The sequence below is a fragment of the Crocodylus siamensis genome, chromosome 5 (assembly GCF_052110815.1).
Source record: "Crocodylus siamensis isolate JL-2025a chromosome 5, ASM5211081v1, whole genome shotgun sequence".
Lineage (NCBI taxonomy): Eukaryota > Metazoa > Chordata > Crocodylia > Crocodylidae > Crocodylus > Crocodylus siamensis.
The window spans coordinates 126,972,273-127,116,451 of NC_143399.1; the positions used below are offsets into that span (position 1 = coordinate 126,972,273).

The 144,179-nt window shown below is 44.4% G+C and overlaps 1 protein-coding gene across 2 annotated transcripts; it reads left to right on the forward strand.

Annotated features, from left to right (window-relative positions):
- The first annotated feature begins 2,358 nt into the window (after positions 1 to 2,358).
- Positions 2,359 to 63,749, forward strand: DCLK3 (doublecortin like kinase 3). 2 transcript variants are annotated; one of them, XM_090050283.1, is made up of 5 exons: positions 2,359 to 2,452; positions 35,771 to 37,656; positions 49,753 to 49,885; positions 50,346 to 50,513; positions 51,922 to 63,749. In XM_090050283.1, exons 1-5 carry the CDS (start codon positions 2,365 to 2,367, stop codon positions 52,116 to 52,118), a joined length of 2,472 nt encoding a protein of 823 aa, XP_089906409.1. In that variant the 5' UTR covers positions 2,359 to 2,364; the 3' UTR covers positions 52,119 to 63,749. The 2 variants fall into 2 exon arrangements, with proteins under 2 accessions (XP_089906409.1, XP_089906410.1); XM_090050284.1 differs by having other exon boundaries at positions 51,925 to 63,749.
- Positions 63,750 to 144,179: the final 80,430 nt, after the last annotated feature.

The following is a 144,179-nucleotide window of genomic DNA, read 5'->3' on the forward strand; positions in this document are numbered from 1 at the left end:
CTAGGCCTCTCAATAGCTTCAACATCTGCTTCATCCAGGAGTAGTCTTTTAGTCTTTGACATCCCTCAAATGGCGGAGATATACAATTCATTGTATCATAAAGATATACAGAGGGTGAAATGCTGGCCCCATCAGAGTCGACCGCATAACACCAACTGTCTTCTGTTGTTCTGCAGAAGACTGATTAAAATCTACATTTGCAAAGAAGACTTAATCAGATTTTACTGCATGAAAATGGCAGAAAACTGGCAATATTCAAACTCTGAATGTTTTCATTTTTTGTAATGTCATGAATGTCAGGCCAGTTTAGCACTGATTTGGTCTGTTTTGGTATACTGAGATTGCTTCACAGAGTTTGAGGCTGGAAGGAGCACTTGGTCCTCTAGGCTAGGGATAGAAATTACATATAAACTAGTATAAAGAATTGGAAGTGGGTTCAAATCTGTAACACAACAGGGGTAGGGACAGAAATTACACATCAGCTGGTATAAGTGATCAGAAACTCCATCTGCTTTCACTTTTATACCTTCAAGGACCACAGTTTTTACCAGGACATTGTACTGGAGCTCATGCTAAATTCCTTGTCCACCATGATCCCTAAATCTTCTTCAGAGTCACAGCAGGCAAAGACTACTGAACAATAGTTCCATATGATTGCATTATCCTCTTCTTTTTTCATTCCACTATTTTTTATCATCTGTAAATTTTATCAGCTGCAATGGTATTTGCTTACTTCTAGATCATGATGAAACTGTAATAACATCAGACCTGGTGCCAACCTCAATGGCACCCCACTAGAAATGCCTCCATTTAGTGATGATACTTCACTGACAACGGCTTTATAACATGTCAACCAATTCTAACATGGGCTTCAGTGCTGGTGAATATTGCACTATTTTAGTTAGACTCTTATGCTATCTTAGGTGACTTACAAAGTTTCTTGCTGTACTGTTTGGTAGTGTAAGCATGATGTTGTGGCTGTGATAGTCCAGAAAATATGTGAAAGGTAAGGAATTGTTAGGGTGTTATTTTTTAATTGGATCAATTATGGAGTTGGGATTAAGTCCAACAAGCTTTCAAATGATAGATATCTTTCTTTGGGTCTCTGTGCCTGGCTTCCTATGATCAGAGACCTAACAAAGAATATCTTATATTCGAAAACTTGTCTAACTTTATCCCAACTTCATAGCGGGTCTGCTAAAAGATATCACCCTAAGAAATCCTTGCCTTTATAGCTTGGTAATGTAGTGATATTGTAGCTGTTACAGTCCAGCAAATGTGTGAAAGGTGAGGAATTCTTAGGGTGACATCTTTTATTGGACCCGCTAAGGAGTTGGGATAAAGTTAGACAAGCTTTCAAATGAATACAAGACTTTCTTCTTCATGTCTCTGTGCCTGGCTTCATGAGATCAGAGACTTACCTGACAAACAATGTCTTGCATTTGGAAGCTTGTCTGATTTTATCCCAATTGCATACCGGATCTGATAAAAGATATATCACCCTACGAAATCCTCGTCTTTATAGCTTTGGACATAAGGCATTTAATGGACTTATATGGAAGAGGTTTGAACTAACTCATCAGTGGTCTTTCTTTTTGCTCTAAGGTCTCATGTTTGAGGAATAAAACATTTGCCCGGTAGCTGTGATGGTCCAGAAGTTATACCAGAGACACAGATTTCTTCAAGATGTGTCTTTTTTAGGACCCACTGTTCAGTTGGGATAGAGGCAGAGAAGCTTTCAAGTGCAAGAACTTCTTCCTCAGGTCTCAGTCAGCCGCACAGAGTTATCTATACAGAAAGAGCAGATACAGAAGCTCTAGATGAACAGATATGGAACAGATGCAGATATAGAAACTGGAGAAAGACACTCCTGTGGTGTTCAAGGGAAGGTTATATATGTACATCCATACAATATAGAACATATATGTTATATTTTATAGGGGGGTGTGACACCATGAGTTTCTTTTTGCAGTTTTTATTCTCTTTATTGCTTTTTCCAGTCTATCGTCTATCTTTCTATCATCTCTCTCTCTCCTATCTCTAATGTCTTTATCCTCTTTCATTGCTCTCCTCTCTATCCTTTCTCTCGCTCATCTCTCTCTTCGCTACCTTTCTCTTCTCTCTGTCCCCTCCCTCTCTCCCCATCACCTATCATCTCTGTCTCTCCTTGAACCCCGCCGGAGTTTCTTCTTCCCCGTCCCCGCTCTCTCGCTTCTGTCCTACGCCGGTCTCGGCAGAGCTCCGCGCTGTCCCGCCCGTGCATTCCCCGCCCCCAGTTGCTGTGTCCCGCGGGGCGGGGGCGGGGCCGGGGCCGGGGCGGGGCGGGGCGGCGCTGCGCAGATCCCGGGCAGCGGCTGCCGGACCATGCCGGCCGCCGCCGCCGCCGCGCCCCCTCCCCCGCCTCCCGGCGCGGGGCCGGCGCCCCAGTGCTGCCCCTACCTGCACCACCCGGGTGAGTGAGCGGGGGCTGCCGCCGCCCCTTCGGCGCGCGCGCTTTCGCCGGCACCTGCGTCGCCCTGAGGCAGCCGCTGCCCCTGCCCCAGGCGCTCCCGGCGGCGGCGGGATGCTCCGGCGTCGCGTGACGGGGAGACCCGGGCGCCAGGAGCCAGCTCGGGGCTGGGGCTCAGCAGGGCAGGGCTCCCGGCTCTGGAGCAGGTGGCAGGATGCCGGGCTGGAGGGTGGCGGGCATGCGCGCCGTCCTGTCCGGGCGCAGGGGGCAGCGCAGCGTTGGCTGCGTGGCAGAGGGCGCCGGGGCCGGGCAGTCCTGTCAGCGCTCCCTCCAGCCCGCTCCCGCGGCGCCGGGCTTTCTCCTCCCCGCCTGCCGAAGTGGCGTTGTCCGCACGATCTTTTTCCTCTGGGGAGACGGGGGTAAAAAGTCTTTCCCGGGCGGATTGATTTCGGATCCCCCCCGGAGCCGGCACGCGGGTCGTCGAAGTTGCCCGGTCCGGCGGGTAGGCAGGGCGCGCAGCCCCATAGCGCTGTGGTGTCGGCTCGGCGGAGAGCCGCCTTTTCCCTGGACGAGCGGAGCGGGAGCCGTCTCTCCGGCTGCTGCCTGGAAAGAGAAAGAAGGGGACTTTTGTCACATTTCACACTTGACGTGGGTAAGGGCACCCGGTGGGGAGCATGGGCAAAGCCAGCTGACGGAGGGAGGGTCAGGACTTTTAAAAAGTGATGTATGAATTTGAAATGGCTGGGCAGGTGATTGGCAGCGGGTTGCTTGAGTCATCTCCCACCGTGCTTCTCAGCCTTTTTTGTACCAGGACACATTTGTAAACACTGATGGCCAGGGGCAACATGTAGGGGGTGCATGCATGTGCACCCCCTGAGAGCAGCACTCCTTGCCTAGGCAACAGGCAGGGGAGGCAGGCAAGAGCCCTAGTGCCCTGCCTGAGAGCGCTGGCTGGGGAGTGGGGGCAACAGGAGAAGTGATTCCTGCAGTCTTACCCTGCTGGTCTCTGGCTGGCTGCTGGGGGGGCAAGGGCCCCCCCCCCCCAACTCAGGAGCCACTAGTCACCCATGCTGATGGCCAGTCCCGACCCAGTAGATGGCCAGTCCCGACCCAGCTTAAGTAGAAAACAGCCCCGTGGCCCTGATGGTACCCCTCACCCTTGACCAACTACACTACTCCCAGGCCCCCAGTGTGTGGGGCAGAGGGTGGATGTGTGGGGTGGGGCATGGGGGAGGTCCCAAGCTGCCCCTTGCAGGCTAGAACCCTGCCAGCCTGCAAAGGAAAAGCCATGGTTTTTCCCTTTAAGAGAAAATAGGTTTTTAAAGTTTGTTTGCTCTCCTTTCATACATTCTTGTAACCCAGTTTTGAGTCGCAGCCCATGGGTTGAGAAATGCCAATCTAGGAATTGATCCTATGTGCACCAGTGAAATGCATTGTAGCATGGCATTTTGATTCCATTTGTGGGGAGAAGTGCCCTCATTTTATGCGATTAAACCATAAAAGCTAATGAGATGGAATAGTTATGAGACCTCTGGGAAGCACTGAAAAATGCTACTAAACTGTGAATAATTAGCTGTGGTTCCTTGCAGAAGTGTCAGAGATCTGAGAAAATTGCCCTTTCTCAGGCTGCAAGACCACTTCAAGTGACCGTATATGACAGGTTGGCAGGTTTTGGATTCAAGGGGCTTGCTGGTCAGAAGGACTTGGGGAGGGTCCTTCTGTGATGCAGCAAATGTCAAAGATGAGAAGCTATTTGGGGTGCTGGAGATGTATAGAAATAACTTGTGGATTTTCCTGCACGCCCACAGTTTGAAGGGTGGGGAAAATTGCCACATGCCTTGCCGGTTAAAAGTAGATTCCTGAGCATTGAGTGGAATGACATGAATGAACATGTGGTCAGAGTTCGAGATTCGTTTGTGTTCCTGACTTCCCCATGCCCCCTGTTTTCCTTGATTATTTCAAAACCAGGAGCAGAGTTAAGGCTGTATCTTATTAAACAAAGGAGTAAACATTTATTTCATTTCATTTATTAGATGGGGAAAATGATTCCAGGACTTATTAAATTATTAATTTTAAAATGCACAAAACCATTCCAAAATTATTTCATAATTTCATTCCATTATGGTGTTTCTTGCACCTTTCTTTGGGAAACATGGCATTAACGGTTGCAGTATACGCTCTGTGAAGTCCCCTGGTTCCTCCTTCTCTTCAGCCATGTTCTACTACTGTTTCTTATTGCAGGGATTTCCATGTGTGATTGCTAGGCTAAGGGACAAATCATTTTGCCAGTTCTGCCTTCATACTGTTTGGCCAGACATATTAGCCTACTGGGTTGACCTGGTAGGACAAATTTCTGTTTCTATGGTTAGATCTGGAAAAACTTTGATACTGTGGTAGTAGCTTGTTTGTCATGCAACATACTGAAAATCTTTAAAAATAAATCTTAGGAAAATAAGTATTTTTAATCAAATCATTGAAGCCTGTGAGCTATAAACTGTTTTGTGAGTGTGGGGATAATCTGAAATTTGAATCCAAGATAACTTTATTCTCCATATTTTTGCCACCAAGATGATGTAAAATGCTACAAAAATATTTGAATGCTTTCCTAAATCGTCATGACTGCTTTGCTGTACTCCTGCTTTTGCTCTGATGTGTTTTCCTAACAGCTGGATTTATTTCTTGCTGGAGTCACTTGATTCCAGCTGATGTCTCGCCTATGGTGGGGGGCTGGACCCGATAATCTCTTGAGGTCCCTTCCAGCCCCTAATGTTTATGAAGTCTATATTTGGGGTTATACATTTCATGCATTCTTATTCTATGGAGTCTGGTTTGCAAAAAATATTGGCGGAATTAAATTATTCACAAAATAAGGAAAAACAAAAGAGCTGAGAAACAGGTAAGTCTGAGAAAAAAGTGTGAGCGTCATGAAGAAGCATTTACAATTAAAAGGAAAAAAAAATCCTTTGCTATGCTGGTTTCCAAGGAAATACTTCCTGGCAGCTAGGAAAGGGGGCAGGAGGGGTTGGAAAAAAAAGAGAAGGTCCAGCTGGAAAAAAATTGAACATGAACACCCTGCATTTCCTAGAATCAAAATATTAGGATAATTTTTCTCTCCTGACGCTAATTAAATGGATTTCAAAGTAGAATCTCTCTCCCCATATCTTGCCTAAACTTCCTTTCTCATTTCCTTGGTTTGCTATTTTATTTATGCTTTCTTTCTCTCCCACTCCAAATGCAGTTTAACTCTTTGGGGGCAATAAACTATATTTTGTTTTTTTACATTTTCATAAGTGTATCTATCTGATGTAAAAATGTACAGCACATCTTCTTAGCCTAATTAGTTCCCTGCAGTTGTTACATGTTCAACAGCTGCTTCATCATTACTCTCAAAAGGGATGGCTGCATTTCATAGCAGCTGAAGCTGTCTTTTCCTCTTTTTGTCAGGGATAAGCGGGATATGGACACATTCCTGGCACATCACCTTTGAACTGCAATGCATGGGGTGGGCTGCAGTCACGTGTGCATCTGCAAAGGGCACGAGAGAAAAAAACAACTTGTGGAGGTTTCAGATGTGCTGGCAGAGGGGAAGCCTGTAGGATGTCTCTCAGTTGGAAAAAAAAACAAAACAGTTCGTTTCTAACTTAGGTTGACTAGCCAAAGCTACTAATCTCTATCTGAAAGAGGAGTGAAGATGTGGTAACTTGGGATTTAACTCAGGTTAGCCATTTGGGTTCAAGTCTATAGAAGAGATTGGGATTCAATTTGTGCAGCTAAGCAGAATTGAAACCCAAGTTTCTTTGTCTTCACTGCTCTCTCAACTTGAGTTGGCTAACTTGCAGTGTTGACATATTGGGTCCTGGTTAGGCTGCCTGTTCAGTATGTAATTCTTGAGCCATTTTTTACCACTGCTGCTCCATTCAGGAGTCCATGAGAATTTGCACAAGTGCTAGGGGAGACTGAGGCAAATCTTTTTCACCTGATTGACCCTCACAACATATTAAATCCAAGCTGCAAAGCACTCTATAGGGAGAGCCACGGATTCAGGAGAAGGTGGAAAATGTTACTTCATTGACTGGCTTTTCATGGAATCATAGAATCAAAGGACTGGAAGTGACCTGTTAGATCATCAGGTCTGGTCCCCTGCCATGGGCAAGAAGTTATTGGGCTCAGATGAGCTCAACAAAGTGCTTGTTCAGCCTTTTATTCCCTTCCAGTAGTTTTAGAGCCAGTAGTGTGGGATTCTGCTGTTCTTGCTGCCCTTAGGCTTACCTTTTGATGGTAACTAATATGTACTGAAGTTGGTTTTTTTTGCTATTTAAAGCGCTTTATTTCCATGACTTAAAAGAAGTGCACTTTATATCACTTTAGAAATGGGTACAGTGCTTTATATAAACCACTGTTAAATGAAGAATTAAGTTTGAAACACTGTGTTTTACAGCCCTTTAGAAACCTGTAGTGCTTTAAATACTTTCTGTATGCTGATCAAATTTCTGACTGGTGGAGAAGCTTCAAAAGGCTGTGGAGTGTCCCCTGCTTCCTATCCTGGAAAATGCAGGGAGATTTAGAGCCTTTGCCCCACCAAACACTCTACTTCTATCATGTTTAAGAGCACTATAACTTTATAGTGCTATAAAAAGTGCTCTAAATTGCAGCACTGTAAAATGTTCACGGAGCGCTTAAGTCTTTTGTATGTTCTTATAAATGTAATTAGCATTAGCATGTTTGTGTGACTTCAGCAGTTTTGTTTAGGCTTTGATTCAGCTCCCCTGAAGGCAGTTGTGGATCATTTAATTGACTTCTATGCGAATTGGATCTGGTTGTCACTGGTGCCTTTATTGTGCTACTTCACATTGGCAACGTGTAGGGGGTGTACATGCACCCCTTGAGATTTGCCATGCACCCTCTGGAAGCACCAGCCATGAAACCGTAAGTGCACTTCCGGCTTGGCAATCAGCTGCTGGGAGACCCCTTCCCCGGTTGGCAATCTGGTGCCCCCCACCAGACTTGGGAGGCACCAGTTGCCCATGCTACTTCAGAAAACAGGGTGGCTGGACTAGCCTAAAGAAGCATATCCTGTGGTAAAAAAGGGGAAAATGACTGACTGAATTGATTCTAATACGAGTTTGAGGTTTTTGTAACATTTGGAAGTTGTTTATCTTACCTAATAGTGATTTTCCCTTTGTTGCAGAAAAAATCAGGCACACTTCCCAGCTTCTCTCTGTTTCTAATGTAATTTACTCAGTCTAATTATTATAAGAATGCAAAACAATTACCTGTGTTAAGTACTCTTAGATGAAGCTTTCAGTAATCATTTTGAAAACATGATCTCCCACTCAATCAGTGTTTGCCAGGGTGAAAAAAATACATGAAATTTATAATTTTCATGCCATATCCAAACAAAATAGTTAATAGAAGTGTTTAGAAATTTGTGGCTTAGCTGTGTTGATCTTTAGGCTGTCATTATGTTTCTAGGCATAATTAGTACTGGCTGATGGTTCACCCTGCAGAAAACATCTATTTCTGCAACTGTTAACAAAGCCACTTCCTTTGTTCTTTGTAATGTTATTGATGTTCTTAACATATGCATGTATTATTAAAAAAAAAAAAAACTGACTAAAAATTATGGCCTTGTGCCTGTGTTACTGGATAGGAAATGTGCTTTATTTACAAGTAATATGGTCATTTATGTAATTGCCAGTTCTGCAAACTAAACTTGGGGTCTAAGACCTCTCTTTCCTTATGTTGTATCTTCATTAGTAATGCAAGTTCTCAAGATCTAATTGTGCCCTCAGTGGTCCCTGCACAAATCCCTATGCCTTTACAGGCTTTGCTCAGCTGCTATATAATTGGAAGCAGTCCAAGGGGGATCTGATACCAAAAGCAATGGTTTCCATCTCCCATAGCTGTGATGGCTAGGAGGAGTCAAGCATAGTGAAAACTTACTTTTGTACTAGAGAATGAATATCCAGTGAATATGAATGAACATGTTTTTCATAGATTTTTAGGGTTGGAAGGGACCTTGTGGATCATCGAGTCCGACCCCCTGCTCTAGGCAGGAAGAGCTCTGTGATTAAGTTACTCCTTGTCTAATCTCTTCTTGAACACCTCCAAAGCAGGGAAAAGCACCATCTCCCTTGGAAGTCCATTCCATACTTTGGCAACCCTCACCATAAAGAATTTCTTCTTGATGTCCAATCTAAATTTACTCTCCTTCAGTTTGTGGCTGTTATTTCTAGTAATCCCGAGGGGCGGCCTGGTAAACAGAGTATCCCCTATTCCCTGCTGACCCTCCCATGATGAGTTCGTAGATAGCCACAAGATCACCTCTCAGCCTTCTCTTGTGGATGCTGAAGAGATTCAGGTCCCTCAGTCTGCCTTCATAGGATCTTACCTGCAGGTCCTCAACCATACAAGTAGCTCTCCTCTGAACCCTCTCAAGGTTATCCGCATCCCTCTTGAAGTGCAGGGCCCAAAACTGGATGCATTATTCCAGCTAAGGCCTCACCAGTGCTGCATAGAGAAGTATCACCTGCCTAGACCTGCTCATGATGCACCTACTAATGCAAGAAAGAGTGCGGTTAGCCTTACTTATTACCTCCGTCACATTGGTGACTTATGTTCATTTTTGCATCAACTATGACTCCGAGATACCTTTCCACTGCTGTGGTACTCAGAACGGTAATTCCCAGTCTATAGGTATATTGGAGATTCTCTTTCCCCAGGTGCAGCACCTTGCACTTCTCCTTGTTAAATTGCATACTATTCTAATCTACCCACTTCCCCAGTCTATCCAGATCTGCCTGAATTCACTCCCTCCCCTCCAGTGTTTACTGATTCCCCATAGTTCAGTGTCACATCTGTGAATTTGAACAGAGTGCTTTCAACACCATCATCCAAATCACTGATGAAGATATTGAACAGTACTGGTCAAAGGACAGAGCAATGGGGGACACCACTGCCCGCATCTCTCTAGGGAGAAAATGATCCATCAACCACCAGTCTCTGGGTGTGTCCCATAAGCCGGTTTTTCACCCACCTTACTGTGAAAAAATCCACATCACAGCTACTCAGCTTGCTTGTGAGAACTGGGTGCAACACAGTGTCAAAAGCCTTTTTAAAGTCCAAGTAAATAACATCTATCTGCACCCCTGCATCTAAGCACTTTGACCTGGTCATAAAAAGAGACCAGGTTAGGCAGGATCTGCCTGCTATAAACTCGTGCTGGTTTCCTCTTAACATTGTATTACCCTCTGGCTCCCCACAAATGTGATCCTTTCTGATCTTTTTCTATCCTGCCTGTATAGTCTGCAGCCCTCAATGCCTACTGCCCAGTCATGGGAAGGGTCCCACCAGGTTTCTATTAATCCAGTCAGGTTGAAATCTTTGTCTTCAAGCAGGAGCGCAAGTTCCTTCTGCTTGTTTCCTATACTTCTAGCATTACTATAGAGATGCTTAAGCCCCCCAATAGGTGCCCTTAGTACTCCCCTATCCTGATTCTTAGTGGGCCCCTTAGTACTTACCTGGTTAATTCCAGTGTGCTGTTCATGGCTTGTCTTTCCTGATCTCATCCTGATTTTGACATCCTCATCCCCCAATGAAGCTAGTTTAAAGCTCGATGTAGAAGGTCTGTCAACATGTTAAGAGAACAGACTCTTACCTTTTGGAGAGAGATGTAGACTGTCACGTCCCAGCAAGGTCTTATCCTAGAAGTACAGATCTTGGTCTAGAAAGCTGAACCCTGCATGGTTGCACCAACTTTGAAGCCGTGAGTTGACCTTCTTAATGCAGTTGCTTTGGTGCTGGCTGCAACTGCAACTGCGTTGAGGAGGTCAACTTCGCAATGCAATGAAATGTAGATTTCTAAATCTATTGTAGTCCAGGAGTTAATGAAACAAAACTGAATATCAACATGGAACTGAATCTGACTGTACACAAAGCCTTGAGAAACACATTAAGAGAGACTTTTATTTGAAGTGTTCCAAATTCTGCTTCAGTTTGGAATACTTCAAGTTCAGAGAGCTTCAGCTGTGTGCAGCTGTGTACCTCTTCCCCATCCCTCTGAGCACTTCAGAATGGTTGCAAAGGCATTCAGTGGGGATGCTCTCCAGCCAAACCCTTTTCTTCTGAAATCCTTTGCATGTCTTTTGGCTGGTCTCCAGAGTTTCCAGAGGATACCCAAAAGTCCATGAAAGTACTCACAGGGGCTGCACCCAGATGGGTGAGCATGTGCCTGTTGTGGTGTCTCAAAGCAGTTTGAGATGCCACAGGAGGCATGCTAGGAATGAAAAAATGTTCCATGCATTGCGTATGTGCAGCACAGATTCTGAGTTTGATGCCAGGAAATTCCAGTATCAGTAGACTGGAAAAAAGTGGTGCCTGAAACAGCTGGAGGCTGAGATCTCCACAGAGACACTCTACTACCCAGTCTGAGTGTCTGTCTGCCGTGTGTCCTTGCTACTCCAGCATGCTGCCCCAGACCCAGGCTCTGTTCCCGGTAAGCAGGGGCATGGGGGGGGGGCAGGTGTAGGTGGGGGACTGTGTGGGAGGTGTGGGTCCCCTACCCACTCCCATGGCACACAGCCCTCACTGCCCCTGGTGGTAGCAGCCAGCAGTGAGTCCTCAGGGTGCTTGTGGCCCACTGTGGGCAGAGCCACCAGTGATGTGCAGTTCTCCCTGAGACCTGCAGGTTACACATGGTGCAAGGACCTGGTCCAGCCTGCTAGACTGGGCTGGCTGTTGCTACCACCTGGGGCTCCTGGCACTGCATTCAGGAGCCGCACACCATCAGACCAAGCTGGCTCCTACCTCCATCTGCCCACCATGTGGAAGCAGAAGCTGGCTCAGCCCAATAGTACGCAGCCCCAGGTGGTGGCAGGAGGCAGCCTGATCCTGCTTGAAGCTGCATGCCAGTGGGCTGGGATGGCTCCATGCACCATAGTTTGTAGGGTTGGAAGGGACCTGAGTAGATCATTGAGTCCAAGAGCAGATCAAGTCTGAAGCAGATCATGTGTAGCCCCTGGGTATCAGGTGGTACTGCTTGCTGCCAGGGGACTGTGCCTGAAGTGGGCCATGGGGACCCTGAGGGTCCACTTCTGGCTGCTGCTGCATGCTGTGGTGGGGCAGGTGGGTGGGCATGTGGCACCCCCTGCCACCAAAACCTCCCCCTGCAAATCCCATACCCCCTTACATACCCACTTACAAACCCCACACCCATGAACCCCCTCATGATCCACCCAGGAACCCCACATCCAAAAATTCCCACCCCCAACCACGTACCCACCCACAAACCCCACACCCACTCCTACACCCATCCAAAAGCCCTCCCTCCCCCTCCCCGAAATCTCATAACCTGCATGCTCAGTTGCCATGTGAGATGAAACCTGCTGGCAGGAGCTGTGGCTGTGGGGGTAACTACCACACTGTGGCCCTGTTCCATGCCCACACCTGTGCTGGGACATGAAGCCAAGAACCACTTGGGGGGTTTGGTGGGCTGGGGGGAGGGTTGGAGTGAGTGTGTGTGTGAGAGAGAGAGAGAGAGATCAGGGTCAGGGATGGGGGAGCGCTGTGGGTAGGACAGGCTGCCAGAGCTAGACTTAGAGCCCTCCTGCTCCCCTGTGCAGGGGGAGGCCAGCCTGAAAGGGAAGGGACTTCTCAGCCTAGGCCCTGAGCCCTAGTTGAGGGTTTCCCAGGAATGACAAGGTAATTGCTGGGACCTGGGCACAGGCGCAGGGAGCAGAACAGTAAGGGCTGGCACTGCTCAGAGCTGCAAAGCAGCAGGTGGGACAGCTGCAGCTGGACTAATGTCCTGGTGCTGGGGTGGAGCTGCTGCCAGGAGGGAGCTAGTGGGGGTCAGGCAAAGATTGCGGATCAGAAGTGAGGGGCACTGGCAAGGCTGTGGGTTGGAAATGTGGCTTAAGGGCATAGGCAGGGCAGAGCACTAGCATATCAGTGCTGCTCAGTGCCACAAAGCAGCTGCAGATCCCGTTGCAGCTCTCCCCACATCCTAGTGAGCACCAGGAACCCAGCTGGAAGGCAGACAAAGTGGCTGACCTCCTGGCCATTTGGGCCCAGAAGGACACGCTTCAACAGTTCAAAGTGGGCCACCATAATGAGCACATCTTCTGAGTGATAGCTGCTCAGATGCTAGAGCAGGGACACCAGAAGACATGACAGTAGTGCCATACAAAGACCAACTGTGCAGCCATGGTTCACTGACAGCTGGCCCAGACATGCAGGAGGCTCTTTTGCAGTTCCCCTGCCGTCCCAGTCTAGGTCTGGCAAGGATGCAGCCATGGTGCTACAGGTTGAAGGGGGTGGATGCTGTCACAGGTGGCAGTAGGTCACAGCCCAGCAGCAGCCCCCACTGCCAGGTTGCTACAGTGGGGGATGCAGAGGATGCAGGGACCGCTCTAGGTTAGGTCTGCTGCAGCAGTCCAGCTGGCACAAGGGGCTAGTGTCCCCAGATACCAACGGGCTGGGCCTCAGGAGCTCCTGACTATTTGTATCACCCAATTATTGTGGGCCCTGAGGCCCACATGGCTAACTAATAGCGCCTAATGTATGGGTCTAATGGATGGATGACACAATAAAATACTTGGGACAACTAATGAAAAAACCAGGAAGAAGTGTTGTGTAGGTCAAAGGGTCAAAACGTGAAAATAAATGCACCTGAGGGGGACACCGAGCAGAGCTCCCCAGGTCATACCCACTGGTCCTCAAAGGCATCCAAGGAGCCAGTGGATGCCGCCCACTGGTACTCCTCCTGTAGACGTGCATGGACAAGTGAGAGGAAAGCGGCTGCTCAGTCTCCAGACACTTTCCTGGCCAGAGTCTCCTTCCTGGTCAAATACAGAGTCCGCTTGGCCAGGACCAGGAGGAGGTTGACCAGGATGTCCCGGCACTTGGTGGGGCTGCGGATTGGGTGACCAAAAATAAAAAGGTGGGAGGTGAAATTCAACTAGAACCTCAAGAAGAGGCTCTGGAGGTGGGGGGCCTGCAGCTTGGTGCACTTGAGGATCGTGTGCACCAGGGTCTCCCTCTGCCTGCAGAAGGGACAGGAGACCGGGGTGTCTGTGAAGCTCGCCACATGCACTCCAGTGACAATGGCTCCATGAGGTCCCCAGTGGCTTGTGGGATGAGAGTAGAGTACAGACTCAGCCACTGGGGTACCCCAGCCATGACCTCGCTGAGCAAGTCCCGCCACTTGGTGTCTGGGCGGGATGTGAGGGCGGCATGATGGATAGTGTAGTGCATGAGCATGTAGAGGTGGCTGCAGCGGGCTGGTCTGGTGTTCTCCAGCCAGTTCAGGTGGTGGAGCGGGGAGCGCCATGAAGCTGGGTGAGGTGCTGGCCCCACAACAAATTCTGGTGGGCTGGAGGACACGGGGTGCGGCCTGGGACTGCTGCTGCGCAGGACCTGGTCAACAAAGGAGCTCCTGAGGGCAAGTAGCCCTGAGCTGCTCACAAAGGCAGCTTTTTATACTGGTGGGTCTAGCACAGGTGCTGGCCCTAGCCTCTAGCTCCCCCAGGCTGAACATCTGGGGGGAGCTGGGCAGGGTCAGTTTGCCTCAAGTGGCACAATTTGCCTCACATCAAAGTGCATGTTCAGGCATGTGTGCTGAAGGACAAATCTCTGGCACAAATTTGGGCCACTGTTGTTTGAGCTGCTGCAAGTGCACGTGCCTGTATGTGTGGACATGCCCCAGCTGTTTAAAATTTGCTCTCCTTCCCTCCCCCCTGGAAGATGCATATGCTTCAGCAAGTGCTTCAGAAATGTTCCTCCTTTTTTGAGAGTAATTTTTGAAGCACTTTGGCTGTTTCTGAAGTGTTTCTTTGGATGTGAATATCTACACTCTCACTGTTTGGAGGGCTTTAAAGGGTCTTGGAATGCTTCAAAGAGCCTGTCTTAGTGAACAGACTGAAAAAGAGTGAGAGTTTCTTTTAACCTCTTTTTTTTGTTGTTATATTAGGTACTACTCAAATGGTAGCAGGACAGTCTCTTATTTCTTAGAATACTAGAAATAATTGAAGAACATTGATGTATTTTGGTTTGCTGCTTCATGCAGTCATAACTTATAAGATCTGAACTACACTTAATTCCAAATAACTGTTTTGTTTATTCTGTGTGCAGAATAATTGCATAAGTGTACAGATTTTTAACAAGACTTCCTAGTGCGTGGTGTTTGAGCTGCCACATCTCACAATGTAAAAAAAGATAATGAAAATAAGCTTTGAAAAAATGCAATGATAATGGCACCTCTGACTGATCAGAATACTATCAGACCCTACCCTCATGAACTACTGAGATATATGTAGCCAGTTCTGTTCACTGTGATTATTTTTTTTAACAAGTATTTAGCCTGTAAAGTGGATCTTCAAGAGGCACAATCTATACATCTGACAAATAATTATAGCAAAAAAAAGAAAAAGATTAGAAAAGTGGTTAGAGGTGCACTGATATATCGGCTCATATTGGATTGGCACCATTAAAAGGAAAATTGACATTGCAGGAGACCCTTGCCATTCAAGGGGGATCTGTTCTGAAGATTCCTGCGAATGCCAAAATCCATGAATACTGATGGGGCTCCTGCCCCCTGCTCCCCCCCCTCCCCCCCCCCCAGCAAGAGGCTGGAAGTGTGGGGTTCCCCTGCAGCACCTGGGGACTGACCCTGGCTTTCTCCAGGGGAGAAGACGCATTTGCCCCAACTTACCCAGTTGGTGCGGTGCACTGTGAATATTTGAATCCGCGAATAGCAAGGTTTTCCTGTATTGGCAACCGGCTTTTTTTTTTGGCCAGTGGAGCTGATAATATCACTGATAAATGACATGCATGTGCACAGCTGGGAATGCAGCCCTACAGCTTGGAGACGATTGCCCAGCCAGTAATCTGCTGGGGGGAAAGGTGTGGGGGGAGGGAAGGGGTGTAAGGGGGGTGGATCAAGGCCCCCATGATGAGGGAGGGAGTGAGGTGGGGGTAGGGGCAAGTGCTGCCCTGCTGGGGCAAGGTGGGGCATGGGACAGAACTGTGGGCAGCTTGTCTAGTGGGCGCGGCAGGTTGGGCGTGGCAGGTGGGGAGAGGGGGCGGCTCCCTGCCACTACACGCACCCTGGGGGAGGCGTGGGGGGCATGTACCCTGCTGGATTTGTGCATGGGGTGAGCATGGGTTGCCTGCTGCAGACTTGGTGCCAGGGGTAGTGCTGGCCTCTACCCACTGGGATGGCTGGGCTGAGGCTTAACTCAGGGCTGGTGGGGGGGGACTAGGAGGTGGGCTACAGCCAACCCAGAATTCCCTATAACCCCTCCTCCAAGCACCACCACTTCCTGCTGTACCCCCACCTGCCCTGTCCAGCACAGCCCAAGCCTAGTCCCACTGCTGGGAAGATGCCAGCACAGTCACAGGCTCCAAGTGGGCAGCCTGCCCTCACCTGCACACAAATCTGGGGGCACATGCCTCCCATTCCTTCCCTGGGGATGTGCTTTTTCAGATATGTGGGGAGCTGGAGGAAAAGCAAGGGCAATGTTGGACCCCTGCTAAACCAGATGGGGCAACTGACAACTGACGCCCAGGAAAAAGCCAACCTATTAAATAGGTACTTTGCGTCAGTCTTTCATCGGTCACACGGGATGCCCATGCCTGCTATGGGACAGGGAAATCTGGGTGAGGGGGATCCCCTACCCTCCATCAATGCTGACCTCGTGAAGGAACACCTTGAGAACTTGGATACCTTCAAGTCAGCTGGCCCTGACAACCTGCACCCCAGGGTACTCAAGGAGCTGGCGAGCGTCATAGCCCAGCCCCTGGCACGGATCTTTGAAAACTCCTGGCGCTCTGGTGTAGTGCCTGAAGACTGGAAGAAGGCCAATGTGGTGCCGATCTTAAAGAAAGGGAGGAGAGTGGATCTGGCTAACTACAGGTCCATTAGCCTGACTTCTATCCTGGGGAAGATCTTGGAAAAGTTTATTAAGGAGGCCATCCTTGAGGGACTGGCCTAGGCTAACATTCTAAGGGACAGCCAGCACGGGTTTGTTGTGGGTAGGTCTTGTTTGACCAATCTCATTTCCTTCTATGACCAGGTGACCTATCACCTGGACAAGGGAGAAGAGAGTGATGTCATATATCTTGACTTCAAAAAAGCTTTTGATCTGGTATCCCATGATCACCTCTTGGCCAAACTGCCCAGTTGTGGCCTTGGCTCCACCACGATCCGCTGGCTGGGAAATTGGCTTCGTGGTCGGACCCAGAGGGTTGTGATTGATGGCAGTCACTCATCATGGTGCCCTGTGACCAGTGGGGTCCCTCAAGGCTCTGTCCTGGGACCCATACTGTTCAACATCTTCATTAATGATGTGGACATTGGAGTCAGGAGTGGACTGGCCAAGTTCGCCGATGACACCAAACTTTGGGGCAAAGCATCCACGCCAGAAGATAGGCAGGTGATCCAGGCTGACCTGGACAAGCTCAGCAAACGGGCAGACGAGAACCTCATGGTGTTTAACACCGATAAATGCAAGGTTCTCCACCTTGGGAGGAAAAACCTGCAGCACCCTTATAGGCTCGGCAGTGCTACGTTGGTTAGCACTACAGAAGAAAGAGACTTGGGGGTCATCATTGACCACAAGATGAACATGAGCCTGCAATGCGATGCTGCGGCTAGTAAAGCGACCAAAATGCTGGCGTGCATCCACAGATGCTTCTCGAGCAAATCCCGGGACGTCATTCTCCTCTTGTACTCGGCCTTGGTGAGGCCGCAGCTGGAGTACTGCGTCCAGTTTTGGGCTCCACAATTCCAAAAGGATGTGGAGAAGCTTGAGAGAGTCCAGAGGAGAGCCACGCGCATGATCAGAGGTCAGGAAAACAGATCTTACGATGACAGGCTGAGAGCCATGGGACTCTTTAGCCTGGAAAAGCGCAGGCTCAGGGGTGATCTGATGGCCACCTATAAGTTTATCAGGGGTGACCACCAGGATCTGGGGGAATGTCTGTTCACCAGAGCGCCCCATGGGATGACGAGGTCGAACGGTCACAAACTCCTGCAAGACCGTTTCAGGCTGGACATAAGGAAGAATTTCTTTACTGTCCGAGCCCCCAAGGTCTGGAACAGTCTGCCATCAGAGGTGGTTCAAGCACCTACATTGAACACCTTCAAGAGTAAGTTGGATGCTTATCTTGCTGGGATCCTATGACCCCAGCTGACTTCCTGCCCTTTGGGCAGGGGGCTGGACTCGATGATCTCCCGAGGTCCCTTCCAGCCCTAATGTCTATGAAATCTATGAAAACCCCCACACTACTGGGGAGCTCCCATGAGGCCTCTTCCAACCCCTTATAGCCTCTCCCGGTCCTCTGGTATAACAAACAAGCAAACAAATGGAATAACACAAGCCCACCAGCTGTAACTCAAACGAAGCCTCCTGGCTAAAACACGACCCTAAACCATCTAGTAGTTTATCCTCTCAAATCCCTACCAGGGTTTCCTCCTCACCCGGGAGCTGTTTCAGGCCCTTGGGCTTCTATAGGCTGCAGTGCTTCCGCAGAGCTCCCACTCCATCAGCTGCCAGAGGAGAACTGCTTCCCTGGCCTCAGCCTGGGCTACATTTATAGTTCAGGCCCTGGCCCCTTCCGGTCAGCTGACCAACTGTGGTTGCCCCGGCAACCGGCACCTGTATCTCTTCCTAGGAGCAGGGCACCAAAGTGCCCCTGCGACACTGCAGTGGTTGGCCAACATGGCCCCAGAGGTGGAGGGGGCAGGGAGGGGGGTCATTTCTCCCTCTATCCCCACTGCGCCCAGGGGACCACAGCTGGGTCTGCCCACCACTGGCTCCCTGCTTGGGGCAAGTGGCAGAATAAGCTCCCTCCACCAGACACAGGAGGGAGGGGGAATAACCTTCATCCCTACTCCCAGCCTAAGGTGATCATGCTGGCCAACATCTAGCTACAGCCCTGCCCAGCTGCTGCAGTGGCAGGAGGGCAGGAGCCTTGATGGGGGCAGCAGCAGCAGTCATGGTGTCGGGGAGTGCGAGCCCATTCCCAGGAGAGGGGCTTTGCTGCAAGGGAGGCAGAGCTGTGGCAGACTGCATGGCAACACTGGGGTTCGGAGGGGACCAGAGCCCCCCCGTAGCACCGCTGTCACTACTGCCATTCCGGTCCGTAGCAGCTTTCCTCACCCCACAGTGTGGCCCCTCCACCAGGAAGGAGTTCACGCTCAGGGAAACCATGAAAGGGGCTGCCACCCTGTCATGGTCATCCCCACCTCGCCGCTCCAGCAGCCAGGCAGGGGCTGGGTCAGAGGCCGCCCCCAAAGCACAGCCGCAGGCTCTGCCCGCCCCGGCCCCACCACTCCCTGTGCCTGGGGCAAGTAGCAGAATGAGCTCCCTCCCCTCCCCCACTCCCTCTGGCGTCTGGTGGAAGGGGCTTATTCTGATGTGCTCTGGATATCCAAAGTGCCATGTAATGCAAAATACTCTAAAAATTCAGGTCCTAGGTATTCCAAACTAAGAACCTAAAATTAAGGAATATTTTGCTTTAGTCTCTGTGCCTCAGTTTCCCATCCATGAAATGGGGTTAATATCACCCGTTCACATCACAGAGATATTGCACAAATTAAATGATGCAGCTGAGATTCTGTTATTATTAGTGATTAGTACTACAGAAATGCTCTGTAGCAGCTGATATTCCTTGCTGTAGGAGCCTGAAAGTTGGCAGGGTCTACAGCCCAGCTGTAGGCAGCAAAGCCTTACTGCAGGATGTCTTGGAGGACCAAGCAGTTTACAGATTAGTAGCTGGCCACAGGAAGCTAAACGGCCCTAGGAAAGGGAACCTGGGGTCAGACAGGGAGTTGCAAATGCAGGTGCTTGGCTGGCAGCTGGCAACTGAAACACCAGGCCAAGGATTCTCCCAAGGTCTGGCAAAAGACCTAGGGCTGCAAGGCTGGAGGTACCAGCCCTAAGACCAGGAGAGGAAACTCATATGAGAGGCAGAGCAGGAAGACAGCAGTGCTGAGAGAGCAGCAGCAAGAATTCACTTTCTCAGGGCCTGGGAAGAGGCCCCAGGCTGTGAATCACCCCTTTATGAACTGTGTTTAAGGACTGTATCATATTTAAAGGATCTGAGCTAGCAATAACTCTGAACCCACTACATGCAAACATTAATAATTAATAAACATTAATAATTCTGTATGCAGAACCAGATTTGAGCAGTATGCCATAAATAAGGCCTGGGGCAACACACTGGATAAAACAAATACTGAACAGATCATCACAAAGTGAGCATCGTCCATCCTATGGCCTAAATTAAAAAGGGGTCTTATAGAAAACTAATACAGGTTATGTCATTAAAGACTATATCATAATACAGATGTACAATGGAGTCAAATGAGGGTTGTACAAGCCTAATTCTACAACCTTAATAACTGTCTCCAAAATATTGGTTTTGAATGTGACATAATATTTAGGCCCAGTGACATATGTGAAGCATACAGATGGCCATGCAAACAAACTCTACAATAAAACAGTACAGTAAACTATAAAGAAACCATATGGTACTCATAAGAATTGTTTGCCAAACTGAAGAAACTATCCCCAATCTATGTATTGTTAGAAAAACAAATATGTTTTGGCTGTAACATATTAGGGTTTAGTTACAGTATTTGTAGAAACTCTTAGCAGCATTACCTACTACTACTTTTATTTTCATTCTGGACACTTCTAAGCAGCTGGAATCACTGAAAAACTGTTTTAACAATATGGATTTTAAAGCTAGGGGCAGAAATTACACATAAACCAGTATAAAATTGGAAGATCAGAAACTGGTTCAAATCTGGAATGCAACAGGGCTAGGGACAGACAACCAAAAAGCGTAAGCCTGAAATGATTCAGTCTTTGCAGGTTAGGCTAAAACCTGGCTAGGCTAAACCAGTTTGTAACCATGAAGACATTCCCTCTGGACTGAAAAAATGTAAGCACATGCCTGCAGTGGCTCAGGCTGGAAGCCAGGGGCACTAGAGCATCCCTCCCTTCCCTTCCAGAGTGCAGAGCTAAGGAGGGGGCTAGCCAGGCCCCAGCAGGACACTGTGAATAGGGAGGGGTTTCCCCCCTTCCTGAACAGCCCAGCAGGGAATTGATAAGAGTGTTTATCACTCCTCATTGTTTACTGCCCCATTAAGAAAACAACAGATGGACATTATCAGCAACCTGTTGATTCTCCTTTTGTCCCATCTGCCACAGCAAGACCATAGCCAGCATGTGGTGTGCTAGCTAATGTGACTGTGTAAGGCAAAGGGGATGGTGGAATCCTTGCTTAGAGGGGAGGTGGGGGAGCAGAAGCCAGGCAGACGCCTGCAGTCTCTGCTGGAGCTGAAGCCAGGGAGCAGAGGGGAAGTGCCAGCCCTGCAGCGGAACGAACAGAGAGCCCCTCCAGCCCAGACAGTGTGCTGGGATGCTGGGCGAGTCTGATTTCACTTAAACCAGCAAAGGGTCTGGGACAGATATTGCATAAACCGGTTTGACCCAGATCAGTTAAACCTGATTGAATGTAGTATCACACTTATCTGAAACCAGTTTCAGCCATTTTCAAACTGGTTTATGTGCACTGAACATCTGCTCTTTACAGGTTTAAACCAGTTCTGATCACTTGAGTAATGTTTGTCCCTAGCCCAGAAGTTCAATGCAAATAAATTGCTTTCAAAATGGCTGAGACCAATTTAAGATAAACCTGGATGGATGTAGTATCAGACTCAACTAATTTAGGTTAAATCAGTTTATTGAATTTCTGGCACAGATCCCCTCCAGATTCAAGCTAACTCACAGTTCTCCAGCATCCCAGGTTGCTTTGCATCACTCCCACAAACCCAACCCTCCTCCCCCTCGCAGCGTGGGCAAGCTAGTCTTGGCCCAAGCTGTCTGCTCCAGTCCAGCGGGGAGGCATGCTCTAGTGACCCCCTTCTGGCCTCAGCCACTGCAGGCATGTGGCTACATTTCTGGAATCAAAAGTGAATGTCTGTTCACTTGCTTATCAGTTCAATCTGTGCAGTTTAGACCTACCTGAGAAGAGTGAGTTAGTTCAGCCTCAGGCTTTTTGACCTAATAGTTCTGTTTCTTATCACATTTACACATTTTCACAGTATACAGAGTTCAGTGAATTTACATCACTGCAATGGAGATCAAAAGCCAACCAAGTTCTGTGCAGAACCCTTGTTATTTAGTGGCTCAAATAAGGCAATTAGTTTACTGAAAAGAAGTTATACTGAGATCACCTGCCAAGAGAAAAACAGAAAAATACAGTGAAACAGAAAGAAAAAATAAATGCATAACTAAAGAACATGCATCAAAACACCCTTCTGTTATTAACATTCAGGTTTACCCATTAAAGGTACAGTAATATTGGTAAGGTGGGATTCCTGGTGTAGTATGTTTCTGTGATGTCATATCAAATGGATTCAATTTACATGCAACTTGCAGTATGCAATGATTTCCCCTGCCAGCCCTACCAACGCAGCTATCTGTCAAGTCAGATTCTTTCCTTCTCAAACATCATTATAAGTACTAAAGATTCTCCAGGCAAATTTTTTCTGGTCCTGTGGAATACCTCTTCAGATTTTAGGCATAAAAAAGGATAATGTCTTCTGTCCCTCAAGGAGCACGGGAAAGAGAAATACTTCCTAGGTACTGCCTCTCCTGCAGAGGTCCTAAGACGCAGAAAGATATTCCCAATATCTGTGCATCTTTTGCTTCAGGAAGAAAGAAGAAATGTATGTGACTTATGAAAAAATGCATTAGCAGAAACTCCCAGAATTATGCAAAGCAAACCAGGCGTGGGTGGTGAACTCAAGAGACAGGTGGAGTGGGTGGCATAGGCAGAGGGAGAAAAAAAATTGGAGGGGGAGTTGAAAGTCTGTGGGGGGAGGGAGGAAGGCCATGGTGGGGAATGGGGCTGGGACGGGACAGGGATCGGAGCAGAGTCAGGGCCAGGATCAGGGCCGGGGCCCACAGTGCCCATCCCTTCCCCTGCACCCATAATTGTTGCCTGGCACCGGCAGCCCCGGTAAATTCACCATCTTGCACCAGCCTGGCCCCAGATTGCCCATGGTGGGGCCTGGAACGGGGCCATCTTAAGCTACACTGCCAAGCCAGAGGGGACAGAGCCCACGAGACCCCTGTGCCTGCCCCGCATTATCCCCAGGAAGAGCCTAGCAGCTCCTCTAGGGGTGCGGCGCCAGGTAACCAAGGGGGGCCAATGGCCCCCCCCAATCTTTGCATGGGGCACAGGTGCTACAGCTGCTCTCTGCCTGTTCCATGCCTTGCTGCTGCCTATGAAAGCAGCACAGAGCCATGTGCCTCGCTGCCCGACTCGGAGCAGGCAAACACTATATAACTCAAAACTTACCGGTTCCCCCAAAAGCCCGCTGTCATTTATGTATCCTGCTTTAATCCCTTCATCTTCCCCTTTCATTTCTCTTTTTAGTTACTGCTTTTTTTGCCAGTCCAAATATTATGTTGAAGAAAATTATTTCATGATCAATTTTACAGATTTATGCATGTGCTTATGCTCAATAAGTCCTGGTCTATAAAATGGTAATGGAGCAGCAAAAAAACCCTGGCAGCTGTAACTAAGTGCCCAATAATATAGCTTTCATAGATTTCATAGACATTAGGGCTGGAAGGGACCTCGGGAGATCATCGAGTCCAGCCCCCTGCCCAAAGGGCAGGCAGTCAGCTGGGGTCATAGGATCCCAGCAAGATAAGCATCCAATTTACTCTTGAAGGTGTTCAATGTAGGTGCTTGAACCACCTCTGATGGCAGACTGTTCCAGACCTTGGGGGCTCGGACAGTAAAGAAATTCTTCCTTATGTCCAGCCTGAAACGGTCTTGCAGGAGTTTGTGACCGTTCGACCTCGTCATCCCATGGGGCGCTCTGGTGAACAGACGTTCCCCCAGATCCTGGTGGTCACCCCTGATAAACTTATAGGTGGCCATCAGATCACCCCTGAGCCTGCGCTTTTCCAGGCTAAAGAGTCCCATGGCTCTCAGCCTGTCATCGTAAGATCTGTTTTCCTGACCTCTGATCATGCGCGTGGCTCTCCTCTGGACTCTCTCAAGCTTCTCCACATCCTTTTGGAATTGTGGAGCCCAAAACTGGATGCAGTACTCCAGCTGCGGCCTCACCAAGGCCGAGTACAAGAGGAGAATGACGTCCCGGGATTTGCTCGAGAAGCATCTGTGGATGCACGCCAGCATTTTGGTCGCTTCACTAGCCGCAGCATCGCATTGCAGGCTCATGTTCATCTTGTGGTCAATGATGACCCCCAAGTCTCTTTCTTCTGTAGTGCTAACCAACGTAGCACTGCCGAGCCTATAAGGGTGCTGCAGGTTTTTCCTCCCAAGGTGGAGAACCTTGCATTTATCGGTGTTAAACACCATGAGGTTCTCGTCTGCCCGTTTGCTGAGCTTGTCCAGGTCAGCCTGGATCACCTGCCTATCTTCTGGCGTGGATGCTTTGCCCCAAAGTTTGGTGTCATCGGCGAACTTGGCCAGTCCACTCCTGACTCCAATGTCCACATCATTAATGAGGATGTTGAACAGTATGGGTCCCAGGACAGAGCCTTGAGGGACCCCACTGGTCACAGGGCACCATGATGAGTGACTGCCATCAATCACAACCCTCTGGGTCCGACCACGAAGCCAATTTCCCAGCCAGCGGATCGTGGTGGAGCCAAGGCCACAACTGGGCAGTTTGGCCAAGAGGTGATCATGGGATACCAGATCAAAAGCTTTTTTGAAGTCAAGATATATGACATCACTCTCTTCTCCCTTGTCCAGGTGATAGGTCACCTGGTCATAGAAGGAAATGAGATTGGTCAAACAAGACCTACCCACAACAAACCCGTGCTGGCTGTCCCTTAGAATGTTAGCCTAGGCCAGTCCCTCAAGGATGGCCTCCTTAATAAACTTTTCCAAGATCTTCCCCAGGATAGAAGTCAGGCTAATGGACCTGTAGTTAGCCAGATCCACTCTCCTCCCTTTCTTTAAGATCGGCACCACATTGGCCTTCTTCCAGTCTTCAGGCACTACACCAGAGCGCCAGGAGTTTTCAAAGATCCGTGCCAGGGGCTGGGCTATGACGCTCGCCAGCTCCTTGAGTACCCTGGGGTGCAGGTTGTCAGGGCCAGCTGACTTGAAGGTATCCAAGTTCTCAAGGTGTTCCTTCACGAGGTCAGCATTGATGGAGGGTAGGGGATCCCCCTCACCCAGATTTCCCTGTCCCATAGCAGGCATGGGCATCCCGTGTGACCGATGAAAGACTGACGCAAAGTACCTATTTAATAGGTTGGCTTTTTCCTGGGCGTCAGTTGTCAGTTGCCCCATCTGGTTTAGCAGGGGTCCAACATTGCCCTTACTTTTCCTCCGGCTCCCCACATATCTGAAAAAGGACTTTTTGTTGTCCTTGATGCCTGAAGCTAGTTGGAGTTCAGTTGCAGCCTTGGCTTTCCTGGTTTGGTCCCTGCAGGACCGGACCAGCGTGGAGTAATCCTCTTTGGAGGCGAATCCTGTCCTCCATCCTTTGTAGGCTTTTCTTTTTAGCCACAGTAGGTCCGCTAGGTCTCTGGAGAGCCAGGGGGGCTGCTGTGCCTTCTTGCTGCCTTTCCTCCGTGTTGGAATAGATTTAGCTTGTGCACTGAGGATTGTTTCCTTGAGAAGCAACCACTCTTCTTGAACTCCCATCTCCCTGGGGTCATGGTCCCTGAGGGCCTGACTGACAAGCCTCTTGAGCTTGTCAAAGTCGGCTTTTCTGAAGTCAAGGACTTCTGTGTTGCTGACTGACTTGCCAGCTTTACGGCGGATGGTGAAGGTGATGAGCTCGTGGTCGCTGTCACCCAGCTTCCCATCAATCACTAGGTCGCCGATTAGGTCATCCCCCGTAGCCAGTACCAGGTCAAGCAGCGCTTTGCCTCTCGTTGGCCCATAGACTTCTTGAGTCAGGTAGAGGTCATCCACGCACGAGAGAAAGCTTTGCGCCCACTCAGATTTAGCTGAGTGATCTTCCCACGAGATGTCCAGGTAATTGAAGTCACCCATGACAATCAAGGTCCTGGAGCAAGCGGCCTCAGTCAGTTCCCGGGCGAACTCCTGGGCAAGCTCAGGACTTTGAGTGGGAGGTCTGTAGTAGACTCCCACCGTTGTGTCCCCTGGTTCCTGGTGCCAGAGAAGGCACAGCAGTCTGGTGCCAGAGAGAGCACAGTAGTTAGGGGGTGCACTGACGCAACCCTGAGAAGGGGGTTCAGTGGATTGAGGGCCAGGTAAGGCCGAGACCACCTGAGCCCGATTGTGGGAAGCCCCAGTGGGATGTAGGACCCGAAGAGGGGGTCTGGAGGCCAGGCACGGCTATGGCCACCTGAGCCTCAGTTGCGGGAGCCGCAAGGCAAGGCCCCAGGGTGGGCGGTGTGAGTGCGGAGGCAGGCCCCAGGGCAGGCGGCGTTGTGTGGGAAAAGCCCCAGGGAGGGTGATCGTACCCAAACCGCGGGGAAAAGGCCCAGGGTGGGCAGCAGCCGCGAGTACTGAGAGAAGCCCTTGGAGAGGGTGCAAGAGTTCAGAGAGAAGCCCCGGAGGACGTACGCAACGTTGTGGGCTATAGAAACTGACTCAACAACATCCGGTACATCTGAGAGGTTTGGGGCATGGTATAAGGGGTGGTAGGAGCCATGCATAGCTCATAAGGGGACGTGCAACAAAGATCAAGCTATACATAGCAGGGGCCAGGATAAATAAGAACACCGTGTCCAAGGGCACAAAAAGGCAGCCTCCCTTACAATACTTTTGATCATCAAAGACGTGGCGGGCAAGAACGAGGCTGCTTGATTGCCAACTTGGCACGGTAGGGGGCACCAGGAGAGATCACAGCCACTCCTAGGACCCTGCGCCATGACATGCAAGGGGGGAGCACCTGGCAGCAGCTCGGGTCCTTGCCCATAGGACAGCGAGGGGGAATTAATCCTCTCTCTGACCAGTTCAGCCAAGGCTACTGCCCAGGCTGGCCAGCCCCCAACCCCCCTCCCCCCACCCCCCGCAAGCACAGCTTCTCTTCAACCAAGGGTGCTTCAGACCCCCTTGGCTCCTGGCCTGAGCAGCTGTTGGCATGTGCCCATATTTCCTTGGTGCACAAGGAATGTCTGTACAATACAAACTGGTTCCACCTAGGCAGGTTAGACTAACCTACAAAGATTAAATCAGTTCAGGCTCTGGCTTTTTGAATATTTGAATGTCTAAACTTAGACAGCTGATACAAAATCCAAACCTGACTCATGCCTAAGTCACATCCCAGTTCCCAAACATGGAGAACATTTTAAAGGAAAACTTGCCAGATTTTAGTTGTTGTAGACAAACAATTTACAATTCTATGGGTTCAGTCTTGGAAATGGCTGAATCATTTTAGATGGAGTGTTCACAGAAGTTGAAGTAGATGGCCTGTATGGAGAATTTTATCCCAACTGGTTAAAGTTTGGTAAACCTATAAATAACTGGAAAATGATTATTTTCATGGGAAGAGCTGGTCAAACATGATATTAACCAAACCCATATATATGTGACATTTAAGAATAGTCCTTATCCCTGACATTCTGTATATCTGAACAGAACTTTTCCAAGCTAGACTGATAATCTAGAGTTTCCAGTGGTAGTGATCGTAAAACAATGCCTATGTAAAATTTACTTACTGTAAAAGGATGCCTGTGATCACATTTTGTTTCCACTGGACTCATTTAATACGTTCAGGGGACTTGTTATATTGCTTCCCCTTCTTTCTCTGTCTCATACACACACAGGGTACACTGGTCTGGCAGGTTACAAGAGTTAATAATTTACAGTAAGGAATGGGAGATCTAGACATTGTAGTTCTTCAAGATTCATATTACGTCCCGCAAATAATTGGCAATATGTACTATGGCCTGCGTGAATTACACAAGGAAACAACGGCATCTAGAGGACCCTTCTGAACTGAATGCAGTTTTCAAGTGTGCATACTTATAAGACAAATCTCCATTACCAGTTCTTTTAGACACTTGTGTATACAGTGATTTGTGACATCACTGGAACAATGAAATCCTTCACATGCTGTGCTCACTACTGTAGTACTGATTGTACTGTTGGAGCCACTGCTCTCCTGTATTCAGAAAGGAAAGAATTGAAGCCATTTTTTACAGTCATTCTGAGATGCCCAAACTCACCATTGATTTCTGGAATGGTAATTTAGCAGATGGCAGAGCTGTTGCTAATTTATCTTTTGGATATAAATTTCATATTTTTTAAAGAAAGGCATTGAATCACAGCAAAGTGTATGAGTATATTTCCCCTTGTTGAAATTTAGCCTGTCAGAGAAATAGATACTTGCTTTCTTACCATTGCTCCTGGCTGGGAAAGTTTATGCTCTGATGCCTTAGTGGCAGTCACCAGAACTTGAATGGAAAAAAGAATAAGAGCCAGTGGGTTTCTCTGTGTTTAAAACTTATAAAAATGAAATTCAATTTTGAATTCAGATTAAGATTTGTTTCATTACACTGGGTTGATTTGTTTCTCTTGCCTTGAAATAGAAATTGCAAGTCCTTTGGTAAATGGATAGAAAGATTGTTTAGGTTTAGCTTATTTCTGTAAGTCCCTCTTATTGTTGTGGTAAAGTGCTATATTTTTCTTTCTGAAAGGAACACTTGTTGTAAGAGAAGCTCTTTCACCCCTTACAGTACAGCTGTTGTATTTGTGCTGTGGGTGAAGGCAAGTGGATGTCTCAGAATGCCCCAGTTCTGCAAACACTTAAACATGTATGCAACTTTACTTGTGAGAGTAGTCTCATTCACTTTTTACTGGAGTTTTTCACGTACACAGATCTTTAGAAGATTGGGGTCTTAAATTGTACTACATCATAACTCTTCTCTCTGTTGGTATTAGGAGGCTCTCATCTGAAAGTGAAGGCCTAATAAAAATGATATTTACAGCTAGTGCTGCCATAGCTAGGTCTTATGTTTGCGTGTTTCTTGTTTTAAGTTGCTTGGTATTATTGCTTTTAAAATATTCATTCAAATTAAACCTGTGACATGATACTGTTGCTGGCTGCTGGGTAAAGCATTGCAAAGTCAACTACTGAAACTGTGATCTCACAAGGGATTGCCAAGAAGGAACACAAGACAGCGACTGGAAACGTACTTAATTAAGGCACAAATGCTTATGGAACAGTCAAGGAGAAGGAAAAGTTTTGAAGGGCAAATACCAGCAGGAAGGTTTTAAATCTGATAATAACAGTTATAATTAGGTAGCATTTCTAGGGCAGGGAGCTGGGGGGTCAAGAATTTAGCTTTATTCTTAACTCTGTTATTGATTTATGACCGGAGGAGAATAGCTTAATTGCTCTATAATTGTAGGGTTTGTCTGCAGGAGTACTTAGATAAAATAATCCCAGTTAACTAATGGTGTGAATATAAACTGAATTTGTTAAATTTAATTAAGTCACCATATTCAGAATTAGAGAGTTCCAAATTCAGTTTATTTTAATTGATTTGCAAAATGGTAGGACTCTTTATGTTCCCTGCCCTGCACCTTGAAGGAAGAATAGGATAAAAACCACAGTTAAAGAGGAGAGTGGATTGATTTTTAAGAGATTTTAAATGAGTGATTTTGATTATGATCAGGGATCTGGGTTTTCCATTTGCTGTGGAAAAATGCAGATTTCTCTGCAGTGGGAGTGGGGGCAGGGGAGAAAGGGGGCCTCCATGCTCCAGCTGCAGCAGCTGCCAGAACCTGTAGCCCTGGCAGATGTGGAGCCCCTCTGGCAAGGCTGGCAGGATGGGGAGGGGGCTGCGGTTTGGGAGTGAGCAGCACTGGCAGGGCCAAGGGGGGCTGTGGTTTTTGAGTGAGGGCAATGGCATGGGCAGTGGCAGGGCACCAGCATACCAGGGCTGCTCAGTACCATAAAGCTGGAAGGGGGATGGTCACAACTGGACCAGCGTCCTGGTGAGTGAAGGGGGCAGGGGGAGCTCTGATTTTTCCATAATAAAAAGAACAAATCAAATGCCAAAATATATAGGTATTTAGATTTTATTTTATTGTAATATATGAGGCAGTGGTAGGCTTTACAATGGCCTTAAAATTGTAAATATATCAATAAAACGTTGGTGTTCAACTGATGCACACACACACATTTTATTTTAATTGTGGAAAAACAGATTTTGAGGCTTTTATTTGCAGAATTTGAGTTTTTTAATCAGAGAATTTTGGATTTTTTAAACAGAGAAAACCAGGATCCCTGATCATGATTTAAGCCACAGAGCAGGAAACCCTGATTGAGATAATCAGTTTGAATTTTCTTCACCATTTCTCTCTCTCTTGACTTTCCGAGAGAAAGCTTAATTCTTATTGTTTTGTAACTACTGAAACATGTTTATTTGCAGCTAAATGTAGCCTTTCCACTAAATTTGATTGTTTTTTTTTTTCTAAACACATATATTTGTTTTTATGTCAGCATCTTGTACATACTCTGAAAGGATATTGCTTTACTGTAGCACTTAGTTTTTCATTGTTTTTGTATGCCAAAGTAGCACTGGCAAAATTGAGTGACTCTGTAGACAGGAATCTGGAAAAATAGATGTGCATGAAATTCAGAGATTTATCACTTCCTAGAAACCAGCATGTTCCAGACTTCATTTATAGAACAGCTTTTTTCTGTTTCTATTATTATCTCAGAAAACTGAGATATCTGGCTTATTTTCCTTCACAGTAGGTTTTTATTTTGGGTAAAATATAAATATTTGCATCTGCTGGATCACTAGAGCACATGTACCGATCTTTCAATAACCAGATCTTATGGGTGATAAATAAAATAAAGACAGAAATTACTCTTTCCAGTATCACTGAGCATTGGTAATATATTAGTAAAATAAGGCTTTACAGATTCAGAAAACACAGACAGAAGTACTTCTTTACAATACTCCTTTGGAACAGAAGTATCTATCTGATTTTACAGGTAAAGAAAAGAAAACAGAAAGTTAATTTGTTGAAGGATACACAGCAGTCAGGTGTTGAGCCAGGGGGACAGGTCAGGAGCATCCATTTGTTATGGAATTGTCTGAACACTTTTATATAAAAGTGATAACAGAACTGAAGTTCTTAATGATGGGTCCCAGTCCCATGCTAGTTTCACTTGATCATCATGCTGGCTCTTGGTGGGAGGATGCTAATATATCAGCTTGAGTGACTCTCCTTTTTATTTGAAGTTTGAGGAAAGGAGTCACGTTTCTCTTCACTACTTTATGGACAAGCTAAGATATGCTGTTTAAAATGATGCTTTTACAGGTGTAAAGCAAAATGCAAAAGGCTTGAGGTGCAAGGTGCTGTAGAGTTCTTTGGCTATAGTTTATTGAACACATGACAACAACTCATGTAGTTACATACATGTTTAAATGCCTTGGTGCATAAGAATGTTCTGCAACTTGAAGGGAGAGAAGAAAAGGAGATCTTTAGGAGAACGGTAGAAAACGATCATAGATTCATAGATTGTTAGGGGCTGGAAGAGACCTCGCAGATCATGAGGTCCACCCCCCCCCCCCCCGCCCCTTGCTCTAGGCAGGAAGAAAACTGGGGTCAAGTGACCCCAGGGAAGAGACTGCCCAGTCTCCTCTTGAAAACATCATAGAATCATAGAAATTAAAGGCTGGAAGGGACCTCAGAATATCATAGAGTACAACCTCCCTGCTTTGGACAGGAATACTGCTGAGATCAAATAATTGCAGCAAGGTGTGTCTATCCAGTCTCCTCTTGAAAATTTCCAAGGCTGGGGACTGTACCAGTTCCTTGGGAACTCTGTTTCAGATTCTGGTGACCTGTACCTTAAAGAAATTCTTCTTTACATCCATCCTGAAATCATCCTCTACCAGTTTATGGCCATTGCTTCTTGTCTTCCCCTGGGGCACCCTAGTGAACAGTTTCTCTCTCAGCTTCTGATATTAAAGTCATATCATATCAAGTCCACAGGCTGAACAGTCCCAGATCCTTTAGTCTTTCCTCATTGACTAGGGACAGACATAACACACAAACCGGTTTAAGTGATTAGAAACTGGTTTAAACCTGTAACAGAACAGATGTTCAGTGCACATAAACCAGTTTGAAAATGGCTGAAACTGGTTTGAGAGAAACCTGCTTGAATGTAGTATCAGACTTAACTGATTTGAGTCAAACTGGTTTATGCAATGTCTGTCCCAGACCCCTTGCTGGTTTAAGTGAAATCAGACTCCCACAGCATCCTGGCATGCTCTCTGGGCTGGGCGGGGCTCTCTGCTCCACAGCAGGGCCAGCTCCTCCCCCCTGCTCCCTGGCTGCATCTCCAGCAGAGACTGCATGCATCTGCCTGGCTTCTGCTCCCCTCCTGCCTCCCCTCTAAGCAGGGATTCCACCATTTCCTCTGCCTTACACAGATGCACAGCATTAGCTAAAAGACCATGTGCTGGCTATGGTCCATGCTGTGGCAGACAGGATAAAGGCAGAATCAACAGGTAGTTGCTGGAAATGTCCCTCTGTTTTCTTAATGCAGTGATAAACACTGTCATCAATTCCTTGCTGGTCTGCTCGGGGGGGGGGGGAACCCCTCCCTAATTGTAGTGTCTTGCCTGACCATGCCCCGCCCAACTCAGCATTGTGCAAGGGAAGGGAGGGCTGCTCTAGCATCCCATGGTTTCTAGCCTGAGCCACTCCAGGCATGTGTCTGCATTTTCTCAGTCCAGAGGGAATGTCTGTGCAGTTACAAACTGGTTTAGCCTAGCCAGGTTAGACTTACCTGCAAAAATTGAATCAATTCAGACTCATGCATTTTGAATGTCTGTCCCTAGCTATAAGGTTTGTCCTCCAGGCCCTTTATCATTTTTGTGGCCTTTCTCTGGACCCTTCCAAGAGTCTCTACATCTTTTTTGAAGTCTGTTGCCTAGCTGGGGTCTCACCAGCACTGAGTAGAGAAGAAGTATCATTTCCTTAGCCAATGCATTGCAAGCAAGGCTAATGCATCTGTGTGCTATTAGCGCTCTTGACTGCAGTGTTACTGTGAGGTTTGGGGCCTCACATGTTGTATAGCCTGTCAGGTGAGTAGCCCTGCCCCTTGACTCGCCTGCCATGACTTTGATGGTGCTTAATAGAGAGAGGGAGTTCAGTGTAGAGCTTCCTGGGAGGGCCTTCCGACAATGGCAGTACTCACGGTTTTCCAGTGCAATGTTCCATGGGGCTCTGCCTCCCCTACACCCTGTCCACTCGCCAACTGGATGTAGGGATTCCGACCACTGTGGGCTGGCCCGCAGATTGCCTCAGGTGGTGTCCCCCCATCGGCATGGGTGTCAATGGCTCTCCCCACTCTGGCTACTCCATATGGGCCTTCTTCTCTGGGGCTCTTTGATTCCCCTTTTCTCTCTTTTTTTTTTTTCGTTTTGTTTTTGGTTTTGTCTTGTTTTTTTTTCTTTCAAAAGAAATATTCCCTTGGGGAGGAGCAAGCTGTGGGGCTGCCTCCTTGACCCCAGCCTCCTCCGGGGGTTCGAATGCTTCCTCTGCTCTGCTCCCTCTAGGGAGCTCAAGGGCTTCCCTTGACATAATTGCTATGGGGAGACGGGATGCCCTCCTGGTTCTGCTTCCTGCAGGGGGTTCAAAGGTTTCCCCTGTCTGGGGGTTGGGAGCCACACCAACTGAGTGCTGTGCCTCTCCCATGCTGGAGTCTCAGCAGCCCCAGCGTGCTGCACACCAGTGTTTCCTCCCTCTGGCTCCGCCTCTGCCCTGGTTCCGGCAGGGCTTTTCAACTTTTCCACGGTGTCCGGTATGGCCGCCGTGATTGGCCCAGCTGTTCCCTGGGCCAGAAACAGCTGATTAAACAGCCGGTGTAATGCTGGCTCATGCGGCCATGGCTGCGGTCATGGCTTCTGCTCCGGCTCCCCGGAAGAGTGTAAGTTACCCTTGCCAGGGGTCTGTCCCCAGGGTTTGGGGTTTCCCCTCTCACCTTCGGGAGCTGGTAGTGGCGTCTCGCCACCACAGTTACACTGGTGGCTCATGTTCATTCTGTGATCAACCATAAATAACCCCAAGCTTCCTTTCAGCCATCGTGCTGGCCAGGACATCTCTTCCTAACATATTCATGTCACTGGTTACTTCTCTCCAGATGAAGTACTTTGCATTTATCCTTATTGAACTGTATGGTTCCGCTCCGTCCACCTTTCCAGTTTGTCCAGGTCCACTTGAATCCACATCCTATCACCTAGCATGACTGCTTTTCCTCATAACTTAGTACTGTCTGCAAACTTGGCCAGCGTGCGTTCCACATACTCATCTAAATTCTTGATAAAGATGTTGAACAGCATGGGGCCAAGAAGCGAACCATATGGAACACCACTGGCCACTTCTCTCCAAGACGATATAGACCCGTCCACTAACACTCTCTGGGTTTGACCCCTTAGCCAGTTCCCAACCTATGTAACCATGGACTCTGCCAGTCCACAGTCCCCCAATTATTTTATAAGAGAGTCGTGGAAGACTGTCAAAGCCTGTTTTAAAATCCAAGTACAGTCAAATCTCTGTTATCTGGCATTCCCTGAGTAAAAGGATTGCTGGTTATGTAAAAATTCTGGTTATCTGAACCCAGTAGGGGTTTTCAGATTATGTGAGGGGTGCGGGTGGGAGGAGGTGGCGGCTGCATGTGGGGTGGGGTGAGATGAGGAGTGGTGGCTGCACATAAAACAGCAGCAACACAGGGTAGTGGGTAGCAGAAAAGAACGGATCTTTTCTGTACTTTGAGGACTGCTCCTTTGAGGAACAACCACCCTTCCACTATTTTCCTAAATTAATTGAAGTCAGACTTCCTGAAGTCAAGTATCTTGCCCTGGCAGGGGGTCGGACTTGAAGATCTATAAGGTCCCTTCCGACCCTACTTCTATGATTCTATGATCTTTGCCCTACTGGCTGACTTCCCTGACCTATGACTGATAGTGAATTCTGTCATCTTATTTTCACTATCTCTCAGATTACCCTCAATCCTCAGATCTCCCAGGATGTTCAGTTATAATGTTGTGTACAAAGGGATGGAATGCTGTGGAAGAATGATACATTTGTCTACTAGAATTTCTATCTTCACTGTCCAGTAATCACTAGAACTTCCATTTTATGTCTGACTGTTTTTGCTACAAGCAGCTTTAGAAGGTGTTATTTCCAAATGCAACTGTAAAAACTAACCATATTTATATAGGGATAATAATATGACATAACCATTCTTTGTAGTCTGTGTAGACAGAATGTTTTAAAAGCATCAAACTAAGGAAGCTCTCGTCTATTAAAAGCTTATGCCTCACTGAATGAGTCAGTCTCCAAGGTGTTACCCTGACCCACCTTCTGATTGGGTTGAGACTAACATGGCTAACTACCTCTTACATGGTTCTTAATGATAATGATAGTGGTGTTCTTGCGCTGCCATTGTATGTTATAATATGGTTTAGCCATAACCTCTTTTTGTATTTCTGTCTTCAGAAAATCGTATATAAAGATGGCAAAATCTGCTTTATGATAGTGGAATGTTTCCTATGTTGCTTGGCAGATATGATTATGAAAGTCTTTACCAGATGAGGAAAGATGTACTCCATGTTAAAATCCTATATGAAAAATTTTAGATGGCACAGAGTTTTTTTCAGTGCTTATGATCTTGTCTGAATTTTAAGGTGAAAAGGCAAAATACCAGAACCTCCAGAAGCACAGAATTAAGGTTGCATTTCTTAAAAAAATACTAAATGAACACTAATGCTTTTATTTTCTATGGAATTTCATGCATCTAATTCCATACTGGACAGAGAAAGTGAAACATTTCAGAAGATGGTGAGGTTTTAAAGTTATATTTTTAGGAATCCTAGGAATATATGGTCTGGTGCGTTAAAAGTTACAAATTATAATGACTTTTTATAGCATCTGGGTATAAGTTTTTTATTTGGTCTAAGTTATATTACTATGTTGTTAGAGATGGTTAGTTGTAAAGAATCTGTCTACTGAAGAGAGGAAGGGAAATTCCAAATTGTTTCACTATACAGCAGTGTGAAAAAAGTAGTTTGACATGCCAGTTAAACTAAAGTGTGTAAAGACAGTGAAGCCCCCCCATAAAAATGTGAATATGTCTGCAGTTAGATTTATACAAGGTTTTCCATCAGTGGATCTCAAAGCACCTTAATAATATTTAATAAATGTAAATTTATTTCTAGATATCATATAATTCATATGTAGATAATTATTAATTGGAAGTTCCCTACCAGGGTAAATGAGTAATTTGTTTCTCTTTATTTGCTGCAGGGCACCGAGGGCTGTTTGACCACACTTTACATGGTATAAGTTCCAGAGTAACGGAGAGGAAACTACAAGGAACTTGTCCACCCATTGCTCGAGGAAATTTTGGCAAACCATTCTTGGGTGCCAACAGTTATAGTTCTCCATTTTTTAATCCCCGTAATGATTTTCACACAATCCATTCAGAGAACAGCCCAGTGAAGCCCAGGATTGTGACAGTGGTGAAACCATGTGGACACACACTCAGGAAGATCACATTGCTTCTAAACAGGCGATCGGTCCAAACTTTTGAGCAGCTGGTGGCTGACATATCAGAAGCTCTGGGATTTCCACGTTGGAAGAATGATCGCGTAAGAAAACTTTACAATCTGAAAGGAAGAGAAGTAAGAAGTGTCTCTGATTTCTTCAGAGAAGGGGATGCATTTATAGCTATGGGAAGGGAACAGCTAACTTTGAAGAACTTGGGAGTGATAATACAAGAACTTTATCCTGATAGCCCATATGCTCTGAGCCTCATTCAGCAAAACTGGGAACAATCCCAAAAGCTTAAGAACAGGCTACTTGACAAGTCTTTGAAAGTGGAAAATGGCTTTGAGACAGAGGTTGCCAAGAACTGCTGCGATGCCATATCTCCCCAAGCAGTTGCCAGACATGAAGGAAAAGCTCAAACTAAGACCAAGCAAGAGGAAAAGGTTAAGGCCAAAAAAAAGTGGTGCAGAGAAAGTTGGGGTGGAGGCCAAGATGTGAAGGCTTCTAGAAAAGCCAAAGAAGGAGAAAGGTACTTTAACCAAGAGAAAAGTCTTGAGAACAAAATGGAAAAGATTTCAGATGAAATAGTCAAATGTGAGAAGTGTGAAAGAGAGAGACAGCTCAGGCAAAAACTACAAAGGGAAAGACAAGCTGATGTCTCTTTTGAGAGCAGAGACCTTAACACGGGAACATGTCAGAGATATAATTTAGAAAGGAATGTAAAAATTAGGAATTTCAGGAAGTCTTCAGAAAACTCTATGGAAGATGATGAAGCTGGATGGACAGATAATGGCTGTAGAAGAAGCTGGAAGCCTGTGAATCCTAGGAGCATTAATGATGAGCTGGAAAAACAAAAGAGGGGTATAGAGAAAGAAAGAGATTTAGAAAGGCATGAAAATCAGGACAAAGAATTAGTAAAAATAAAGAAAATCCCTGTAGAAGCTATTCCGGTGACTCAAGAAGCAAAGAAGGAGAATGGAAGCACTTCTGCAATTAGTCAAAGTGGTAGGGTAACAAAAGACTCTCAGGGAGATGCAGAGAAACCAGTAAAAATGCCTGGGAAGAACAAAGATGTTCGGAAGCCAAAAGAGGAAGGTGCTGGCGTGGAAAACATTATAACACGTGAAGAGGGGGAACTGAAAAGAGCAGAAAAGGTGGGAGAACATAGAGCCAACAAAGAAGAAAAAAAGCCTCAAGAATTTGAAAGCAGAGGTCTGAGACATATTGTCAAAGGGAGAGGTGATGTGGAGAGCTACTATGAAATCGGCAGAACTATTGGGGATGGGAACTTTGCTGTTGTGAAGGAGTGCCGACGGTGCGACACAAATCAGATCTATGCCATGAAAATTGTTGACAAGTCCAAGCTGAAGGGGAAGGAGGATATGATGGAAAGTGAGATTTTGATCATTAAGAGCCTTTCTCATCCCAATATTGTGAGCTTGATTGAGGTGTATGAAACTGAGGCTGAAATCTATCTAATCCTGGAGTATGTTCCAGGAGGGGACCTATTTGATGCAATCATAGAGAGCGTAAAGTTCACTGAGCATGATGCAGCCCTCATGATAACAGATCTGTGCGAGGCGCTAGTTTACATTCATGCCAAGAACATTGTTCACAGAGACCTCAAACCTGAAAATCTTCTGGTAAGTGCTGGAACACATGTCATCTTTCTCCAGGTATTAGATTTTTCTTTCTGTTTTTTCTTTTTGTTTTGCTGGATATGTAAATATCACACTGTTGTGGTGTTAGCATTTTGGAAGAAAAAAAAGTACAAAGGTGAAGAGAGATCAGTCTCGTAGTGTGCTTGGCATAACATAGGAAACCTATTTAATACAAGTGCTGGAATTTATGTGGCCTCTGACTTACAGGCATGGTAAGCATTTGCATTTTATCGCCAAACACCTCTTATTTAGGTATTACTTTTGGGTATTCAAGCTTGATAATTTTTCATGGAGTGTATGCCGAATCATAAAGTATGTCACAAATAGACCACAATGTATTTAAAAGGTCCATTCAGCATTTAAATGAGGTCTGTTTCTCTGTCTCTTTTATTTTTCTCTGTCCTGTGTATCAGTCCTACATGTTTAGGTTCTTAAATCTCTGGTGAGGGTTTGCAAAGTATCTTGGAATATATATACAGTTCAAACAACTGGAGTACGTCATTGGTCCTGTGTAGCTCTATGTTGCATCTGTATACTTTGCAAACTCCTAACTTCACAAGAGGGAGCCAGGGTGCCACTTCCCTGATCAATTGCATGGGATACTGATGACATTTAGCTGATTAGAGAAGTAATATCCTTTGAAGAAAGCAGCTGAGTGGCTCTTTCTTAATTCAGCAACCTGTTGTGAATTAAACAGGTTGCAAACCACTTGGATATAAATGATCATGATTCTACTGTACTAAAGTTAGCTAAAACACTTAACCTCCTCCTGAAGAGCAAAATTCTGAGTTGGACCTTGAGGCCAGAAAATGGACTTTCTTACCTTTACACTGTTGGCACTGGATTTATGACCCAGATGGCCTGTTCCAGGCAGACCTAAATCCTCAGACTGACCGCAACCTTTCCATTCGATAATAGGCAAATTTATTGATACACAGTGGTAACAAAAGAATAATATAAGCAGTTCTATAGCTACCAATCCTATGGCTGTCATCAGAGTCAAGGTACATCTGGCCAGGACGTGAGCTTCACTCTGAGGTTCTCTGTTGAATGTCATGTCAGCAGGCTGGAGGCCATTGTGCACCCCCCAACCCCAGTGGGGTGGATGAAACAGGCTGGTGGTATGCCCTCTGTCCATGTGCCTAGGGTTCCCCTCTCAGTAGGGGGCTCCTCTCAGAGATGGGGACAGGGGACCCTTTGTTGCTCTAAAGTCTCTGCATTTGTATTCTTTTTCCCCTCCTGATGACTCTTCATCCATGGTTATCATTGATTGGTCTCTCTGTGGTAGTCATACTGTCTACATTCTGTCTTGTCAGCATATTCCTTTGTTTCACAAACCCATCACATGCACACATCCTAATTTAGGGTTTCCAGGCCTTCTAATTTGGTCTGTTCCCTCAAAACTGGAACCTCAGGCCCCCACACTCTTGGGCCTTGTGAGCTGGTGCCAGTTTATCTCATGTTATGGAACAGTGTAGTCCATGTCCACAATTTCCCAGGCTATGTGCATATCCATTGGCCTTCTTGCTTGCCTGGGTTAGATACCCTGTCTGCCTCATAGGTTATGAGAACTGTGTGTATGACAACCAGTCCTTCAGAAATCAATTAACCCTTGCTGCTGTCCTGAACCATTATTCTAATACATATATATTTACCTACAAAACAATTTCCAAAAGCAAACCTCTAAATACCATTTTCTTGCCATCATACACATGTGAGCAGTCTCACTGAAGTCAGTGGGAATATTCACAGGGTTAACTGTAAGCATGTACATTATGTAAATATTTATAGGACTAGTTCCTTGGGTTATGCTGTGTACAAGGTGATAAAATTTGAGTAATTCCTTTGGGTGCCTATACATTTGCTTGGAGGTGGTGGTGGTGGTGATGGGGTGTTTTGATTAGAATGAACCCTGCTGTTAGCAAAAGGACATAGTTAGAAAGAAAGGTTATAGCCAAGCCTATGGTACCTGCAAGCCAGATCACTAAAGGAATGTGCAATATGCATCCTCCTAATGAACTGCTAGAAAAATGTCCAGTGTGAATTACTGGGCAAAGGAGACAGCAACTTGTAGAGCAGATTGAACAAGGATGGATATGGAGGAGTTGCAAAAACACAGAAGGATGTGTCCACCTTCTGAGCATTGTGGGGATTGTGCCTTGTGCATCATGTTCCATCTTAGGAGCATGGGTGACTAGTGCCTCTTGAGTCAGGGGGGCACGTGCACCCCCGACACCAGTTAATGACTGGGGAGGAGGAATCCCCCGTGGCCAATCGCACTCACCAAAAGCGGCTCCGCTGCTTGCAGGAGTCCAACGGGGGGCAGGCAGCATTGGTGCTCCTGCCTGCCCCCTGCCTATTGTTTAAATAGGGAGTACAGCCTTACAGGGGGTGCACCACTGCTCTCAAGGAGTGCACATGTACCCCTGTGCACCCCCTATACATCGCTACTGCTTTAGGAGGATCACCTGGGATCTAGCCTGGATGTGAATAGATGAAGAATTTGGTGTGAATCAGCTGGTTTATGGAAAGTATTTTAGTTTCTATCTTGAGGAGGACATGCGCACACTACCATTTGGGTAACAATCTCAGAATTTGAGTGTTTTGTTTTTTTCCTGAAGCAACTTGGGAACCAGGTTGAAAGCTAATTGTGAGCCAGATTTGACCCTTACCTCTTATCTTTACTTAAAATGATACTAGTAAAACATCTTGAACATCTAGAATATTTGGGATCAGAATCTCCATTTCTCTATGCTGTATGTAGTCACTTGTACCAGTGTAAGAGATCTGAAGGAGGCATAATGTGTACTCTGATTTGTGGGCACTTTGTGTGTAATTTGTTTAGCTGCAAATGATCATACAAGATGTAGACCAATGGAAAAACTGGCTCATGGCAAAGATTTATAGCACTATTATGGTTATATGTTGTACTATGTTATAACTACAGAAGAGGTACGCTTGGGATATAGAAGATTTTATGAAAACAAACTTCCATGGAAGCCAGCAGAGAGTTTTTCCTTTTGGATCATAGATATTTAAAGCTATTGAGAAATAGTAGTTTGTTTAATTTTTTTTTAACTTTAACGGGTTTCTTGCTGTTCATTGGATGGATACATGTAATATAAGGTGTTTATAGAAAAGCATGCTAGCTGTTAGCTGGGTATCCTGATCATATAGAAAGGTCAAGAGATGTAGGATAATAATGTGAATGAGTTTAGAAACCCCTGATATGGTTCTGTGTATTTGCAGATATTGCCACAGAAAGGAAAAATGAAAGGCCATTTGAAATTCTCATATTTATAAAAACCCAGAAAGAGAAAAATAAAACATACGTTTGAACAAATAAACAAAAATCCATCATAGCAACAATAGTATTTGAAAGCTCTATTTTAAAAGGAGTATTAGAACTCGAGAGTAATTTTAACCCTCTTTGTTGTATAATTATATATCTTTATACTGACAGTGATGGCTCTTTTTTGACTAAATGAAATAAATTTGTAGTCTATATCTCAGACATTACTATCACAATTAGTACTTGCTTGTCAGTAGGTCTAGGGATAGAAGTTACACATAAACTGGTTTAAATGATCAGAAACTGGTTTAAACCCATAACAGACAGAAGCTTAGTCCACATAAACCAGTTTCAAAATGGCTGAAACTGTTTTAAGATGAACCTGGTTGAATGCGGTATCAGACTTAACTGATTTGGGTCAAACTGGTTTATGAAACTTCTGTCCCAGACCCTTTCCTGGTTCAAGTTAAATCAGAGCCCCCTAGCTTCCCAGCATGCTTTCCAGCCCTGGGCTGGGCTGTGCTGTTGGTTCCTGCAGAGTAAGGGCGGGAGAGAGGAGGGGGGCGGGGGAGGGGAGGGAGGCAGGGACTGCCTCTCCCAGGCAAACCCCAGCTGGGGTCTGGGGCCAGGGAGGGCGGGGGTTAAATTCCCCTTCCCCCAAGTACAGAGCTGGCCTGCCCTGCTAAACTTACTGCTGGCTGCAACTGTGGACTATAAATCCCAGAGGAACCTGGAAGCAGGAAGAGAAAGTGATGAGCAATCTTCAGGTGTCCTGTTGTTGTGATTCTGGACTACAAATCTTAGAGACCTTGGGAGCAGCAGGAAGAAGAATGGAAAACACAGCCCATGCTGGCTACATGCCAGAGAGAGCCGTGCTCTAGTGCCCCTTGGCTTCTGGCCTAAGTCCCTGCAGGTATGTGGTTGCAAAAAGTAAATTTTCTCTTCACTCGTTAGTCAGTTTACTCTCTGCAGTTTAAACTAATCTGCAAAGACTGAATCAATTTAGCCTTGGGGTTTTTGACTGTCTGTATTTAGCCCAGAAGTGGTAGAAGCCAAAGTCTGAACGAGAATAGGCATTTTCCTGTCCTTAACCCATAAACATCTCAAGTTATGTTGTTGCTGAATTTATTTGGGGAGTTTAAACTTTTTTAATCATCTTAACAGATTCTGTAGAATCTAAGCTTTTATGTTATTATTTTTCCTTTAATTTCTTTTCAGTTGTTACTCCATTTTCCTTCCCCATTCTTCATGTTAGCTGGGAACCATGGTTGGATGTCTTCTCTTTGGTATCTCACATTTATCTTTGTGATAAATTCTTTGTGTTTGACTGGTGATCTCATATCAAAACACTCCTTTCAAGAAATAGATTGACAGGTATAGACTGACATAATGAAGTGTAGCAAATTGAGCAAAATCTCTCACTGAAGTTATGGCTACTCAGCTAACTGTTATCACTACAGGATTGTACAGATGTAAACCCTTCCCTCATCCTTTAAAGCAACTAAAAGGTATGTTTGTTCATACCATAACGTTCTGCTTTTTTTTTAAGGTGAATCACTGTAGTGCTGTCTCGTTGAGTCTTCAGAGAGACTGAAATAATAGAATCAGACAAGGAGCCACTCCCAATAATCTTAAAGGCCTGTAAACTAAAGGATAACTATGGTGAATGTCAGACAGCAAACCAACATACTTACCTACTGTTGGATGCATTTGGCAGACAGTGTGATGGAGCAGGTATTCAGGAGGCTAGTCCCATCTCTTGAAACCAAGGCTCTGCTTGCAACTGATTAAACCTTTAAACACCTCCTTTCTTACATTGTCTCGTATTGCCTATTCTTGGCTCCTTATGCCAAGAAATGGTGAGTGGGATAGAAAAAATAGTTTCTTTCCTTTGTAACATCACCTTCTGGTTATAATCTTTTACAAAAGTCTCTAGGTACCCCTTCTGTTTTCTTTCCCTTTTATTGCACTGTCAGCTCCCCTGGTAAATGCTGCAGAACTGGAATTGCAGAAGAGCCATGACTGCATTATTGAAACAAATGGGTTTGACAACTGGTGTGAAAACAGCTGCTTTGGCTCCCTCCTATCAGGAATGAGTCAGCCAGGCTAGCTCTTGGTATACCCCAAGGAAATTTTGCTATCCCTCATAGGGAACATGGCTAAACACTGCTTTACTTGAACAGCAGAACTTGATGCCATGACTTCTGATGGGGGCTAATTAGTGACCGCTATAGTGGTAGTTCTTGAGGTAATTCACATTGCATACACAAACAAACAGCCAGCATTGTAACTTTAAAAGATCAATAGTTATTAAAAAAGTAGCTTTGACCCAGAAGTTAGCTCCTTCTTCTATTTTAGAATAGACCTTCACTTTAAAAATTGATCTTTCAGATATTATGGCCAGCATGGTTGTGTTGAAATGATGTTGCTGTGCTGGTCCAGGAAACCTGCAAAAAATCTGTGGCTCCTATAATGACTTTTTGCATTTGCTCATGTAGCAGCCTTTAAAAAATGGACCCACCTGAAAGAATGGGAAGGGCTACCCAGCAGAGAGACAGAGTTTGTCCTAGTGGGGACACTGTAGGCTCTGAGGGCAAGTGAAGCTGTTTTGGAGGCAGCCCTGTTGGAAGTGGGAGGAGTGATGTGACCCCAGCAAAGTTTTGAAGTAGAGCAGTTGGCAAAAGCCCGGGAAGGGCTCTGGGCTGGGATTGGCTGAGAGGCTTGGGTAGAAGGGGGGAGCAGTTTTCCCACGGGGAGAGAACAAGAGAAAGAGTGGGGCTGAGGGACAGGCTTGAGACCGGAGGCAGAGTGGTCCCTCGGTGTGCCCTGCGGAGCAGCAGAAAAGGCTGCCATGGGATGAGATGCAGTATCCAGTTCTTCTCTCCGGCCCTGGAGCCTAAGGAGGCAGGATCAGAGAGGGGCTGATTGTGTGGCGACTCCAAGCCAGGAAAGACTGGCCTGCAGCCTGGTGACCAGCTGGGTGAGCACAGCAGAGCTGGGGGGAGGGGGGAGGACTGCCGGAGTCTGCCCTGTTTTCCCTGATGGGTGAGGGGCTCCACAGGCAGGCAAAGCCCAGGGTGGGGTTGTGTTTTGCTGGACTGTGAGGCTGTGCGGGACAGGAGAGTTGCTACAGCCTGCAGCTCAGACACTGCTCCCTGCTGACCCGGGGAAGGGGGTCAAAAGCAGGGGAAGGCTGTCTTGCAGGAACTGCAGAGGAGGAGCTGCCCCCTGATGCCTGGGTATCCTTGCTGCCCGGAGACCCCAGGAGCACGGGGATGGACACCAGCACCAGAGAGCATCCACGGACCACGGCAGGGACAGAGATAGAGGCAGTTCCGCTCCCTGAGACACCCCGCCAGGGGCAGTGCACACGGGATCCCTAGTACACCGCGTGCAAGTGAGAGACTGTGTAAACAAGTTCTTGAGGGTTGGTTAGTGGGTATATCAGTGTGTTTATTTAATGGTTATTTGTTATGTTGTAACTAATTAAATCTTGTAAATATTTTGAGAATTGTCTGCGAGGGTGCTTGATTGTAAGGGGAGGCTCTCCACTCGGGGGCACTGTAGCAGCTTCCTGGGGGGGCTGGGGTGGGCTACTGGCTACCGGGTACCCCAGGGTCCCACAATTCAGGTGAGAGCGTCTGTAGTGTTGTGCCCAGGGTTACACTCAAATGGGATTTTTCCTTTTTGAGACTTCTATTCTTCCATGTCATGTAGCTACAAATACACAAAACAATATCAGAGCTTTCTAAACTCACTTATATTAGTGTTCTGTTCACCTGCTACACATCTAGATCCTTCAGTCTGATCAGGATACCTAGCTAAAGGCTGGCATGCTCTTCTGTGAATAGTATGTATCTAGTCAACAAACGCCAAGGGGTCTATTAAAACTCCTAAATATGAACAGCTGTATCTCATTAGGTTTAAATATCCAGGTTCTAACCTGCTGCTGGCTACAGCCTGTTGGATTTTTTTATCCCAGTTTTCATCTCTAATAGCCAGGGTGGCCAAGTTGACTGTAGCAGTCCTATAGATCTTCCTATTAAACATACCTCAGCCACACAGTGTAGATATGGACATGAAGGAGGAAGCAGGAGAGGGAAAAGAGGATCTTCTGCATTTACTCAAATCTAAGACAACCTTGAATTTAAGACAGCCCCCGCCCCACAATTAGATTCTGTATGTGGAAAATGTATAAAATTGTTATAATATTCCATGTGTAGAATCTAATTATTGGAGGGTCATTTTAAATTTCCCCTCAGGCTGCTGCAGCTGGGAAAGCAGTGGCAGGGGATGGTGGTGGGAGTGGGGGAGGCAGTTGGAGTGGAGTGGGGGCAGATGGGGGAATCAAACAGCTTAACCTCTCCCTTTCCACACCTTTCTTCCTGTGCATCCACCCCTGCAGCCTTGAATTCCCCCTTCTGTTTCTTTCTCCCCCAACTTCCTAACTGTGGGTAGGGGCTGGAGCCAGAGCCACAGCAACTGTTCGCCCACCTCATTCTTGAATCCAAGATGAGGGGTCTTTGCCCCATGTTAAATAGGGGAAAAAATCCTTGTTTTGGATTTGAATAAATATGGTACTCTTGAAACTGCCTTTTCTCTAAGATGGATGGTGGCTTGATAACAGCAATAGGTGTACTAGAAATCTTATGGGTGCATTAGAAATCCTTAGTTGTTATCTTCTCAGTACTATCCAACTCATTTTGTTGGCAATGCAGTATTCTGTTCTGTGGCATATATCCTGTAGCGTTGGGAAAGACGACCAGTTTTCTACTCAGCAGACTGTGGATCTCTGTCATGTCATTAAGATTAAATACTTAGTTCGCAGAAAGAAAAAGAGATTGACAAGCAATTTATTCTAGTGACATGAGCATTCATGCAAGGGAAAGCATGCTTGCTTTTCTCCTGGCAGCTGAAAGGCTCTGTGGTAGAGAGAGAATGACAAGTCTAGGGGATAAAGGGGATGCATGGAGCACTGATGTAACTGTTCTTAATTTGGTTTGTATGGTATAAGCTGGTGAATCATTGTGTGGTGAGGCCCCTAGAGACACAATTTACAGCACTTTCTTTCACAGACTTGTTTGGTACACAACCATGACATATACAAGGCATTTGCTTTTCCCATCTGCTTGACAGGGACAAACTGGCAAATTTTTAGCTGGAGGGAAAATAAATACCTTAGTAGAGCTGTTCAAAACAGCATCATTTTGTTTTGACTTCTGCTTTGCTGTTTCAAAGGGACAGTGTTTCATTTTGTCGTTTTGTTTCACTGTTTCAAAGCACTGTTCCGTTTCACTTTGTTGAAACTGTTTCACTGTTTTGACGCATTTCAACATTTCGCTCATGGGCTATAATGGGAAATCATGAAAATGCCTATAACCTTGTTATTTCATGCCTGATTTGGATGAAAATTACAGGGATGGTAGCCCCTCAGGAGGGCATGAAGTCTGCTAAGTTTCAAGGAGATAGGTGCAGGGGCTTCTGGGAAACTGCACCTCAAACTGCAAAAAGCAAAACTCGTGTCACTTGTGGGCAGTGGCAGCCTTCTGTCATCCCACACAGTTGTGGGGGTCTGCACCCCTGGGAGGACTGTGGGGTTTTGCCAGACTCCTCCCAGGAGTGTGGGCCCCCAGATCTGCACTTGGGATGACAGGAGGCTGCCACTGCTGCCTGGGACTGGCGCTGGGCACAACCTGTGCCCAGTGTCTGGAAGACTGATGCTACCGCTGGCCCCAGGCAGCAGGTCTAGCCTTCTGTCATTCTGCACGCAGGTCTGCGGGCCTGTGCTGCTGGGAGGAGCCTGGCAGTACTGGGAGGGTAGGTTGAGTGCAGCCCTGGCTCTCCCCGCCTCCTGCCACTGGGTTGCACTCCGAGCAGCTCTGCCAGCCCCATGGAGCTGTGGGGCTGGTGGAGCTGCTCAGAGCACAGCCCTGGCGAGTACAGCCTGGCAGCTGGAGGCTCTGCAGCCCCATGGAGCTGAGCCTGGTGGCAGGAGGCAGTGGGAGGTGGTGGACAGCCAGTGGTGGAGCCACTTGAAGCACAGCTCTGGCTCTGAGTGCAGTCTTGGCCAGTGGCCCTCCTCTGCCTCCCACTGCCAGGCTCAGCTCTGTGGGACTGTGGAGCCTCCAGCCGCTGAGCTGTGCTCACCAGGGCTGCATTCCAAGCAGCTCTGCCAGCCCCATGGAGCTCAACCCAGTGGTGGTAGGTGATGGGAGAGCCAGTGGTGGAGCCGCTTGGAGCACAGCCCAGTGGCGGGAGGCTTCACAGCTCCGTGGAGCTGAGCCTGGCAGTAGGAAGTAGGGGAGAGCCACTGGCCAGGGCTGCGCTTGGAGTGGCTCTGCCACTGGCTCTCCTGCCTCCTCCTGCTACCAGGCTGAGCTCTGTGGGGCTGGTGGAGCTGCTTGGAGCACAGCCCTGGTCCTTCCTTGCCTCCTGCCACTGGGCTGGTTTGAAACTTGAAATGTTTCAAAACTTTTGAAACGTTTCAAGTGCCCTCATTTAATTTCAAACCTGTTTTGAAGCCTTTTGTTTCATTTTGAATTTACTGTTTTGAGCTTAAAATGTGTTGAACAGCTTCAAAATGAAACACTCGTTGAAATTTTGCACAGCCCTAGACATTAGGGCCTCATCAAGCTGTGGTAGAAGGATGTCTCTTACCCAGGTCTCAGACTCATTCATATGCATGGGACCAGCCTTGAGGAAAATATCCTCGTTTCTCTGGCCCCCTTTCCTTCCCCACTCCCCCCCACCAAAATGTGCACTCATACACTATTTGAGTTGGTCTAATAAAAGATAGTGGATTTACTCAAAGAACCTTGTCTGCACTCATATACATACATGCAGGCCCTGTCTTCCACTACTTTTGGGGCAGCTATGTGAAAGGGGAAAAAATTGATTTTGCTTTGAAAAAAAACCATGGTCTGGTATTGCCACCTTGTGCTGTAATGAGAGATTCAAGTTTCATGTAACTGCTAAGAGAGAAAATACAATGGTGGGGCCCATGGAGATAGACGCCACACACCCCCTGTTGACTTTGCAGGAACAAGAGCGGCAGTGTGGTTGCACAGAGTTCAATGCAAGTTTGGTGCCCGGATCCCCAAGTTTATTGGTGATTGTGATGATTTCCATATTATCTCTTAAGGTTATATACAGAATATTAGGTGCAGTTGGATATGTTTCATAAGCACTGAAAGAATCTTATAAATTGATGATACAAAAATGCATGCCCCTTCAAAGTATATAACATTTTTTTTCTGTTTTCAGTTGTACTGTATTTGGTAAGGATCCAGTGTTGCCTGTATTCTTGGAGCGCGAGGGAAGGACTTTTTCCCTCTTTGGAAAGATATTACTGCAAAAAAAGCTCATGGCTACTATAAAAAATGCCTTTCTCATTTTTTGTTAGCTGTATTGCTAATAATACAATATGTCATCATGAAAGCTGATGAGCTCTCATAAGAAAAAGCAGAAATATGAGGCGTGTGGGGTTTTTTCTGCTAAAATGGAGGAGTGTGAAGTTGGTGTCTCTACTGTATTACTGCTGCTGTGCATTTTTTTTTCAGATTCGCATTAAAAAATTCCGCTGGTAGAAAAATTTGGCTGGAGGAACATGGGATAGCATTACTTATTCTATCCGTTCCCTCGGTCGCTTTATCACAGGGGCCATCGTGAATTGTTTTCCTTCAAACTCCATTTGATGGCAGGGTTGGAGGTGTTCGAGTCAGGGGTGTCTACTGTCATCCTACAGCCTTGCTTGTCCTTTCAATACCTTTGAAGTCCAGATTTTGCTTACTTGCAGAATTCTCACATAGTTTCCAATGGGGGTAGAGGGTAAGGTTTCCCCATTTAAGGGAAATTTATAATTACCAATAGTTTTATTTTTAATATAACTACCAAGTACTAATTGTAAGAATATGCAGATTTCAGCATTTCTGGTTTTTTGCATAGCTTGGTTTCTGAGCACTGGTTTCTCAAATTTTATTTTTCAATAGTTTTTTTTAAAATTTGATACTAAAGAGCTATACAAGCCAAAATAGAAAGTTTTGGCTAGTTTTCCAGAGGGATATTAGAAGTGTAATCTGCAAGAGGTTAGTGAGGCTGATGTTCCAGTGTCCCTTCCTTTGTCCTTTATGAATTCCAAATATTAATCCCCACAATATCCATTTCCATGGCAGCTGTAGGATGGGGGATGAACAGAGTATTCTGTGCACACAGGTGGTTTTTTTAGTTTGTGTTTTTAAACCCACCACCTTAGTAGAGAGGAGGCTGGGATAGAAGGGGAACATGTAACACTTAGCAGTGACACTACAATGTTGGTATCCAACCTGGAATATGTGAAATATATGTACTGATGTGACAAGAAACATTACTAGTTTGGAAGAAGCCCACAGCTTTTCTCTTTGTAAAGAATTTGGTTTCCATAGGAAAAACAGCATTTGTATCTCCGATGTAAGGCCAATTTGCTCCTCATTCTTTCCCCTCAAAGCACCTGTTCTTTGCTCAGAAGTTGTTGAATACCACACTCTGTAGAACAGTTTTCTTATTCCTTAGAACTTGTATATTTAAAAAGTAAGTTGCCTACTTTATTTTTCTATACAGTACAAAGTGCATTCTGAATACTGTGTAGTGGGATCTTGTTCTACTTCATTTTGGCCAACCTCAATTTGTTGCTGGTGGGGTTAAAGATGTTATTGTCTCTGTCTATCCCTATCTTGTAATAAATATATTGTTCTGATTCTGTTTGTAAAACACAATTAATTTAAAGAATTTCTCATTTTGTTTTGACACAGGTCCAACACAGTGCAGATAAATCCACTAGACTAAAACTAGCAGATTTTGGCCTTGCAAAGCTGGTTACGAAACCCATATTTACTGTTTGTGGAACTCCAACATATGTTGCACCTGAAATACTTGCTGAAAAGGGTGAATATAGATTTTTAAGAAATAATGATTGTATTTTTAATTATGAAGATATTTGTGTACTTTGTCACTGATACCTAATTAATCTTCATATTATTAATATTTTTAATACTTAACAGTGTGTATTACATTCAGCTAGATAAGAAACAAAATAGCTCAGTAATTCTTGTTGAAATCGTGCCAGTGAAGAATTGTCTCTTTGTTTTGCCCTGAATGTTCTTGCTTTCCTCCTCTCTACATCATGGTTATAATCCAAAGAATCTTAAAGCCCCATTGCTGCAAAAGGTCACGGACCTCAGAGATCACCTGTGTAACAATTTCAAAATATCACAGGGGACAAAGCTACAGTTTTTCTTGGAGAATGTAATATGGAATAAAATATTTCTTATAAAGTACATATTTCTTCTCTAAAGGTTAGTTTTGGTAAAAAAGATATTTAACCTGTGATATGTATTTCCCGTAGGTTATGGCCTGGAAGTAGACCTGTGGGCTACTGGAGTGATACTCTACATACTGCTATGTGGCTTCCCCCCTTTCCGCAGCCAAGAGCGAGACCAAGAAGAGCTATTTCAAATAATACAGCTGGGTCACTATGAATTCCTTTCACCGTACTGGGATAATATTTCTGGTGGTAAGATTCATCATGTGTCCCACCCCCAAGGAGGTAATAGCCTCTATCACAGCTCAGATAAACAGCTGTGTCTATAAAGATCAGACCTCACTAAAAGCAAATATTTTCCTGCATCTGGTTGCAACTATCTTTACAAATAAGGCACTAAAATGATTATTTTTTGGTGATACTAAGAACCAGGGACTAGACTTATCATGGGGCTGCTTGCATTTCTCATTTAGTTGCTGTCTAAATTTCATAGACTTCTAGGGTCAGAGGGACCTGTTAGATCATTGAGTCCGACCCCCTGCAGGAAAGTGCGCTGGGGTCAAATAACCCTAGCAAGGTGCTTGTCTAATCTCCTTTTGAACACCTCCAAAGTAGGGGAAAGTACCATCTCCCTTGGAAGTCCATTCCATACTTTGGCAGCCCTCATTGTAAAGAATTTCTTCTGATGTCCAAATCTACTCTCCTTCAGTTTATGGCCTTTGTTTCTAATAACCCTGAGGGGCACCCTGGTAAACAGAGTATCCCCTATTCCATGCTGATCCTTTCTGATGAGTTTGTCTTCTCTTGCGGCGGCTGAAGAGATTCATGTCCCTCAATCTGTCTTCAAGGGGTTGGCAACATCATTATCATTCATATTTTTACTATTATTATTTAGATTTATACATGGGCAAGATCTGGCCTTTAGAATCCAGTCCATGATGCCAGAGCTGGGCTGAGCAGCAGGGAGCTACACCTGCACTGCAGCTGGGGAGTAGGGGAAGCAGGGCAGTAAAATCTGTGGTGGTGGCTGGGTCAGAGCATCAAGTCATCTTGTACCTAACCTGGAACCTAACGTTCCAGTCCTTGGCTCTAAAACGTTGCTGGCCACTGGTCTAAAGTACCCTTTTGATGTTAGATATTATTCACTCCTGTTTTCCAGGTGGCAGGCACCAACCACCCGGTTCCCACTAGCCAGAGCACGTACTATGATTGTATGGGATTCTCAAAATTAAATTCTCTATCTGCCTTTCCTGCTTGCTTGGAAAAACTGCCCTTTGTTTTTGCCTCATGGCATCTCACGGAGGAGGGGATGTCACCAAAGGACCAACAGTTTAATTTTAGTCACTGGAATTACTCTGTGATAGCTATAGTGATTACAGGGTTCAGTAAGTACAGGCATAAAAGAATGAGAAGAACTAAACAACAAACTTTAATTGTGGAACTGTAAGCAACCTCTGTAGAGTCTTGGTCTATCTATCAATAACTAGCTAGCTAAGGAACCATCTCCCAGTTCTCTCTGTCTGCTGTTAGGGAGCCTCTTTTAGTCATAACTTCTGTCACTACTATAGCCATGCAGATTGTTGTTGTTAGCTCTGATGGGACACGAAGACCTCAGTAATATACTTTTTCCTTTCTCTCCTCTTCTTTTTGCATAAAATAGCAGCCAAAGATCTGATAAGCAGGCTGCTGGTAGTGGATCCCCAGAAGCGCTACACAGCTCAGCAAGTTCTTCAGCATCCGTGGATCAGAACAGCTGGAAAAACCAACAGTAGGAACCTGCAGAGGGAAGTGACAATTAATATTGAGCGCCATTTTCGGAGCCAGCGCAGGAAGGAAGTTGCAAATGAGGACACATGAAGTTCCTTCATGTCAAGCTAGCCTTCTCTCTTCTGTCTCTCTCCCTTTTTTTCTTTTCTAAATGAGTTGGGCCCAGAGTTTGTTGTTGGGCATTGTTGCTTGCCCTTTTTCTAAGATTTTGAGAATCTGGAAAAGTACAGGATGGTGAGGCCAATCTCCACTGATGTTACTGCGAGTTGACTTCAAGTGAGCATTGGCTTGGTCACCCAGTGTGTCCTTTTTTTAATGCTGAATTGGGTCTATGTTTAACTACACTGTTCTTTTCTGTAGATTAAGATGCGTTTTTGCAGCTAACGTTAGTGATCATTTGGGGGCATTTTCTATCCTTATTTTGTGTGGCAGCTGCCAGAAGCTTTGTGTTCCTGGGGCCTTGTTTAATGAACAAGTGTACACCCCCTGAGCTACCCTTCTGCACCATGCCTTTACACAAAGTACTGTTAGCAATGGGAAGTATGAAAAAACAACAACTAAACAAAAGTGTCCTTTAGCTAAAGGACACATTAGACATGATACTGAATACTTTGATTCAATATAAATAGCGGTGAGCTAATCCAGGTATGGAAAAACTTGAAGCCATCTTCTTTTAATTGTGTGTTGTATTAATATAAGGGTTGATGCAAACCTATGTGAAAACTTAAGTATGGAGGAGGGAATAAAAAGTGTTTCAGCCTTATGTACAGATTTAAATATTTTGCAGTACCTTTCAGGAAACATCCTCTGTTAGTCATTCTTGGAGAGTGGGCAAAAGACCAGACCATCAATCTGTTATGGCTACAGTAACTTACTTGTTTCTATGCTGATTCATTTTTAGGGCAAGGTACAAGGCACGGTACAAGGCCTTGTTGTGTGATGCTGAGGAGGACCTTTCTTCACATTCTGGGAACAAATCTGGCAATTTTTGAGGGAATTCTGGCTTCTTTTTATACAGGAGTATATCAGTCTTTTCAGGATTAAATTTCACAGATTCATATTGATGGATCTTGATTCTCACATACTGAAGGAGGCAGAGTCATGGAACTCCCTTTGTGACCTGCTCTTGTTAGCACCCATGCTTCAGTTTCTCTTCCCTTAACTTGGTGGCTGCTTAATTGTCTTTCTGCTTTCTTTCTTTCTTTTTGTCCTGTGCTAACCTTTTCCTTCTGGTGCCTTCCCTGGTGTCTTTTCCTCTCTTTCTCTCTCATTAGGGTTTCACTTGGAAGGGCTAGAAGTATGACTAATGAAATGAAATTAGACAAAATGCTTAACTCAGGAAAAATATTTAGATTCTTCCAAGGGAAAGTCTGTCAAGGGAAGTCATAGAAGTTTCATTGCTCAATTTATTTAACACTGGACTGGGTAAAATAGAAAAATAAAAAAAAAATAAGGAAAATAATGTGGTCCTTGTATGTGATAAGGCTTAATACATCTTTTGTATTTCACACTTGTTTATTATCAACCCAAAAACTAAAAAGGATGTTAATTGGTGGTTTACACTAAACTGTCCAACAGCTCAATAGTTGAACAACAGCTGACATCTTAAACATTATAAGCATTGAGTTAAAAACTCATGGAAATGAATAGGTCAATTCACATTCCCAAACCTATCATTGCAGTCTCTCTCTCTGTAGATACGGAAAGAGAATGCCATACCACTTCATAATCAGAAACACACTTTTGTAATCTTAAAGGTTAGAATAATTTTAAAGCTGAAAGCTAAAACTGTGCAAATGAGTAAAATATGACAGTTGAAATCTGCCTCATATCACTGAGTGGGAAATTGCACCCTCAGTGAAAAAGTTGAACTAGATTACGTTTAATGCATACTGAATTGAATTCCACAGCAGATGTTAACTACTAATCAAACAAAACTCATCAACTTTTAAATTATTCTAAGAATTATATTTACATGATATAGCATACTTTTGTCTTTAGGCTCTGGTTAAGTAAAGCCTTCCTCTTCAGGAGAGAAGTAAAGCATATGCTCTCGTGCTTTCCTGGACAGAGATGGATTTCACCACGTGCTTAAGTGCATTCCCAAGTCAGGGCCTTAAAGAGAACCAGTATTAAAAACCTGCTTCTGGTAATTATGTCACAGTCATACATTCCCCACAGCAAACCTTTATTAATTCTATCACTGACATGAAACTATGGAAAAACTTCTTGTGACAGACAGGATCAAATAGTACACTTCTTTCTAAATTAAAAATAAAAATTGAAGTGACAAAAGCATGTTGTAGAGACAGTGACTATTTCGGCATTTGCAGGTCACTTTTAAGAGCACAGTGTGTTGCTCCTTTCATGGTAAATAGGAGACAGGGCACACCTGTAAAGAATATAAAAGGGATTCTTTATTTCGGGGTCTTCTTCTCTTCGGCTTTCTAGATACCTGATGACTGGGCACAGCCTTGTGCTACCATACACAATCTCTTAAGTCTCAGCCCTAGACTAAGGAGGGGAACTATAAATATGCTTGGAGGCAGCATAGAGCTGTTGATCTTGCATAAAGCTGAGGCACTCCAGTCTTTAGCCTCAGGTAAGAGATGCAAAGAGCTTCTCAATATTCCTCCTCAGGGATTTTATATTTTTTTTACTCCCCTTTCAGTTGTTCCCTTCTTTTTATTTTCCTTCTGCTCTGCTCTGCTCTTTCCTTGCCTCCTTGACCAAGGGGTAGGATCTAGAGCCACCCAGTCCACAGTACTTGAAGCTAGCACTTATCAGCGACTGCTGGCGGGTGCACCTGGTTCAGCCATGAGAGCTCAGGCAAAGCAATCTGGCAAAGGGAGGTGGTTCTGAAAGCCCCATCCTGCCTCAAGGACTTCATAGAATCATAGAAAATTAGGGTTGGAAGGGACCTAAGAAGGTATAGTCCAACCCTCTGTTCCATCCTCATTAAAAAATTGGGTGACTGTGGCACTGATGCCTACACAGTCAGATAGATTGCAGATTGGCTGAAGGGTCATACTCAGAGGATGGTGGTGGACGGGTCATATTTGACCTGGGGAGAAGTGGGCAGTGGAGTCCCCCAGGGCTCAGTCCTTGGGCCCGTGCTGTTTGATTTCTTTATCAGTGATTTGGATGACAGGGTGAAAAGCAACCTGTTTAAATTCACTGATAATACGAAAATTTGGGGTGAGGTGAGCGTACTAGTAGGGAGGGAAAGACTGCAGCAAGACCTGGATAGGTTATAGGGGTAGGCTAACAAAAACAGGATGTGCTTCAATATTGACAAGTGCAGGGTGCTGCACTTGCGCAGTAGTAACTGGCAGCACACTTATAAGATGGGAAACTCCCTTCTTGAGAGCACAGAGGCAGAAAGGGATCTTGGAGTCATTATTGACTCCAAGGTGAACATGGGCCGACAATGCGAGGCCACGGTTGGCAGGGCTAACCGGACCTTGTCGTGCATCCATAGGAGATCCTATGCACAAACCCCATGCTTTTGGATACTATGCTTGGATATTTCAAAGGAAGATTTCTAAGATTTCTGGGCTATAATTAATTGATGATACCACTTAACGATTTCATTTCCACTACCTCCCCTCTGCTGCCCCCACCCAACATACTTCTTTTTGGTCCTACTGCATAGCATTTTTTAGATACATTTATGTGTTTGGTTGTGTGTGAATGATTTTCCATTTGTCTGTGTTTAATCTTGTCATATCCATTTCAGCTCATTCCTCTACTTTATCAAGTACATTGTATATTAAAATGTGTTTTCTTATACCTTCCTAACTTTTTATCATCCACAATTTGAATAGCATCTTTTCCATTTTTCTGTACATGCTGATAACAAAACTTGCACAATTAAAAGTGGGTAAAGAATAACCCATGTAACACCTCTTTTAAAAGTACATTCAGTGTTACACCATAATTTTCCATTTAGAACTAGCATCCCCAATAGCTTGGCCCCAGGATTTTTTTTTTCTTTTGTTTTTTTCTAACAATGACCTCTCTAATAAATCATCAAGCACCATTGATGCATGGTAGGGGGCAAAACAGCAAAGTATATCTTAATTACTTAATGATGAATACAGAAGTAGTGAGCCATGCTGGTGATAAATAGTTTAAAATATGGAGATGTGCAATGTGTATACTAGTGTATTAAACAGGAATCCCTGCCATGTTTTTTTCAATGATCTGCATAACTTAGCTGTGGCTTTGCTACTCACAAACGGCGCAGCCGCATTTGCTTTATGCATACATCTATTTATTACCCTTTTTGCTGGCAAATGGTGCATCTCAAGCAGAGCCAAGGAGGTGATTCTCCCCCTTTATGCAACACTGGACACAGCTGGAGTACTGTGTCCAGTTCTGTGCGCCCCACTTCAGGAGGGATGTGGACAACATTGAGAGGGTCCAGAGGAGGGCCACCTGCATGATCCGGGAACAACAGGGCAGACCCTACAATGAGAGACTGCGGGACCTGAACCTGTTCAGCCTTCACAAGAGAAGGCTGAGGGGGGACCTGCTGACTGTCTATAAACTCACTAGGGGGGGACCAGAAGGGTTTGGGAGAGACCTTGTTTCCCCTAGTGACCCCTGGCATAACAAGGAATAATGACCGCAAGTTGTTGGAGAGTAGGTTTAGATTAGACATTCGTAAGAACTACTTCACAGGGCGACTAGGATCTGGAACCAACTTCCAAGGGAAGTGGTGCTGGCTCCTACCCTGGGGGTCTTTAAGAAGAGGCTTGATGCCTACCTGGCTGGAGTCATTTGAGCCCAGTTTTTTCTCCTGCCCAGGCAGGATGTTGGACTTGAAGATCTACAAGGTCCCTTCTGACCCTACTTCTATGATCAGGCTGTGTTGATAGGTTTACCAATTCCAGAGACCCAAGAAAGCAATGGCATCTCCTTCAAGGGATAAAATGTAGTAACTGTGTTTCCTAGATACTTATAAAATACAAAAGACAAGAGGGTGTTTCTTTCCTTTAAGCTGCCTCCGTAGCTCAATTGATTAAGAGGATTGTCATTTCTTTAGGGGGAACCACAGCTCCTAAAGATCCAGCTAACAGATGTTTTGGTTCTCACTTGGAAAGCACTATGAGGCATCTTTAACATCCTTGATGTGATCAGTATTGATAGCTTTGCCCTTTTCTTGTCTCCCTTAGCTATCACTGTACACTACACAGAATTTAATCCAAATGTCTTCTGTGGATGCCTTCTTTTATGACTCTCAGGCTAACTGCTGGCAGCTCTCTCTTGGCACACTTTACTTCACTGGTTAAATTCTTTCTTGATAAAGTTATCCTCAGCCTTTCTTGTTTCTTTGTCCAGGTCAGTGCCACTTTTCACCTTAAGAAGCACATGGCATTGCTTGTCTTGTGACCCAGTTCTGTTGTCTGTTTATATGGCTTTTGTTACTGTAATATGAGATACTCTAAGTCTTTGCTGAAATTCTCAGAATATCCATGTGAGGAAGGAAAATTCAGTTACACACAAAGAGCTGAAGCACAGAGAGGCTCATAGCTAGATTTTGAAAGAAGTTTCACTTACGTAGACATGGGCTGCTTGCAGATGTTAAAAAAACTGAAACAAAACATTTGGAAGAAGCAGTGTGTTAGTTTGACCTGGTTCTGCAGCATCTGTATAGATCGGGTGCTTCGGTGGGGCTTTTTGGCACTTTTATCTAACAGCTGATTCAATCAGCTGTTAAAGTGCCAACCCCCCCACTAAAGTGCCCGATCTGTACAGACATTGAGTGAGCTGGGTCCTAATAATGTGTTGTCTCTTCTGGGCCTGAGCTGGGCTCAGCATGGGAACTCACTGAGTTTAAAGTAAAGTGCCATTTTGTTTTGTTTTTTTTAACATCTGCAAGCTGCTATGGATATTAGTGCAATGCCTAGCTCCATTAAAATCAATGGGACTTACGTACCTAAATACCTTTAAGAAATCTGGGCCTCCGTGTCTCCATGTTCCTCTGTGTCATGTCACACAGGAAGTCTGTGGCAGAACAGAAACTTGTGCTGTGTCACACAGGAAGCAGAACAGAAACTTAAGCCCAGTTCTCTTACACTGATGTTTTAATCAATGGATCATCCTCATTCAGTTGAGCTCTTTGTGATCTCTTACATTCTGGATAGCTTAGAAGAGAGCCATAATCTGGCATCATCAAAGCCATCACCTGATTGTTAGTATACGTGTTTTAGGGGTGTGCAAAGTGGGCTCTATTCAACTTGGATTCGGTCTAAATCAGGGACCGTGATTCAATTTGTTGATTTGGATCACTGTCCCTGATTCCATTCGGCCAAATCCAAATCTGAAGATTCGATGCTGATTTTGGAGAATCAGCGATTTGGTTATAGACACAGACACAGCTTTAAATGTTTTTTCCACATATAGTAAAAGCCGTGTTATCTGGCACTTTTTACAAGCTGGCATGTGCTATTAACTGGCATGCCGGCTTGTAAGGTAAAAGTGAAACTGGAAGTGCCCACTGTGGCACTTCCAGTTTCGCTGAGTCCCCATGGCGCGGGGCAAAGCAGCTTGTACTGCCAAGCCCCAACAATAACAATTCTTTTTCCCCTTTCTCTTCTGCCCCCCTCCCTGTCCCTCGCAGTGGGAGGGGCAGTGGTGCACCAGACGTGGCAGAAGAGGCGGCCTCTCGGGTAATGAGCGTATTTTTTGTTATCTGTCACTCCTGATTCCCCATGGGTACTGGATAACAAAGCTTTTGCTGTACCTTGAGGTACCAGCGCAGCTCGTGAATGCTGTGATGCTGGGATGGATGAAGCGACCCACAGGAGTCGGGGAGGGGGGGCCCACGTGCTCGGCGGTGAGCCTGGCAGTCAATTAGAAGCACTTCCAGTCCACTTCTGGGTCTGCAGGGAGCATGTGGGCCCCCCTGACTCAGTGATAGGCTGTGGGGGAACCCCAGGTGCCCCCCTCCCAAACCCAGGAGGCACCAGTCACCAGGGTGGGGAGGCCCCCTGTACGCTCTCTGGTGGACCCGGAAGTGCTTCTGGTCCATTTCTGGGTCTGCTGCTGAGCATGCTGGGGAACCCCCGCACTCCTCTGGGATGCTCTATCTTCCCCAGCATCACAGTGTTTATGAGCTGCCTGCTACCTAGAGGTATGTCAAAAAAAAATTTAAAGCTGTGTGTGTGTCCAAATCACCGAATCTTTCTGAATCGATTTGGAGAGATTAAAGGGTCCTCTGATTTGATTCAGATTTGGCCCAAATGGGGCTGAATCTCCGCCGAATCGAATCGGGGGCCGAAGCGTCACACAGCCCTAACATGTACATCAGGCATTATGAGGTAGATCTCTTTAGCTCCCTTGTACTAATGCAGCCTTTGGTTGCAGGTAAATAGGGATATGTAGAACTTCCTACTCCACACTTTTGTCTTTGACTCTGGTTAGCAATTCCACTGTGAAAATGATTTTCTCTGGAATTGGTTCATTCCCCCCCACAGTGTCCACAATTTAGATTAATTCAGTCTACCTGGGAATGTGACAAATTTGTTCAGTCTGTGAACAGACATTTGCAAATGCATGTATCCACCAATTTGCATTCCTTCTTATCTGATGTCCTTTCTTTTGCGTAAGTGCTTTTGGTGCCATGTTTCTAGACATGCTCTTTTCTGTCCTTTGCAAATTCAACAGCAGAATTTTTATGGAGCTGTTTTATTGGCTTCTCAGTGTGGACCATCATAGTAATTTGGAATGTATATTGATACTCTTGGTCCTACAGTGAGTCCAATTTACAGGTAGAATGATATGGTATCATTAATCTAACTGAAGTCATGAACTTCAGTGTGAATTTTATTTTCTGATGGAGGAAAACTACATAGTGTATAATATGTTCTCTAATCTCTACTGTATTATGACTGTGTCTCTGTATATGTATGTGTGTGTATGTATGTAGGGATTTTAAAAATAATTTTTTGCTTTTTATTGTTTAAATTGGCTGATATTTCATGGTCTGGGTATAAAATTTGCCTTCGTTTTCAGTTGAAAAGTCTTTTTATGAAGACACCTTCCTGCAAACACTTATGCACATGCTTAATTTCATGACAACAATTAGTCGCATTGAAATCAATGGTACTACCCACAGTAGTAAAATCAAGCACATCAAAAGTGTTGGCAGGACCAAGATCTAAATTAATTCCAATCATATTCTTGCTTTAGTGCCAGTCATCGGGTCCACTAGACATTTTGTTCTTGAAATCAGTCCTGACAAAGAAGGTATTTCCATTAACAACTTATTCACATAGCACTGAATTATGATATCAGCAATTCATTTGTTAAAACAATAATTTATTAAAAAATAGATTAACTTATTTTACAAGTGAAACAAACAGTGATAGGTACAAGTGATGTTTGGTACAGAAACTACCTATTTAAAATGAAATAATTTGTGTATTTTTCAATCCTGACACTGCTTTATTCCTATAGGTCAACAATATTAACAATCTTGTATGTGAAAGAGCATGAAAAGACATGCATACGATACATATATAGTGTATTAGAAGAAGTTGTAGGAGATGCAGGTTTTATCTTTTGATATTGAGTATTTATGATAAAGTAGCTACCATTAAAAGTGCTCATTTTTATTACATTCTGGTATGTAAGATACCACAGCGATAACTATGTGCTATTTGTTAGGAAGTTGACCGTTTTATGGCAATCACTCTAATTTATAGCACTGTATTTTAATGGTATGTGTAGAGGGCTAATTAAAACTGATTTAATGCTTTATTTTAATGAGTGGGATATAGCTATTTTTCCTGTGTTACTAATAGTTGAAGACGCAGTCCAGCAATATTTTACTGAAATGGGCTATTAAAGTTGTCACCAACACATGCTGTTTTTTGACAAAGTAAGAGATAACTTCTTGCATCATCTAGTTTGCTGTTTCACAATACAGCCTTGCACTGCAAACCAAGGATTTATGTACACACAGATGAAGCCTGTGTTAGCATTTCAAAAACTGCTCTGATAGTTCAGAAAGTTAGGTTTAACCATTAAGAAGAAAAGTAGTTCCAAACAGGGGGAAAAAAAAGAATATGTATAAACTGGCATGAAAACTTCACCTTTGTGTTTTGAGTTTAACATGATACTAAAAGTGGTAAACAATGAGATAAGCAAATGATTAAGATCTGAAGAACTAAAGTCTTCGAGGGACCTGGGTAAATACAACATTACAGCAGTTCATCAAAAGCTAGTAATAAGAGTTTCAGATGTAAAGCAGTAGGATAATCTACATAATGGCAAAATGGCCATGTATTGATTAGGATAATGATTTAGGGTCTACAAAAAACTTCCTCTTGCTTTTGTGTCTAGCTGTAGCAAATAAAGTACATTGGCTACTAGACTTGGTTTCTGGAAGAGTGTTATATCATAAATGAGACAGTGATGCCTCCTAGAACACAGTGATCATCTCTGTGCTGTAAAGTGGCATTCATCCTGAAGGATTTCAGCTTAAGCCTTTCCAATCAATATTTGATTTCAAAGTTGGATACAAGTTTTCTAAATTAACAGTAATTTCAGAGTTTATTGTTAGTCTCTAAACTCCATTAGAATAGCAGGGAATCAAGCAAACACTGCTGGATTTTCAAAAAAAGTATATATTTCTGTAATCATAAAACACTTGTAGCTGCACAGTTTGACATGTTTGACAGTTGTAATTAAATATTAATGCATTAGGACATAAGCTTATCATATGACAAGCTAGGAAGAATGTGCTTTGCACCCAGTTTAGGCATGGCATGAACTAGCCAGATTATTTGATATTGCTACTGGAAGCACAATATTTAAAGAACTTACTGAATTTGCTCATGTCTGTTTGTTGAGGAGCGGACAATACATCATAGACCAACATTTCAAACACAGATGCAGTGAAGCATCTGAAAAAAGTATGTATATCTACTACATGGATAAAAGCATGCCAGATGTGCAGTAGCCTGGTTTGTGTGAACATTTCCCCTAAAACAAAATAAAACAAAACAAAACAAAACACAACATGGAAATTAAAAGAAATGACAAAGGAACACTTTACTTCTACTACTTTTTCCAATATCTCTTTATTTTCCTGATGTAAATTTAATGCTGTAGACAAGTCTAATCAACCTTTAATGGGTGAAATAAAAAAAAGTGTGTTCCCTTGGTATGTGTAACAGTCCAGTGATTTGTTCCCCAGGCATGACTGGGGAAAAATGGTTCTGAGCTGGTACTGTAGCAACCCTAACATCTTCCCACCTGGGTCATAATTTCCAAACAACAGGGCAGGAAGAAAAATCCCTTAAAAAGAAATAAACTTGAAACTGCTCCACCACATTAATAAGTCTGAATAATGATTCCATGATGCATGGATTTCATTGAAATTTATTTTTAAATGCCTTCATAACTCTTGCATTTAATATGCAAGAGATTAATACCCAGTGCTGGGCACTAGGTATTAATAAATCCCTCAAGACACACAAAAATCCATACATTTATGCAAAAGGAGTGAGAGAGCTGTAAAGGGAATGTGCTGGACCTCACATTCAGCTGAGCTGTGAAAACGGTACAGGAAATGAGAGGAAATTTGAATGATATACAAACAGAAATGAATCTGGGATTTGTATCAACAGTTATACCATTATTTAGAAGACCTCGATTTTATACAATGACCTTACACTGATAGCAGGATCCTAGGACACCCAAAGAGTTTGGACAACCAATTCCCATTAAAATTTATGAAATTTGGGCATCTGAATTCAGTAGATGGCTTCAAAAATCCAATGCTTGATTTAAAATGTTTTATTTTTCTCCTGATTGCTAAGTCAGTACTAAAACAAAATGGAATTGATTTGAATTATAAAGCAGGAATCTTAAAGGTGATTTTTCTCTAAGCCTCCATCAAAATACCCTTGGAAATGTCATTTTTTTAAATTAGAAGCTTTGGGGGAGATTTGCTGCTGGTGCATGTGGCACAGTGCCCACAGGCTCTGTTGAGGTTGAGTTCATTTATACCTGCAGAAGATTTGACTCTAATTTCACATGCTGAGCACATGCTAATTTGTACAAGTGGCAAACTGCACCTATCAGCTGTTTGAACAGCTGGCAATTGCTAAGGCAGAGGGAAACCTTAACAGTATTCCTTTTTTCCTGGTCAAGCTTCTTATATGTAGAGGAGTTTAGAAAGCAGACTGCCTAGTGACTCACCATCATCCTCCCACAGGAAGAAGTCTTAGGAGGCTGGAATTGCTGTCTTTCCAGCTTCATTTTGTCACCAAGCCAGGTGGAGTAGGGGCCAGGACAGCAATGTAACTAGGGATGGGAAAGAGGGGACCAGCCCTGGGTGACATGAGAAGTGATACAAGAATGGCTGCAGATGCTGATCTGGCTGTCACCACTGCCGATGGCACAAAAAATCATGCCTCTGGCCTGAATAAGGCCCTTTATTTTATTCTTTAAACTAAATTTTCTTTATTGATAGGGGACAGAGGTTTAGATTACAGTGAAAAATATTTGTGCATTTTAACCAGTTCTATGAAACCCAAGTATTATTCACAAGGGTTGGGGAACCTTGCTTTAACTAGTATTGCTCTCATTAATATGTGCTTCCATGTTGAACAATCTCTCACTTATGCCTGATGAAGGGTGAGTGCGCCTGAAAGCTTGTAAATAACATCATTTGTTTGCAAATACCGAGTTGGTCTAATAAAAGATACCTCCTCTTCCATGAGTTTTGATTCCATGTTGAACAAGGCATTTCAAGATGTCATTTTGCAAGTAAGAGCTAAAGAAGATAGAGCTGAAGAAGAGCTTATCATCATCTGATTGTGCTATGACAAAAGCAAACAGACTTTTGAGCCCTGGTAAGTTTTATTGAAGGTTTTGAAAAGCCCCTGTATATGTGTGTGCGCACATCATATATGTGATATGATTAGATTTAAAAAGAGAAAACCATGCTCTGTACTACCAGGGCATAATGGAGAGAGTGAGAATGTGGGCAGTTAATGTTTGTAGTCCTTTTGGACAATGTCGATTAATGCTTCTGTCTAACCTCAACAAGAGCAGTACAGTGAAGTTCCTCTATGTGGAGTCAGGGCTCCACTGTGGTTTGCCTGTAGAGATGACCCTAGCTAGGTGCGGGGCCTGGGACAAATCAGCCTGTGTGAGGCCTGGACGCAGCGGTGGCTGGCGGGAGGTGGGGTGGCGAGCAGGCCCCCCAAAGCATGTGGCCTGGGGCAGTCACCCTGATTCACTTCCTCCCTTGTCCCCAGGGACATCTCTGTTGGCCCCACACAAATACATGCATGACTATATTCCTTCCCAAAGAGTTTGCAGTCTTCACAACAGGAGGGCGAACTTCTGTGACAACTGATTGCTGTTTTTCTCCAAGCCCCCATCAGTAGCATCACATGAATGGGAGAATCTCAGCTTTCATTTTTAAGCAGGTACGTTTCTGGCTGTCCCAGTTACAGGGAAAACATGAAAATATGAACCACAGTGCATCAAAAGCCAGAAGGCAAATAAATAAATTGTTTTTATGGAACACTGTTTTAAGATGCATTATTTTTAAGAAACCTTGTGAATCCTGGAGGTTAGGGGTATGAATGTAGGCAAGCAGAACCACTGGCATTGCTGTTTGAGCATTTGTGGCGCTTGGGTCAGGTCCCGGAGGACTGGAAAAGAGCCAATGTGGTTCCTATTTTCAAGAAGGGGAGGAAGGAGGATCCAAGTAATTATAGGCCAGTCAGTCTCACCTCCATCCTGGGAAAGATCTTTGAAAAGATTATGAAGGATCATATCTGTGGGAGTCCAGTGGGGAAAAATAATGCAGCAGGGAAACCAGCATGGATTTGTAGATCATGCCTGACCAATCTGGTTTTGTTTTCATAGTTTCTAGGGTCCGAAGGGACCTGAGTAGATCATCTAGTCTGACCCCCTGCCATGGCAGGAAAGAGTGTTCATCCAGCCTCCTCTTAAAGACCACCAGGGTAGAAGCCAGCACCATTTCTCTTGGAAGTTGGTTCCAGATCCTAGCCGCCCTGACCGTGAAGTAGCGCCTCCTGATATCTAGCCTAAATCTATCCTCTGCCAGCTTGTGACCGTTATTCCTGGTCACTCCTGGCAGTGCTCGGGGGAACAGTGACTCCCCCAATGCCTGCTGGTCCCCTCTGACTAGTTTGTAACAGGCCACTAGATCCCCCCTCAGCCTTCTCTTCTGGAAGCTGAACAGGTTCAGGTCCTGTAGCCTCTCCTCAAGGCCTGCCCTACTGCCCCCTGATCATGCGGGTGGCCCTCCTCTGGACCCTCTCCATGTTGTCCACATCCTTCTTGAAGTGCAGCGCCCAGAACTGGATGCAGTACTCCAGCTGTGGCCTGACCAGTGCCGCATAGATGGGGAGTATCACCTCTTGGACCTGCTTGAGATGCATCTGTGGATGCATGACAAGGTGCGGTTGGCCTTCCTGACTGCTTCCCCACACTGCCGGCCCATGTTCATCTTGGAGTCAATGATGACTCCAAGATCCTTTTCCGCCTCTGTACTGACAAGAATGGAGTTCCCCAGCCTGTAGGTATGGTGCCGGTTGTTCTTCCCCAGGTGCATCACTTTGCACTTGTTGGTGTTGAGTCCCATCCTATTCTCATCTGCCCACCCTTGTAACCTGTCTAGGTCCGATTGTAGCTATTCCTCCCTTCTAGTGTGCCCACATCCCCCCACCCTGTTTTGTGATAGGGTCACAAAATGCTTTGATGCAGGAGTAGAGGTAGATGTCGCTTTTTTGGGTTTTAGCAAGGTCTTCGATACAGTATCTCATCCCTTTCTCATAAATAAAGTAAAAGGCTGTGACATAGATATTTACATGGTCCAGTGGGTGGCAAATTGGCTTAGTGGTCACACCCAGAGAGTGGTAGTAGATGGGTTGGTATTGACCTGGAAGGATGTGGGTTGTGGAGTCCTGCAGGGTTTGGTCTTTGGACCTGTACTCTTCAATATCTTCATCAGTGACTTGGATGTGGGGGCGAAGTGTACTCTGTCTAAGTTTGTGGATGATACTAAATTGTGGAGTGAAGTCCACACTCTGGAGGATAGGGAATGACTGTGGACAGATTAGAAAAGTGGGCAGTACACAACAGGATGCAGTACAACAAGGACAAGTGCAGAGTGCTGCACCTACAGTGCAAAAATATCCAGTACTACTGGCTAGGAAATGACCCTCACCAGCACAGAAGTGGAAAGAGGTCTCCGAGTCAAAGTGGACTCCAAGATGAACATGAACTGTCGGTGTGACGAAATCATCAGCAAAGCTAACCTCACTTTATCATGCATCAGCAGATGTATGACAAATAGAACCAAAGAGGTGATACTTCCCCTCTATGTGGCATAGGTCAGACCGCAGTTGGAGTTCTGCATCCAGTTTTGGGTATCACACTTCAAGAAGGATGTTGATAGACTTGAGGGGCGGGCCACTCATATGGTCAGGGGCTTACAGCACAAGTCCTACGAGGAGACTGAGCGACCTGGCCCTCTTCAGCCTCCACAAGAGAAGGCTGAGAGGTGATCTTGTGCCTACCTACAAATTCATTAGCAGGACACAGCAAGGGATCGGACAAGCCCTGTTCACCAGGGTGCCTTTTGGGGTAACAAAGAACAATGGTCACAAACTGACAGAGAGCAGATTTAGGCTAGATATCAGGAAAAACTTCTGCATGGTAAGGGTGGCCAGTATTTGGAATGGGCTTCCAAGGGAGGTGGTGCTCTCCCCTAGCTTGGGGGTCTTTAGGAGAAGGCTGGATAGCACTAGGGGGTTAGACCCAATGATCTGTTGAATTCCCTTCTGACCCTAGAAACTATGAATCTATGAAGCCAGAAAGAGCAAGTGTCTGGCTGGTGGCCACACCTGAGGCCTGCATTCAGTTTTCTCACACTCTAGCCGGCATGCTGTGAGCTGGAGCATGAGTTTTCCTGTGCCTAAGTTGATTTAGCATTATGATTTGGTCATGATACTATGTTGTGCCAGCCTAGGCCTCACGACTGAAACTTGCCAAGAGATGTTTGGATAAAGCCTTGTCTGATCACAGAGTCTATTCTTTTCAGGTCCATGACTACAGTCTTCTGTGGAGCTACAACAGGATGACTTTCTGTCCTTGAAATTCTCTCTCCTTTTCTTTCAAGAGGGCTTGATTGTGAAGCTTATGATTAGGGATGGTGATAATAGTACTTAATGCTTACACAGCAATTTACAAAGCTCTTTACAAACGTTAACTAATTAATCCTCACCAAACCCTTCTGAGGTGGGTATTTGTTCCAGGCAAGTGTTTGCATTCATAATTAAGAATATGCTCAACATAATCCTGTTGTCAGTCAGTCTAATTGACTTAAATGCCTAATTGGGTTGCCAGAATGGTGGAGTCCCCCAAGTCAGCTCGGTTTAAAAGAGGTAAGAATTGAGAAAGGGGAGGGAATCCTCAGCATAGTGAAAGATAAAAGTCAATACTGGTAGTTTTTAAAAGCAGTTTGGGAGAAAGTAGCTATTGTTTCTTTGCTACAGACAAGACTGAATAAAAATGGGATTGAAAAAGTGGATTTTCTAAATTGGAGGGTTTATTTGATCAGGAAAAAAAAAATCAGTTGTCACGAGGAATGGAAATTTCCCAAGGCAGTGATTAAATTGAGGATCAGTGAGAGAACAGTTTATGAAGCTGGGACTTGTTTTAGGCAATCCTCCACAAAGGCAAAAGGACTGACATTCATAAATGTTCATGACACATTGCCTTGAGATTCAATGTTACAGTTTTCCTGTCCTCATTGAACTTTTGCTGCTGAATTTTTTGTGGAATTTCCTGCTTCTCTACAGTGGATTGGGAACAGTCTGTGGTAAAGTGGGGTTGGGAGAGCTGTCCCAAAGGGAAGGGGACTGAGAGGGCAGGCTGAGTAAAAGCAAAGGACCAAAAGTTTTGTTCTTGACATTTGGGCCTCTGCTGGATATTTGCTCTTGCATCTTGGAGAAGGCCATCATCCAAGCATGCTGTTAGCTAGCTTGAGCATGGTGTACACTAGGAAAGCTCTAAAGTAAAAAATGCTAGTTAATGGATATGGTTCTAGTAACAGTGATCAAAAAAACCCAAAGCATTATTTGTTACCTCACTGCTGATCACCTGGGGAAATGATGAACTCCAGCATCAGTGGAAATCCCTGATAATGCATTAAAAATGGTAATCTTGTGCATTTTAAATGTATAAGGAAGCATCTCTAGATTTCTGGTCATTCCTCAGAAGTTTAGAAAAGTTTTCCAGGGGACTTGTGAGCCATCTGACTGGAGTGATATCTATGTGAAAATGTATGTTTCCTATTTCATTATGAGGTTAAACTATATGTTAATTTTTGGTTGGAGCTTCGGGCGTGGTTTTCTCTCTGAACTACTTGTATGCAATCTTCTACTAGGGAGTATTAAAGCACAATCTACAAAGCTGTGTGTATCTTGCTGCATTTCTTTTGTGGAGTAATACAACCAAGAATTGGCACTTAGTCTATTTCAATGGTTTATTTAGGTAATTAGTATTATCTCCATTCTACAGATACGAGAAAGGCCTAGAGAGAATAAGTAACTTGTCCAAGGGGATACAGTAAGTCAGTGACAGAGCCAGGACATTTCCCTGACTCCTACAACAGTGGTACTGAAGACAGTAAAAAAACTGGGTAGACAGCTCTAACCCTTCCGCATCTTTTTTAGAATAAAAATATATAATTTAATATTTAAAAATCATATCATAGTAGCACCCTGAGGGCAATAGGACTGCCCCCCTCCCACCTCCTTTGTCTTAGGGTCTGCATAAGCATGGAGTGAATGACTGTTTATAAGTCAAAAGCACCTGCTTTCTTTTAATGAGGCAGAAGTGCTGGAAACCACAAGCCATGTTTATGAAAATTCATAGTGGAGGTGACTAGTCTGTACTATTTATTCTGTTGCTTCAGTTGAACTGTTTTTCCCCTCCATCATCATTCTGTAAAAAAATAGGCATGGCTGCAGATTTGGTTTGACAAGTGTCACGTCACCTCATAGCTTTTGAAGAGAAAATCCAACATAATGAAAAAGAATGTTCAGTGATGACAGCTATTGGGAAAGCTGTCTTAGTGCCAAAGAAAGATATTGTTTCCCTTATGTTGACATCAATATAATTTATGACAACCAAAACCCCCAATAATATCAAGCTGTAAGAACAAATTTTGCTTTAGAAGTCACCAATTTTTTAATGTTTGAAAAATGACTCAAATGGGCTTTTGAAACCGAGGCCAAATTATATTAATGCCTGAAATAGCTTTAGGGTCTCCCTCAATTTACATAACTCTGGTAAAATCTGCAAGATGATAATGTTTGTTCAATGGCAGCCAGCAGCTGAGAGAACATATGTTAGAATTATATTGATGTAATATTGATGTAATTATTGAAATGGAGCATGGTTTATCTTTTTAATTGCGTTGTGTAAAACTTGTCTTTTATAATTTTAGGAAATTAAAACACAATGTTGCCTTAATTCATACACATGCGCACACACTGAGGAAGCTGCCAAATATATATAGACATGTATACGTGTGTGTCTGCGTATGCATATACATACAAACACAAGGCTGACATTAATGTGGAAATTATGTCTATCTGTCTGAAGGGATGGGGTCATCACCAAGAAGGACTATGTTACAGTCGCCCGAGGATGTAGGGGGGCAGTCAGGAAGGCCAAGGCAGAGATGGAGATAGGACTAGCTTCCCGGATTAAGGACAATAAGAAGTCCTTCTTCAAATACATAGGGGGTAAAAAGAGGGTCCCGGGTAATGTGGGGCCCCTGCAGGACACGATGGGCAACTTAGTCGTCATGCCAGATGACAAAGCTAACATATTTAACGATTTCTTTGCCTCTGTCTTCCTAAGTAGGGACCAGTTCAGCCACCTCCCTGCTGGGCCCCCCTCAGGCCCCGGGAGAGACACGCCTGGGCCAGGGGTTAGCGAGGAGTTAGTTAGGGTACTTCTGGAGAGGCTGGACGTGTTCAAGTCCGCTGGTCCGGACGATCTTCACCCTAGGGTTCTACAGGAACTGGCCGAGGTCATTGCGGGACCCCTGGCGCGGCTCTATGAGCACTCGTGGTGCTCTGGTGAGGTGCCGGAGGACTGGAAGAGGGCCAATGTGGTTCCTATCTTCAAAAAGGGAAAAAAAGAGGACCCGGGAAATTACAGGCCAGTTAGTCTTACCTCAATCCCGGGTAAGCTCTTTGAAAAAATTATCCTGGCACACATCCAGGAGGGCCTTGCAGGGGAATGCATGCTCAGGGGCAACCAACATGGGTTCATCAGTGGCAGGTCTTGTCAGACCAACCTGGTGGCCTTTTACGATCAGGTCACCAAATCATTAGACGCAGGGGTTGCTGTGGATGTAGTCTTTCTGGACTTCCGGAAGGCTTTCGACACTGTCTCTCACCCTGTCCTCATCAAAAAGCTGGGAGACTGTGGTGTCGATGCCCACACGGTCAAATGGGTAGCCAACTGGTTGGAGGGCCGCACCCAGAGGGTGGTAGTGGATGGGTTCTTCTCGACCTGGAAGGACGTGGGCAGTGGGGTTCCGCAGGGCTCAGTCCTCGGGCCCGCACTGTTCAACATCTTCATCAGTGACTTGGATGAGGGGGTAGAAAGCACCCTGTTCAAGTTTGCTGATGACACTAAGATGTGGGGGGATGTGGGTGCACTAGAAGGGTGCAATAGGCTACAAGCTGACCTTGACAGGTTGCAACGGTGGGCGGATGAGAATAGGATGGGGTTTAACACTGGTAAGTGCAAGGTGTTGCACATGGGGAGGAAGAACCGGCACCACACTTACAGGTTGGGGAACTCCCCTCTTGCCAGCACGGAGACGGAAAAGGATCTTGGAGTCGTCATTGACTCCACGATGAACATGGGCCGGCAGTGTGGGGAGGCAGTCAAGAAGGCCAACCGTACCCTGTCATGCATCCACAGATGCATCTCGAGCAGGTCCAGGGAGGTGATCCTCCCCCTCTATGCGGCACTGGTCAGGCCGCAGCTGGAGTACTGCGTCCAGTTCTGAGCGCCACACTTCAAGAGGGACGTGGACGATATGGAAAGAGTCCAGAGGAGGGCCACTCGTATGATCAGGGGTCAGCAGGACAAGCCTTATGAGGAGAGGCTATGGGACCTGAACCTGTTTAGCCTCCACAAGAGAAGGTTAAGGGGGGACCTTGTGGCCTGCTACAAACTGGTCAGGGGGGATCAGCAGGTATTGGGGGAGTCCCTGTTCCCCCGTGCGCTGCCAGGAGTGACCAGGAATAACGGTCACAAGCTGGCGGAGGGTAGGTTTAGATTAGATATTAGGAGGCGCTACTTCACAGTCAGGGTGGCTAGGGCCTGGAACCGGCTTCCAGGGGAAGTGGTGCAGGCTCCTAGCCTGGGGATTTTTAAAAGGAAGTTAGATGAGCACCTTGCCGGGGTCATCTGACCCCGGTGCTCTTTCCTGCCAAGGCAGGGGGTCGGACTAGATGATCTTCCTAGGTCCCTTCCGACTCTAGCTACTATGAAACTATGAAACTATGTCTGTATGTCTAATTTTTCCCCTCATGTATGTCTGGTCCCACCAACTTTGCAGTCTTTTAGTCAAAGGATGATTTTGATATCCAATGATCTGGTATTTATTTGGAGGCAATATCCATGTGATAAACAACATCGCTGCTTGATAAATGTATCCATCATACATCTTCATAGTCTATTACACCTATGAATGCATCACCTGTTAGCTAATCTATACAAAGAGGATAGAAGCCCTAAGGAAAGGAAAATGAAAAAGTAGATGAAGAGGAAGAGAGATGAAAGGGAAAAATGGGAGAGGAGAGGTGAATAGTTGGAGAAGTACACTGAGTTTGGATGTCACATTTGTACTCCCCTGTAAGCCTAGTTTTGCATGCAAAGCTGAATCGTATACCCCTGAACCTATCATGTAAATCATACTGTTTTCAGTCTGCAGGTGCCATTGCCCCTGATCTCTGAGGAAATTTAATGTAGGGAACTTACTCCCAAACTCGCTCTGTGTGGTCTTTTTAGTGGTTATAGTGCTGGATGGATTTTTTTTTCTACTGCAGGTAATAAATAAGCTAAATTTCCCATTTATATTTTCATTTTATCTCCTTTCCTCCAACCCTGGTGACACCCCTCCATGGAGAAGCCTCCAGAGCAGTGATTTAGATTTCCTCCCAGACCCACTAAGCTTTTCTAATGTCACCCCACAGTCATGCCCTATACTCCACGCATCGCTGTTTTCCCTCTCTTTGATCATCAGGAGTTTTCTGTAAAAAGGGCATGCACATTTTTCTCTTAAGATTTCTATTAAGCAGTCATAACACTTGTATAAATTATTTCTCCTGGGGATATCTCTTCTAGCAGTTTGAATTATTTAATGTATTTCTGCAGCAGGCAACTCAAGAACACACAGATATATCCAACAATGCTCAGGACTGGGTTCTCTATTTATTATGCTCAAAGGAGACCAATGAGTAGAAACCACTAGCTTAGTGTATATGAATGTGTGTAACCTTCCTGGAGAGGGCCATCTGTGGCCAAAGTAATTAGGAACTTCAACAACTTGGACACATAGCATGGGCTAGAGTGCAACATTAGGCTGAAACTCAGAAAAACTGGGTAAAACATTATTTTGGATGAATGGTCACCAAAAAGAATAGTTCCAGGTCAACTGTAATGCACTGAATTTGGATCAAATTTGGCCAATAGTTTTGGCCTAAAAAAAAATAAAAATAAAAAAAGGGTAAATATTTTGCAGAAGTCACAGGCCATGGCCAGGCGAGCAGGGGAGTGCACTTGCGATGCCATAAGTTGCAGCTTACGGCACCACAAACTGCATGCCCCTGCTTGTCTGAATGTGGCCACAATGTCTTTATGTTGAAATTGAGGATGATTTCCCCTTAGTTTAAGAAAGCGGGAAATACTCCTGAAAAATTACACAAAATCCTTTGTGATGAGAGATTTTTTTTAACCCCATATATATTTTTTAGTTTGCTAAAGAGAAACACATTTTTTTCTTATTTTTTCCAATGTGGCCACAAAGCCCCAAATTAATAATTTACAGAGCCCTATTCAGCACTTCATTCTGCTCTTGGTTGTCCTGTCCTACTGATCTACTGCATGACCTTTGTTTGGTTTCCTTACCTTTTCATGCTTCTGTTTTTCTTCTGTTTCAGGGAGAGGCAAGGATATCTTAAGGTGAGATCTTTTTATTATCGGCATAGTTGGAATAGAGTTAGAGAAGCTTTTGAATGCAAGACCTTCTTCAGGTCTAAGCAGAAAAAAGCCAAGGTTTAGGGTAAAAAAAGCATTAAAATTCCCTTTCAAAACTTGGGGTGTGGGGTTGGGTCAGTGAGACCAGTGTCTATCAGTGGCTTTATTGTTTCTTTACTGTTTTAATTCTTCTTCTGCCTTTCCTCTTTGTGGGTTTTTTTTTTTTGTTTCGTTGATATTTTTGTCTTTTAGGCTTAATCCTGCAATTTGGTTCATGTGAGCGGAGGATGGCATTTTCAGTGGGGCTCTGGAGCAGCATGAGGATGTATGATCAAGTGCATGCAAAGGCCTTTTTATATTTTAAGGTCCTTAGAGATAGGCATTGTCTCTTATCTGTTTTATTTATACAGCACCTAGAGCAATCTGGATTCTGATTGCTATACACTTCAATAAAACAATATAACTGAAACTCAATGAGTGAGTAAAGGATGCCCGGAAGAAAACTGTGTTTCTTTGAGCTTCCAAGACTTATAAATGAGCCTGCTACTGTCTTAAATTAAACAAGAAAAGAGCTGCAGTGTTTGCTCCATAATGAGATGGTGAGTGCTGCTACGGTGTTTTGTGACAAGATTCCTTTAAAAAAATTGGATGAAGGTAGAAAGCTAATAATTTTCCCCTTCGAGATCAATTGCCAAAGAACAGGCAGGATTTTTGTCAGGACTGTTCATGGATGACACTCTTTTCAAGAGCATCTGCAATAAGCATCTGCAAAAATGCCTTTCTAAGCATTTATTTAATGGATCTAAACACTCTTTTTACATGGGCACTGAACTATTGTTATATAACAGTGACTGTCATCTTCTGCTGATGCTTAGCCAATAACTAACCTGTAAATAAATGCATATGTCTCCCTCCCCTGCTCTATAGACAGCTCTAACTTTCTAACTTTTTCCTCTCTTTGTAAATATTTTCCTTCTTTGTCTGTTGTACTGGAAAAAATGATGTTCATGTAAGAACCACCAGGTGGTACTCTTTCCCTAAAAATGCCAGTAAAAGCTTGCTTATTGTTGAACTTTCCCTGGTTTGGATTAGCTTTTGCTTAAAGATTTTCCTTTGGTTGGACCATTACTTTGAAAATGAACTTTAGTGCTAACAGATTTTTATTTTTATGTGGATTGTATCAAAGGTCCATTTGAGCTGAAATTCATCCAGAAGAATGTTAAACATAGAGATCTTGTTAAAGTGTTTCTACAGAAAAGACAGCAGTTATAAATGCAGCTATTGCTGATGTCCTGTCAATGGGGATCTGGTGCTGTAAGAGCTTTGTGTTGATTTAGATACTTCTCCCTAAGAAAGGAGATTAGTATTGATAGGTAATATCTCCTTTCTTCAGGTTGTAATGAAAGGACTTCTGCTATTTTTATTTTCCTTGCAATGACTAATGGAATAATTAAACCCCACCTGCTTCTGCCATCTGCATTTATCTACAATATGCTAGGTACCTTGGTGGATCCAAGCTCTTAGAACTGATGTCTTAGGTTGTGGGCGCATGCTATCCTGCTGCCTCTGTTAAAAACAGTCATTTCTCCCCATAGTTGTTCTGGTTCACTTAATATTATTAGGCCCCCATCATGACATTGGATTACATTTTTTTTAACCTATATTATGACTGCAATGAGGGCATGAGAAGTAGCATCATCCCTCCTCTCCCATCCATGCCTCTGTTTAGATGCCCTCTTGATTTGAATTGCTTGGAGCACTCCCAGGTAAGGAATAGCCTGCTAGCCTGACAAGATGAGATGATCTTAATAGATTCATGGCCTTTTCTGTCTAATGATGAATATGCACGTTAATCCCTATTTCTGGTGGCAGAAGCCTTCTAAGGATTTCAGCCAGGACCTAGATCATATGATCATAAGAAACTAGGACTGGTAAGGACCTCACAAAGTCTTCTAGTCCAGCCCCCTGCTCAAGGCAGAATTATCCCTGGCTAAACCATCCCAATCAAGTGTCTGACAAACCTTTTCTTGAAAAGATATACCAGATGAAAGCATGGGCCTCTCTCTCCTTTGCCTTGCATCTTGTGTTAATTGTACAAAGCTGGTGTAAGCAGAGAATGCTGACTGAGGATGACAGCTTGCCCAGGGATAGACCTGAAAGCAACCACACCATCTTGAATTTTCTGAGGCAGTTCCAAATTTGAGGGCTGTATCTTGGTGTTTCTTAGGAGACCCTTTTGTCTCCTATTTGAAAAACTGGTCCCAGATCAGCTTCAGGTAGTGTTGTGGTGCATCTGCTGTGGGAACACAGAACAATGCTGCTTGGCTGGGCACAGGCGATATGGCTCTGCCTTTTAGCAGAGCTAATTAGTTCACCTACAGAGCTCCATTTAGATACCTGTTCTGCCCAGAACCTGGAGCGGAGTTCACTACATCTAGTTCCAGAGATCTGTATAGAGTATGGGACTGTGCCCCATATTTTCCTTCCTTAGAGTCATATCTTTCATAAATGCTGCATGGAAGAGAACCACTCCCAAGTTTTAGGGGGGTGAAGTTTTCATTGATATAAGAAGGTGCAAAAACATTGAGTACAGTTAAACCCCCTTGCAAGGCTTCTGAAACTGGCCCTATGTTGTACAGAAATGCTTCTTTGTGAAGAAAGACAATGACTTTATACTGAGGCCTGGGTGAGCGTGTGGAGGCAGGCTGGCTAATATTGGTTAGGCCAGCGGTGCACAACCTTTTTGTCCAGTGGGTTGAATGGACAGTGCCTGGTTTGTCTGCAGGTTGGATCTGGTCAGTGATCCTGATCTGGAGCCCTGCACGGGTACAGCAGGCCCTGTATGGAAGGAGGGGGCAGTAGTGGGAGGGGACCTTGATCCAGTCCCATCTAGCCATGTTGTGGGGACTGTAGAAGGGGGAGAGGGTTGGGCATGACCGGACTCGATTCCAGCTGTGGGGGAAGGGGGTGTGGTTTGATACAATTTGGGATGGGGGTTGGTTTCCCGGCCTTGTGAAGGGAAGTGGGTGCAGTTGCTATTCAGGGCTTGGGGTTTGGAAATTTGGCAGGGGGAAGGGTGACCATATTAATGGCCATTGCTCCATTGCTGCCAAATATCTTAACCTGTGGAGAGCTCTATGGGCCAGATGCAGCCTATGGAGCCATTGCATTCAGCCCACAGACCAGAGATGGAGCATCCCTGAGAGGTTTAGGCAGTTTGCTTAATTCTATAACTCTTCATTATACCAAAATCATTTGTGTGTCTCTCTCTGAGAGGAGTTATATTTCTCAGGGCTAGTCAAAAGGTATGCTGTATATAAAACCAATCAGGTTTATTGTCAAAATATTCTGGTGTATATATTCTCCAATACTCTAATGTGTAATGAAAGGCATATGCATCCCTTTCCTTTCATAAGCAGCTCCATAGTACACTGGAAGCTACTCCACTGATTCTTAACTAGGGTGCCATGACACCCTGGGGTGCCTTCAGATCCTTTCAAGGGTACCGAGCAGTGCCACACAATATTAGCGCTTTTAGACATGCAAACGTGATTCAGATGATAAACCTGTAGGCCATGTCCACATGAGCAGGGGTGTGTGTTTACAGCAGTACAAATGGTAGCAGCACACATTTGTGCTGCTACTTTGTATTGCAGTGCACACCCCTGCTCATGTGGTTTGCAGTGGGACACATTGTCCCACTGCTCTGTGTGCTGCAGGGTGGGGATTGCTAGGGTACAGGGTGCCTAAGTGTAGGGTTAGCTGGCAGGCAGCCCCCATGCTGAGGCACAGTGCACTTTGAAACAGAGGAGCAGGCAGCCCAGGGAACTGAGCACTCCCCTGTCTTGAGGCACAGTGCACCCCAGCCAGATGCAGAGCACAATGTGCCTCGAGATTGGCAGCGCATGCTTTGGCACGGAGGCTCTGCAGCGGAGTCCCTGTACTGAGGCACGTGGAGACAGGGGAGCACCCACCCCAGGGCTGCTTGCTTCCCTGCCTCAAGGCTTACTGAGCTTCAGGCAGCTGGGAAGCGGCTGGCTCGGGTCCAGGGTGCTTTGACACTGGGGTGCTGCAGTGCCTGGAGATGGGGGAGCAGGCAGTCCTGGGCTGCCCGTTCCCCTATCTCTGTGTTTGTCCCAGCACACAGTCCTTTTGTGTGCTTTATGCTGCTTTATTTCAAAGGTTTTATTTTTACTGCCAGGAAGTACCAGGCACAGTTTAACATGTACCACGTGTGGTTTGTGATACCAGAAAAAGGTCTGCAACACCACAAACTGCACTTGCCTGCAAGTCTAGATCCAGCCATAGATTTTAAATACAGGTTCATGGTGTTAAAAGCATTCTGACTTCTTGGCGTCTTTCTAAGTTCTTTGCAACAGAGGAATTCCTTTATGATTTTCTATAGTCAAAAAACAAGAGAAAACTAAGAGCTGGCATTTTCTGAGGGGTGTCTCAAGTCTGAGAAGTGGTGTCTGGGGTCTAACGAGATTAAAAACCACCAGGCAGCTTACAAGAGAGAAGTTAAACCTATACTTAAGTGATTTCTTATGTCTTCCAGTGTTTGTTTCTGAATAAGTCTATTTTAACTTTCTCCCTCCACATCTACTTTCCTTTATTCCTTTACTGTAGGATGCAAGTTAGTGCAATCAATTAGAAATATTTGTAAGGCACCTGAAAATAAAATGAGCCTATATGAGGCTGATCCAAGCTCTCTGAAGTCAATGGGAGTCTTTCAGTTGACCATGATGGGCTTTGGATAAGATTTCATATGTTCATTATTCTTACCAGTTCATTATAATCTCCTCCATGAAAAATGCTACAGGATAGGAATAAGCAAAAAGAAGGAAAACCCTAAGATTCCTCTTATAGTGTTGCCTTCAGATTTGTAACTGCAAATGTGTGTGGAACTTCTGAAGCCATAAGACCCTCTGTATTGAAAAGCTGTGCTTCTCTCTTAGCTCGGGGGCACCTGGAACCTCTCTGTGTCAGCTCAGGTCTGTAATATGCGCTGGGCGTGGGGAGGATCAGCACTTTAATTAGAGTGTCTCCAAGAGCTGCTCTAATTAAAGCACCACCATGTCTCCTGTATCAGCACCCTCACTTAAAAATGGCAGTGGGGGTCCTTGAACTTAAAGTGTGGCAAATGCCACACTCCAGCAGACTGTATAAATCAAGTCTGCTCCGATGCGCTGTAATTCCAGCACATCGGAGCAGGCTTGGTGCTCACATATAGGTGCCCAATAGATCTTGCGGTGATTTTGTGATTCAATGAGATTCAGTAATTCAATGTTTCAATTGGCTCCTTTGCTGAGGGGAGCATGGGGAGGCATGTGCCCTCTAGATTTATGTGTGGGAGGGGGGTGCGGGCTGCCCACTGTGGGCTCAGCCTTCTGGCTTGCTGCCCTCCCCCTGGGGCCTCCATGGCCCGGTAGGTGGGGGCCGGCACAGCAGGGCAGAGCAGGGTAGGGAAGCTTGGTGCCACTAGTGCGAGTCCCATGCTGCCATAGTGAGGTGCCCCCTGCTCACCCAGCAACAGTGGGGTTGGCAGCACAGAGTTATGCCCCTTGTGGCTGCCAGGCAGGCAGGGGGCATTTTGCTACAGAGCCACAGAGCTCCCAGCAGTGGCAATGAGCTTCTTCACCTGGCCCTGTTCTGCCCTGCTGAGCTGGGTCCCACCCACTGCGCTGTGGAGGTCCCGAGGGGAGGGCAAGAGGGCCAGGAGCCCTGATCCTGCAGCGTGTGCTGGCCCCAAGTCTGTGCTCCAGCCATACCGCCCATGGAGAAGGGGGAGCTGGGCTCTGTGCTCAACACTGCTCCATCTCCTATGGGTGGCAGACAGTCAAGCATTGCTGTGGGAGACAAGGGGCTGTAGATCTGGGACCCTGGCTCTGTAGTCCTGGCAGCTGGGGGCCAGGGATTGTGGGTGGGGAGTGAGGGGCACCAGCAGGGCCCAGGGGGCTATGGGTGAGGAGTGAGGGGCAATGGCACATGCAGAGTACCAGCATATCAAGGCTACTCAGTGCCATAAAGCAGTGGGGGTGGGAGGAAAGCTGTACCTGGACCTGCATCCTGGTGAGCGAAGGGGGCAGGGGATACTCTGATTTTCCAGATAAAAAACCCAAAATCAAACACTGAAATGTATAGGTATTTAGAATTGATTGCATTATAGTGATTGAGGCACTGGTAGGCTTCCAAATGGGTTTAAAATTGTAAATATATCAATAAAACATTGCATTCAACTCTCTCTCTCTCACACACACACACACACACACACACACACACACACACACACACACACACACACACACACACACACACACACACACACAGAGTGGCATTTCATTTAAGGATGATTTGGGGGTTTTTTTATCAGAGAATTTGCAATTTTTAAACAGAGAAAACCAGGATCCCTGGTGGTGACAAATAAAGTGATAGAAATTATAGAGATGCTTCTTAACATGAGGCTGAGGGAGCTGTGAATTGGGAGGTAGGAAGCACCTAGTTAGTCAGAGAGAGACTAACAGCAAACAGTGGCTCATCTACTGCTCCACAATAAAACTTTTTAGTTTTTTATATGTCTAGTGTTCACTACAACTGATACTGCACTGGTTGCTGTGGAGTGGATTGAGATGTGCTAGGTCAGGGGCTGTCAACCGGGGGTCTGTATACCTCTGGGGGTACTTGGAAAGGTGCTAAGGGGTATGTGCAACTGGATGGGGACAGAGTGCTGCCACCCACCACCCCCGCCATTGTGTCCCAGAAGCAGGGGCAAGGACAGCCGCCCTTCTCTGCAGGCCACACAGGTGTTGCCTGGATGGCTGGATGCAGGGGCAGGGGGGGCAGAGCTTGCACTCAGTGGTTGCCACTGCCATCCTCCACCCTGTGCTGTGGCCATGTGCAAGCCCCGCCCCGCTCCATGTCTGGCCACTGCCACCAGAAGGGGTACACTCCTTAAAAAAGGTTGAAAACCCCAGTGCTAGGTGGAGGATTATGTCATCAAATGGGCAGAAAGATGCTATAACTGAAGAACTTTTTACAGACTATGTTTCTGTTTTTGTGTAAGTGCTTTTAGCAAAGAGGCATGAGCAAGAAGAGAAAAAAAATCCCATTAATTTGGTAAGTAGAGTAAATACTCCTTTTTTTTAAACTTCCCATTAGGGATTGTTAGCTTTTAAACCAGTGGTTCTCTATCTTTTTAGGCTGAAGGCATCCCTCATTAGATTCAAGGCACCCTTTTTTATATTCAAGGCACCCCTCAGAAAATGCCAGCTCTTCGCTTTCACTCATTTCTTACCTACAGAAAGCTAATGCAATGATTCTGTTTTAAAGACTTTAACCAGGTCAGAATGTTTTTGACAGTCTCAATTCCTATCTGAAATCTTTGCTTTTATTTTGTGAATCATGTGTAGCACTTAACAGTGCTAATATTGTGCAGTACCCTTAAAAGGATCTCATGGTATTGCAGGGTGCTGGGGCACCCTGGTTGAGAATCGCCTTTTAAAACTACCATTTTAAATCAGGCATTGACTGTTCTCTAAGGATGACATTATATAATCCTGTAAAAGTAGTTGGCATGTCTACACCACCTCTATAGTGTATCGCCTACCCACTTTTAGGAACCTTGTTTCCTTCACAGAGTATTACACAGATTTAGCCTCTCCTTTTCCTTTCCTTTTTTCTCTCTCATTCAGTAAGAAGTTGATCAGATGTCTGAACCCAAAGAGCTCAAAACATTAAAGAAAGATCGCTAGTATGAAGTGTTTAAATCACTGTGGCAGGTCTGGTGCTGGGGCAGAAAAGTCACCCCCCCACTCCTCGGTGTCCACTTGGGCTTCATCTGACTTTCGCCCTCTGGTTTCTCAAGGCCCCACTTCTGTTGCCTCACCTGCCACCCCTTGCTGTTATGACTGGGCAGGGAGGCTGCCCTTAGAGAGAAGGGGGGTTTTGGGGTGTTAGACCGTTGCCTGGGCTAAGGCTCCCTGGCTTGGGCCTTCTGCCAGAGGTCTGCTGTCTCAGGATTGTAGGCTCCCAGCTCCAACCCTGCCCTCATGGGCTCTGGGCCCCTCAACCTCCTGGTCTCACATTTGTAGGCTCTGGGCCCCTCCATGTCAGTCTCTGCTGTCCAATACCATGCTAACAGAGGCACTAGACCCCGTGTAGGGTCTAGGACCTGGGATATCTGTGGCACCCTTCTCAGTGGCCCCCTCCCCTACAGCCACAACCCGGGCCTCTGGTATTTAAACACAAATGAAAAGATAGGAGCATCTGCTCTAAAATAAAAGGTTCTCCATTGTGGGCTAACCCCACACTGGGGCAAAACTACCATGCAAGGCCCCACAATCTTTGGCTGCCTGGTGGTACAGAGGCTTCCAGCACCCTGGTGTCCTTCTTCCTTGTAGGGTCAGGCCCTGCTACTCCCTGGAGCTCTGCTTCCTGCAGCTTGCAGGGCCAGTCTGCCCCCATCGCTTCTCATCCTGGGCTCATATGTCTTTCTGTGGGTCACTTGACCCACTACTTCTGCCCCAGGCCTGTCAGTCACTGGCTGCACCTGGGACAGGAGGCCATTTTATTTAAGGGCCCTCTGCCAATATTGGTTTGCCCAGAAGTCTGGAGCCAGTGATTCTTGACTCCCTTTCTCCTTCAGTAATGGGGTAGGGACCCTATTACAATCACTCAGACTCTTGGAAGAGTTACCAAGTATCTCAATCATGTCTACTAAAAAGGGATGAATAGCATAGTAGTCAATGTGCTAACTTTCGGCTTGAGAGACCCATGCTTCACCACGTGCTTTGTGTGTGACCTCTAAGAAAGTAACTTTGGACCATATCTTGTGCCCTTAATGTCAATGAATTCAGGGTCAAGCTCGCAGGCTCTTCTAGTCTCAGTTACCCATCTACAAAATGGGAATAATTCAACTTCCTGCCTCATGACAATGATGTAAAGTTTATGAGGTGTTTGGAAAGTGTGATTCTGAAGGCTAGAGCAGTATTGTAGTAAATGCTGCACAGTGGCTGACTGTACTTGCATTATAGCAGGTGTCTGTACTTGTAGTCCAAATTTCTCTTTTGGCTGAATAATTTTGCCCTCGGCTGAACTAACATATGCTAATGTAAACTGAGTGTAACAAAATTATGTAACAAAAGTGATGTCAATGGGAGTGTTGCCAGTGAAACAACTGTCCACTGCTTAGTAAGAGCCATGGGCTTTGGACCTAAATGTTGAATAAGCTGGGGACTAGCCAGCTCCTGAGGAGTTATGTAGGGGGACAGACACTGTGGGGAAAAAGGGAGGGAGCTATTATGGCAAAATAAAATTGGGATTAGTGAAAGGAGACTCAGGGGATTATAAGGACTTGGCCTATATGCAAGTTCAGCTATTTAAGTGTTTTCTAGACATTTAATAAAATAATATGGAAATTCAGATAGTTAATAAAATATTTGTTTTTTTGAGGAGAAAAATAGCTGAGAGGAAGAAAGAACTTGAAGTCTCTAGTTTTTCTTAACAAAATTTTCTGTAGCTCAAAACTACATTATGTTAAAAAGAGGGTTTCATTAAATACCTTTACAGCGTAGCCTACTATTTGGGTAGCTTGAAAATTAAAAACCTGAGCTTGGTTGTGGGTTGTTGACTGCAAAAAGAATGCTGTATTGCAATTAAACTTTTTATGAGTGACGTTATCTCTGCAATTGCATTTGAAAGCTTACCAGAAACTGGTTTGACTACATATATTAGCAGGCACATACCCACATTGAGAAAGCAGATGGATGATTTCGTGGGCTGATCATGGTGCCAGCCAACATTTTCATGGGCTTATTGTGGTGGGTCCCCTCCACCATGCCTCTGGTTGAGGTGTCCCAGCAGTCCCATCTCTCACCGCAGATTAGCAGGTGGCCTGAAACCATGGCATAATTACCCTGATTAAGCCCACAGAAGCCATTAGTCAACTTGTTATCATCCTGCTCAATCCTTCTCAGGCTACAGCATGCATTTAGCTTAAAAGATGGTCACTTCCCTGACTGGCCCTGGACTGGTGCTCAATATTAAGAAAAGTTGAGTAGTGTTGCAAGGTCAGTGAATCTATCTTTTGTAAAGATATGTGTACTGATTCTTTATAACTGTAACAGGAAGCTTCAGAGAATGGAGGGCAGAGGTATGTTTAGGATAGAAGCTTTGCACAAAGCACAGAGAGCGAGAAAGATGGAGTGAGGGGAGAGGAACTTTAAGGATAAGCCTTTTTTATTTTAATAAAGTATTTTGGAAGAAATCATAGCCTTCTGTAATTCTCTACCAGAAAAATTTAGTACATGAGAATAAAATTTTGAATACATAAAGGAGTCTCAGCAAGCATAATAATGAATCCCCGGCTCCTCTAACATTGTACAATGGACACAGAAAAAGCCAATCTGAGTACTGTTTTGAATACAATTTCTCCTCTATGCAGAGGAGCTTTCCTTACTTACTGACTCCTCTCCTATATTTCAGGTGATGACTAAAAAATGTATCTTTCATCCCTGGCCTACATGTATTATTTTTATTCTTCCACTGCTATTTTTACCTTTGGAAACCATTTGGATTTGTCTTAACCCCCCCGCTCCCCTCTACCACCACCAAAAATACCCCCTCACATAGATTACGAGCTATTCTGAAACCTCTCCTCCTCTAAGCAGTTTAACTGGAGCCAATGCTTTTAACTCACAGGTCTAGCAGATCAGGCATTTAATTTTATATATAAAGTTGTCTTGGAAAAAGGTTTGCAGAGCGTTTCATTGTTACTAGGAAATCAACCCATTACACAGGTATGGAGAGTCCTTGGTTAAAGCCGACTTCATTACCCAGGCAAATTTTGATTCAGGCCTGCATCTGCCTTGCTGTGCTTGGAAAACTAATTGACAATTTGGTTCTGTTAGAAATTGCAGCCTCCCCCTGAGATTTATGAGGTTTTAAGTGTTAAGCCCCAAGTTTCTTTCTTCCTGCTTCGAAGAGCACCTGAAGTGAAGTATTTAATCTGATTTCTTTAACTATTTTTTCTCTGTCTCTCCCTCTCCTTTTCTTAATAAAGCAATCTGAAAAAGGAATCAAATATAACATTTTAAAAATCTTCTGAATGTTATCTGTTTTTCCTCTATCTGGCTTGCTGGATAAGTGCTTAAGCTCTTTGGTGGCTGAGTCAGTGAGATAAAGTTGTAATGTGTTATCCAATGTATATCAACGATTATCCTCTGCTAGATGGAATGTCACACCTGCCAAAATGGTAAATGGGAAATATTTTTTTGTGACCTCTTTCATCTCAACACACTGCAAACAATGAACCCATGCCCTACATTTCAAAGCCACTTGGTGAAGAAGGATCACCACATAGATTAGGGATTCAGGACTCATGACCAAATTTTCCTTGTGCAAAAAGAGCAGAATTAGGGGTAAAATCGCTGGGTAACATTCTTAGAAGCATCCAAGAGGCTTAGGCGCACTAATACTTGAAAACAGAATCAATTTGGAAAAATGGGACTTAGACTTCTGTCATTTAAGTGCTTTTGAAAGTTTTCCCCAAACCCAGATGTAGCACCACGGTTAATGTTAAAAGTCCAGTTGAGTTTAGTGGCCCATTGGGCTAATGGGGTGAAGGCATGCCAACTTCTGTAGCCAGATGTACACAAGAGACTGATATTGGTAGTATCATGCCTGGTTGTCTTTGATTCCCCAGCTTGAATGACCAAGTAACCATTAATAACAGGGATTGAGAATGGCTTTTGGCACAAGACCAGATCAGGGTTCAAATTCCTACCTCTAGAGCTGTTGCAGGATGATGTAACTCTTCTGCTCCCATGCTGCACCAAACACCATCTATATGAGAAAATCAGTTTAATTCAGAAAGATAAGACTGAATTGGTCTAGCTAGAATACAAACATCTGTCCAGTTATTTCAAGTGATGTTTGTTCCTAACCCATCCCATCTGGTTGCCAGCCCCTTCCTTCTGCTGGATGAGTTAATGGAGTGGGTCGCTGTATCTTGTTGAATATTGGTTGCTGGTCTTGAAGCCAAAGGTCAAGCACTCTATTCCCAGAGTAACATATTTGTGGTTAGCAGACAACTGTGGTATTTGTTTATATCTGGGATGTAGAAAGAGGGTATTTTCCTACAAGTGACAGCTAATGGAAATTCTTTTCTCATTTAAAGTGGCAGAGAGGCTGCTTCTGGATATGGGGGTCATTGGTTCAAGTCCCAGCAGGGACAAATCCCTCATACTGGTGCCCAATTAGTGAGTTAACTTTCCCTGCATTGATACTGTTGCAGCTGAAGGTGTACTAATTGGATCGTTTTCTCAGAAAACCACATGGCTGGGTCGCATGAGTTTTAGTGAACTGTGGAGACAGATCTAGCCCTTGGGTAACAAAGATAGATAGCTTTGTATGCAGTTCATTGTGTTAGCTCCATTTCCTTCTTCTGCCTTGTTTGCCGAGCTGTCAAGGCAGACTTCCTGGTCCTTTTTTTTTTTTCTTGCTTTAAAGATGTCTTGTAGCTGTTTGTGTTTAGCATCATCGTGGGGATACCTCTCCTCCAGTTTCTTTTGTGGGATTGGGTAGGTTTAATCAAATAGCCATGGATCTTGCTTGTAATGTATACATTCTAGGAGGATGATAAAGGCAACTTCTCAGATAGTTGTGATTATGGCTGGGCAGGATGAGTCTACATAACATCAGTAATGTTCTCAGTGCATGAACTTGTTTTGTATTTATTGGCAAGCACTGCATTCTCATGGACATGTGTGTCGTATACCACAGAAGTACATTTCTGTGTTCAAATTGAGAGGTAATTGTAGTTTTGCAACCAGGATATGGTACCGTTATTGGCTTATGCTTGGGCTCCTCTATAAATCTGGTAATAATATACTACATTACATTTTGGGACCAATTTGTGGTGCATTCTTTCTGCATATGACCAGTGATATCCAGGTGACCTAATGACCTAATGTCTCAATGTCTGAACCAGCTGCTAGTGATGCTGATGTTATATGATGCACAAAAGCACAGAAATCTCATTCAGTTGTTTTTATTTTGGAGCTCATATATACTGAGAACAGTTTTGAAGCTGTTTCTGAGTCAGTCGGGTGTGAGATTCATGTATCCAAGTATGAAGAGTTTATCATATGGTCTAACAGATTGGAAGTAACCACTGACAGAATTAATCCATGCTGGTGCCTGTGGTTTTGCTGTGTGGATAGACACATGTCTATAGCATGATGATGGACATGTCTCTGTGCTCTGTGAAGGTACAACAACCTGACATATAAAAATTCACCAGAGATAGGATGCCCCTTTGTGAGCTGTGTTTTTAAAAATTGGATTAAGGACAGCTGTACCTACTTAACAGCCCTGTTTTTCTGGACTTTGTTTCCCCAGGTGTTTTTCTGCTTTTCTCAAGCAATAATTGAGCATAATAGATCTTAGCTTTATAAAAGTGAGTACAGTTCCAAGGAAAGCTTTTGAGTAGCATTTTTCAAAACCATATACACACTATCCAAAGAAAAATGCTCACAATATGGACTGTACCAGCTATAGGCCAATACTTTCCTCTTCAGTCCAACGAGTCTTCTCACATGTCCTACTTGCTTAGTTTCAGAAACTCCTAATAAAAAGGCATTGTCCTGAGCAATAAGGCATCCTTGCTGGACAGTCTGCAGTGTCTGCTCTTCATTTTGTATGTGAGATTCACCACCCATTCAGCCACTGATAGCTGCATATGCAGACCACAAGGGAGCCTTTGAAACCCATTGAAAGAAATGAGCAATGAAAGCTAAATTAGCCTCAGGAAGAGGTGATGTAATCTCTCCATAATGGTTTAGAAGCATGGGTATGACTGGAAAATCATATGTCTGAGCAGGAATGCATCCTGGCTCCTGTCCTGTTCTCTGTGCAAAAGCATCTCTGCAAATATTACCATAGCTATTGCCCAGACCTCTTTCTTCAATGTGGAATGTGTGGATGCTGATCTTTCTCAGCCATGACACAAATGATTTCAAAGACATGTTAGAGAGATTTCAGAAATAAATAGTTACCCTTGACCTAGAGGTTTCTTCTTCGACAAAGACAAGAATTCACAGTGTCAGGACAAATGCTACAACACGGGACATTCAATTCATGGACAAATGGTGGAGGCAGTGAAAAACTTCATCTCCCCTTAGACAATAAAACTATTATCAATCCAGACATACTGTCAGGGCCAGAATATGGGGGGCCAGGCCTGGGGGCTAATTGGAGATCAGGACTACCGGATGGGGGTACAAAGAAGAGTTGGAGCGGGCAAATAGAATCCAGGGACAAGCTGTGGCAGGAAATCAGGAAACTGTGAGCTGACCTAAGTCTATGAGTGTGCCAAATCAAGAAATGAGGAGGTCACGAAGCAGACAGACTTACTAGAAGCACAGTTTGAGGTCAGAAAACGCCCCCGCTGCCCAGACACTTCCAGTTCCTATCCCTGGCCTTACACAGGGGAAACGTAGGGTCATGTGACATGAAACAGCCATTCATGGAATGGGTGGAGACCTGGGCACTGATGGAGGCTTTAGATAGACCTTATCCAGCCTTTGGGAACAGCCCTGCAGTGGTAGATTGGGGTAGATGTTGCATGGTAGAGGTCAAGGCCATGAGTTAAGGCTGCAGGCCTGACATCCTGAAGAGAACTGGCCAAGCGGTTTCAGCAGTTTAGTACTTTCACCCAGTCTGGAGTCGAAAGAAGTATGGATCTCCCAGATCGGTGTCTTTCCAATATGTTTCCATACATTTAAAGTGTAGTGATGCTCTAGCAGGGCATCAAGAGATTGAGAGTATTCACAGACACTGCCAGAGATACCTTCTGGGAAATACAGATGTAGCAATGGGAACTGGACTTGAGAGAACTGAAGTTCCTCATAACCAGTGTCACAAAGAACTCTGTTCCTTCTGACTGCTGTGGAGGCAAAAGTCCTGCAGAAGGAAGATGGAAGGTTGGATCTGACTTGAGGGAGGGACACTGACATACTCCAGAACACTTGGGAGATTGTCCTCAGTGGACATGGTTGCATAAAACAACCTCTCTGTGTATCTCTGCAGCAAAGATGCATTTATTCCAGAGAGAATGCTAGTCAATGGTTATGATAGGTTAGTGGTTCTCAATTTTTCTTGACCCAGGGCACCTCTTAATTAGATTCAAGGCACCTCTCAGAAAATTCCAGCTCTTGGGTTTCACTTGTTTTTTGCTAAAGTAAAAAATGGAGCAATTTTTTTATTGCAAAAAACTCAGAAAGATCATATCAGGTCAGAGTATTTTAAGAACTATAGATTCCTTTTTGAAATCTCTGGGTTTATCATGCAAATCACCTAAGTAATTGCAAACCTAACATTGTGCAGCACCTTACGTTCCCCTTGAAAGGATCTCAAGGCACCCCATAGAGCTGCGGCCCCCTGATTCAGAACGATTGTGAGAATCTCTGTCTTATAATAGCTTGTCAGGAAGTTCCTTTTAAGAGAAACTGTAGTGAATGGAAGAACCTCTATACTCACTTTCTGTGATGTTTCCTATGGTTGATGCTGTTTTGCTTTACTTCCCAACTCTTCTCAAAAGAAGCTCTGGGTCTTTTATGGGCACAGGCAGATGTATACCATGGTGTATTACCTCCCTGTTTTCCATAATAACATGCTTCCAAGGTCATAGGTAGATATGTTACATTCACTGTTTGTGTTCAATTGACACACTGCTAGGTTTCATAATAAAATTGCATCCAGTATATTATTTATCAGCTAGACAAAATATAGAGGTTTGCATGGGGAGCATTTAGTTAACTTTGTGCAATGGTTTATCTAATTTGAATGACAGTTATTACACTGATAATATCCTATTTCAGGTGTGAGTCCTAAAGCTCTGTCCAATAGCAGAGGGGCATCACAGTTCTTCTTTTTCAGTCATGGAAACAGGCAAAGAGTTAAGTAACATGTCCAAGCTCACACACTGAATAAGTGTGACAGAGCCAGGAATAGCACCCAAAAGAGAAGGATGAAGCCTGATCTATGTTTTCCCAATTGCTTATTTCATCCCTTAGTGCAGGAGTTTTCAACTTTTTTTGGTTGGTGTATGCCTGATGCTTGGTCAAGAAGCAGGTAGTCCCCTGGCAGCCAATTGACAAGTGTGTGTGTGGGGGGGGGAGAGGGGGAGGGGTCTGCTGGCAGCTGATGGATAAGCAGTGTAAAGTGTTGGCAGCCTCGCTCCCTGCTTCTCAATGCTACTACTGTGTACCCCCTGGGTATGCGTACCCCCAGTTGACAAACCCCTGCCTTAGTGGATTAAAGTAACTGAGACAGGAAAGAAAAATATGGGTCTGTATTTGAATTTCCTTGACTATATGATCCTCTCTGTAGGGTAGATGTCTGTTTCTACCTGAGATCAGGACTGCATAGTTGCAGTTTGGATAATACTAAACTAATAATGCTACCCCTCCCCACTGCCAAATTACCAAGCCCTTTATGGCTGGATGGCACCTTGGCAGGGCTGTTGCTGCATGGTGAGTCAGGGCCAGAAAGCACCCCCCACCGCACTGGATTGGGCCCCCTCTATGCTGGTTTGGGCCCAGCAGCTGGATCTGGCCCATGGATGGACCAAGCACTGTCCATGCAGCTTGCGAGGCAAAAAGTTGGGCACCACTGGTATAAGGCATGTGTACTGTTCCCCTAGCATTACAACTAATCTACCTACAGGATTGTTTTCCAAAGAGCAAGCATGACAGCAAATCGGCTAACTTGATTGGCTCATTTAAAATAATAAACATTTCTAAAGAGATTTTTGAAGCTCACTTTTGGCCTATGTTAAGCGGAGAATTTGTAGATTCACTAGTAAGACATTTCTGCACATCATTCTTTAGATACAGTTATGTTTCCCCTCCTTGTAGTATCTAATTATTTCAGTCTTTCTTGTATTTATCCCTAAAACACTCCTGTGAATAGACAGAGGGAGCCATGTTAATCTGAACATAGGCAGAAGGTAGGAACTTCTTACCTACATTTTACAGATGGAGAATGGAGGCACAGGGAGACCAAACCCCAGATCAAGATTTGGGAATTGAGGGAATTGATATTAGTCAAGTCTCACTCTGGTATTCTAACCACTACTTCCCTCTTCCTCTTTTAGCTAATCACTCTATGGCTGGGAAGGCTGGATATTTAGTTATCTTGACGCTACTTCAGGCTCTTGCAAATGAAGTAGGCCTTTGGTTTGATGCCATCTACAGACATGCAGTGTCTCCTGGGAGAGTAGTTGCTCTCCCAAGAGAAACCAGAAATGTACAGATGTTCATGATTTTTCTCCCAGAACAAAAATAGCTGTTCAAGGAGAAAAATGATGTGGGAACAACCAGAGTTAAATCACTTCTGAGACAGTTTCTCCTTTCTGAGAGAAGCCACAACACAATCCTCCAGCAGCATCCCAGAGTGCTTTGCTCCTGGCCTCCCCATCTTCCCCGGAGGTAGAGTGTTGTTTGGGCTGGACTCTGCTGCTCCAGTCAAGTAGGGAGTACAATGTACCCTTTCACAATCCCACATTGTGCTGCAAGGAGACGCAGGCTGACCCTGAGAAGTCTGGGTCAATCAATCAGGACTGCCCTGTGCACTGCTGCCATCTCTTGCCAGGAAGACTGAAGAAGCCTACAGAGTGTGATTAGATGTGTTCACAGGGCCCCTTTGGCTGCGTAGTATCAGCACTGCAAACTCTTTGCTCTTCAAGGGCTGTCTGTTCAGGCATCTCCAGGTAAATTTTTCTACCTGGTGAAAAAATCTAGGAGAATTCTCCTAGGTCATTTGAACATGTCTCCCATTTAGGATGTATATAGAACTTGGGTATGAGTAGGGACCTACTTAACTCATGGTGAGTCAAAGTCATTTTTGTGGCTCTGTTCTGGCATGAAGAGGCCAGTTTGTGAGCATTTTGTGGCAGCTCCACCCCTTGGTGCTAATTTGTGGAGAGACCCTGCCCATGAGTACTGATTGGTGGAGAGGCCCTAGGCAGGAGGCGGGGCATCCACCATCTTGACTGCTGGCTGTCCTTAGTCCAGTCACACCCTTTAGCGCTGATTGGTAGAGAGGCAGGAAGGAGGCGGGGCAGCTGCCATTTTGTCTGCTGGCCACTTTGTGCTGCCCCACCAGCTGGCACCTTCCCCTCCCAGGCAGGCTGCAAGGCTTTCACCTCGGGGGAAGACTTAATAAAAGCCGCCCCCCCCCTCAGATTTCAGTTTTTTGCAAAATCTGAAAATCCCATTTAGGTAGGTCCCTAAATATGAGTGATTTCCTACGCACCCATATTTCTTCTGAGTCGAACCCTGTATTAACAATCCCTCATTTTCTTGCCTAAATCATTCTTTTGAGCTGCTGTGTGGTAGATGAGGGATACTTACACTAAAGTGGTGGGTGAAACATGGTATTTGTACACTCTGCTTGTAAAGTGCTTTGGGACTCATCTAGATAAAAAATGTTTTGCTGCCACATACAAGATCGCTATCAGAACTGTTAATTGTATTCTTTGGAAATGTGGGTAGCTTACATAGTGCCTTGCTTTTTCTGCTCTCTTGCTATCTAATTCGCCAAATGGAGTATGCAAACAAGGCAAAACAATGTCCCCAGCTGATATTTTTGGATAATGAGTAATGATGAGCAAATTGGTTTGTTTAGAATAAAATGAGATTGAACATAAGTTTCCAGCTCAACCTTGAGTTGAACTCCAAAAGAACATTTTGATGTCTAATTAACTTGAAGAAAGAAAAACTTGTGGAGAGACTGAATGGCTTGGGTAGTAGTTAAGGAGGAATATACAATCTTTCCATCTCAAGGTCTCTTTCAACAACTAGCCCAACTTTGTGGTGATAAAGTCCCATGTCTTAGACCTGCTGAGGACAGCGAACATCTTTTGAGGACTTCAGTGGACTTGGAACATGCCATTAAAAAGAACAACTACAAGCTATTTACTTATTTTGTTCTGTGTATGAAGTGAAATGTGTGTGCTTTGTGTTAGAGCTTGCATGGCCACATATAAATGGAGTCTCTGCAGCTGTCAACCCATCACCCTCTACAAGTAGCAAAACTGTCTCTCATACCTGCATTTGCATTTACAAACACAAAGAGAAATCATTTGTTCACAGTTTCTCTTTCTGCTTGTGGCACCAAATAATGCTTTGGGGAGAGACCTGGATTCTAATAGTGATTTCCAGGGTTATTTCTACTTTTAGCCAATAACCAAATAATGTAAAATGCATAAAGTGTCCATGGGTCAGAACACAGGCCTCCCTTTCCTGGGGGAATACTATAATCATTAGGTCATATACAGGCTTATGTGGGTGTATCTAGGATTTTGAAAAGGAGGGTGCAGATGACGGCATATCATCCGATATAACAATACATTTTTCTCCAGCTAAATAGAAACTATATGCTTTACTAACATGTTAGGAGGCTGGCACTATATTATTCAGTTTAAGACCAAAGCAAAACCACAATAACTATTGAAATCTGCACTAATTTGCTACATCATATACAAAGTTTTTAAAAATGGAACTAAGCAAAAAAGTCAAAATAGTCAAAAGATATTGTGTCATTAGTTCTTACAGTTAAATGCATGTCCCTTATTCCCAGCAGTACCCTCCTAGCCACCATGGATGTCACTAGCTTATATACCAACATCCCACAGCAGCCTCCCAAGCCTGCCTCGCACATCTACAAGAGCAAGATTACAACTCAGAATTCAGACCTCAGGATATCACTGAACTTATATACTTCATCCTCAACAACAACTTCAGTTTCAACAACCAACACTTCCTCCAGACCATGGGTACAACTATGGGCACCAAAATGCCCCTACTATATGCCAAACTTTTTATGGCCCACCTGGAAGAAGAATTCCTCAAGAACTGAACCATCAAACCCATGCAATACCTGAGGTACACAGATGACATCTTCATCATTTGGACTGAAACCCTGCAGTATCTGATTGTTGAATTTTTGGTGGAAATCATCACTCCTCCATCAGACTATCTCTTGAATACTCCAGCACCAGAATTTCTTTCTGGGATACCATGATCAATATCCAAAATGGGAAAATACAAACCACCATATACAAGAAACCCATGGACCAACATACATAACGACATAGAACTAGCAATCACCGTAAACACACCAAGAAAGCTGTAATTTACAGCCAAGCTTGTTGGTACCATCGGATTTGCACCAAGGAGAATACCCATGATCACCACCTCCCAAATCTCAGAAGGGCCAATCTCATTGAATGAGGTTTACCTAAAGCATCCTGTGCCCATTTTTAAATCCCTGGGGGCTTAATACATTTGATGGTAATGCGTTTTAATTAAAGCAGCTCTCTGGGAACTGGTCTAATTAGAATGCTCCTGTCCCTCAAAGCATATGTATAGGCAGCCAAAGTTAGACTCTCTTCAAGATAAGGAGGACCTAGAACCCAAGTCTTTCACTTCCTAGATGGGTGCTCTAACCACGTGGCTATTGGGTAAAAAGCAAAATAAATTCAACTGTGGTTGATGTGAGGTAGATGTACTTAGAGCACACCTAATGATTATAGTCACTCTAGGGACATAGTTTAAGTGTCTCCCAGCATCTCTACAAATTGCAACAAAATTTGGAGGAAGTTAGGCACCTACATGTTCCAAGTGGATCAATTCTGACCACATGTAGCACATATAGCTATTTAGTCCAGAATGGAGGCATCTCATACATTTTTGCAGCTCCTCAACTTTATGGCTTATAACATAGGGAAACTTTAAATCACTCTTTAGGACTTAGATGGATAAACTCTGCCTGTGTCCCATTTAGGGGCATACAGAACCAGGATGGTCAGGGACAGAAGTTACACATAAACTGGTTTAAGAGATCAGAAACTGATTTAAACCTGTAACAAAACAGAAGCTCAGTGCACATAAACCATTTTCAAAATTACCAAAACCAGTTTAAGATAAACCTGGTTGGATGTAGTTTTAGACTTAACTGATTTAGGTCAAACTGGTTTATGGAACTTCTGTCCCAGATACCTTCCTGGTTCAAGTTAATTCAGAGTCCCCCAGCCCTGGTCTATGCTGTCTGCTTCAGCAAAGCAAGGTTTGCCCCTCCCCTCTGCTTCTTGCCTGCACCTGTCAGCCCATAGGGATGGGAGGACAGGGTAACAGACCCCCAGACCCCCCTAGCCAGGATCTATACAACACATGATGGGAGGGAAAGCCAGGGTGGCTTTTTGACCCTCAGCAGCCCTCCCCATTCCCCTCTCCCCCTTCCCAGCTGCTGCCATAGAAGGGAGGGAGAAGAAGTCCTACCAGCTGGGAGCTTAGAGGAGTTCATAGATTCATAGATGTTAGGGTCAGAAGGGACTTCAGTAGGTCATCAAGTCTGACCCCCTGCCCTGGGTAGGAAAGAGAGCTGTGGTCAGATGACCCCAGCTAGGTGCTTGTCCAGTCTCCTCTTGAAGACCCCCAGGGTAGGGAACAGCTGTCAGGGGGGCACCAGCCCCATCGGGAAGGGCATGTGCACCCCTGTGCACCCCTTACCAGTTGCCAATGGACCCATCCACAACCACTCTCTGGGTGCGACTTCTAAGTCAATTTGCCACCCGCCTGATCATATAATCATCTACATCATAGCCTGTCAGTTTATTTACAAGAACAGAATGAGATACTGTATCGAAGGTCTTCTTAAAGTCTAGGTAGATGAAATCTACCTTGACTCCTGAATCTAAGCATTTTGTGACCTGGTCATAAAAAGAAAAAAAGGTTAGTCAGGCAGGATCTACCTCCAATGAATCTGTGCTGATTTCCTTTCAGCGTTATTTCCCCTGCTGGGCTCCCACAAATGTGATCCTTAATGATTTTTTCCAGAGTTTTCCCAAGGATAGAGGTGAGACTAACTGGCCTATAGTTTCCCAGTTCCTTCCTCCTCCCCTTCTTGAAAATAGGGACCACATTGGCCCTTTTCCAGTCCTCTGGGACCTGACTGGAGCACCACGAGTGCTTGAACAGCTGTGACACTGGCTAATTCCTTCAGCACCCTTGGATGACATTAATCCAGGCCTGCTGATTTGAACATATCCAGGCTCTCCAAGTGCCCCATCACTAAGTCTGCTCCAACAGTTGGTGGGCTGGTGTCCCTCCTGTGTCTATCTATGATCCAACTGGGTGATTCTTTCCTTCTCAAACCCCTGCAAGTCTCAGGCAGTTTTAGGGAGTGGAGGGAAAGTCACCTGCTCCGCTGCACCTGGTTTTGCCTCCACTGCTGTAAGTATGAGGCACAGCTAGTGCAGGGGAGTGGTAGAATTTCTCTTCACTCCCTGAGACTGCCCTGGGCTATTCTTAAGACTTGCAGGGGCTAAGGCAAGCAGCTCTGGGGTTTAGGAGAGGAAGAATTCACAGAGGTCATTGCGGGATCCCTGGCACAGATTTACGAGCACTCGTGGTGCTCTGGCAAGGTGCCAGAGGACTGGAAAAGGGCAAATGTAGTCCCCATTTTCAAAAAAGGGAGGAAGGAAGACCCAGGAAATTATAGGCCTATTAGTCTTACATCGGTCCTGGGGAAGCTCTTTGAGAAAATTATCCAGGTGCACATCTGCGAGGGGCAAGAAGGGGAGTGCATGCTTAGGGGCAACAAACATGGGTTCATTAGAGGCAGGTCCTGTCAGACCAACCTGGTGGCCTTCTATGATGAGGTCACAAAATCCTTGGACGCAGGTGTTGAGGTGGACGTAGTGTTCTTGGACTTTAAGAAGGCCTTTGACACTGTCTCACCTCATTCTCGTTAAAAAATTAGGAGACTGTGGTGTCAATGCCTACACAGTCAGATGGGTCACCAGTTGGCTGAAGGGCTGCACCTAGAGGAGTGGTGGTGGATGGATTTTCGACCTGGAGGGATGTGGGCAGTGGGGTCCCCCAGGGCTCAGTCCTTGGGCCTGCACTGTTCAACATCTTCATCAGCAACTTGGATGAGAGGATGAAAAGCACCTTGTTCAAATTCACAGATGACAATAAATGTGGGGAGAAGTGGGCACGCTAGAAGGGAGGGACAGGCTGCAATGGGATCTGGACAGGTTACAGGGGTGGGCGGATGAGAATAAGATGGGATTCAATACTGACAAGTGCAAAGTGATGCACCTAGGGAGAAAGAACCAACAGCATACCTACAGGCTGGGGAACTCCCCTCTTGTCAGCACAGAGGCAGAAAAGGATCTTGGAGTCATTATAGACTCCAAGATGAACATGGACTGCCAATGTAGTCGGGAAGGCTAATCACACCTTGTCATGCATCCCCAGATGCATCATGAGCAGGTCTAAGGAGGTGATCCTCCCCTTCTGTGTGACACTGGTCAGGCCACAATTGGAGTACTGTGTCCAGTTCTGGGTGCCACACTTCAGGAGGGATGTGGACAGCATCAAGAGGGTCCAGAGAAGGGCCACTTGCATGATCAGGGGTCAGCAGGGCATGCCCTATGAGGAGAGGCTATGAGACCTGAACCTGTTCAGCCTCCACAAGAGAAGGCTGAGAGGGGATCTGGTGGCCCTCTATAAACTGGCCAAGGGGGACCAGCAGGCAGTGGGAGAGTCTCTGTTCCCCCAACCACTACTGGGAGGAACAAGGAATAACGGCCATAAGTTGACTGAGAGTAGATACAGGCTAGATATCATGAGGCGCTACTTCACAGTCAGGGTGGCTAGGATCTGGAACCAACTTCCAAGGGAAGTGGTGCTCGTTCCTACCCTGGGGGTCTTCAAAAGGAGGCTAGATAGACACCTTGCTGGGGTCGTTTGACCCCAACATTCTTTCCTGCCATGGCAGGGTTTGGACTTGATGATTTGCTCAGGTCCCTTCCGACCCTACCAACTATGAAACTATGAATTCGGTTCAGTTCCCTGGGGCTGCCCAGGGCTGGGAGACCCTGCCCTGAGGTGGGGGAAACCCTCCCAAGGCAGGGGTCCCTGGTACACCCATGATGGGCTGCATGGAGAGACACCCATCTTCATCCCTCCTGTGGCAATGGTTGAAGCAATCAGCTCCTGGGAAGGGGGAGGGCAATTGCCCTCAGCTCCCCAGACCTGGCTGGGCTGGGGAACCCAGGTTGGGGAAAACCTCCTGAGGGGTGTCATAGAAATTTTTTGAGTATGTGCTGCCAGTACAGAAGAGGTTAAACTGACATGCGCGGTTTGAAGCTGTGAGTGGAAATTTCCAAGGCTCACCCAGTCCTTGCCCCCTGGGTGACCTGCGGAGCTGTCAATCATTGCTGACCTACTTTCCCCACAGAGGCATGCTCAGATTGTGTCAGCTCCTGACTGAGAGCATGCTCAGTCAGAACCTGACATGAGGTAATCGGACTAGAAATTTCTCTGCGGAGAGCACGTTGATGGGCTACCAAATTGATATAAAAGTTCTGTGAGCCCCTCCCTCGGGGGGAGATCACGTGGACTAGAGACAGAGGCTGCTGCTGCAGGGACTGTTCTCTGAGTCAGGCTTCAGGGCCTATTGATCTCCTCCTTTGGCTCCGTTGATACTTGCTTTTGTACTCATCTGGCTCCTGACTTACCTGTTGAACTGATTAACGGCGTACGATTTTGGGTCACCCTCTGGACTTTGTTTAACCCGGTTCTGAATCATCGACCTCGGCTTTCTTCACCAACTACGACTCTGCTCATCCCTCCAACTGACATCTCCGCTGCTTCATCTTCTGGCTCCTGACCTCGGCTTTCTCATTCGACCACCCGATTTGTCCATTGCTGTGGGCTGGCGTCACGCAGTTCATCATCACCGTGTTACAGTTCATTTTGTTGTTTGTGATCCCCATTTATGAGCTGTTGACCAGCCCTGGGACTAGGTCTTCGGACTGAACCTCGTGGGCCAACAGACCCCTTTGTTGTTAATTGTTTGTTTGTGTTCCAAACTGTAACTGAAGACCTTTCTGCCTACGCCTGAAGCGTTAGTCAAATAAATTCACCTGTTCTTTATCAATCCGCTCCGAGTCCCTAACTCCAGACTCTACGCCGCTAATCCCACCTGTCCGTATCTAATTGCCACCCCGGCCCACCGTGACCTTGGGGCCCGATCCTTCGGTTTTCCCCAACAAGGGGGAGACTTCCCCAAAGGTGGGCCAGCACCTGGACAGGGAGCTACTCAACCCCTGGAGGGTGGGGAGCAGCAGGGGGTTGGGGATACTTGGTTCAGCTGGCAATGGCCAGCAGGCTGGGAGACATGGTTTAGCACCACCTGCCTACTCACCTAGATCTGTTCAGACATCCCCCTGCCTTTCCCAATTAAAAACTGAATGTTAGTTCAGTTAGTTATCTGTTAAACCTACACAGCTTAGAGGAAGCTGCCTAGATTGAATCAATTCTGCCTCAGGCTTTTTGACTGTCTGTACTTAGTCCGGGTACCCCTGAGTAGCTTGCCAAAGGTCTTCAATTAAGTCACGGGCAAAACCTGAGCTAACATCTGGGAATTCTTGGTTTCCAGTCCTGAAGTTGGGCTCTGAGATCAGGTAAGTATCCACACCATGGGAAGCTTTGCTAAATTTGACTGAATCTCCTATTTTGTTAATTCATCACTAACAAATAGAGCGCAAATCTTCCTGTGGAGAGCGCAGCTTGCTACCAGTGGGCAGTAGCATGTCAGAGGAACTTTACAATCAGAAAAATCTGTATTTTATGGGTAGTCTATTTAATCTGTTAAAATGAATATTCCAATCTCATCATTGACTTATTTTTGCTATAAATCAAAATTTATTGTATCCTACTTGTTATACAGTCATTTAAGAGTGCTCTGAAGTCTACTCTCAAGAAATCCTCCCTGAGCACCTGTGGGATCTTCAGCACATTATTCTTATTGAAGTCAATATTCTATTAAGGTGATGACAAACCTTAGTGACTGTAATTTAGCCCTGTCTCAGAAGTGAGACAACCAGTTTGCTTACCTAATAATGCAATTGATAAGCACAAACAATGATGAAAGGGCTGGTCACTGGCTGACATTTTTTTGTATCGGTTATGGATCCAATGGTATGTCTTGTGAGTTATATGAACTACTTGCTCTGTAGTTGGAGACTCATTTTTTAAAAAATCAAATCTCTTTTTGGCAAGTTGCTGCAGGAATCTGAAGAACTGCACAATGCCTCTGATCAATTGTCATCATCAAAACAGCAAACCGTATCTCTTTCTAGGTTTTGTTGAGAGAATTGCTTTTTCTCCCACTGACACTTTTTGAGAGATTTTTGCAGTGAAGATGTAATACTCTTAACTGGATTTCCTAATACTAACATTTTTCTCTGTAGTGGCTAAACCATTGTTCAAGGGCCCTCACTGCACTTCATGGAAACAGCTATGAATTTATGGATATTAGTAGCATTGTTCACAAGGAACTAAATGAAAGATGTGAAAGCTTTTCAGTCCTTTCCTCTTATAAACTATATGGATCAAATCGCAGTGTAGCATTGTAGCACTTGTTCCTAGCAAATCTATGGTTTTTCTTAATTTAAAATGAAAGAGATAGCAGAGTAGAATTGTGTTGTTGGTAGTCTAATTTTATTGTTATGCAGACTCTAAAGTAGTTATTTCAACTGATGGGATTCCTACAGCGGCAGGGCATCCCTAACTAACAAGGTCCAAAAGGAAAGGCAACGGAAATGGAAATGATTGAAGGAACAGACATGACGCACACTAGCAGGAGAGCATAGATAACCATTTGCAAGCTGAGTAATGACCCAAAGAAAGTACAGACAGTCCTTGACTTACAATGTTTTGACTTACAATGTTTTGCACTTACAACATTTATTAATTGACACCCTGTTTCAACTTTCTGATGTCAGTTTCAACTTTACAACGCTTGATCCGACACAACGCCACACCAGTGAACAAGTTCGCTGCACTGCTCGTCTCCCTTGAGAATATCTGTCCAAATTTCCTTGGACACTTTCTTTAGGAAAGCAGACAAGACCCCAGAAAAACCTGCAGCCAACAGTCCTGAGAAGACTCCAGCCAGGAACCCCTCAAAAAGTCCAACTAAGAGCCCTTCAAAAAGTCTAGCAAAGTCACCTCAAAGAAGTCCTTCCATATCAATATGATTGCTATTTACAATATACATACATTAATGTAGCTATATTACTCATCTATAATTGATCGAGTACAAAATTCTGGGCTTTTTTGGTGAAAATAGGGTATTGGGCTTTGGTTCAGGAACCAATCCCCCATTGATAACATTGTTTCTTATGAGAAAATCAGTTCTGAGTTATGACATTTTGATTTAAGATGTGGGTTTTGGGAACCAATTGTATCATAAGTCCAAGGACTGCCTGGATAGCAATACCACAACATCACAGTCAACCAGGTGGCTCACCAACTTCTGCTCAATGCTAAAGCTTTGAACAAACAGCCTAAAATATGAATTAGACAGCAAACTGATCTGGAGGAAAATCATTTTAACATGCCATACACAATGTGTGAATTTGACACTGGAAAAAGTCACTTGAAGAATGGCAAAACAGCTGAACTCAATTACATGCATGGAGCAGATCAAGCCCTTTGGTCCCTTAATGAAGTAGAATTTAGGCCAGTGTCATGTCTGTGCCATCTCTATAAATGTGAGTGGAAAAGAGCGGGGCAAGAAGAAAGCCCTGGGAAAGCCCAATGAGGGACACTCGCCTCAGGTGCAGTGGGAAGTGTGACCGGAGTGGGGAGCATGCTGCCATATTTCTGCAGTGTGTGGTCCCTGCAGAGAGGTGGAAGAGTGCCCAGAAGGGTTTTTCTGGTCCCAGGAGGGACAGTCAAGAGAGGACTGTGGCCAGCAGACTGGAGAGACATTGGAACCCTCCCCTGCTGATAGTCGCTAGTTGTCAGCAGCGGGAGAGGAAAACAGATCTTTGAGGTAGAGTGGTCGGAGGATCACTAACAAGCTTCTAAATACATCATGCCAGGAATCACTCAAATATGTCCAGGTGAGGCTTAAAGCAGCAGTCTGAGCATTGCACCGTGAGTTTTCAGGGGCATGGCCCTTCTGTTTCTTTTGGTTTTTTCATCTTCTGCTGTGGCTTGTGGGGATTGTTTTTCCCTCAAGCAGTGTTGGGTAAAGTGGCTGGAGGGAGAGCTACTCTCATGGAGGTCTTGACCCTGAAGAGTGAAGCCAGGGGAAGAATCTAGTGAATTTTTTTTCATTTTTGTTCAATGGGCAGTCATCCTTAAAGGGGACTGAGCGGACTGAGCTGAACTGATAGACCCAGGAACCTGGGAGACATTTGACTTCATTTGTTTTGGATTACCTATTTAAGTATCTAATCAGGAACTTGAAAGGACTAAGCTGAGCTGATTAACCCATAAAATGGGAGATGCTCTAAGTTAATTTTTTTCACTCACCTGATTATTTGATTGGGGCCTTAAAGGACTGACCAAGACTAGTTGGCCCCAGAATACAAGAGGAATTTATTAGGGATCATTTGGCTTGGTGGACTTCAGATGAACTGGTCTTAATTGATGGATCTATGAATCCAGGAGTGATTGATTAAATAAAGAAAATGGCCTCAGGGAGACTTGAGTGAATATATCTAACTCCCAGGGATTTATTGGGTCTGCCAGCATTGAACTGCCAGTGGTATTGGGCGATATAAGATTCGGGTCCCAAAGTTCATCATCTAGGAATCGGTAAGGGTGGGACATGAGGGGAGGTGGAGCCCCATGAAGAAACCCTCCAAGAGGACTGTGACAGGTGTGTATCTTTGGGGTCTGTCCACTAGTGGCCCTGCCCACCTCTTACGGGCCAACTGCCCGCCTTCTCATCTGCCACACCTTGTTGTTGCTTGCTTAATTAGAGAGTGTTAATTAAGCAGGAGGCTGCCCATTTTCTGCCCCGATGCAAGGGGGCAGTATCTGTGGCTCCTTTCCTCCCCTTACCGCAGCCCAAGCCTCACTGATGTACCAGACATTGTTCAGTCAGTCTCGCTCTCTCCACGCTCTCTGGCACTCGGGCTTTCTCTAGCCTTGTCTCACCACTGCATCCCCTCTGGGGCTCATCATCAAGCTCCTCTGCTCTGGGGCTTCTCTTAGCCTCTGGCTCAGGTGGCTGTAGCTGTGCCTGGCCCCCTTTTTGGCGCCAGGGTCAGTGTACCCAGATGCTGCGCCCTCTCTGGCGCCGGGGTCAGTGTACCCAAGTACTGTGCCCTCTCTGGTGCTGGGGTCAGTGTACCCAAATGCTGTGCCCTTTCTGGTGCTGGGGTCAGTGTACCCCAAATGCTGAGCCCTCTCTGCTGCCAGGGTCAGTGTATCCCAATGCTGTGCCCTTTCTGGTGCTGGGATCCGCACGCTACAGTGGAGCCCCTATGAGGCCTCCTCCAACCCCTAATAGCCTCACCTGGTCCTCCGGTCTAAACAGCGAACATAAAAACACAAGCCCCTGGGCTATAACATAAAATCTATGCCATCCGGCTAAATGACATTCAATCCCTACCAGGGAATTCTCCACCCCATAACAGCAATCAGGAGCTGCTTGTGCAGTCAGGCTTCTCCTCGCTGTTTGCTCTGGCAGAGCTCTTTCTCCCTTGACTGCCGGTGGGGAACTCCCTGCCTGGCCTTGGCCTGGCATTATATGGGAGCCAGGCCCTGCCCCTTCCAGTCAGCTGACTCTCACTGGTTATCCTGGCAACCCGCAGCTGGATTCCTTACTGATCACTCCACAAGCAGCAGGCACCTCAGTGCCGTGCTACAAGGACCCATGAGGATCCATACCGACCTACATATCCAGTTTCTGAGAGTTAAAGAACATCAAGATGTGGCAGGAGAGAAAAGAACAATGAAGAGTGGTGGTGGTAGTACTGTCCAGTACCCTGATGGGCTGCACTGATAAGATGTCAGGTAGGCATTGACCCTGGCCATACAGCACCTATTGCTGACTAAGCTTTATGAATGCCTTATTCTCAATCACCTTTCACCTCATGTTGAACAATGTGTAATACGAGAACAAATTGGATTTAGACCAGGAAAGTCCTACGCTGGACAAACACTAAATATCACCTGGATTTGAGAAAGGTATGATACAGGCGTTGTGGTTGTAGACCTATCACCAGCATACAACACAGTCAACCACTGAAAACTGCTAGCCAAATCTATGTTATGAGTCATGATTACCATCTATGCAACTTATCTGATCTCTTTTGGAGAATAGATGTTTTTACATGCCAGAAATAGAACTGCTGGAGATGACAGTGAAACAGCCTCCCACAGGGCAGCAAGCTAGCACTGATACTTCTTAACATATATACCAATGACCAACCCATACAGAGTAATATGAGGAACTTCATATATGCTGATGATCTATGCATCCTGTCATAAGAGAAGGTCTTTTCCACTGCTGAGAACAGACTGACATGTGCACTGAGCAACCTCTTATTCTTATAATAAGAAAGGAACCAGTTGTCTAAAGCTAAAACCAAAGGATAGCTTGTACTTACTGGCTGGTAGTGCAACACCTGATATTAAAAGAAATGTAGCAAGTCAAAAAGATCATGGCAGGTGGAAGACCCCAGGGATCCACTCTTTGATTACACAGAAGTAACTAAACAGCTTAAAATACAAGAGAGTTTTGTGGCCAGTTTTGTGCCATTGGACACGATGGCTGACAGGGTGAGGCTGAGGTTCTAGAAAGAAAGATTGTCCACAATCTGGTGCTCTGAAATGAACCTGGAACTGCAGGAAGACCTTCCCAGAGGGACTGATCTAGACTGGACAACGTGGCGATGTCTGAATTGCCTGCACACACAAACCGGAAGATCAAAAACAAATATGATGAAATGGGGCTACTCTAATAACACAAATATATATGAGTGTGGTAAAGTGCAGATTATGGAGAACCTGCTCATTTGCTTACTCCTTGGTGAGACCTGTACAAAGGAGGACCTCACTGCAGCAATGGAAAGAGCCATTACTTGCGCACAATTCTGGACAAACACCTAATTTATGATAAGGGCACGAGAAGAAGACGACAGAATAGTGAATTGGTGAAAAGGCTAAATCCGAATTAAGGCATTGATACCCTTGCTGAGGAGGGCAGCCAGTCATTCACAACCTCTCCCTGGTTTGATGTCTGAGGAGAGTTCACTAGGTTATTGAGAGAACTGCTACTGTTTCATGGAAGAACTCTGCCATTTAAGACAGCTGAGAAATCCTTTAAACTGTAGTTGTTCTACTTACATAGAAGCAGCAGAACATACTGCTCCTGCTTATGATATTTTTAAGCCTGTCTCCAGACAAGTACACAGCCTGAGGTAAAACCACTGGGACTTAAATTCATGGTTCGCTTGAAGCGCATGCTTACGATGCTGCAGTCAGTAGGAGCACTCTATCAAGTTGGGCCATTTTCTGTTGTTTTGTATTGATGGGCTATGATAATTCAAGGGGTGAAAAACACATGTAATGCACAACCGGCATTATTTTTAGTTAATTGAAACATTAATACAGTTGGTGATGGGAATGACAGGTGCAATTTTTCACTGCCCCACACAAATTCTTTGCTTTTCTGTATGGTATATTTATAGCCACCCCATTGCTCTAAATTTCTCTGGGTCCAATTAGAAGCAAACTGTTAAAACTTACACTATTTACAGAATCATCAGATCAGATTCTCAATAAATGAGGTCAGCCCACGGGCAAAATGGTGAAAGGAAGAAATAACGAAGTGCTTTAACTCAGCAATTGACATTGCTCCAGACTTTAGATAATTAGGTTGAATGCAAAATACATTACAATATACATGCGTAAGAACCTACATTTTTAATCCCATGTTTTCATGGGTTATTCATCTACAATATACAAGGAAACTATCAGTACTGAGAGACAACAGGAGTTCATGATGCATGGGGTTTGGATCAATGATGGGATCTTTGTGGCAGTGTGCCCCTTCCTAATCAGGGTAGAATTTGCTGCCCTTGTTCAGTAATACTAATTTTGTGTTACTTCTGACTTATTTTGAACCAGATCCTTAAGTGCCTTGAGCAAATGAGTAGTATCATTGCTTGGTGTGTAGTCTTGTTGACCTAAAAAGGAGAATGTGCATGGATAAAAGTATCTGGGACCAGAAGTGTTTGTAGGATTTTGTTCAAAATAAATCATGGGCTCACAGGGACTTCTAGAGGTATTCTGAAAAGTGTGTATTTTATTTTTTTTTTGCTTTTATTGTGATAATGTGGAGTTTCTTATAATTTTAGTTTTGTAAAATTGTATGAAACTTGCATATGTATTGTTTTCTTTTGCAGAAATCATAATGTTTATGTAAGTATTAATACAAGACCTCGAAGACATTGCATGAAATAAACCAAATAATTGCCTGTTATAAATCTACATAGCTTTATAGAGCCATGTCAAACTACTTCTGCTGATCTTGTTGCATGCTGTAGGCACTGAAAGAAAGAGAATGTATTCAAGAGGAACTTTCATACTAAGAAAATAAGTACACGGGGAAAGAGCTTTTAGATATAAAAAAGCAATCGGGGGGGTTTCTTTATATATTGAGAATGTGGATAACCAGAATAAGGATTTGTTTTCTTGCTTCATTCTAGCATATCTTGGACACAAGTATATTATTATTAATAATGAATAATCTTTCTTCTTAATTCTTCATAGAAGTCATCAACTGTGTATGCTGTCAGACTGTGGGCTAGGAAAGGATTTGGATGTTATTAACTCCTCATTATCATTTAAATACCAGTTGAAGCAGGAGGACATGGACTGTAAAGACAAAAAGCCTCCTTGTTTTAAACAGCATATGGTATCTTCTAATTAGCAAAAGCATTAGGGATAAATCATAAAATGACTTGACAGGTAAGATTGGCTGATTTGGCAATTGATGTTGGTCCATGGTCTCTCACCTGTTGTGAGTTCAATCCAGCCAATTCTGTAGCTACCAAAATGTTGTTGTCTCTGGAGGGGTGCTCACCAGTGGATTAAAGTGAGCCATTGGTCTTGGGTAGATTTCTGGGTCTTGACTTCCCTTACTAATGCATCTTACATAGCTTTTTACATGCAGTCCAAGTGGCTGTAAAACACCACTCTTCTGATGCGGTAGAGTTTCACATTACTTTAAATAGCCATAATCCACTGCAGAAGGGGAACCGGGTCTGAGGCACAAACTAAAACCTACTGCTAGAAGGAGAGGTTGCGGAAACTGATGGCTAGTGTTTTATGATTAGGAGTCAGAGTGTTCTAAATTGATTTTAATTCAGTCTAGTATACTGGTGCAAATCCCAATCCAGACTGCAGCTCAGACATCTACATGGTGTGCTCACATTTAAATTAGCAGTTAATTAAGTTAACCAAAGTTTAGCTGGACTTAAATGAGTGTAAATATTCATACTGGAACTTGCATGAGTGGAATTAGCCCCATTTTAAATTAATTTAGTCTTGTTAGTACAACTTCTGTTCCATAGACTAGGTCTGAGTTACGCTCTCCTTCTTTCAGGTGCTCCAGTCAGCTCCAAATACAGGCAATAACTGAAATGTTGATTCTACTGGGATTGTCTTTTTCAGAGGTCCTACAGCAACTAAATTCACTTTTTGTAAAACGGGAAGACAAATCCTTGTATTTGATGGGAAGGAAAGGTTTGTTGTAAGGTGTTTGTTGTAAGGAATGGTTTTGCTTTGAGCAGGGGGTTGATTGATGACCTCCTGAGATCCCTTCCAACCCTAATTTTCTATTATTTCTAGTAAAGTAACACAACAAAAAAATATTTTCTCAATTAGTCGGCATTAAGGCACTTATCTTTTCTCAGGACAAGAAATGAGGGCATCTCACTGGATGAAAGCTACAGAAAGGGAAGGATTAATATAAAACTGCCCCATCAGTAGCAGAAAAAGCAGCAGTGATCTCAGGAAAGATTTATTTGGAAAGATCCTCTCTGTTACTTTCAATTGGCCATGCTAACTTGAAGCCTCACTACAGTGTGAGCAGAAATACTCTGTGCCCCGTGCCTCTAGGTCAGTTGTTTGCAACCTGTGGTCTGCAGACTATGTCTAAGGGGTCTGCAGAAGACGACTATGATCAACCAAAAGTATGCAAATACCCATGCTTACAATTCAAAGGTGTTTGTACCTCCATTTGGTAGTTTTTAGGTGTCCACAGATGAAAAAAGGCTGAAAACCACTGCTCTGGGTGACCAGCATTTGCCTGTATTCCTTTGGCTGTTTGAGGTCTTTCTGGTCTCTTGCTATATTTATGGCCTCTTATTTGTTGTTGGCATGGTGCTTGCAACGGTTTGACCAGTAGGGGTTGAGACTGGAGTTATTTTCATAAGACCTCTTCATGGTGCTCATATAGACAATGCCCATTTTGGGTGAACAGAAGTCAAACTGCGTTATGTGCATGTAGGGGAGAGGTGATTTCCTTTTAGGTACAATACAATCTGGTCTTTCCTAAAGCCTGGCTTGCCTATTTATTTAATAACTTTTTTCGTGTAAAAAAATCCTCAAATAGATGAAATGGCAGTCTCATCTCTCTGGTTATGCAGCTGAAGTTGATAAAATGTATGTTTTACTCAAATGGAGGAGATTGTCCAAGTGCACAGGGACAGCCTTCAGGAGAAGCACTTCAGAGGCAGGGCAACAGAAAACCTGTTTGGTCTGCCTGGAGTATCATGTTTGGCCAGGACGTCTATTCTTGTTTGTAGTCTTGTAAGACTCATTTACTTCCTTGAAGATTACTCTGTACTGCAGAGTCCTGCTCTTGGAATATGTACCTTGAACAGTGAGTCCTAGAGGCCCTTTGAAAATGGTAACTGATACGTCTATATGTACCCATCTCCTTGATGGACCTGACTTTTTGGGGCTGTGAGCCTCTTGCTATTCACCCTATAGGAAATTACAGGTAAAATTTTCAAAACTGTTAGGGAGATTTAGGCTCTGAAGTCTTGCTGAAGGTTGATAAAACTTCAGTGCTTGAGAAAGTTTTGAAAATTGGATTTAAGCTTTTTTTTTTTTTTTAAAAGTTTCCCCTACAACCCTTGGCTTTTGGAGCTTTCAGCCAGATTTCTCTATTGTTGTTTTCATGCTTTTGTGTGTGTGAAGATGAGGCAGCTGTCAGCTGGTAAATTATTGGAATAAAGACCATTTTTCTAAAGCTTTTTATATAACATTCCTTTTCTCTCTCATTTAGGGAATGATTCATTAATGTCTCTATTTAAGCTAATTATTATAAGGACTATAACCTTTTTCATTATCAGAACAAACATACAAAAATACAAAGCAAAACTATAAAAGGACCCAATTCATGTCCAACAAAGTATATGCTGTACTTAGCAAGCTGTTCGTCGTGTATTAAACACCAGGCTGTATTTAACTTCTCTACTGTAGACAACAAAGTCACTTTAAAATCTTTGTTTAAAAACCCAGTGAATTTTTTTGATTAATAAGAAAATTATTTACTTATTGTTTCCAAGCTAGTACTCAGTGGGCACGTCTACACGTACCCCTGACCACGCAGTAGCTGTTGCTACTGCACAGTGGCATTGGCATCACAGTTCATGCCTACTGATGCTGTGTTGCTGTAGTGGGTCACTGCGGTGATGTACCATCTTGTGTAGGTTCACCCAGTGTGTTGTTTTTCCATAACCAATAATTCTTCTACTGGCTCTATGAGGTAGAGACCCTGATTGACAAGGGGAAGAGCCATGGCATAAATGCCTCTTATTATTCTAGTTTTGTCCGTTATCTACCAGGAGTTCCTCTAAGACAGCGGTACCCAAAATTTGCTCGTCCATGGGGAAAATATTGAATTAATAATGATCTACAGGCAACATCATACTTTGCTTTCCTCCTCAAGCTGAAGAACTACATAACTGCACAAAGCAAAATTTCCTGTGACCCATAGGATCTTGTGAGCAACAAGAGCTGGGGATTACTGTGCTAAAATGTGTGCCTGCTGGCTGCCTGTGCTGTTCAGGTACATTCTAGTGATGGTGCTCAGTAGAGGTGTGCAAAGCAGGCCGTATTTGATTTGGATTTGGCCCAATTTGGGGGACAGTAATTCAATTTGTTGATTTGGATCACTGTCCTGATTCGATTTGGCTGAATCAGAATCAGAAGATTTGATGCTGATTCAGAGAATCAGTGATTCAGCCATAGACACATCTTTAAATGTTTTTTTGACATACCTCGAGGTACCAGGTCTGGATCATGAATGCTGAAATGGTCGGGCAGATGGAGCATCCCACAGGAGTGTGGGGGAGGCCCCCACGTGCTTGGCGGCAGACATGGAAATGGAGCGTACTTCTGGTCCACTTCTGAGCCCACTGCTGAGTGTTCGGGGGACCTCCCTGTGTCCTTCCAGCTTGCCAATCATCCTGGGGGGACCCTGGGTGGCCTCCCAGACCCAGGAGGCACCAGTCACTGAGCCAAGGGGTGTGGGGGAGGGGTATCCCCCGTGTGCTCTGTTGCGGACCTGGAACACTTCTGGGCCTGCCAACGAGTGCACTAGGGACTCCCCTGCACTCCCATGGCACACTCCATCCACACCACCATCTCAGTGTTCATGAGCCTCCTGGTACCTTGAGGTATGTAGAAAAAACATTTAAAGCCGTGTCTATGTCCAAATCATTGAATCTCTCCGAATCGATTCAGAGGGTTATGATTTGATCTGGAGAGATTAAAGGGCCTCCTGATTTGATTCTGCTTCAGAGATTCGGCCGCTGAATCAGGCTGAATCTCTGCTGAATCAGATCAGTGACTGAAGCTTCGCACAGCCCTAGTGCTCAGTGTGAGCTGCAAGCCAGTATGGCTACAGCAGGACTATTCTTTGTCCTCAAAGATAAATGAGAGGTAAAAAGATCAAAGAGCTGTTCCTTAAACTGGACTGACAGAGCATGTATGAACTGCTACAGCTCCTCCTCACCTACTTCCCAGACTTAGGATAGGAGGAGAGAAGTATTCATGGACAGATTCAGGACTTCGAAAAGTGGGGAGCAGATGGCATCATCACATATGACACAACACATATTTTTCTCTAGTTAAAGGGAAACTGGAATCTTTACTAATATGGTAGGGGGCTAGTACTGTATTTTTCAGGTTAAAATCAAAGCAAAAAACAAATCAGTGAAGATACTGGTATCTCTGACTGAGCTGAAAGAAGTAGGAAGGGGGAGAGAATGGGATGAGTGGGAAGGAGAAAACTGAGTGCATGAGATGGAAGAATGCCATGGAACAGAAGAGAGGGGGAGGAAAGGACAGGAAGTCTGTGTGAAGAACTACCACAGGAATTATAGCTTCAGCCACCAGCAGTGTTGATTCAGCCCTTAATTCTTCTGAGTCAGATGACATGAATAACCAATCTCGGTGTAGGTAACAGTCTCCAGTGCTGTAGTGCTTGTTATAAACCTGAGGGGCTTGCCTAATTTTCTTTTCCTGCTCTAGCTGCAGTGTTTGGACTGGCTGCCACTTGCCTAGGGGTGTGTGAAGCGGGCCCTATTCGATTTGGAATTGGCCCGAATAAGGGACAGTGATTCACTTCATTGATTTGGATCACTGTCCCCGATTCAATTTGGCCAAATCTAAATCTGAAGATCTGAAGCTGATTTGGAGAATCAGCAATTTGGCCATAGCTTTAAATGTTTTTTATACATACCTCAAGGTACCAGCATGGCTTGGGAAAGCTGCAATGCTGGGGTGGATGGAGCTTTCCACAGGAGCACGGGGGAGCCCTCCACATGCTCGGCGGTGAACCTGGAAGCGGACCAGGCCCCCCTGCATACTCCCCCGCTGGCTTGATGATCGGCCATGGGGAGACCTTGGTGCCCCCCACAGATCCAGAAGGCACCAGTCACTGAGCCAGGGGGACCCGGAGTGCATTCCCAGGGTGATCTGGAAGTGGCCCAGAAGTGCTTCTGGGCCACTTCCAGGTCTGCTGCCGAGTGTACCAGGGAGCCCCCCACACTTCTGTGGGATGCTCCATGCACCCAGCATCTCAGCATTCACAAGCTGCCTTATACCTAGAGGTATGTAGAAAAAAACATTTAAAGCTGTGTCTATGTCTGAATTTCCAAATATTTCCGAATCGATTCAGAAGGTTCCTATTCGACTCAAAGAGATTAAAGGGTCCTCTGATTTGATTTGGATTTGGAGATTTGGCCACCAAATTGGGTCAAATTTCTGCTGAATCAAATCAGGGACCGAAGCTTCTCGCAGTCCTACTGTATCCAGTGGTGCAATGTGTAGGGTTCCAAAGGTTTTAAAGAGGAAGGCACTATATAATGTATTACAATATTTCCACTATTCTTGTTTCTAACAGAAGAGAGCATGTTACGTTAAAGATTGATTGTATGCCTTTAATAGAAAGTCCATGAACAACAAGAAAATAATTTCCTTTGGTGTGTTAAATTTAAATTAGATCTGTTATTTTTCATTCTTGTTTTGTCCGAGGGCTTTGCTTCCCTGCAGGAATCCACATTTAAATAGAAGGCTCCTTCCAGTTTCCTGTATATTTTCTGACAATTCATTTTCAATTATATTCCAGTACATTAACAATCTGAATGCTTTGAAACACTGATATTGTAGTGAGCTAGAAAAATATGAGATGACAACATTACTGCTCAAAATCTAATTGGGAATACTGTTTCCTAACCTGCTGAACAATTGCATTTATTTGTATTGTTCCCTTTAGCATTCGCAAAAGTTTCTTGCTTAGCATCAGTTCACAGATTTTAAGGCTAGCAAGGACCATTAGCTTATCACACACAAGCTCAGTTTGAAAAAAAATATCCCATGAAAGTGGCATCAAAGGAAACATAGCAGACTTTTATGAAAACTTCTCAGCTGTTATTCTTTATTTTGACCAATATTGCATCTTGAATTCTAATTTCCTTGCAAAGTATGTGCCTGCTTACTATAGTTCATTAGCCACTCTTTTTATAAAGAGTTGATTGATCATTAATGGATATTTAAAAAAAATATTGTCAATAATAGAGTCCTACAGTTCAAATGTTTCCTTGTAAACTATGGAATATAACACATACTCATTTCTTTGACCTGATTGTACCACTATGTTAACTCTTTATATATGGAAACTTAATACAGTGTGACCCCAATTCTCATACATACCAGTAGCTTTATAGCTAAGAATCAGTCTTTCCTGGGATTAACTGTTGGAGCTCCAGATCAGTACTCAGTTAAGTGCCCTGCTGTAGGAAGTGTAAGTGTAATATTAGAATTACACAGCATTGCAGTATTAGCCATAGAAGAAAATCCTTGGTCAAGTGGAACATTCAGATGTTGTTTTTCTGAATGTTGATAGAGAACCCATCTAGTTCAAGTCCAGAAAATGACTGATTGATTGTTGTCAAATTTACCATAGCTAGCAGCATGCATCTTATATCTGGCACTACGAGAAGCACCATATATCATACATTAGATGTTATGGGTGTGCATATGGGAGGAAGATGCAAGCCTCCCTTCTACTACTTTGGCAACTATGAAAGGAACAAGGTAGGCACTGTTGTAGCCCTTTTTGCAACAATTTTAGATTCCCTATGCCAGTTTTTTTTCCAACCTGTTTAGACTTAGGCACCTCTTGATAGACTTGAGGCACCCATCAGAAAATTTTAGCTCTTAGTTTTCATTCATTTTTTTGACTAGATGTCCTTTTGAGATCAGCTATTTATAGCATGCCACTGCAGTGCCACATGAGAGTTATCATTCTGGAGTCTTATGTTTCAATTTTCTTCTATACACCAGGCTCCCCAGTTAGATTTGTTTCCAGGGATATGCTGTAGCCATGTAACTGCCAACTCTTCACCAAAAATGATGACTTTAGTGCACCATAGGAAATATAGTTTGACCATGGTGCCTAGAGGATAATTTGCAGTTAGAGCAGGCATGAGGCACCCAACATAAAACTCCTAGGAGCACTACAGCATTTCAGAATCAAAGAGTTTCAGGGCTTTTTCTTCTTTGGTCCCAAACCTAGGCATTTTCTATAGGAAAACATAGATGAAAAATATTCTTGACTTTTTAAAAATTTTCCGTTAGAAAAGGTATTTTCTGAACAGTGGCAGCTGCTGGCAAGTAGCTTAACAATACCCATAATTCATTCCTTATAGCTAGGAAGGAGGATTGCAGATATTCCCAGAGAAGCATGAATGGCTATATAGGCACTGCAATTTACTTTGGTATGGATGAGCAAGGGCTCATTTCACTCATTGTGTGAGTATTGATTACTAGTATAAGATAAATTACTTAAAGTCCTTAGTTTACTTGAGGGTATCCACTGCAAGATGGACTTCCCTTGTCTCACTTGAGGAGTTTGCCTTTCACTGAATCTTTTTATTTCCTTTAATATGCCTTAGATCAGCTGGATTCTCCTTTTCTGTCCCGGAGCAGCTGTCCAAGGTAGCTTATGTTCACCACATCTGCACTCCTCATTAAGCCTGTTACGTTTAAATCTTCTTCCTGATCAAATTCAAACATACTTCCTTTTTCACAGGGCTCAGGTCCAGGACTAATGAACAGTATCTAAGAGCAGAAAAATGCCACTTGCGTGGTTTAGTTCAGTTGCTTCCTATTTTTAACTGTTCCTTTCCCTTTTGGTGGCTTCTTTGGAAGAATATCAAAAGAAGAGAGAAAAATCTTAAATGGTGAAAGAAGGAAGGAGACTTATTTAATACAGGAATGTGTAAGAGACTCTTTTGCAAAGGAAATAATTTATTGCTTGTTTATTAAAAAAACCAACCATGCAAAGTATTTAAACTGAATCTAAGACCAACAAGAATTCACAAACTGAAGAATAAGGTATTATTTAGGGCAACAGAACTGGTATAGCATCAACTTCCCCTATCCTGTTTCCCTAGAGGGCTTAATAGCTGACCAATGAAACTAACTTCAGGGCTAAGAATATACTTCAGACTCCAGGTCCATTAGAAAGGAATTTTCAAAAGCACAGGATAGGTAGATATCCACTTACCTCCACTGAAAGTCAATAGAAGTTGGCCACCTCACTCACTTATGTACTTCTATAAATCCCATCTTAGTACTTTGGTTTCTCTATGGGGAAAGCCTGCAAGAGTATCAGCTTGGATTTTTTTGGCATCTTTTGTGATGTGGTTATCACAGGGAAGCCTCAGATTAAATTTTCCTCTTGCTCTGTCAGCTATATGCTGTATCTATCTTTACAATCAGAGGAGTGTGAGCTATATTACTAAGATTATCTGCTTCTTTGAATTTGAATTGTTAATGCCAACACTATTTTAGTTTAGTTTACTGGGGAAAATCTCATAGGCTCTCTCCACAGTAATGTCTGCTTAGGCCATGAACACAGTGTCCTGGCATAATTAGCCTTTATACCTGTGTCTGGTTCCTTGAAGGGAATGGGACAAGCTCAGCTGTGATGGGGTAGGTGGGTGTGATGAGGAGCACCTGATGCCCATAGAAATAGGAAGGGTAATTAATTTAGAGGATCCAACTTACTGCATCTAACTACTGCTCATGTAATCTGCCATGTTCACTGAATGAAAATGTCAACACTTTTTAAAGCACAGGTAATCTGACCCCTGCCTAATGTGTCTTGAAGGTGAGTGAGTTTTATATTAATATTTTAACATCACAAGAGACAGACTGGCTGTAACTAAACAGAAACTTTAAATTGCTTAACAACTCATTGAAAGAAAAGAATAATGGTGACCTATCATCCAGAGTGTGAATGGGTTTGATCATAGACAGGAAGGATGGATTGATTGTTTTTTTTGAAGAGAACAGTTCTTGGCACCAACTGACATCTGTCCCATCTGATTTTGGACTGCAAATGGTAGCAAGTTGAATGCTTAAAGACCCTATTACCTATGAACATGGACGTTAGGGCCAGAACTTTGTGTTATATTTCACAACACAATGGAACCAAACTCTTTGCCAGGAATTCCTGAATTTCCTGACTAAACTAATTTACTCCATTGTCTTGAAAAGACCCTTCATTGTCCTGTCCTGATACAAAACATTATGGTGTGTCATCAAAAACCTCACAGGAGTAAAACTGTTCATCATTTTTAAGGGTTATTTTCTCATTGTATTCCCAGCCAGAGTGATCCTCTTGCCTAGACCTTGACTCCTGTAAGGGTGTCCAGGTGAACGCAAACCCAGACAGAACTTTTGGTATCCAAAAACAAGCTGGGGGAACAAGCTTGTAGCAGCTCACCTTCCTAGTATGCCAGACTTCAATCAATCCCATATTTTCCAGGTGCTCCAACTTCTTAGTCTACTCTTCTGTCTTGTTTCTGACTACAGGACCTCTTCCCCAACCTCTTTCTGGTTGCTGGCTTTTTTTTATAATGTCTTGCTGCCCTATTCCCCAGGCTCCTGTGGAACAGCATGGGGAACAAGCACTGTAATCCAGTAAACTCCCACCTGTGAGAAATTCTGCAGAATAAAAAGCACCTGCAGGCAAATCCCAGCAGGGCATGGAGAGAAACTGAAATACCAAGGCAGCTGGGGGAGACCTGGGATGGAAATACTAGAGTCCATGCCATCTTGCAAAAGTGCCAGATGAAACCAGTGCAGAGCCCACTGTACACTAAGATAAATGAAACAGATTGTACCTTTTAAAACTTATTTTATTGGACTCTCTGCAGTGAATGTAGATAAGGCTGCATCTGTTACACTCCAGTGTGTTTAAGGTTTTCTTTGTAGCACTAAGGGCTAGGCACATTGATTTAAAAAAACAACAACCTGAGATTCAAGAGCACCATTCAGTGACATTGCAGCAGTTTTTTTCTGCTGTAAGTTCTGTGGCCACGGACTTCGCAAGAACTTGGCTGGGCATAAAAAAAGACATGCAGAATTTTGTATGTGCCACAAGCACTGGCTGCTGAAATAACAAGTTGGGCTCAACATCTCTCCTAGACTGACACATAACTTCTCTCCCTGCCTGGTGGAAAGTGCAGCTGTTCTTCAGCTATTTGCAAACACATGAGAACCATTGGCTTCTTTGTGCTCTTGACGTGATGCATTTTGTTTGTAGCACTGAGTCCAAGAGAAGTATGTGGTATGTGTCTGTGTTTACTCTGTGTAGGTTGGTACAAGGCAGCATGCTTTTCTAGTGAAGCAGTATTTTTCTACTGTGCTGTTCCCAAGCAAATGAAACTAGGGTATAGACAGATGTTATCACTGAATCCCAATTAAAGGATATTGAAACAAGTTGGTACAAGGCAGCTGTTATGTCTGCGTGATTCTGTAGTAATACAAATCATGCAAAACTGCTCCAACTTCAACTGTATTCACAGTCAAAGTTGGGGCTATTTAACTTACTTTACACACATGGATTGGTTAGATCACAGCAGCTGTTGTGCACTCTGAAATAGCAGCAGCTTTTCATCCCATTTTAAAATGGCTAAGATGTATGTTTATCTATACCCCAGAACATGAATTCTATATGAAAGAGCAGGGAAAATTCAGCGTCACCAAGCTAATGACAGCATATGGACCTGATTTTGAATGTAAGTACCATACTGTGTCAGATCACAGGTCCAACGAGCCCAGTAGAGGTGGCATAGAGTGAGTGTTTTACAGGTGGCATAGAGTGGACATGAAGGAGAAGTGAGGGGATATCCAGGCTGAGCTATTCCCTGCCCCTTTTCCCTTACAGCTTCCCAAATTTAGAAGCTTAGAAAGTCACAATATGGAGTTGCAGCTCTTCTATCATGCTTCATGCTTAATACCCACTGGCAACCTATCTTGTATGAATTTGACTAATACCCTTTTGGACCTGGTTAAAATTGCCAACCTCTACAATATACTATGGCAAAGGGATCCACAAATAGATTACATGCTTTACAAGAAATAACTCCTTTTTAATGTTTTTTTTTTTTTAAACCTGCTTCTTAGTAATTACATTGTACATCCTCTTGTTCTGGTATTATGAGAGATGGTAACAGTACAACCCTATTTACTTTGTCCACATCATTCATTATTTTATAGACTTCTGTCATATCTCTTTTCAGTCCTTGTATAGCCTCTTTGGGCTTCTGATCTTTCTTGTTGCCATCCTCTATACTTTTTCTAGTTTTATGATAGCCCTTTGCATGGAGGGACCAGAACCATATGCAGTATTCAGAGTGTGGATGTACCATTGATTTATATGGTGGCCTAATGGCATTTGCTGATTTTGTTTTCAATTCCATTCTAATTTGTCTGATGATAATGTTAAAATTGCTTTGGACCAGCACCCTAGTAGTTGAATCAACAAAAAACCTTTAGCACAGGCCTGCAAGTTTATTTATATATATTTATAATCTTCTAATTCTTTTTACATGAATTAATGTATAACTTGTCTATTACTATTTTCATCTCTGCCTCCTACAGTGAGTGGAAAACTGTTTAGCTCAGCTGCTAACTTGTGCATGTATTAAAATTAGGAATGGATGAATAACTTTTCATAAAGTAAAAGCCAACTTAAATTGTAAACCAACATCTGATTTTACTTTATTTTTAAAGCTAAACAATGTTCGTTATTTGTGTTCTTTATTTTTATTATCGCCTCTTTTCCCTTTTTTAATTGAAAGTAGTGAAATATACTGAGTTGCAAATGTTATTACTGTTAACCCCATGGAGCATGGTAGAGTCTGAGGAATTCAGTACCCTCCAAACACAAGAAAATGCAATTGTATCTTGTTCTGACTTAATTGTGTAAGACATGGAGTAAGAATCTTGTTGTCCCAATTCCATATACCCAAGTAAAGACTAGTCATAATTCGAGCCTGATTGGTTAATCACTTTATTAAAATTTATTAAAAACTATTGCCTAATAGCAAAAGGACAGGGCTAAGAATTAGAAGACCTTCAGTTTTATGCTTGGGTTTTCCTGCATTATAAGTTTGGAAAACTCATTTAACCTGCTTGGGCCTCATTTGTGCAATGTGGAAAAATAACATTTACCTCAGAGGCAGTCAGAAGCAGGATAAATTATGAGTGTTTGTTGAGCAGTAAGAGAACCCTAGAGGTAAAGTATTATGGGAGTACAAAGAATTATTATTTTCAGGCTAACATGGCCCAAATCAGACGGCTATTATTCCAACTCCGGCAACACTTGATATGTTTCAAAGTAACTTAGTTTGCACTGAAATGCAATTTAAAAGCACACATCCTAGCAGCTTTTTACCTAAGGCCAAATCCTTACCTTGTCTAAATCTGTTGCAGCTAATATTATTTTTTAAATAATTTCAGGTCTGGCATAAACACAAGCTGGTGAAACAACAAATAAGGTGAAATAAATGAGGCTCAGCATCATTCCTATTTTGAGGCATAATGCACACACACTCCTGTAGGAAGAACAGCTGTTCTGCAGCTGTTTGCCAGTTCATTAGAATCACCGGCATTCTTTGTTTTTGGCATGATGTGTCTATCTGCAGCACAGAACCCGACAGAAACATGCATCTGCATTTAGCATATTTGGACTGGTAGCAGGTGCTAGAAGGAAAAGACACCATGGAAATGGAAAACTTTTCCAGTGAGCTACAGGTTGAACTGCTACCTGTTGTTGTGCTCTTCAATACTGATTGAGATCCAGCTTACTAGGACATGACATTACATAAAATGAAATAAGAGGGAAATGGTAGTGTTACTATGTTAAAGATAGCACAAGTATCTGCTCTGCCTGGTGTTAATGCCCAAATTTCTTTGGATCAGAACCCTAGTGCAGCAGCTTCTCAGGCTCTTGTGGGCTAGGATTGAGCTAAGTATGCTAGTGAAATGAGGGTAAAACCTGACCAGGGTAAGGTTTTCAAGCTTGCCTCAAAGTGGGATGCAAGCAACCACTTCATGCCTGGCAGGAACTTCACGTGTTTTGCAGACTGGTGCTTCATCCACTGCACCTGACTCAACTGCCAGCCACTCAAGGTGCTGTACAGTATGGGAACCATGTCAAGAGGTGCTGAAGATGTGGCTATGAATCAGAGATGCTCCCCCATGTGCTATGCATCTGCAAGCTTCATGCCAGAGTACAGCAGCTCTGCCACAACCCTATCCAGGACTGGCTAGTGAAGGCCATGCCAGCCTCAGCTGGGATCATATCTGTCAACTGCACTATCCTAGTCTGTGAGAGCCAGCTGCACCCAGACATCATTGTGGCTGACAAGAAGAACAGGTGATGGTTGATGTCACCATCCCATTTGAGAACTGGTGGTCAGCCTTTGTCAAAGCCCATAAGCAGAAGCTGGCAAAGTACCAACTGCTGGAAGATGCCCTGAGGAGCAGGGCACATGAAGTGGTGGTTGAGGCACTGGTCACTGGGGCACTGGGAGCATGGGGCCCCAGCAACGAGAGCATCCTGCATGCCTGCTGAGTATCCCACTGCTATGCTCTGCTGGTAAGTCATCAGGGATATCTACATTGAGCACATCATGGGTGAGTGCCAGTACATGGATCCCACCAGATCACTGGCCAGAAGCAACCTAGAGGGCACCTCCCACTAACAGATCATGACTAAGAACTCTTACACTTGGTCTCTCCCTCAACCCTGCAATTGTACCCTGCATGCTGTTACTTGCATCTGTTTGTATCCTTCAACATTCCCAATGCTGTAACAAGGCAACCTCATTGTGTGAGATTCTGTATCTTCCTTACTCTCTAAGCATCATGCCCCCAGCTCCCCTGTCCACCCCCCACCCCAGCCTTCCCCCACTCTAGGTTAAGTAGGCTACATTCTTACATTGAACTTAGTAGCATCCTCCCCTCAGCCACCCTGTGCTATGTAGCCATCTTTGCCCCAGTCTGTTTCCTTCCCTTAAAAGTTGTAACTTCTTTTTTAAGATTCACTAATAACGTTAAATCTATTTTTTAGAATAGTGACAGTAAGTCATGGAAGGCAGAGCAATGTGCAGTGCTGTTTTATGTTGGCTCTGTCAGTCTGGGAAAGAAGAATGAAAAGTTTACAAGGAATAGTTGAAAAGTTTATCAGCTTATTATCTCTCAGCTGGAAAAAACAAAAAGTGACAGTTTAGTGACAGGGCTAACTTTAAGCAGCCCAGCACACTGTCAGCCAAAAGCACTTCGGCTTCCCCAGCATTAGCTCTTGTCAGTTTTCATATACCTTGCTAAGTACACATTTTACTGGAGGTTTTTTGGGAAGAGAAGTGCAGCAATAAGTGTTCTGCTTTCCCCATTTTTTCAGAGTTAATATTTGATACAGGCTTTGTGCCCTGCACAGTGATGATGGATCTTGCCTTAAATAATGGTCCATCTAATTCTACATTGACACCTGTGGTATGGGTGTTGATATGCCAACAGCTCAGTAAATCATCCAGATCAGCATCACAAGGGGGTCTCTGACCTGGGATTCACCCCTCTCTTAGGAAATGAACTAAAATAGCATGGTGACACTGTGATGTTGATAAAACATTTCTGTCTTCACCTACAATCTTATTATCCCCCCAGACCAAGATCTTTGCATGATGGATTGAAACTTTTTCATAGTGTTTATCAGGAATGCTGTCCTGTCTTAACAGCTCTTCAATACCCATTCTTTTTTTTTTTAAGTCAGCCTGGAGAAAGGCCATCAAACACTTAATTTGGGGGTAATGTTTTGAAGGAGAGAGGGTCCAGAGTGTGTATGGTCTTATTGTACAAATTGTAAAATATCTGCCCCTCCAGCCCCCAAACAGTTTTGCACTGAGTAGTCTGTAAATATCTTGATGCCTTTTTTTATTAATGGAGGAAGGAATAAATAAATGGAGGAGCCTTCCCTGGTTAGAGAATTGGCCAAAAGCACATGCAAGACAAGATAATAAGGTTATGGTGACCTCTAATGTAGGTTTGAGATACCAGAGGCAATGCAAAAGAAGAGAGAGGACATGGACTCCCAGGAGGGTGGAAGCTGGAAGCTTGTGACCTCTGGCAGCAAGCAGAAATCTTTACCTGCACCTGCAGAAATTTGTCTGGAGAACAGATATGCAGCCCTAGCAACAGAGAGGGAGGAGCAAATTCCATTAGTGAAGGAGGCCAGGCCAGGCCTCACCGAGGTTGGAAGGATTGAGACAACTGCCACCAGGAAGAAACAAAGGGTGGTAGTGGACTTCTTTCTGCAGGGGGATGGAAGGAGCCATCTGTTGACCTGACCTGTAGTCTTGGGAAGTCTGCAGTTTCCCCAGATCCCGGGTCTGAGTTGTCACAGAGGGATTACCGAGACTCATCTGGCCCTCTAACTCATCTGGCTCACCCATGTTGTCACCAATGATACTGCCAAGGGAGTCCCTGAGTGGATCAAAAGTGGCTACAGGGCTCTGGGGCAAAGGTGAAGGAACTTGGGGTTCAGGTGGTGCTCTCTTTGGTACTTCTGGTCAAGGGAAAGGGCCTGGGTAGGAACAGATGCATCCTGCAGATCAATACCTGGCTGTGCAGGTGGTGTCACCAGCAGGGATTTGGCTTCTTTGACCATGGGATGTTCTTCTATGCAGAAAGATTGATGGGGAGACATGGGATCCACCTGATAAGTAGAGGGACGAGCGTCTTCACAGACTAACCTAGTGAGGAGGGTTTTAAACTAGGTTTGTCGAGGGATGGAGACCAAAGCCCTGAGGTAATTGAGGAAGTGGGAGACCTGGAGGAAGAGCAAGCAGGAGGGCATATCAGAGGTGGTGTTCTCATACTTCCTGAGAAATCAGGGCAATCAACTAGTTACCTCCGGTGCCTGCACATGAAGGCACTGAGCCTGGGCAACAAGCAGGAAGAACTGGAAGTCCTTGCACAGTCACAGAGCTATGACATGATTGGAATAACAGAGACTTGGTGGGATATGCAGATGCAGATTTTCTCACTGGGGTTTTTAAGACCTGGCTAGACAAAGCCTTGGCTGAGATGATCTAGTTGGGGATGGTCCTGCCTTGAGCAGGGGGTTGGACTAGCTGACCTCCTGAGTGCCTTCCAACCTTAATTTTCTCTGATTCTATGATCTACAGAAAGCTTTTGTTTGAGGTTAAGTACTGTTCATAAGATATTGAAATGCATACAAGAAAATCTGTGTGGTTCACCACAATGTATTATGCCCTGTAATGAATGTCAGCGACAGATCAATGCTTGTTTGTTTATTACACTTTAGGAAATTGCTTGGGTTAATTTATGTGTGTAACTTTGTTAGCTGGATAAACATGGCAATCCCATTGCTCACAAAGGTGGAAAAAGTATTAATGGACAGCTTCATCAGCCTTGACAAAACATCTCTTTGACATCTAGGCAGTTAAAGCAAATGACAGGTTTACTGTGATGCCCGTCTCTTGTATGAACATTGTCAATTTGCTGCTTAAAAGCCAAGTCACAGAACAGCACTTAGCTAACAACTAAGACCTAGGCATCGGCAGCCAATATTGATAATATATGGCACATATTACATCTGAGAGATGCAAAGCATTGCTAAGCTACAAGTTGGACCTAGTTCCAGCAGTAATGGGATGCCTCGTTCTCTGTTTGGATGCCTAATAAAGACAGAGGGTCCCCACTTCTGATTTTGTTTTTCTTTTCTTTATTCCTGACAAACTGGCTTTATGAATTGGAACACTTGTTTCATTAAAGAAGGGAACTATCTGCTCCATGCCCTGACACAATGATTTGCTTCTAAGCTTCTCTGTCTCCTGTTATGAATTTCCTAGCCACATTTGTACACTGACTTGTCAGTTCCATAAATCATTACAGATAAGTAAATCCTTCTCTTAACCTTTTGGAGTGATAGCATTGCTAATATTTTCTGAACATATTACTCCTAGGCTTGCCTAAGGAGAGAGACATGGCAGGCCCAGATACTGCTTAGCTATATAGGAGATTAAAGTATAAGAGCAGAGGCTTGCTCATTTTATTGGTTTCTGCTGGAGGAATTTTAACTGTCTTCTTAGCGTATGCAGAAGTTCTTTCTGTCGAAAAAGATCCTTCCAAACTCTAGTCCTATTTTTGCTTAGCAATTTCACAAATGGTAAGAGAATATTTTAGTGTAGTTCCTCAGCTGAGATATCCCTTTGTACCAAAGAGGCTGTTTGAGACCAGGCTGCTGTTGACACTGTAAGTATGTCTTCTTTACATATTCAAGAGGAGCTACAACCACCCAATTGGAGAAGATTTAGAAACATGTCTAGAATGGGTTGGGTATTTTATAGTGCAACTTTGAAACCAGAAACTGTTTGCAAGGATGGATGAGTTTCCCTTTTTAGCATGAGGGTAGAGGAGATAAATTTAAAGAACACATTTCAAATGTCTACCATCTTGTTTTTGACCCTTCTTGAAAGGTAAAAACCCTTAATTTTGGTTTGAAATGACCTTTTAAAAGAACCATATAAGGTTAAAAAATGAAAATAATAAGTCCAAATTTGGTATCTATTTTCCCTTCTGATTCTGGGGAGAGGATGGAAACTTTTAAAACTTAAATTACGACTGAATAGGAGAAAAATGTCATGGCCAGTTCTTCTAATGGTTTTCTTCCTTCAGATCTCCCTCCCAGTCTCCTTCCTTTGTGATTTCTACTAGGGGTGTGCCAAGCAGGCCCTATTTGATTTAGATTCGGCCTGAATCAGGGACAGTGATTTGATTTGTTCAGATAACTGTCCCTGATTCAATATGGCCAAATCCAGACTCAAGATTCAATGCTGATTCGGAGAATCAGCGATTCAGCCATAGCCACAGCTTTAAATGTTTTTTATACATACCTCAAGGTACCAGTGTGGCTTGTGAATGCTGCGATGCTGGGGTGGATGGAGAGTCCCACAGGAGTGCAGGGGGGCCCTTCATGTGCTCGGCGGCAAACCTGTAAGTAAGTACTTCTGGTCCACTTCTGGGTCCTCCAGGGAGTGCTCAGGGCCCTGTCCTCTCTGTGTCCCCTTCCCCCTGGCTCAGTGATTGGCCATGGGGAGACCCTGAGTGTCTCCCCAGACCCAGAAGGCACCAGCCACTGAGCCGGGGGGGGGTGTGAAGGTCCCCTGCCCACACACATTCCCCAGTGGACCTGGAATTGGACTGGAAGTGCTTCTGGTCCACTTCTGGGTCTGCTGCCGAGCATGCTGGGAAGTCCCCTGCACTTCTGTGGGATACTCCATGCACCCCAGCATCGCAGCATTCACAAGTTGCCTGCTACCTAGAGGTATGTAGAAAAAACATTTAAAGCTATGTCTGTCTGAATTGTTGAATCTTTCTGAATTTCTCCAAGTCAATTCAGAAGGTTCCGATTTGATTTAGAGAGATTGAAGGGTCCTCTGATTCAATTCAGATTTGGAGATTTAGCTACTGAATCAGGCCGAATCTCCACTGAATTGAATCAGGGACCAAAGCCTTGCACATCCCTAATTTTTACCGGTAGCCAATTAATAAGTCTAAAGCTGATGTCCTTTTTTCATTAATAAAAAAATTGTTGTGGATATTGATGTGCTTCTCATAATTAATAAAAAACCAAACTATCAGTATAATATGGGTGTAACATAAGTTTAAGGAACACAAACAAACTATACATATTTTGCGTATCCCTTCTCCGTATATTCTGTGGCTGGTTGTCCTTGTACACTTCTATCCAGCATCAGTAGTCCAATCACAGAGTCACCCTGAAATTGTACAGCTCAGCATGCTCTCCATAGCAGGATTGGTGCCTTTGATTGTAAACTGTTTAGCGGGGAGGGCCCATATCTTAATTGTGTATATAACCTTAAAGGGCCAGATTGTGTTACTTTGACCATGAGTAGTGCCTGATGGCATCAGTAGTTTAATTCATAACAGTTGGACTGCTCAAGGAATAAGAGAACATTCCCTGTGAATAAAGGTGGCTTTTCACTATCACGGTGACTTACTGCACCCATTATAATTAGCTGTCATTATTCTGAAATGGCAGGAATTAGAAAGAGGAAGTATGAGGTTTTTTTCTCCCTTTCCTAGGTTCTGCATACTGAATAGGTCTTGTATGAAATCTGTCAAAGGCCTGTCAAGCTGTGTTTTTAATAGTTGTTAAAGTAAGATTCCAACTGCCCAGGACGATGTCCTCTTTTGTAACAGTGAGTCATTTAACTTAGTGGTTTTTTTGTATTATGACACATTCTGTTCTCTCCTTACTTTCATCAGACCACATCCTTCCTTATAGTCCCCCATAGTTTCAAGCAGAGCCAGTTTTAGGGAAAATGGCATCCAGAGTGAACTTGTATTTTGGTGTCCCTTCTATGCCCCCAAAGTCAGCATCTCTGTTGAAGGCAAGTGGCATAGGCAGCAGAAGGCCAGGACTAATGGGGCTTAGCCCCCACAAACTAATTTTGTGGCAGCAGGCAACAGAAGCAGCACCACAGTGCTGCCATCCCACAGTGTCCAGTGCTGCTCAGCATACTGCCAGGCTAGAACCTCAGCACATGCTGGCCCTGCAATGGCCCTGCAGGAGGGAGAGGTTGGGGTCAGCCCCCCCAAATAATATTTGTCTCCTGCTGCCTATGGCAGGTAGGCAAGGGTGGGGGGCACAATCTGGTGGGGAGGTGGAGTCGCATAGTGTGCTAGGCAGGCAGGCAGCCAGGCACTACTGCCGCTGTGTGGGACCAAGGTGGGCAGATGAGCAGGTACCACCCCACTTGCATGTGCCCAGCCTAGCTCCTCCTGAGTAGCAGTGGATGTGGGCTGGGTTGGGCACCACTCCTTCTGCCTGAAGCAGGGGTCAGCTGGCGTGGGGTAGGGGGGAAGAGTGCTGCTGTTTGTGCAGGCTGCTCACGAGTGTGTGTATGTATGCATGTGTGTGTGGTGCCCCCCAACCATGACCATTTCTAAGGTTGGCTCTGTTTTAAAGTGAATACAATTTGTCTACTTCTTAACCCAAGCAGTTATTTCTAGGTGCTTTGCAATATTATGCAGCAGTCTCACTTCACTAAGAATACAAGGCAGTCGAGGGAAAGAGACTTAACGGTGGGGGTCTATTACAGACCACCCAACCAAGGGGAAGAGCTAGACCAGGAGTTCTTAAGTCAGCTCGCAGAGGTAGTTAGGTCAAAGGACGTGGTCATCATGGGTGACCTGAGCTTTCCAGACATCTGCTGGCAAGAGCAGTCAGCCAGGTCTGACCGCCCACATAGGTTTTTAGCCAAAATTCAGGACCTTCATCTAACACCGGAGGTGCACAGCCCCACCAGGGGAGATGCCTTGTTGGACCTGGTGCTGGTCATGGGTAACGACCTAGTGAGGGGACTGCAGGTGCTCAACCACCTGGGTGACAGTGATCATCGCCTCCTGAAATTCACCATCCAGCGCAAAGTGGCAAAGGCCTGCAGCAAGGCAGCAGCCCTAGATTTCAGGAGGGTGGACTTCAATGAGCTAAGGAGAATAGTCGGGGAAGCACTGAGGTCCTGGAGGGGAGGGGAGCCAGGTGTCCAAGAAGACTGGTTGCTCCTTAAAGAGACGATCCTCCAAGTCCAAAGGGAGGTAATCCCAACATGGATCAAAAGGAGCAGGAGGGCGCAAAAGCCCCCATGGCTCACCAAAAGCATCCGGGAATGTCTTCTAGCTAAAAGGGAGGCGCACGTCCAATGGAAGGGAGGGGCCATCACCAGGGAGGAGTATACTGCGGTTGCTTGAGGATGTAGGGGGGGCAGTTAGGAAGGCCAGGGTGGAGATGGAACTGGGACTAGCTTCCTGGATCAAGGACAACAAGAAGTCCTTTTTTTAAATACATAGGGGGCAAAAAGAAGGTACCGGGTAACTTGGGGCCCCTGCAGAACACGCTAGAAAATCTGGTCGTCACCTCAAACGACAAAGCTAACCTGTTTAATGACTTCTTTGCCTCCATTTTTCTGAGCAGGGACCAGATCAGCCCCCGCACTGGGCCCCCCTTAGGTCAGGGAGGATCTAGTCTGGGAACTTCTGGAGGGATTGGATGTATTTAAATCAGCTGGTCCGGATGATCTCCACCCTGGAGTGCTGAGGGAATTAGCTGAGGTCATTGCGGGACCTTTGGCAAGGCTTTACAAGCACTCATGGTGCTCTGGTGTGGTGCCAGAGGACTGGAAGAGGGCCAATGTGGTTCCCATCTTCAAAAAAGGGAGGAAGGAGGACACAGGAAACTATAGGCCAGTTAGTCTTACCTCGATCCTGGGTAAGCTTTTTGAGAGAATTATTCTGGCACATGTCCACGAGGGGCCAGCAGGGGAGATTCTGCTTAGGGGCAACCAACACGGGTTCATTAGAGGCAGGTCCTGTCAGACCAACCTGGTGGCCTTCTACAACCAGGTCACCAAATCCTTAGATGCAGGGGTAGCAGTGGACATAGTCTTTCTGGACTTTTGGAAGGCCTTTGACACTATCTCTCACACCATTCTCATGAAAAAACTGGGGGACTGTGGTGTCAACACCTGCACAGTCAAATGGGTTGGCAACTGGCTGGAGAGCTGCACTCAGAGAGGGTGGTGGATGGGTCATTTTTGATTTGGAGGGATGTGGGCACTGGGGTTCTGCAGGGCTCGGTCCTCGGGCCCGCACTGTTCAACATCTTCATCAGTGACTTGGACGAGGGGGTAAAAAGCACCCTGTTCAAATTTGCTGACAACACTAAGATGTGGGGGAATGCGGGCACACTAGAAGGGAGGAATAGGCTACAATCAGACCTGTACAGGTTACAAGGGTGGGTGGACGAGATTAGGATGGGATTCAACACTGACAAGTGCAAGGTGCTGCACCTGGGGAGGAAGAACCAGCACCATACTTACAGGCTGGGGAACTCCCTTTTAATTTCCACCAGTCCCCTTTTACCAAATTTCCAAGCCATACACGGTTAGATCAGCCCCAGATGGGCTGTCCCTAGTGTTGAGGGACCCGATTCAGCCATACAGAAATGGCCTGATCAGTTGCACAGGACTTGGCTCTAGGTGGGCAGTTCCTATGTGGCTGATTCAGGCCCTGAGTAGGCCGTTCCCAGGGGACTGCATTGTCTTGGCCCTCCACAGCTGCATCTGGCCCTGGCTGGGCCCCCGGAGGCTGCATCAGGTCCTGGCCAGGCCGTTACTATGTAGCTGCTTCGGTCCCCAGCCAGGCCATTCCTGAGCAGCTGAATTGGGCCCCAGTCCCACACAACTACATCAGCCCCAGCTGGGCCATTTCCATATGGCTGGATTGGGATCCATCTGGGCCAGCACTGTGTACCAGGCCAGGCCCACAGGCTGGACCTGGCCCATGGATGGACCTGGTACCACTAATCTGGCTTGTGGGCCAAAAAGGTCAGGTACCTCTGGGTTAATGCATACTCTGCCAGATTTTGGGGATCTTGCTGGGTTTGGGGGATGAAGGGTAACCTAAAAGGTGGGTGTTCTTTGCAGATACTTTGAAAAGAAGGAGGATACACCCTTGTCACCATGAATGATGTGCCATAGCATCTGGGCCAGCCAGCTGTGGAGCTATTAAACTCCCTAATATGCAGACCAGTATTACGTGGTTCCTCTCTCTTCTGCCCTCCCTTGTTTGTGCAACATCTGTTGGGCGTGACTCTGCCCTGGTCTATATGAGGGAGCATTCCCTGTGTGGGTTCTCCTATAGATTTCCCTGATACTAGGTGTGTCTACACTTGCAAATTATCTGGGAGCAGTTTACTCTCAAATATACTACTCGAGAGTAAACACTCTTGGGCACGTGTCTACACATGCAGGGATGCGGGAGAAGATTTGCTGCTCCTAGCAGAAGACTGCTCCTGCGCCCTGTAGCCTTGCAATGAACCCCTGCAGGAGCCGGGGGGAGTTCTAGGATCCCTCTGGGTGGTCTCCCTGGGGCTGTCTCCTGGTGAGGGCCAAGACATTGCTCCTTGCCCCCAGGAGCTGCCTATTGCCAGGGCTGGTTCTGCCACTGGAGCCCAGGTGGGGACAATGTCCTCCTACCCCAGTAGCAGGGAAATGCCAGCCCCTGCTCTGTGATCATGAAACCTGGACTGGAAGATTTTTATTTGCCAGAGCCAGCTCTATGGTGGTGGGGCCAGCACTGGGAGATCCATGGGGCTGGCACTAAGGATCTCCCTGTCTCGGATCCTATGGCTGCGGGGCTTGGGCTGGGAGAGAAGTAAGTCCCAGCTCTAGCTCTGTGATCATGGTTGGAAGCTGTCTGCTGCTGGGGAAGGGGTGTTTTGTCCTCTGGTACCAGAGCCCAGCCTGGCAGTAGGCAGCTTCTGGGGGCATGGAGCAATCTCTCACCTCCTGCTGCCTGGCTGACCAGGAGTGAATTTCTGGTCAGGCATCTACATGTGCACCTCTGCACAGTAAGTAATTTTGAGTAAATTTGCTACTTGTATTTGCAGGTAGCAAATTTACTCGTGATTAGAGCCAATTACTGTACAGTAGCTGTCTGGACGTGTAGACATGGACACTTACTGTGCAGTAATTAGCTGTACTGTGCAGCAAAGTGTCTCATATAGATACGCTTACTGAGTCCTGCCTGGGCAGCTTTGGCTCTAAGGTTTGATGTTATAGATCCTAGTCTGTCAGAAAAGGAGCAGTTGAAGCAACGGAGATATTTGATTTTATGAAATGTGCGTTGTGCAATAATTGTAGTTCTCACTTCATGTTAATTAATGAAACTCAACCCCACTTAAAAATATTTCATGGCTTTTGACTCAACAGTACTCAAACAAATACTCATAACTGTATATATTAGTAAATAAGTTGCACAAGAGGTTGTATGTAACTCAAGATGACCTATTTAAATAATAATCATGCTAAATCTTTTGATGAGTAATGAGGTCCCTGAGAGGTATAAACCATATCTCCCACCAGTGGTACTCTCCAGATATGAGAAAGCTCTAACCCTGGCTGAGAAGAGTTTATTATCTTTAGTCAGCTGTTCGCCGTGTTAGTGTTTGGAAACCTTTCTCAAATCAAAGGTGTTTGGTTTGTTTGATTTACTGCTCTCATTGGTGCATTGTTCTTTTAGCCCATGGCCTGCAGCACTGCTCTGGAGACATTGCATTGTAGAATTACCTTAAGTAACACAGAAGAATGGGCCGCCTCCAGGATCTTGCATATCCATGGACAACACGATATTGCCAAGGAAATGCCATGGTCAGCTGGTAGATATCACTGATATTTTAGTGCCAGTCTAGATTATCATCTAATTTACAGCATTATTACAAACTGTTGCATCAGGACTCTGCTAGAACAACTCGTGTTAGTGTTCACAGGTTATGATCCAATGGTGATTAAATTTTGATTTATAATTTAAAAATGGAAAAAGACTAACAATTTTTTCTCAGACTATAGTGAATAAAGAATGGAGAAAAGCCTATTGTAGAATTAGCATTCTATGTTAGTAGGTAATTGCTAATATTGCACCCCTAGTTGAATAGTACTTCATACACACAGCAAAACTCTAGGCACAATATCTTTTTATCTGCTGAGCTTTGCAAATGATGCTAAAGAATATTCAGGTCAGTCCCCTTAGACATTTGTATTGGTAACAGAGAAATTTCTAATGTGCTGTTACTTGATGAGGTCTGAAGACTTCAGATAAATACAATATGACATTCATACATTCTGACAGGTTTTAAAACTCTTCACTTCTCATACTAGATATCACATTTCATCATATATAGCATTTGTAATGAACAGTGCTCTAGGAGCAAAGCTTGCATTTTATTGTTTCCCCAAAAAGCAAGAAGTATTGGAAGACTCACTTATTCCATTTTTCTTCAATTTTTGATTGTGTGAATATAATGGCCTATGAAAGTTGTCTGAGCATCAGTGTCCAAGGTTGCTAATTGCAGGTCAGAAGATGTGCAATTTAAGCTACCCCAGTCCTCTGCTTTAATGCTGTATTGGATTCACTACCAGGCAGAGTTGGTACTTCAAGGTCCATTGTGACTCCCTACTGAGATTGCTCATTAAAGCCAATTATCATTGTGACTTTTAAAAAAATCTCTGCCAATATCAGCAAGTTTTGCGGAGTTCCATTTTGGACGCCTTATTTTGTACGTTTTACATGGCATACAGAACAGGATTTTATCTGTGACACCAATAATGTTTGAGACCATGTTCCATCTTTCCAGTCAGGCATTATAGGCTTGTATAGTGATTTTACAATCAGTTCCCACCTGAGACTCAAGTCAGCTATATTTCTCCCACAAAGATCTGTGTGTGCCTGGTCCTAAACTCTTGCTGTTATGGATGGATAGCAGGATGCTAGCTTAAGACAGATGGTGTGCCTTGTATAAACATCAGAGGAACTTACTTTTTCTTGTGATAAATGATGGGTATGCCCTTACTGAAACACTGAAAGATGCCCACTATAACATTTCTGCCTTTCTCTAGTCCTGTAAGGCCTATATGAAGTGGCCACCCTATCCTACTGGCTGACTACAAGATATAGCCCTACAGGCCGCATCCACACGAGCATGGATGTTTGGTTCCCCAGGGAGAACTAGCAGCAGGACCCCTTGTGCTGCTGCTAGAGGTCCCCCGGGGAACACCGGTGCCATGAGCCCTCTGGTGTGCGGCAGGTTACCTCGGGTGGGGTACAGGAGGCTGGGGACGGCACTGAGCTGTCCCCAGCAGCTTTACCTGGGGCCCTGGGGGTCTTCTGGGGCTGTAGTAGTGGTGATCCTGTTTCTTGGAGCATGGGTAGTGCCTGTTCAGGCTCTGGTTTTGAGTGGTGCACACTATTCCCATGTGCACCCTGCCACTCTTTTTTTTGCTGTTTTTTTCTTTGACCCTTGGATATCCAGTGGTCAACCCCCCCTCCCGCAGTGCAGCAGGGAGAACTGCTGAATGTGCGGTATGTGGCACCACAGACATGTCTCCAGCGTCACATACTGCACAGCCACACTTGCCTGGATGTGGCCATACTGACCTTGTGTATATTATACTGGTATTGACAAAAGAGGCACTCAGTCCACAGACCTGCCTTGGAAGCTGAGTTCCAAATCTATTACTTACGAGTGAAGGATCAAAAACCTGAGTTCAAGTCTTCAGCTCCGGTGACTTGTCTGGTAGCGCATTTCTGGACTGTTTTGAAAGTGCTCTGGTGCTGCTAGTACATAAGAATAATGAAGGAGAAATGGATATTTCTGCAATACTGATTTAATTTTAGAAACTGTCCAATTTCAGGTTTTCATTTTAAGTTGGGTGAGGGGAAAGGGAGCAACAAGTTAAAGGCTTATCTGAGTCAATTGCACCACAAAGTCTGCAAGGTAATTGTGTGCATTGGATTACAGTGTTTCTTGTCTTAAAGACCCTTGGGGGATGGAGAGAAAGGGACAGAGCAGGGGAGGACACGGTGGGGATATTGCAAGCTGGGGAAAATGGGTTCTATCTTAAATAATTAGAAAAGCACAAAATTGTGCTGTTTTAAAAATGTTATGTGCTTATTTTTCAAATGCCTTTCCTGGAACATTAAAGCATTCATGGAATGTGAAGAGAAGAGAAATAAAGTTCAAGGAAAAAACAAAACCCTAGCGGGCAAAGAGAGACTGGAGAAGATGATGAAGGAATAAATGCTTTTTTCTATTAGGACCTGATCTAAAGCCAGGGAAATCAATGGATGTCTTTCTACTGGCCTTCCCAGATTTTGGGTTAAGAACTACCACCCCAGTATGGGTAGAGAAAAGACCCGTGCTTCCTTCCATAACCAATTTATAGTGCCTACTCTCAGGCCTGTCTGAGGGCTGGGGTCTGGCTCCAAGCTACAGAGCCATGATGTTTCACACTCTTTCCAGAGCAGTGGCTGGGTACAGCTGCCGCTCAGACTGATGACATTAGTGGTTTATTTAGTAAACCAAATTCAGAATGGCAATGGGCATTAGTCTGTCATCAGCATATCATCCCTCAGCTGAACGCTGCCTGAGGCATTGCACTGACAGTTACTAAATTTAGGGGGGTTTTGTATAGCTTCATTTGTTACAGTGGCTCATAGAAAGCACATTCTTTCTCTCACTGCATGAAGTCTCCCAACCTCTTGATATCGACTTATAAGGTAATATTTTGTCACTGCTTAGTTGGGTGATAGATCTGACAATCAGGCCACAGAGGCATTTTGTATCATTTTCAGAAGTGCTGGACCTACCCTTGCTCCTGGCAATTTTAGTTACAGGCACGTAGGACCAGATCCTACTAGTTATTTAAGTGCCACTTAAATAACTAAAGTGTGATCCTATTCCACCCTTCTTGAACCCCTGAAAAAATCTTTAATGCATCTACTGCCATCTCAACATCCTCACAACTACAGTAAATAGGAGAAGGAACTACTACCTGCTTTTTTGTGATAGTGTTTTTTCAGGGATTCAAGTAGGATAGATACAAGCACCATTAAGAACCAGTGCTGTCTAATAAGGGGAACAGTGTTTTATAAGATGGTGAATGAATTGCACACTGGGAAAATCTGTTGCCCTAGAAGCTGGCATCTGACCTGCTCATGGGATATTTTAGGGGCTATTCAAACTGAGAAGCAGATAAGCAGATGTAGGCTGCTTGTACATGCCACGGGGGTTTAATTTGGTTTAGTTCTCCCTCAATTGAAACAGGGTTTTTTTAAAACCACCGCTTCAATTTTGGAAGAATTAAACCAAACTTAACCCCATGGCATGTACACAAGGTTGGGGGACCGATCCTTACCTGCCTCTTCAGTGGCAGGGGGGAGGGGGCAAGCTGCTGACCTATTTGATTAAAAAAGGCCATGGACCTAGCCCACTAAAAACATGTGGGCTGCCGCTGCTGGGCAGCCAAGAGTGCCAATAGAGTCTAAGCGTTCCCTGAGCTGCATGGGGGCCCCCCAGGTGGCACCCACCCACTAGTACCTGGCCCAGGTGGTCCTGGGGGGCACCACAGCTGGGGAGGCAAGCACTGCCCCCCCACAGCACAGAGGGAAGCACCGGGCCCCTGCACAACTCAGGCAGGCAGGCTCCGGGGAGGAAAAAAAAAGGATCAGGCTCTCTGCTTTCTTTTTTTCCTCTTCAGTGGAGCCTGCCTGCACGGGCTGCCACCGGGTCCCACAGCCTCTGAGCTGTGTGGGGCCCACCCAGCTCCGAGCATGTCAGCTTCCAGAGCTCCATTCACTGTTGCACTTTGTCAGGTAGCAAACTAAAACACCTCGGAGGTGTTTTATCTTGCTATGTACCAAAGTCATTTAAAGTGGAAAATGCCGCTGAGTGTGCCAACAGCAATGCCATTCAAGTGGACCACACTGGCAAATGTGCAAACAGCAGTACTGTTAAAGCGGTGCAAAAGGGCATTTAAGTTGCTTTAAAGGCCAATTTTGTGGTGTGTACAAAGGCCTGTAAAGATGTGAAACAGACTGGTGATCTAAACTGAGCCCCTGCCCGCCCTGAAGATCTCTAAAAGATGAATGCTTAGTGAAGCAGAGAAACATAAGGAAAAACCTTGGTGGTAATATTGTACTGGTCCACTCTGTTGACATGTGCTAATACCCTACTGAAAGGTGCTAAAATTCAGCTACCCTCATGTCAGCTGGACAGCTAACTGCACCTGGGACAAAGGAGTGGATCACCAGAGAAAGGGCAATAGAAAGTGAGGATAGAGGAGAAGAGGTTAGTTTAGAGAGGTTAGTTTGAGGCGAGAGACTGTATTGTGCTTTGTATTGTGCTTTCATTGCTTTGTTGTGCTTGAGTTACCAGCAAAACCAAACTCCAGGCATGGGACTGAGAATTTGGACATGAATTCAGGATCTGTGTGTTCTGGTGTGAATCGTTTTCCTATCCCCAATTCTGTAAACACTCAACTGGTGAGATTTAATCAATCGGGGGGAAAAAGGGGATAGAAGAAAAGTGCTGAAACAAAAGGAACTTCCTTTTGTTTCTTCCTTTAAGATTAAAACAAATAGTTTCTTTCTTTTAAGACTAAAAGCCTCAATTAGTTGCAGTTTTCCACTTGTCCAGAGTAGCAGCATGTTATACCCAGGATGCCTGGGGGATAACTTCCTATGCACGGCAGCAGAGAATCAGACTTCAGAAGCGTTTCTATTGACTTGAATGAGAGTTGGACTGAACAATCAATCATGGAAGCAAGGTGCACAAGTTAACAAATGAGACTTTTACTGTAAAAACAAACAGCACCTTCTCCCTATAGATGCAGCTCTTGCCATGTTAAAATAGGTTCTTTGTGCTCTTTTGCTTTACACAGCCATAGATTGATGGGATATGCTTCACATTCATTTGTCTTGTCTTTATACTGGTGCTTATCCCCTTGACAGCAACAGCCTTACAAACATTTTTTATGTATTACAACTGGACCTCAGTTTTCTTTTCTATCCCTTTTCGCAGAGTAGGTAGAACTGCCAGCTTCTAAACTGTTCCTCTGACCCAGTGTCTCATTCATCAAATGGTTCTCTCTCTTTTTTTAGCAGCCACACAGCGGTGCAATGCCTGTGACACTGTTGCCACCAATTGTTTGGCAGACATTAGCTTTCCAGTTTGTTAGCAGCAGTTTTGCAAAGGTCACTCACAAAGCAAGACAGCACAAGAGAGAGAGAAATGTCGCTGCACCTCAGCTGGTCATTCAGAGATGCTGGAGAGAGTCATGTGGATCATATGAGGGAAAGAAGCTTAATGTGCTGGTAAATACTGCCCTGCAATGTTCATGTTAGCTAGATTTGAGCTATGTGACAGAAATCTCATTCAGCATGGACCTTTGGGAGTAATGTGATCTATAAGAGTGCTCCTGCATTTTCTTGTGGGAATTGATGCATAGAATTGGATCATTGCTTATTTTATTTTACCATCCATTTTTTAAATTCCCTTGTCACATTTTTTTATCCTCTGACTGATAAACCTTCCTCATTTTTGCTGACCAGATCAATAGCTGGATATGACAGCAACTATGTATGGGCAGAAGCCTCTCCCATTTGGAGAATACCTTTGTGTGTGTGTGTGTGTGTTTCCATTTGCCTGTAGGCTGCAGATGGAGTTCCTTGATCATGTCTATTTTGTTATGTGTTTATTTATAATACTGATTTGTTAACACTTGTTCTTTTATTATTTTTTTAGTTCAAAAGATTAAAATGCATCTTTTCTGTGCCTCTCAGAAATAAAAACTAAAATCAGACAAACTAACCTAAGCACTCAACAAATTAAAATGACTCTTGCTCTTGGGCTTGATAAAAGGAATTGCATTTAACATAGCATACATGTTGTGTTTGGTGTCTTATAAATTGTGAATACAGGGAGGGCCCAACTTTATAAAGGAGGATATTAACATCTAAATCAGTAGTTTTCAACCTTTTTAGGCTCAAGTCACCCCTTGTTCAATTTGAGGCACCACTCAGAAAATGCCAGCTCTTAGTTTGCACTCATATTTTGACTCCAGAAAAGGAATAGAGCAATGCTTCCATTGCAAAGCACTCAGAAAGACCACAGTAGGTTAGAATGTTTTTGATACTTTGAATTGCCAGCTGAAATATCTGGGTTTATCTTGTGAATTATGTTTTCACATCTAATAATGCTAACATTGAAGCACCCTTGAAAGGAGCTCTAGGCACCCCAGTCCCCTGAAGTGTGTGTCAACATCAAAAAATGTTTGCTTAACTTCAAATTGGAATATTTTGTGGTTTCCTTATCACATTTTGGGTAGTCATTCATTTTTGTGTATGCATGAGCCTCCTTGGGAGCTGTGCTTCTGTGGCCTTCATTCTCCCATGCTCCTCTCTCTGCTGTGGCTGAGCTTCTTTAATGTCTCATGAGATAAAGGCTACGATTTCACTAGGTGTGTAATGACTGAATTACGGGGAAAAGTGTAGTGCATCAGGAAAGGGGTAGTTTGTGAACGAACCAGGGCCCAGTGAGGTATTTAGTGGTCGAGGGAAGTACATCTTCCTACAGATGGTACAGCAGGTAGAGAATAACTTTGACCCATGTAGAAATGCAAAGCCCCATTTTAATTTTCTTAGAGGAAAATCCATCTGAAATTACTCCTCTTCCCCATGCAACTGATTTCAGTGAAATCCCATTTCTCAACAGGGGAGTATTTTGTTTCTAATATTTTTGACATGGTTATGTCTTAGACATCCAATCAAACCTTGTTTCCCATGGTGTGGTGCACCTTGATGGTGTATTGCAATATAATGCCCCTAGCTATTTAATGTAGGTAAGTATATCACATTGTAATTTACCATTTTTATCAGTTTATTTATCTGACATGACCTGTATCCATACTAGTTAATGCCTATTGACTGCAAAACCACCTAAAAGCATTGTCAAATGGTAGTATGGTAGAAACCAGATGCTTGCACTTCATGGGCCTTCTGGCATAGGCATATGATCACCTAAGCCTCAAATATATTGACAGTACCGTAAACTGTTAGCCCCTGAATGGCCTGAGGAAGTAGAAAAGAGCAAGGACCTAAGGAAACTACAGCTAATAGCTAATTTATCCAATTGATAACCTGTCATGATCTATAATAAAGTTTCATATCCCATACAGAGAAATAATTTATTTTTCAAGGAAATATATTTTATGTCAGTAATTTAATTTTCATGCATTTAATTTGGCTCTGACAATACGAAATTGAGATTTATAGAGAAACCTACGGTCCAGAGCTGAAAGAGTGAGAAACAATGTGTGCTTTTTCTTCAGCTATCTGTCTATGTCTACTTAGGTAGACTTCATTACTTCCAGCCTCTAACAACTATGAAACTGTAGTATCCAAGCAATTTATTATGGGCATTGCCCAGGCATTTCCACTAGGTGGAGTAGTCCAATGTACTAGGCATTTTACAATATAGTCCCTGACAAAGAATGTCCTGTATAAAAAGACAAGATGAAACAGGTGGCAGAGACAAACAAGTGGGTAAGGGGGATGAGTAACAACCACCTCCCTAGACTAGTTATGTCCACAATTGTTCTGGTAAAACAATCAGCAGAAATCAACAGTCATAAGTCCTCACCAGTTTAGCCATTACTCTGTTGCTAGAGCCAAAATTCAGATGTGCCCACCTGTTACTTTAAAAAAAGAATCAAAGTTTGGCTCCTTCTATTTGCCTTCTGGTTTTTCAGCTTTTAGGTTTCAGTTGGGTCATGTGTTCTTTAAAGGTTTTTCCATAACTGGAGCTAAGATTTGTTTTTTTAATTATTATTACGGAAAGCTAAGCCAGAGACTGTCACATGTGAGTTAGGGTTTTAGGAAAAGCAGTAAATAGTATGAGAAGCAGAGTAACATTGTGTGAGATCTGGCAATGCTAGCATTGTCACTTGATGGCCAATTTCTGGTCATTGCAACAGATGAGAATTTTTGAGAGGCAGGGACACAATATCTGAAGTCACTCATTCCCTCTCTCTGTGATCTTGCAGTGGGCTGCTCCAGCATGGTTGTTTCCAGAATACCATTGCAGTGTGATAACATTGTAAAGTTGTTATGCTCCAAACCTGATAAATCCAAATTTAGACAACCTGAAGCTCAGTTTGGACAAGGTGGTGGCCAGCTCCGACACTGATGGGAGATTCTGTCATCTGCTGTCTCCTTGATGTACAAATGAATTACTGTTCCTGGTCCTTTTGAGATCCTTAACATCCATGTTGGTGGCTCCATCAAAGAGCTCAAAGGTCTGTGAAATTCCATACCTAACCAGGATTTTGGAGACACCATTCCTGGTATGCACCAAACTTGCATAACTTTCATGGGAAGAGACTGAATTTAAGAAAACCTGATGCTCGACAAACACTGCCTTGTGGCACTCATATTAAGTGAAAGCTTTCAGTAGTGTCTGGATTTGTCTCAGTTGTGGCCCACCCACTGTATGAAGACCAGAGCCAAGTCTTTTGGCAAACTATATGTCATTCTAGCCTGAGATCAATGTGCTTGGGAATTGAACAACTTTGTAGTACAGGGGAAGGCATGGGTGGGCAATTATTTTGGCTGGTGAGCCACTTAATGAGTTTTCTCAAGGGCCATACACATAAAATCTTTTAGAAGATATCATTTTAACAAATTATAGATAAAAAAATAAATCGTATACTAAAAATCAAACTTCTAGTATGACATATTTTAATTTGATTTAAAAAAATAATATTTGTCCTGATGTATGTTGTTTTGAGTAGTGTATATATAGAGGGGATTGCATAATAGCTCAAAATAAAGTCTTTCTCATGTATATTGTGTGGGGAATTGTGTTGGTTGCTGGGTGTGTGTAGGGCTGTGGAGGGGTGTGTGGGGGGGAGGGTGTGTGTGTGTGTAAGTGTGTGTGTGGGGGAGTTTGCACATGTGTGTGGGAGACTGCCCATGCACTAGGTCCCAGGAGCTTGCCAGTGGTAGGGGGAAGGAGGGGAGGGTTTGCATGCGGCAGAGCTTGCCCAGGAAGTGCAGGTGCAGGTGCAGTTTGCCCGCCCAATCTGCCTCACAGCTGCACTCCAGATGGGTAGGGTTACCGTATGCCCTGGTTTTCCCGAACATGTCCTCTTTTTCGGTCCTCCCATCTCCGTCTGGGTGGTTTTTTAAAATATCAACAGATGTCTGGGATTTTGCTCTGCTCAGCATCAAAGTTTTTCCTGGCACTTCCTGGCTTGCCCTTTCAAGGGGCTGCTTGGGCCTGGGGAGTGGAGTGAGGGTGATCGGATGCAGGTGGTATCATGTGTGTCTGTGCACACACATGCACATGGCCAGCATGCAGCCAGGCAGGGTGGTGGGCCATATTTTGCCAACCCCTGCGCAAACCTTGTTGGAACTTTTGCTGATGCTCTTTATTCTGTACCTGTTCCGTGTCCAAAATAAGATGAATAACTGCAATCTGAAGGCTTGTCAGTCTGGCATATGAACTCTTCATTTTGCTTTGTTTAAAGGAACACAGCCAAAGTATTTTTCAATCATTTTTAAAAACTATTAACTCACTGTTTTGTGTGTGTATGTAACTACCCTGCTGAATTGCTGAAACAGAAATGAAGTTCTTTTCCCAACAATTTGTTTGCTGCATGCACCCTGCTTTCTGAATTGTAGGGTTGCTCAGAAGGCTTTGAGCTGTAAAGATGCTGATTTCTTTGTTAAAATAAGAAATCACTGGAGCATCTGACATGAAATTAAAAACTATATGTGTTACATGGACTTGCAAACAGATGCTGGGAAATGTTAGCTCTTATCCTGGGCCTCCCAGTCTCATGTGTTCTTGCTTGTCACCACCTCCTCCTGTACAGTTTATCTCTTGCATAGTCTTATCCACAAACACAAATTCAATTACCTACCTTCTGCGGATAACTCCCAGATCTACCACTTTAGACCAGGCCTGTCCAAATTAAATCTCAGTCTGTCTCTCTGACATCTCCTTATGGATGTGAAGCCATCAGTTCAAACTCAATAAGGCTGAAACTTGCTCTTAATCTTCCCTCTCAATCCTCCCTCTTTCTCCATTATCATGGACAGCCTTGTCATCCTGCCTGTCACTTGGTCATCATCTTTGACTCTGATTTCCCTTTAGGTCTTCTCATTCATGCATAACATCCATATAGTGAAGTCTCTTGTCCAGCCTTTTTCCATCTCACTTCTCAGATACTGCAGTGTCCTTTTTCTGTCCTCATAGATGTGAGTAATAGTCCTGAGAACATGATTTCCCCAGCTTGTTGCTTCACTGGCTTTCATTTTCCTTGTGCATCAAGCATAAGCTTCTTGTCTTCACTCCAAGGTCCTTTATGGCCTATTCCCTGTCTATCATCTGGTATTTAGTGCTTCAAGTTGATTCCCATCTCAGAATAGCCAATGATGAAAGCTATCATTGCCCTCATGCTGCAATTTTACTCATTTTGTACTTCATTGATTTGGGAGGAACTCCCTGCAATATCTGCAAAGCCACCTCATCATCTTCTTTCAGACCCCTTTTTAAAACTGTTAATGAAGCATTAAAAAACTTGGCAGTAGTCTATGGGTATCTTGAGACAGTTGCCTTTATTTCCTTGTGTCTCCCTTTCTGTTTGTATCTGTTTATCATAGAATAATAGTAAATTAGGGTTGGAAGGGACCTCAGGAGGTCATCTAGTTCAACCCCCTGCTCCAAGTTGATAATCCCAGCCAAGGCTGTCTATCCAGATCTTAAAAACCTTCAAAGACGAAGATTCCTCAACCTCTCTGGATAGCCTGTTTCAGTGTTATACTACCCTCCTAGGGAGAATTTTTTTTTAAATATCTAACTTAAAGTTCCCTTGCTGCAGCTTGAGACTATTGCTTCTTGTTCTGTTGTCTCTCTTGTTTTATGCTTAGTCTGTTTGGGTAGAAGCCATCTTTTTGTTCTGTGTTTAAAGAAAATGTCTTGCACAAAGGGATCCTGGTCTTTGATTGCAGTTCCTAGGAATAATTAAAAAAATTAATTGTGACAGCATAGTAACATGTGACATCAAGCTATCAAACAGTGAAGGTACCAAGGTTGGATTTTGTAAAATAGGGATTTAACACACTCCAATGTGAACATATCCAAATTTGAACACAACTCTACAGTTACTGCAACCTTCCCTTGAAGCTGTGGAACCATAAAAAAAGCCAGTAGTGGGCTACATCAGGAGAAACAATCTGATGATACATGGTAAGAAAAACATACCTTGTTTGATTCTGCAATGTGAGGAAAGGACATAAGGACTAGGTACAGGCAGTCAAAAATCTCATGGCTGAATTGATCCAGTCTTTGCAGGTTAGTCTAAGCTGCACAGTTTAAATTGAGACAGAAGTGAACAGACATTTACCTTTGATTCAGGAAATGTAACTGCATTTCCTGAATTCCAGCTAGGAAGCAGAGAGGGGTGGGCCAGCCCTGCTCTCTGGAGCAGACAGCACAGCCTAGCTCAGGGCTGGAAAGCATGCTGGGATGCTGGGGGACTTTGATTTAACTTGAACCAGGAAGGGATCTGGGACAGAAGTTTCATAAATCAGTTTGACCCAAATCAGTTAAGTCTGACACTACATTCAACCAGTTTTATCTTAAGCCAGTTTGAAACTGGTTTATGTGCACTTAGCTATTGTTCTGTTACAGGTTTAAACCAGTTTCTGATCACTTAAGCTGGTTTATGTGTAACTTCTGTCCCTAGCCAAGGTATTCAGCAAGCAGTGAATAGTTAATCGGGTTTTACAGATTCTGTCATCACATCTACCACATTACTAAGAACATGAGTAAGTACTTACAATAATTATATATTATTTTTCTGGGGTGGCCCATTAAAAAAAATGATTTATGAGCAACCTGTTGCTGATTCTTGACTCCTAGATAAAGTGACTCAATTTTATAGAATAGCCTTGATTTTTAGATGATGTTCTATTGTCTTGGAAAAGTCCTGGGATACTAAAAGTGTCCTGCTTCTTTCATTTAATAAACCAAAAATCTGTGTGTATGCATGTATGTGTATGTGGGGCTGTAATTTTTTTTCAAGCTCCATTGTTATAGTGAGTCAAACAAAATCAAGTGGGAATAGAATTAAGTTTGATAGGACACCAGGTTAAGTGGAGTGATTCTCAGGGAAGAGTGCCTAAACAAGTGCTAACCGGGTCATAAGTTCCAGGAAAAAATCCTCTGCTCATGCAAATGTACACATGCTGTTTTGATTAAGAAGCTGGCATTAGTAAAATGCACTTTGGTATGGGAACCAGTTCAGTGAATAGCACTGAAATAGCACTATCTTTTGGAATAACAATTAATTTCCACTCTGGGTAAAGAAAGGAGGCTGTGTTAGTTCAAAGTCAGGCAAAAGGCAGTGTCTACCAGAGACTACCTGGTTCAGAGAGTATCTGATGAAGTAGCCTGTCACCTATGAAAGCTTATGCTTGTCTAAATGAGTTAGACTTTAGGGGCATCTATACACATTCAGAGAGCCTGCTCTGATGCATTATAATTACAACGTGTTGGAGCAGACTCAATTAATCATGTCTGCAGGAGTGTGGTAACTACCACACTACAGCAGACTCCAGCGTTATGTACATCAGCATCCCCACACTGAAAAATGGCAGTGGGGGCACTTTAACTAAAGCTGGTTTGACAAGCTTTAGTTAAAGCACCCCCACCACCATTTTTCAGCACAGGGATGCTTGTACACGTGATGCTCTGGGTGCTTTAGGAAATGCAGCTACATTCCTGCAGTGCCTCAGGCCAGAAGCCGGAGGGTGCTAGAGCAGGCTGTCTGGCTGTGTTCATCTTCCTCTTTCTGCTGCCCCCAAGGTCTCTGGGATTTGCAGAGACCTTGGGGGTTTAATTAAAGTGCCACCTGCCCCTCCCCCACCTCCCAGATAGGTGCTGCCCTCGACTTTCTGCCATTCTGGGTAAGAGAGAGATTTTCTTGTTACCTGTGATAAGAGTTCAGCGGCAATGAAAGCAGCATTTTGGGGCCAGGTATTGAAAACATCATTTTACTTTATGACTGATAACAAAATATGGGCACTTGCCAATGTTCTAGTGTTGCTATGATGTGACTTTTTCATCTGGAGAAGACTGAGAGTCAAGTGATTGTGTCCTTTGATGTGTATGTTGTATATCTCGTACTGCGGAGCAGTCCATTATATGTAGTTTTCCACCACTGGTGGCTGTTGTTACAGTCTATGAGGACAATGTTTTCTAATTTTTCAATTTGCTTGTTGTGGTTACCATGACATATTCTACTTGGCAGGCATAAAGCGCTGTTAGCAAGTGCACTGAAGTCAAACTGATTAGAGTCAGGGAGAGCATCTCTGAAAAGAATTTTATTTTCTCGTCACCAATGAAAAAGCCTAGGCAAAAGATTATTTCCTGCTGACATCTCAAGACCTGAAACCACTTCTCCCTGCCTCTGCCAGAGGGAGCAGGATGGAGTTTGGAGTCAGAGGCAGCTGCTGAACACTCAGAGCTGCATTGGTAATCCAGACTCATTAGTTAAATTGTGACATCGCCTCCAGTGTACAAATGCATTAATAGGGAGGACAGGAAGGGAAGGAGGCAACTTCTCATGCTGTGATACTGCAGGGATAG

What these genes read in the sequence shown, in the direction of transcription:
- DCLK3 (XM_090050283.1), top strand. Translation starts at nt 2,365, where the DNA reads ATGCCGGCCGCCGCCGCCGCCGCGCCCCCTCCCCCGCCTCCCGGCGCG. An exon ending in TCAAACCTGAAAATCTTCTG is followed by an intron (nt 37,657 to 49,752) that starts GTAAGTGCTGGA and finishes GTTTTGACACAG; the next exon opens with GTCCAACACAGTGCAGATAA. An exon ending in CTGGGATAATATTTCTGGTG is followed by an intron (nt 50,514 to 51,921) that starts GTAAGATTCATC and finishes TGCATAAAATAG; the next exon opens with CAGCCAAAGATCTGATAAGC.